The sequence below is a fragment of the Sarcophilus harrisii genome, chromosome 4 (genome assembly GCF_902635505.1).
Source record: "Sarcophilus harrisii chromosome 4, mSarHar1.11, whole genome shotgun sequence".
Taxonomy (NCBI): domain Eukaryota; kingdom Metazoa; phylum Chordata; class Mammalia; order Dasyuromorphia; family Dasyuridae; genus Sarcophilus; species Sarcophilus harrisii.
In genome coordinates this window covers 386,109,740-386,253,918 of record NC_045429.1, presented here as the reverse complement: position 1 = coordinate 386,253,918, position 144,179 = coordinate 386,109,740, and the positions used below count along the sequence as shown (strand labels likewise).

At 37.8% G+C, this 144,179-nt stretch overlaps 1 protein-coding gene across 2 annotated transcripts; it reads left to right on the top strand.

Annotated features, from left to right (window-relative positions):
- Nucleotides 1-42,082: 42,082 nt before the first annotated feature.
- STUM (stum, mechanosensory transduction mediator homolog) lies at nt 42,083-143,223 on the top strand. Of its 2 annotated transcripts, XM_031967018.1 has the most exons (4): nt 42,086-42,658; nt 118,410-118,589; nt 130,615-130,623; nt 134,095-143,223. In XM_031967018.1, the coding sequence occupies exons 1-4, from the start codon at nt 42,448-42,450 to the stop codon at nt 134,127-134,129; spliced, it is 435 nt and encodes a 144-aa protein (XP_031822878.1). In that variant the 5' UTR covers nt 42,086-42,447; the 3' UTR covers nt 134,130-143,223. The 2 variants fall into 2 exon arrangements, with proteins under 2 accessions (XP_031822879.1, XP_031822878.1); XM_031967019.1 differs by lacking the exon at nt 130,615-130,623 and having other exon boundaries at nt 42,083-42,658.
- The last annotated feature ends 956 nt before the right edge of the window (nt 143,224-144,179 follow it).

Genomic DNA, 144,179 nt, shown 5'->3' with positions numbered 1-144,179 from the left:
TTCTACCTTCTGAATCCAATTCTCCCTATGCAACAAGAGAACTGTTTGGTTCTGCACACATATATTGTATCTAGGATATACTACAACATATTTAACATGTATAAGACTGCCTGCCCTCTAGGGGGAGGGGTTGGATTGCATTTTTAGCATAATTCCTGAACTTCCCTGAGCCTGTTTCCTTATCATTAAAATGAGGGCATAGGGCTGATCAACAATTCCATGATCCTGTAGTTTCCAGGAACCAAACTGAACTACAGTATATCAACTTGAACTGTGAATGCTCTGTTAAGTCAATGATTATATTTTTCTAAATGACTTGGTGAATCAAAGATTCTTTACATTTTGAAATGGGGAAAGGATTACCATTGACAGCTAGATGGTGCAAGTGATTAGAGTACTGGACATGGAGACATTAAAAATGAGTTCAGATCCATCCTTTGGCATGTACTTGGCAAGTCACTTATCTTTTATTTACCTCAATTTCCCCATCTGTAAAACAAGGATAATAATAGCATTTATCTCTAGGGTTGTTGTGAAAGTCAAATGAGATAATTGTAAATCATTTGGTAAAGTCTTACAACATTCTATCTAAATGCTCATTATTTTATTATGAAAGATATTAACTTGCTGTTAAAGATCACCCATTTTGTAAATATTGTTAACACTTTATTTCCCATGGGTAGAAAATATGTCATTATGATATAGAGGAAAGAGAAGTGATTAGTCTTGAAGTCAGAAGATCTAAGTTTTAAAACTAGTGATACTAGTTTTGTTACTCTGGTGTTTGCTACCCAGGGCTTCTCTGGTTTCAATTCCTTCATCTGAAAAATGGGACTAACAATATTTATATTAAATAATATTGTAATAACATTTTAACAATTTCATAGGATTGTTATGAGAAAACTTTTAAATATTTTTAAATTTTTAAAATTTAAAATATTTTAAAACCTTCAAGATTATTTTTGTTGTTATTGATACTATTTATCATCTTTGTATGTCCTTTGTGAGTTAGCAGGGAAATTATTATTTGCATTTTATAGACATGACTGTAAATGGGATGAGACTTTCTAAGCTCTCACTAAAGAGTCAAGGCCAGAAATGGAGCTTAGATGTCCTGGTGTTCCTTTTTAATCAAAATAAATTCAATCTAAAGCTCCAGAGCCACTGGTAACCAACTTTCAGTATCTGAGAAATGAAAAGTGGAAAGTCGGAATAGGATAGGGGAGGAAATAAAGATAACCAAGCTCTTCATTTCCCTATTATATTTTCCCTCCTTTTTTCCTCTCTCCATGTTTTCTATTTATTTATTTCATTTCCACATGCCTATCTCAATATACTCACATTTTTATTTAAAATTTTTTTGAACTTGCAGCTTTTATTGACACACTCTCCCTACTTCTCCTCATCCATATTCCCTATCTCCTTCCCATAGGTCCTTTGGGTTAACCCTGAGTAAGGCAGCTAATATTTAAAAGTGGTCATTATGGCACTGAACATTTGTACTTCCTTCCTGATCCTTTCCACTCTGACCCATTTTAAGCCTTTTCAGGAGGTATGGGTAGGATAAAGGAGGTGTGAAAGCATGATCGTGGTCAGGGCTACAATGTCAGCTGGAATATTAATGAGGAGAACTGAAATGAGGCAAACTATTTGGATATCACTGGTTGATGGCAGGAATGAATCCAGGATGGAAATGTACAAATTCACTCAGAACACCACTATATGTAGCTCAGGAGTTTCATTGTAACCACATTAGGCAATTTTGTTTATAAAGAAAGTAGTGATCACTGGAACTAGCATAGGTTCACTATGAAAGAATGCCAAATTAATTAAATTATTGTTTTTGCTAGAGTTACTAAGCTGGAAGATAATATGCTATATAGCACTTTAGAGTTACAAATACTTTTATTTATATATTATCTCAATCGATCTTGACTCACATGTCTTTGCTTATCTACAAATATTATCTTTATTTATCTTTACAACAATATTATGAAATAAAATATTATTCCCTCTGTTTCACAGATGAGGAAATGGAAGCTGAAGTGAAATGACTTATTCTGGGTCACATGGCTAGCAAGAGATAGAACCAAGATTTGGAGTCAGGATTGACTCCAAAACTAGTATACTTATCACTATGATGTTTGCTCCAGTCAGTGTCTTTTGTCAGAGGAATTCGACATACAGCTGATCTGGATTACAACAAGGCTAGAATCATGGAAAGTTAGACTTGGAAAGGATCTTAAGTTTTATTTAACATGATTATCTCATTTTATTTATCAGAAAATTGAAGCTTAGATAGAATAAGTAAGTGACTTGTCTAAAGTCACACAGCTAAATAGGACAGTCCTAGAACTAAAAATTAAGTCTCTTGAATCCACTTTTTGATATCCTTGTGAACTCAATTATTAGCAAGTCAACTTGTAACAGGTTGAAGAACATTGCCCAGTGAATGACTTAGACAACTATCTCTGTGAATCATAGAATATTATATAGCCTCTGAGAAACTGAAATTGAGGAGAACTTAAAAGTCAGAGGAGAAGAGAATGCTGGACACAAGCAAGCTGTGATATAATGCAAACAAAGCATCATGAAAGACAAATGCTGTAAACTGAGGTGTTACATTCAAGGGGTTGCAAATCACCAGCCAAATTCCGGAGTGCTTGCACCAGATTAAAATATAAGTGGGATGTACACAGTAAAAGCAAAACTGGTGATGATCAACTGTGAAAGACTTGGTTCTTCTCAGTGATTCAATGATCCATAAGGATTGCCTTTGGAGAGAAAACACCATCTGCATCCAGAAAAAGAACTATGGAGATTGAAGGTAAATCAACACATGATTTGTTCAGTTTTTTTCCTCTCTCATGAGGATGTTGTACATCCTTTTTGTTCTGATATTTTTCTTCCAATGTGATTCATAAAGAAATGTATATTTAAAAATTAATATGCACATATTACCAGAAAAAATATAAATAGGAAAATAAACAAAGATATAATAAAACAAAGATAATGCTAATTTGTGTTTTTCTGAGTCAATGTGTAGTCTACACTGGATTGTGAAAGATGTTATGGGAAAGATGTATGAACAAAAAAAGAAGAAACTCTAGTTGTGTGATGAGAGTGAGGGATTACTATTGGAACAGCTTCCATTCATATCCTTACTCATGATGTTGAGGGAAATCTGGGAAAACCCCTAGTAAGCTGGGTGAACTTGAGGTACGAGGTGGACATGTCAGTATGACAGGCATGGATGAGTGGTTATCTGCATTTATGGAGGGAATATCTGGCTTGTTGATATCATAACTGCATGTGATTATATTAAGACTTTTTGAGTTTTCAAGGAACAAAAAGCAGGGAGGAAGAACAGATAATAAGTTAAATAACAAGAATCAAGTTTTAAAAGATATCAAAGAGTTAAAACTAACAAGAAAAAGATTAATATGAATAGATATAAACATCTGTATCTTGGTTCAAATCAATTGTAGAAGTAGAGGACGGGAGAGACATGGCTAAGTGTATGTAATTTTTTTTTCCATGGGGGAAAAATACCTGGGACTTTTGGTGAACTGAAAAGCAAATAGGAGTCAATATGGAATGTGGCTGCCAAAAAAAAGAATCCTAATGAAATCTGAAGTTTCATTAGAGAAGTGTAATGTTCAGTGTAAGCAAGGCAATAATCCCACTATATGCTATTAATCAATAGCATGAGTATTTATTGAATGCCTATTATGTGTCAAGGACTGTTCTGGGTGCTAGGGAATCAAAGACAAAAAGAAATCAGCATCAGCCCACAAGGAACTTGTTATTTGTCCTTTCTTCTTGAAGATGATCATAACATCAGGGAGATGATGCCATGCCATGTAAGTGAATTGGATTGAGGTGAGGGAGGGCTGGGCAAGGTTACCTGCCTCACTTTCCCCTCCAGAGTCCTCTGGGTCCAGTAACCAGATATAGATCAAGACGAATAGAGATGGCCCTGGATGTGAGGGGATACCATCTTATTGAAGGTAGACAACACATCTATTGATTTGTGCAAAATAAATACACAAATACTTGATAATTGGAGGAGGTGCTTAGAGGGCACTGGTGGGTGAGGGGAATCTAGAAAGACTTCAGATAGAAGATAAACTTTGAAGGAAACTAAAGATTCTCAGAGGTGAAGATGAAGATAGAGTACTTTTCAGACTTATGGGACAGCTGGTAAAAAAGCATAGAAAGAGAAGATTATTTTGTGTGAGGGAAGCAAGATGGTTGCACTGATTAGACTATATCTAAAATCTCAGAGAACTGAGGACTAAAGAAGCAGAATTATAGAAGGAGAGACAAATGTAGTGCATGGGTAAGAATGTGAGATTTGGTGTAAGAAGACACTCAGCACTTAGGAAAGTACCCAGAACATAGTATAAGTGTTGGTAGAAGACCTAGTTTGTCTTTAACCTCCTTGGGTTACATACCAAGTAATGGGATCTCTGGGTCTTCTCAAGAGAAATACACATTTTGGTCATTTTTAAGTCTAATTTCAATTTTTTTCAGAACAATTGGATCAATTCACAGTCCCTCTCAAAGTTGTATTAGCATACTTGGCTTTCTACAGTTCCTCCAAATATTAAAAATTCCTTCTACCCTTTTTGGGGTGATCTCTTCCATTTTTCCAAGTGTGAACCTCTGAGTTCCTTAATTGGTATTTCTCTTGAAATTAGTATTTTGGAGAGATCTTTTGTATGGTTGTGAATAGTTTGAAATTCTTTTTGATCACTTATCCACTAGAGATGAAGCTCATGCTTCCATCCCCCCAACCCTGTTTTCAGCTCCCTTTTATGTGTTGTCTATCCTTATTAGAATTTAAGATCTTTGTGGGTAGGGAACATCTTTCCTTGCATTTCCAATGCTTAATACAGTACTTGGTACATAATAAAAGCTCACTCACTCTTCTATCTATCTATCTATCTATCTATCCAACTGTCTGTCTGTTTGTTAATCTGTTTATATTATCTATCAGTCTATTTTACCTATGTCATATATTTGTGTTTATTCCCCTATCAAAGATATTTGATGCAAATATTCTTAGGAAAATCCTTTCAATCTTAAAGCACTATATAAAGTAGGTTATTATTGTTAAAGAATGTTAAGGCTAGCAGGGATGTTACAACAGAGGAAATTAGGTCCAGAGATGGAAGAGACTTTCAAGATCGCTCCAATGGCAACAGTCAAAGTCATAAAGGAGAGTTCTCCTGACTTTCATTATACCACACTACCCCTCTCATATTTAGTCCTGACCTGTATTTTAAGTGGGGCATTAACAAGCTTGAAGGAAATCAAAATATAGGAAGGAGTCAACTCTGAATGACAGTAGGAAAAACAATAAATATAGGAGTATTTAGCTCAGAGAAGAAAAAACTTAGTAGAGGACATGAAATGTGAAATATTGCAGAAGTTGCCATGTAGACATTTTCTATGGGGGAGAACTAGAGTGAGTTAAGAGTGTAGTCCTGTTCTAATTAACTTTGCTTCTAAAGAGTTTAGAATAACTGCAAAGGACTCTGGGTAGCCTCATTAGAATGTAAGTTTCTTGAAAGTAGGGAACATTTTTTTTTTTTTTTTGCTCCTTTTTGAATTTCCAGTGCTTAACACAGAGCCTGGTACATAGTAAGTTCTCTCTCTCTCTCTCTCTCTCTCTCTCTCTCTCTCTCTCTCTCTCTCCCCTATCTTTCTATCTATCTTTCTACCTACCTATCTCTGTCTATCTTTCCATCTATCTATCTATCACAATTGATCATTCTGTCCCACTGGCCAACACCCTCCTCACACTCCTATCTTTGGATTTCCAGTTCCTAATGTTGGGGCATCCCCCATTCAAAGAAAACTGAGGCTCAAAGAGGTTGTGACTGGCCTCTGGTTACATAACAAGAAAGTGTCATTTGTCTTTTGTTTTCCCTAAACAAGGGTAAGACACAAAGAGTAATAGAAAACTGGTCTCAAAACTAGGAAGACCTGGACTCAAACCCTGCATCTCACATGCTAATCCTCGGTCCAGGTGTAAATCATTGAACAGTATATTGCAGAAGTGTCAACCTGCATTGTTAGGGGGAGTTTCCTTATGTCATGATATCACAAATATTCTTCCTAGTTTGTAGAACCATAAAATCACCAACTGTTCTAAACTTAGGGAAGAACAAGACTGAGACTTGCTTATGTGTCCATGACTTAGTTCTTCCCTTGTAATAAAATTATTTAGTTAAGCCAGGAAAATGAAGAGTATAGAATTAATTCTTTGATAAGTGGGTGGAAATAATTTACTTTCATATTTCACTGGATCTGTGATTTTGTAGGTATGGGTTTTCTCTTTAGCCAAGCAGATTACAACTGGTCCATGCCCTCTTAGCCTGGTTGTTTCACATTTCTCTTCCTTCATAAAAACTCCCTGGGGGGAGGTTTCACTGTGAGGGTTAGGAAGGGGGCCCCTTAATTTTTCTTAATAGCAAGCAGGTGCCAGTAGATCATACTAGATTAGCCCTATTTCTGGAAATGCAATCAGTCCATAGATGTCTCGGGTACCATCTGTGACACCATAGTATTCCTGCAAATATTGCAATCTACTGTCATTCACCATGTTGTTACTTAGTCATTTTTAGTTGTGTCTGATGTTTCACAACCTCATTTAGGGTTTTCTTGGCAAAGATACTAGAGTGGTTTGCAATTTTCTTTTTCAGGTCATTTTATAGTTGAAAAAAAAAGAGATAAATAGGGTTAAGTGACTTTCCCAGAATCACACAGCTACTAAGTTTCTGAGATCTGATTTGAACTCAGAAAGATGAGTCTTTCTGACTCTAAGCACAATGTTCTGTGCATTATGGTGTCACCTAACTGCCCTATGTTCACCACATACCTCTCCATTTCCTTTTGATCCATATTCAACTTTAATCTCGACAGTAATATTCCAGGACTTATAGTCAGAGAATCCCCAGATGAATATTATTGTTTAAAAGATAAACCTTTGTTTCAGGGAAAAGATCACAAGCAAAGTCATTAGGAAGCAGAATCTGCCCCAGTACCAGGAAGAACCTTCTCATTGTATGAGAATGAAGTGGGCTGCCTTTTGAGTCAGTGAGCTCCCCATCACTAGGAGTGTTCCAATAGGTTGCATAAGCACCTTCCCATGAATGAGGTAAAGGCGATTACTGCATTTGGTTGAGGCTTGGAATAAGTAGCCTCTAAGATCCTTTCCAACTTTGAGATGCTGTGATTCTATGAGTAAGATAATCAGTAAACTGCTCCAGATGGCAAGAGATTCTAAAACCATATGTCAGGAGATTAAGTCATCAGAGAAAATAATTTTCCCTCTGTTTTGGTGCCCATCTTCTCCCCCATTCCTTCTCACATTGAACTTTGATTTTCAACTCTCAGATACCCTTATGCAATATGATGGGTGTTTGTGTCTTAGTCCCTTAATAGCCAGCTGTCAGTTCCACTAGGGAAGGACAATGTCTTTTTTCCATTTTCTATTTCCACACAGGCATTGTAGCCCAGTGGAGGGAGCACTGTTGCCCTTAGAGCCAGTTCTTGCATAGGAATTCCGCCTTAAAATAGACTAACTGTGTAATTTAAGTTACTCACCCTCTTTAATACATCACTTTCCTCACCTGTAAAATGGGGGTAACAATAATAGCACCTATTTCACAGGGTTTTTAAGAGAATGAAATAAGGTTTTATATATATATATATATATATATATATATATATATATATATATATATATAGTGCTCTTCAAACCATAAAGTACCATGTAAATGTAAGTTACTCCTATTATTTTTATATTCTCTCAGCATCTAGTATAAAGCTCTGGACATCACAGATACTTAAGGACATGAATGAACACTAACACTAACACTAACCACCATTTGTTGGTTCCTGGTTTCTCAAAGATTGTAGCAAGACTGAGGCAGGAGGACATCTAGTTTCTTTTTCAAGAGTTTTAAAATAATTTCAAAACATGTTTAGAGGATCTTTTCTCAGTGGAAGAAAATGCATGAAAACTGTCGTACCCTTCTTCTTTGCTATGAGAAGGGAGCTGTGGAAAGAAAACAATTCCCTGCTAAGCTGGAAGTTTGGGATATTGGCCACACCAGGGAATACAAATTCCCAAAGAGCAGGGACAAAGCTTTGTCACCAGCACAATGTCTGCCCTGACCTCAAATGCACTACAGTTGGTCAAAAAGCAGCAGCATTGGGCTAGTGCTCTGAAGATTGGGTTCATTCCCAACTAGAAAGGACCTAATTTTACAAATTAGGAAACTGAAACTCAGACTCATTGAACCCAAGGTAAGTGGTAAAACAAGCAACTGTGTAGTGCCATAGTGCACAGTGTCAGGAAGTTTCATCTGTAGATATGTGACCAGAGCAAATCATTTAACTGTTTGCCTTAGTTTCCTCATCAGTAAAATGAGCCAGGGAAGGAAATGGCAATGTATGTCAAGAAAAGCCCCAATAATCGAATATGACTGAAAAACAACTGAACAATAGCACAAGGTGGTAGGAGTAGAAATGGAACCCACATTATTTCACTCAAGATTTCACTGTACCATGCCCCATGATTCCCCTCAAGTTCTGAGCTTCAGGATAATCATGATAGACATGAGGATACTGCTTTCTCCTCTCTTCATCTTGTCACCTCTGGAAGGGAATGAATGAGGATTCTAAGTACTTTGGAGTCATTTTTTTTCTTCAGACTTGTTTCAAGAGGAAAGCACTCTGTATGGTGGAAAAATTAAGTTAGACCTAGTGTGGTAAAGTTGGAAGATCTGGGATGAATATTGCCAATATTTGTGATCTACTTATTGGTCAATAAGAATATATTAAGCACCTACTTTGTGCTAATCTCTGAAGATACAAAGAAAGGACCTCTCTCCACTGCTCTCAAGAACCTCACAATCTAATATATACAATATATTAATTATTACATATTATTAATTAAATAAAATAATAAACAACTATGTACAAACTATGTACAAGATAAATCCAGAATAAATATGAAATAATCTCAGAAGAAAGCACTAGCATCAAGGGGATCAGCTTTGTCCCTGATCTTTGGGTACAGCTTGATTTCTCAGAAGATGGATTTGAGTTGGATCATGAAGGAAACTAAGGAAGTCAGGAAGCAGAGATGTGGTTGAGGAGAGCATTTCAGGCAAGAAAGATAGAGTAAAAATGGCAGGGGGGAGATGGAACATCCTGTTTGAGGACCAGCAAAAAGGTCAGTGTTATTTGATTGCAGAGCACATGGTAGGGTTATTGTTGTTCGTCCTTCGTTCTTGATGAGAACCATGGGATCAGAGAGGTGATGCTGTGATGTGCAAGTGAGTTGGATTTAATTGAGGGAGGGCTGTGCAAGGTCATCCACCTCACTTTCCCCTCAGAAGCCTCTGGGTCCAGTGTTCAGATATGGATCAGGACCACTAGAGATGCCCCTAGATGCAGTGGGAGATCTTAACCATTTCAAGTTAAGGGTCTTTTAACAGATCCCAGCTTGATTGAGGCAAAGTTGAACCAAATGATGAAAGAAATGAGAGATGGTAAAGAGTAACATATAAAAAGATTAGAAAGGCAAAAGAGGATTGTTCAGGGAGGTAATAGGGAGCCCCTGGAGTTTATTGAATAGGGAAGAGACAGTCAGATATCATTAGGCAAGTGATTTCATCTCTCTGAGCCTCAGTTTCCTTGGCAGAAAAATGAGGAAGCTGGAGCAGATGCTTGCTAAGACTGCTTCCCAGCTGCAGTTCTAGAATCACAGTTACACCTACTGTGAATCTTTTCCTCACTGGGTTTTGGAACTTGGCCCAGCCTCTATTTGCTTCAAGAGTAGGAGTGGGATAGAGGACAAATCTCATTTCATTTCATAGATTTTGAACTAAAAGGGATCTTTTTGGAGTCATTTTTTAGTCGTGTCTGATTTTTGTGACCTATTTGGGGTTTTCTTGACAAAGATACTGGAGTAACTTGCCATTTCCTCCTCCAGATCATTTTACAGATGAGGAAACTGAGGCAAACATAGTTAAGTAACTTATACAGGGTCACTTGTTTCAAGGAAGCATCTGAGGTCAGATTTGAACTCAGGAAGATGAGTTTTCTTGACTTTAGGTCTGGCACTCTATGTACTATGGTGCCACATGGCTGTCTCAGAAGGGATCTTAGATGGCAATCCTAAACACAAATGTAAATTGGTACTGACAGAGACAGGATATGAACTCAGGTCCCCAACTTCAAATCCAATTTGCCTTCTACTTTACCATGCTAGTTTGAAGTACTTTAAGAGCTCCAGTTTCCCCATCACTTTACTGTTTAGGGTCAGTTCTAAACACCCCCCCCAAAAAAGTGGAGGACAGGTTTAAATTTACAATCTTTTCCCCCTTCCCCTATCCAATTGCCAGACTTTTATTTCTTCCCACTTTCCACCAGACACTTATTAGCTGTATGATCTTGGATATGTCACTTCACTTCACTTCTACTTACCTCAGTTTCTTCAACTGTAAAATGAGAAAACTACTCCTGAGACTGCTGAGGATAAAATGGATTGCTGTGAGGATTAAATGAGATAATGTCTGTAAAGTGAGTAGCATGGTGCCTGATACATAACAGGTGCTTAATAAATGTTTCCTTATTTATATAGTACCTTTTACTGTGTTCCTGTCCCTTTTCAGTTACTGAACATCTCCTTTCTTCTATTCTATATCTTGCTCCTCCCTCATAAAACTGTGCTCTCTAGCAGGATCTGATATCAGAAATTTATATTTTGGTGGGAATTTAAGTCAATATGTTATCTGTCCTGTGTGGTATTTACAGTCTAGTCTCTAATTATAAAAGAAATGGCTCTAATAACAATGACAGTAGCTAACATTTATCACAAAGCTTTAATTTTTACAAAATGCTTTACATCTGATTTCCACAATAACCCTCTAATATAGATGCTATTTTTTTCTTTTTTTGAGACAGTCAGGGCTAAGTGATTTATCCAGGGCAACACAGCTGAAACTGAATTTGAACTCAGGTCCTCCTGACCTCAGGGTTGGTGTTCTATATCCACAGCACTACCTAACAGATGCTATTAATAAACTTATTTTACAAGAGGGAAACTGAGATTTAGTGAGATTAAAAGCCACACAGCTAGAAAGCATATAAAGTAAGACCCTCACCTTTTTGACCTCTAATCCAGAGCTCTATCTATCCTATTATGCTCCTTTAATTAGGAATTAGCTAAGGACAACAAGGGGGTAGACTTTTCTTGGGAATAGTGAATAGAGATGAAAGGTTCCTTTGCCACGATCCTCATGCAGTATTTTCTGAACTGAGCAATTTCTTTCCCTCAACCATCTGGTTTGGACATGAAGTCTAGGGAAAGATACATTGATTAGGAGAGTTCAAAGATCCCTGTGGGGGACTTAGCAAAGAAGGAAGTGTGGAAAATGAAATTAAATTTGGAGTCTTAGCAGTTGATTATAAGTTCAGGCAGCGGATTTATACAGAAAAACATTCCTAGGGGACATTTGGAATCAATAGTTGGTGATTTGAGCCCTGGAAGGGTCACTCTATTTGGAAGTAGAAGGTCTGAGTTTGAATTATAAGGGGCTCCGTCACCTTCTAACCATATGACCATGGGCCAGTCTTTCTCCACATTTAAAATGAAGGGGTTGCACTCAATGATGCCTACATTCCCTTGAATTTCTAAATCCTCTGATAACTATGGCTGCTCTGGAGTCCCTTGAGAGATATTCTTGGGATTGGAAAGAATGGGAGGCTTAGAAATAGCATCATAGGGCAAATAACAAAGAATAAGGTGACCTTTCTGAAATGTTTGTTCCTGGTGCCGGTTTTAGACTAGTTCCAGGGATGGGAAAGACAATAGAATACATGAGAAGCATGGAGCCGCAGGGGGTTGGAGCCTCTTGTTCTAGACCCATGGGAAATCAAGCTCCCTGGGGAACTGCTGTGGAATGAAGGGATCAGTGAAGGATTCTGCCTGACCCTTCTTCAGGGACAAGGACAAAAGATGCAGATGAGACAGAGGGAAAGAAAGTGGGGGGAGAGAGAGACAAAGAGAGGGGAAGAGAGAAAGACAGATAAAGAGAGAGAGACACAGAAACAGAGAGATAGAGGGAGGAAGAGACAGAAAGAGAAAGGAGAAAGGGAGAGAGACAGAAAGAGAGAGAAACAGAGACAGAGACAAAGAGAGAGAGAGGGAGGGAGGGAGGAGAGGAGACAGAGACAGAGAATGAGAGACAGAGAGATGGAGAGAGAGAAAGAGAGGGAGAGGAGAGAAAGAAAGAAGAGACAGAGAGACACACACACAGATAGATAGAGATAGAGAGAGAGAGAAAGAGGGAGGAAGGGAGGGAGACAGAGACAGAGAATGAGAGACAGAGGGAGAGAGAGAAAGAGAGGGAAAGGGAGAGAAAGAGAGAAGAGACAGAGGAGGAGGAGGAGGAGAGAGAGAGAGAGAGAGAGAGAGAGAGAGAGAGGAAGAGAGAGAGGAGAGAGAGAAAAAAATGGAGGAAGGGAGAGAAGGAGAGAGGGAGAGAACCTATGCTTCAACAAATAGGGGGATTGGTAAAGACTTCCTATAGAAGATATATAAATACTATAGAAGGATATATATCCCTTTATGAGCTGAGGGATTCTAAGAAGAAGAGATGAAGAGGAAACACATTCCAGGAATGATGGATAACCTCTGCATAATCCCAACTGTGGGAGGGGGAATGCTGAGTTTGCCAAATAGGCCAGTTTTGGCCAATATGGAGATTACAAGAAGGGGAATCATATAAAATAAACCAGGAAAGGTGGCCTGGTATCAGATTATTAAAATAACTTTCCAGACCACCCTGTCCCTCCCCTAATCAAGTTCTCCATCTTTATCCCTCATACTCAACACGGCCTCTCTGCTCTTTTGTTGTTTAATTATTTCAGTCACATCCAATTCTTTGTGATGCCATTTGGGGTTTTCTTGGCCATGATACTGCAGTACTTGTTGTTCTTTGTCCTTCCTTTTTGAAGAGGACCATTACATCAGGGAGGGGATGCTGTGACATGCAAGTGAATTGGATTTAGCGAGGGAGAGCTGTGCAAGGTCACTTACCTCACTTCCCCTCCCCCAGAGCCATCGGGGGGAAGAGGGAGGAAGGGAAAGAGAGGGAAAGAGAAAGAAGGAGACAGAGAAGGAGAGGGAGAGGGAGAACAATTTGTATGCTTCTTTGTTTTTCAATCAGGATCAGGTTGAGCTAAGGGAAGCTATCCATTTTCCTAAAAGAGAAATTCAGTTCTTTTCTGGAAGAGGCCTCCTGCATGTAGAAGGAGCCTCACACTGGGACCCAGATTGAGACTAATAGTAATAGCTTGAATTTATATTGTATAAAACTTACATTATACTTTATGTATATTATTTCATTTACTCCTCACAAAAACCTTGGGAAATGGGCATTATTATTGTTTCCATTTTACAGATGAAGAAACTGAAGTGGACAGAAATTTAAGTGCCTCGAGTATTTGGGGCAGATTTAAGCCCATCCTTTCTGAATCTAGGGTGGGCACTCTATTCACAATGCCATGGAATAACATTCCCAATGTTACTTGCAAATAGTAGGTCCAGTGAGAGAAAGCAGTTGAACAAGGGGTCCCTGTCCCATAAGTCCCAACCTCACTCTTCCCACAGTAGGAAATGTTGTTGTTTTCTCAGACCTCTCCTTATTCAAAAGAGAAAGTCCTTTTTTCTATCTTTTGATTTAACCAGGAGGGCTTTTGGAGCCAAATAAAAGGTTATAGAAACATGCGATTGAGTTGCAGATGAAAAAAATTCAAAGCCAGTAGAGGAGTGAGATTGCTTATGGAACTATGGCCAGTCCCAAGCCCTCCGACTCCAGATACAACAGTCTCTCTTATCTCTCCCACCACTTTTTCAGTATATGTCTCCCCAGAGGAAGGGCCATGTGCTGATCAGGAGAGACTTAGAGAAATCCCCTGAAGTCTCTGGATCCCAGAATGAGGTTAGCTACATAATTTCCCTCTGGGTTCTAGGGGGATCCCTGAGGTTTAGAGGAGAATATTTTTCTCTAGTACTATTGACTCAAGCCCCCATTCTACTTTTGTTTCTCCTGCTGATCACCAGAGGGGATTGGTGCCCCAGTTCTCTTTAATAAATTAAAATCAATGAGCTTTTTACAGAATGATATTTACTGAGAAGACATAAAGCAGAAGTATAAATAATGCCTTAGGGCACACTCTCCCTTGTACCACTTTAGTCCCCTTGAGTAGGCTCAAACTTAACACAATTTCTATAAAGTATTCACTCTACCAAGTTCACTTCCAAATGTCACATAGCTGAAGGATGAGTCCACATTTCTACTATTAGACTGGAGATGGGATACTCAGGACCTCAGCTTCAGAGAATCCAGCTCCTGGACCCTGGTAGCTAAGTGTCTTGATATTTTGAAGGTCATAATCACTTAGCATTTACATTGACAAGGTCATAGCTATCTCTAAGGTCGTAGCCATTTATGATTTTCTTCCCCTAAAATAGGAAAAAACAAATGCAAAAAACAGAAGCCATCAATCATGCGCCACATGTCAGCTCTGTTGGGAAGGGCTCTCCATTCCAGCAAAAGGCTCAAAGTATGTCTGGAAATCAGCCAGGAAGGAAAAATCCAGACCAAGAGCCAGTCTCTAGATGATTAGTGTCTTTTAAATGCATACCATTTCCACCTATGCATCCAATGCACAGTCCGTATCTTCTCCATCATGTGGTTAGTAGATTGAAACCAGTTATAGAATGTCTGTGTAGGCTCCAGATCAAAGAGCAAGGCTGGACCCCTATTTCTATTACACATTATTATGCCTTTCTGGAAGCATACTCCCTCACCTCATTGATGTGGGGCATTGCATCACTCCTCCCTTCCCCTTTACAAAAGTTAGTCTGTTGTGTTGAGATAGGGGGAAAAGGAACTGTAATATTTTCCTCTAATCTGTAGCTTTGACAGCTCTCCTCTCCTTGTATCATGTGGCCATTCCTTCTGCATATCTGCTGTTCTAAATTTAGCATTAAAAGGGAGGGAGAAAAAAGGGTTTGAAAGAAAGAGGAAAGGAGAAGAAAGAGAGAGAGAGAGAGAGAAAGAGAGAGAGAGAGAGAGAAAGAGAGAGAGAGAGAGAGACAAAAAAAAAAAAAACCAGAAGATGAGAGAGAAAGAAATATACTGATTCCTTCCCCTCATTGCATTCCAGTTTGGATTCAGCAATTACTTTCTCTTCTTTCCATCATATGGTAGATAGAAACTTAAGGACTCCAGGCACAATCCCAGAAGGCATTTGGGATGGTTCACCAAGGAGTGGTAAATCATCCCAAAAGAAGGTCTGGAGTGGAAAAGGGATAGGGCAGAGGCCAGAATTCCTGGATCCTCTCTGCCCACCACACTGTTTCCACTGTGACCTTTGGCAAACTTTTCTATGTGACCTGTCAAATAAGGAAAAAGCCAGCTTGTGATCTTGCTGGGACAATGAGTGAAGGAGGAGGAAGACAAGAAGAAGGAAGAAATGTTGGACTCATCAGATGTTTTGAAGAGTTTGGATATCTTTGGATGGAGGGAATGAGCAAATGCTACAGATATTGTTATTATATAAAGGAACTAGCCAAGATGTGGAGGGCGAGTCTGAAGGAGTCTTTCTGTCCAGACAGCTGGAGCTGGCTCACTCAAAATGCCATGTGCATCTTCTCATCCCAGAAAGCACATTATCACTGAAGCAATAGGGAGGGAGCAGAGAGAGTCTGAAGATGGAGATGAGCATTGACTTCAGATCCAGGGCCAGCTTGATGCTGGTTTAAAGCATGGTTTAAAGGATTTCATGCAAAGATTTTCCCCATTCCATCTCCCCTAGATATCTCCGTACTGATGGATGAAATTCTACCCCTGGAGATTCATTCACTTGCTTCCTATTTAAGTCTGTTATATTGGGATTTAGAATAATATGTTATTAAGCCATTATCTTCCATTATCATGGCTCACAATAAGAGCTCACATTTACTGAGTGTTTTAAAGTTTACAAGGAAGTGTTCTTTATAACTCAATGAGGCAGGTTATTCAAGGGTTGTTATTTATGGAGAAAAATAACGTTCAGAGATATTAAGTATGAGTGACAAGTATACAGGTGCTGTTTATCAGTCAGCACTTGAATTCACCTCTTCTGAAGCTAAAATAAGTACTCTTTCTAGTCCTCCAAGTAGGTTAGCAGGATAGATTAGTTTTGCAGAAGTTAGCAGAGAAGTTCCCTGGAATATTTTAGAAGAAATGGGTCATAGACCTGGTAAGTTTTGATTGACATGAAGACATGAAGAAAAAAGAAGGAAAAGCTCCAGTTAAGCCATTGCACAGATGAAATGTAACAATGGGAAACCCTGGTTGGTCATGTAGCAGCCAAGAGTTGGTCTGAACTCAAGAGGACCAGGATTTTAATCCCCTTATCAGACACTAATTAGATGTGTGATTTTGGGTAAGTCACTTAACCAATATCTGCCTTTGATTTCTCTTTTGTAAAATGGGGATTTTCCCAAGTCTGGAATTCTTTCCTTTCTCATCTCCACTTCCTGCCTTCCCTGGTTTCTCTGCAGTCTCAGTTAAAATCCTATCTTTTAGAGGAAGCCTTTCTCTATCCCTCATAATTGTAGTGCTTCCCCTCTTGAACTACCCACTTCCCCCATTTATCTTGTATGTAACCCGAATGCCCTAAATCAGTGGTCCTCAAAGTGTAGTCCAAAGAATTGTTGGGGTCTCTGAAACCCTTTCAGAGGGTCTACAAATTCAAAAGTATTTTTATTTTTAATATAGTAAATAGCTATAAATATAACCCATGTGAACAAAAACTCTTTGAACAGATCCTTTAGTTTTTTTTAACAACATGAAGATACTGAGAACAAAAGTTTGAGAACCACTGCGCTTAAACCGTAGACTCAGTGACTCTCTTGCCCCATCCTTGGAAATGGAAATTTCGGGAGAGACAGATCTATAAATAGAGCAGGAGTAATGGAGTGTTGACCCAAGGCACCAAAATTTAGAAGACACAACAGAGCTTCTGGGCAGGTAGGTGGTGTAGTCAATAGAGCATTGGTCTGGAAACCACAAAGAATCATCATTCTGAGTTCAAACCTCAGATACTTATTATCTGTGTCATTTAACCCTGTTTGCCTTAGATTCCTTATCTATAAAATGAGCTAGAGAAGGAAATGGCAAACTACTTTCAATATCTTTGCCAAGAAAACTCCAAAGGGGGTCACAAAGGATAAGACAACTGAAAAATGACTGAATAACAATAAATTTCCAGTGTAGTTCCCAGCACATAATATAGTCTTAAAAATTTTTTTTTTGAGAATAAGAAATTAAATGTTTATTAGACTGGAATGCTTTACAATTATCATCTCATTTGATTCTCACAACAACCCTGGGAGGTAGGCACTATTATTATTATTCCCATTTCATAGTTGAGGAAATTGAGGCAATCAGTTGTTAAGTGACTCACTCAGGATCACACAGCTATTTAAATATCTGAGGTCAGATTTGAACTCAGTTCCTCCTAACTACACACAATCCTGCTACCTAGTTTTGAGTATCAGTATGCAGGAGTATCAGTCTTCCCATATTAGATGATGTCCGGAGTCAGGGTGGGGTTCTTTCTTCATGTGACCTTCTGTCTAAAGTCCCCAAGTGAATTTGTCTTTTTTTCTGGTGAGGCAATCAGAGTTAAGCTACTTGCCCAAGGTCACACAACTAGTAAGTGTCAAGAGTCTGAGGCTCGATTTGAACTCAGGATCTCCTGACTTCAGAACCTATGCTCTATCCTCTGCACCACCTATCTGCCCCATGAATTTGTCTTAGTAGGTTGACTGAAAAGCATCCTTCATCCTGTTTGTTTTTAGAGTATTTCATTGTGCTTACTCTAATACCAATATTACCTCTTGTGGGTCTGGTGAATGAGTCCAAATTTTTGGATGATGTGAATTAGGAAAACCTGTGATACAAGAAGGTATCTGGACACAAGGAGTTTGCTGGAGCCTGAGGTAGGGAGGGTGAGACTATGTTCAGAGAAGGGATAGCGCTAAAAACACAAGTTGGGTATGAAGAGTTGTGCTGGAGCTGGGTACCATGCTGGGTCTTTCCCTCAAAGAGGGTGTGCTCTCCCCATTGATCTTATCTAGAATCTGGTATCCAGGGCAACCACCACTTCATCTTGTATGATTTCACATAGGACCATTTTGAGGCAAGGTTATTATTTTTTCCTACATTATTGTTCCCATAGTGAAGCATAACAGTACCCTCTAGCTGTGTCTCACACCCTCCAATCAATTCCTACAAGTTAATGACAGCCTGGGTTCAAGATCATCAGCATATAAAATGCAGTTACTCAAATAATTAATCACTGCCCAAACTAAAAATAAATTAGCCTGGCCCTAACCGGCATTAAGCAGCAGGTAAAGAAGTGTTGTAATGAACCAATGAACAGCCTGGTCTGAAACAGGATGACTGCTAGAACAGGAGGAATGAGAGTCAGCCTAAGTGCTTATGAATTAGCACCTATAGTTTTCACCTTCCCACCTCCAGGTCAATAACCCTGCCCAGCAAGCACTATGGAATCCAAGAGGATCTTTGGGAAGTGTGGGGAGCGAGGAACAAGAGAAGAAGGTAGTCTTATGTTAGAGGCACCTGTGGGAAAAGTCTAGCCAGCAAAAGCAGTCAGCAAAAGCTGTTCTATCGAGCAGAGCTATGGGGCCATTCAGAGAAAGTGAAAACAGCTTTCTGAACTTTCCCTATCCTGTATCAGACTCATTATCTGCAAACCAAACCAAACAGATCCTCCTTTCCAAAATTTTCTACTTCTCTTTGTGGTATCATCAATCTCTCAGTTGTCTTGGCTCAAAATTACTTCTTCCTTCGCTCTCCATATCTAGTCACTGAATCCTCTACATTTTTTTCCTTTAAAATGTCTTTTTAGTAATACTTAGCACCAAAAATGTTTGTGGCAGCCCTTTTTGTAGTGGCAAGGAACTTGAAAATGAATGGATGCCCATCAATTTCAGAATGGCTGAATAATGATGTTACAGGAGCCACCTCCTAATGGCTGCTGGGGATCTAATTCTGACCAGAAGAATAGATCCTTTCATGTGAAAGGATGTTAATGATACAAGGAGACCAAGAGGCAGTTGCATTCTCTGATCTTCCTCTTCGTCCCTCTGCCTCCAATTTATTTTATTTTCAATCCACAAGCAATATCTGTGTCAGTAAAAGCTGATTTGCAATTCCTTCAGGGGTGTTGTAATTCACAGCTGTGGAGGCTTTCAGAGAATCAACCTGCCCCTTCACACTTCAGTGTGGTCCTTAACAAGATGAATGTTATGGAATATTATTATTCTGTGAGAAACGATCAGCAGAATGATTTCAGAGAAACCTGGAGATACCCACATGAACTGATGCTGAGTGAAATGAGCAGAACCAGGAGATCATTATAGATGGCAACAAGAAGACTATATGATGATAAATTTTGATGGACATGGCCATCTGAAGCAATGAGATGATTCAGACCAGTTCCAGTTGTTCAGTGATGAAGAGAGTCATCTACACCCAGAGAGAGAACTGTGGGAACTGAATGTGGTTCACAACAACATTTTCACTCTTTTTGTTGATGTTTGCTTGCATTTTATTTTGCTTCTCTTTTTTTCTGGTTTGATTTGATTTTTCTTGTGTGACAAGATAATTATATAAATATGCTTGCATATATTGGATTTAACATATTTCTACCATGTTTAACATATATTGAACTACTTGTCATTTAGGGGAGGGTGTGGGGGAAGGAAGGGAAATTGGAACACAAGGTTTTGCAAGGGCTTAATGTTGAAGAATTATCCATGCATATGTTTTGAAAAATAAAAAGCTTTAATAAAAAATAATGCTTAGCACTTATGTAGTACTTTAAGGTTTCTGAAATGCCTTAAGAACATGATCTCATAATAAAAAGGGGAAAAGACCCATATCCACAAAAATATTTATAGCAGTCCTTTTTGTTGTGGCAAAAGTTTGGAAATTGAGGGGATACCCATCAATTAGGGAGTAGCTAAACAAACTGTGTATATGAATGTAATGGAATACTATTGTGCTTAATAAGAAATGATGAACAAGCAGATTTCAGAAAAACTCGGAAAGATTTGTAGGATGATGCAAAGTAAAATGAGGAGAACCAAGAAAACATTGTACACAGTATTAGCAACATTGAGTGATGATCAACTAAGAATGACTCAGCTCTTCTCAGCAACACAATAATCCAAGACAAATACAAAGGCTCATGAAGGAAAATGATATCTACATCCAGAGAAAGAATTGATGGACTCTGAATGCAAATCAAAGCATATTTTTTTCACTTTATTCTTTTTTGTGGTTTTTATTTTCTTGATCTATTTCTTCTTTCACAGCTGTGACTAATATGGAAATATGTTTTATATGAGTACATGTATAATCTATATCAAATTGTCTATTATTTTTGAAAGAGGGGAAGGGAATGGGAAAAAATTTGGAACTCAAAATCCTGTAAAAATGAATGTCATACATTGTTTTGAAATTCATTGGGAAAAAATAAAATTATGCTATAAAAGCAAAACAAAATGAAACATGATCTCATTCTATTCTCACAAAGACCCACCAGGTAGATGCAATTACTATTCTAATTTTATAGATAAGGAAACTGAGGCAGGAAGAGGTTAAATGAGTTTCCCAGGATCATATTGCCAGTAGAGGTCTAAAGCTATATTTAAACTCGTCTCCCTGATTCTATGTTCAATACTCTATCCACTGTGACATCCAATAATTTGTATTTATACTTGATACTTTTTCTCTAGTCTCCTTGCTGTTATCTTAAGCTAAGTCTTCATCATTTTATATTTGGGTTGCTGCAACATCCCCTTGGTTGATCAGCTTCGAAACATCTTGTTTGCTGCCCCAATCTAATTTCTGAACATAAGCAAAATGATATCCATGCCTCTTATCTTCTCTGTTCAAGCCCCATCCTAAGCAAGAAGCTTTTCCCAGTTCTTCCTTCCCTCAGAATCACTTCAATTTTTCCCTCATATAGTTTGTATGTAGTGTTTGCAAGTTGTCTCTTTCCTTATTAGACAGTGAACTCTTCTTTTTTTTAACTTTGAATCCCCAGCACTTAGTATAGTGCCTACCACATAGTAAGTGTTTAATAAATCCTTCTTGATTTGCCTTGATACTGTATAGCAAGAGCCCTGATTATGGAGATGAAAGATTTTGACTTGAGATATAACTTTTAACTTTACACTCCAACTTTACAACTGTCATCCTTATCCAAGGAGACTCTATCTGCCATGAATAAGTAGCTTCTGCTCTGGTCTAATATGTACCTATTCCAATCCTTGGGGTTCCTCATTCCAAAGAGAGAGTTAAGCTTTTCCTTACACTTTCTGGCTAGTTATGTTTCCACTCTGGAGTTCTGGGAGAAATCTCCCCAGAACTAAAAACCACTTGATATGGGACTCTCTCCTGTTTGGTAGAGATCATTGCCATACTTTCTCTTTATGAAGCTAAGATGGAGTTAAAGAGAGGAGAGTTTTTTCAGTCTTCTTCAGTTTTCCAAGAGTTGCTTGAATCCTGGGGAACAGCCTTCACTACATTTGTGACAGAATTCATGTTTTGGGTTCAAGTCTTGAGCATCTCTTAGGAACTGATGAAGTTTCTTTTAGAAAAATTACATGATGAATGAAACAAATGTCAGGATGATTATTCATTTCCTCTACCTTAAAATAAATTCCTAGAAAACTCAGTGCATATAAATGAATATTTAAACACAAACAGTGACACATAATACTACTGATTTTACACTCCTAGTAGGTAAAGATAATTTTGTGAAACTTTGGAACAAGAATTATATTTGTACTCTTGGAGCAATTTGCAGTCCCAGCTCTTCTCACCAATCAGGAATGGCTTTTACTTCCTTGCTCATTGCTATTGGTTTACGTTGTGCAAAGTCATCAGCCTCAATCTCTTCTCCAAAGTAAATCAGAGTCCAGGAGCAAGCCCAGGATGCAATGGGTAATGTTCATTTTTCTGAATTAAGATTTTTCCCAGGTCTCAGTTTGTCTGAGGCAATGTCCATTCAATAACTAAGGGTGAGATAAGAACTGAGCAAAAGATGGCTTAATTTACCATCACATAAATATCAGTCTGGGAAGGGAAGACCCCTAAAGTTCTTGGCTAACAGAAAATAATTGCTATTTATGTCACAGAGATTTAGGCTACAGGCTATTACTGGCATTTCAATGAAAATCAGAATGATTTGGGTTTAAAAGATAATCAAGTAGCTCCATTTGAAACAAAATGGGCTTTTAAAAAGTCTGTTTTCTCAGAGCTATATTTCAAGAAATCATAAGTAAAACTTGCACAAGACAAAAAGTAAATTGTCCCCACTTTTTGAAAAAAACCCAAATTAAAAATTAAAAAGTCTTCCATATAAGCAACCAAAATTACATTTCTATAATTATATATAAAGATAATAAATAATATTTTTATAATTATAGTTCCCAAAGTAGAAAAAGAACCACATGTAGTCAGAAAAAGAGGAGGAAGAGAAGAAGGAGGTAAAGGAGAAGAAGCAGGAAAAGCAGGAGAAGCAGGAGAAGGAGCAGGAACAGGAGAAAAAGAAGCGGGGTTGGGGGGAGAAGTGAAGGAGAAAAAGAAGAATGATGATGATGATACCATTTTCCACCTTCTGCAGGTTGAGTCCCCAGAGGACAGTTATTACTGCTCTGATGGTTCTAGAGAACTCTCAGAGAGCATGCTGCTTCTAATGTCCTGAGTGCCAAATATAGCAGAGCCCAATGAAAGTCATCCAAGAGTCTCAATTAGTTATTTACCAAAAGTATTTATTTGCTCAGGCAATATGATAAAGACAATTACATTTTCTTAAAACATTTTCTTAAAAACCTGGTTCTCTTCTTCCAACAAATACATATAATGTCCATGAGAGGAGTAAGCTTAAACTTAGAGTCCCTTTAGTCCTACATTCTTTCAATGGGCCTGTTAATATTGCATGTTTTACTTTTTTCCTGACCTCTCTCCTTCCTCATCCAGAGTTTTACCACAGGAAGAGAACTTGAGTTTCTCTAGTGGAGCCTTTGGTATACAGGTCTCAATTCTGGCTTGATGATCAATTAAAAGGCTTTTTCTCATCACACAGTAAGCAAACAGGAGCAATCACAGAATACTTATTCATGCTCTGCATCAGAGGCAAGGTTCCTTCACTATTCTACCTACCTCTAGAAGATGGCTCACCAAACTTCCTATATGGGATGGCAGTCGAAAGAACCCTTTACACATGCTCTGAGGACTAGATACCTATTGGCCAGTCCCTCCATTATGTATAAAACAGGGGGCATGAATAATTCTATTACCTGTTTTTCAGAATTGTTGTGAAGACCAAATTAAAAAATGTATTTAAAAGCCCTTTGTAATCTTAATCCGCTACTTAAATATAAAATATTATGGAAATGTACATGTAGATATATGGGAAGATATGGACAAATATAAAACACGATGTAGCATACTCACGCAGGGCTTTTTAAGCTTTTTCCACTCTTGACCCCTTTTTGTCTGAAAAATTTTTATTTGACCCCTGAATAAATATAAAATGGGTGTACAAAAAATTTACTGATAATAAATCATCATTTCATAACTCCCACATTGAGTTACACAATCCCACATAGATTCACAAACTATAACTGAAGAAGCTTTGTCATAGTAAATAATTCACTGGGTCTGAATTCAAATGTAGCCTCAGATATTTATTAGATGTGTAACCCTGGAAAAGTCACTTAAACCTAATTTGCCTCAGTTTCCTCATCTATAATGAGTTGTAATGTCAAACCATTTCAGCATCTTTGTCAAGAAAACCCTAATTGGAGTCATAAGAGTTGGAAATGACTGAACAACAACAATATTTTTAATTCCCTTCTCAAAGCCTTTGATTGCTCCCCATTTTCTCTCATATAAGTCTAAATTTTAAACTTTATCCGGAATTTGGATCTTTAAGATGCAGCCCAGTTTCCACTCTGAAACCTCAGAGGTTTATGAAAAGTGTCCTGGTTACTCCATTTTCCCTTTCTCTCCTCTGAACTCCTATAGTACTTTGTATAATCATCTTAGAACTTAATTTTACATATATGTGTATATATACATAAATATATCTCCTATTAGAATAATTTAATAGATAATTATGAAAAATAATGCATTATATGCATAATATAAAATGTGTCATATACATAAACTATATAAAATCAATTTTATATTATATACAAATATATATGTACATTGTGTGCTCATGTATATATATATATATATATATGTATATAATTGTTTCAAGTCCCAAGTCTATGTATGGAAATCACTTTTTATTTCTTTTAAAGTGTGTGAACAGTCAAAAAAGAGGTACTGAACTACTGAGCATTCTATTCCTTTCCATAATGGAAATTACAGAAAATTGTTCAGGGAGGGGTGGGGCCCAGAATTTACCAGGTAAGGTTTCAAGACCGATTGCAGATGTGATTAATAGGTTGGAGAATCTTTGCTCTGTCATTTTATTTGAACATCTATGTCGAGGAGTTAGGTGAGATTTGTGTTTAGGAGGGCATTGCTATGCCTTTGGAAATAAGCTTCCTTATTGACAGCTGGGGCAGAGGCCAAACATCTTGCATTGTAGTCAGGTTTCCTTTTTACTCTCAAGACAAGTGTGAAATCTGTAGAGCTGCTTCTACTGTTTTTACAAGGTAGGAACCAGAGGTAAGGCATTTTCTTTAGTCTAGAGGGATCATATCCTTGGAAACATCTGTCTTCTCTGGCTCTATAGAGGCCCTGTTTGCTGACCACCAGGGTACTGTGCAAACAGTTGCCATCCCCTAGTGGATCATTAAAATGTTGCTGTTTCTTTTGTTTCCATGGTTTTATAGTAATTAAAAGTCCAAAATCTTTGAATTTATTCGTGTTCTGAGACTACTTTATCACTGGAACCATTTCTCCTCTTTCCCTCTTTCCCTCCCTTCTCCCTCTCCCTCCTCTCTCCTCTCTCCCCTTCCCTCCTCTCTCCTTTCTTCTTCCCCTTTCCCTTTCCTCTCTCCCTCTTTCCCTCCTTTTTCTCTTCCTCCTCTTTCTCTTCCCTTTCTTCTCCCTCTCCTTCCATCTCCTCCCTTCTCCTCTCTTTCTCTTGAACCAGGAGCATGTTCATCAGATGGAATATAAACTAATTGAGGGCAAGGAACATTTTCTTTCTGTCTTTGTATCTCCAGCACTTTTAATTATTTAGATCTGAGAGTCATCTTTGTAAAGATAATTAAACCCATGTGAACTGATGAAACCTCCCAATCTCAGTCTTTCTCTTCCCATTCCTGCCTTTTCATGCCCCTTTCTTTCTCTCTTCTCCTGTGCTCGCTTTCTTCCTCTCCATGCAAAGTCATAGGGTTGCAGCTGGAAAGGATCTCAGAGCTCATATTTCTCAATTCAATTACTGTACAGATGACAGAGGGTCTAAGAGAGTTCAGATCTCTTTCTTCTTCATTTCTCCAGTGCCTAAACATAATCAGCACGGTAGCTAGATCTCAGTGGCTGCTGTCCAATGTAGACAGCAGGTTGGGCGTCTGGAAGTGCTGGTGAGCAGAGTTAATTTTCCACTTCTAGTGGGCCAGAAGTGACTCCCCCTACCAGGCTACAGGCTGCAGTCCACTCATTCTCTCCCCATCTCTTCTAAAAATTCCAGAGGTACCAGTTACCCTGTGAATAATAAGCAAATGTATCACCCTGGCTGGATACATAACAGAGAAAGGCATTTGGGGTAATACACCAGGAGAGAGAATATACCTCCCAGTTTGGCCCAACCTAGCTAGTCTCAGAGGTGGTTGCTGGGGATTCTGAGAGGCTAGGGCACCCAGTGCCCCAGCACACATTAGAAATGCCCATGTAAACTGCTCTGTCCTTCCTGATCAAATGATCATGGATAGTCTTGTCCAGAAACAGAACCACTAGTCTATGTCTATCACCTGATTGCCTCATTTATTTAGAAAACAACTCTACTGGGAAGTCTTTGGAGAGGGATAGTAAACTGTGCAATGCCTCATGTAAGTACAAATGAACCCATTCTTCTTCTTCTTCCTCTTCTTCTTCTTCTTCCTCTTCTTCTTCTTCTTCTTCTTCTTCTTCTTCTTCTTCTTCTTCCTCTTCTTCTTCTTCTTCTTCTTCTTCTTCCTTCTTCTTCCTTCTTCTTTCTTCTTCTTCTTCTTCTTCTTCTTCTTCCTCTTCTTCTTCTTCTTCTTCTTTTTCTTCTTCTTCTTCTTCTTCTTCTTCTTCTTCTTCTTCTTCTTCTTCTTCTTCTTCTTCTTCTTTTATAAGCATTTAATTGAGTGCCTACTATGTACCAGGTATTGTGCTGAACACTATACAAATTTTATCTCATATGATCCTCCTGTGAGGTAGGTACTATTATTATCCTTATTTTACAGTTGAGGAAACAGGCCAATAGAGATTAAATGATTTGCTCAAAGTCAAGTGACTAATAAGTTTCTGAGGCTGGATTTGAACTTGGGTCTTTTGTTTTCAGGCTCTATCCATTGTATACTCCAGTATGCATTAGCTTTCTTTTGTGTTGTCTTCCTCTATTAGATTGGAAGCTCCTTGAGGGCAGGGATCAATCTTTTTCTTATTTATATCTCCGGCACTTAGCCTAGTGCCTGGCATCTAGTAGGTACTTAATAAATGTTCATTGAATTAATTGAAGTTGCTTATTTCATTGTTTCAAATGCCCCTCACTAGAAGGAGCTCCCCTCACCAGGAGCTACCCCTTTAATAAAGAATAATCCATTAAAAAAAAAACTCCTGGGCTTCAGTTTTCTTACTTATAAAATGAAGTGGTTTGACTAGGTGACCTCTTTAAGTTCCTTTTCAGTTCTGTCAATATGATCATGTGTTTTCCTAACATTGGGAGAATTCTTTATAATTAAATCATAAGTCTTCGGTTTCTAAGACTGGCACAAGCCAGAACAATGGTTGGAAGGGCTCTTCTCTCTGTAGGTCAATCTAGAGGTAGGGAGGGCATACCAAGATCAGCACTTTGCCTGTGAGCTATTTCATGTCAGAATGTGCTGTTTTAATTGCAGAATCATAAGATCATAGTTTTAGACGTGGAAGGGACAGCTAACTCAACTCCCCCCCCCCCCTCCCGGTTTGACATATGAGTAAACTAAGATTAAGAGAAAATAATGACTTGACAAAGCCAAGATTCAAATTCAGAAAGAGAGAGTTGGCTTTAGGTTCCTAGGACCTCAGTTTGAATCTCAGCTCTGTCACTGACTACCTGTGTGACATTGGCCAAATCACTTACTCTCTCTGGACTTCAGTTCCTTTTCTGAAAAATTAGCAGTTGGGCTAAGAACCTGTGATTAATGATAGAGAATTATACTCTATGACTATGACTACATACCAGAAGTCTTTCCATTGCTTCAAAATATTCAGTATTGGTTTTTTTCTTCTAAAATTTGTAAGCAATTACACAAAATAAAAGTGCCCAAGCTTTGGCTTTGTTTGCTTTTTTTTTTTTTTTTTTGAAGAAAAAAGGAAAAATCTCTCTCAGAACTAATGGGGATGGTATGAGATTTGTACACTTGCTGCTTGGGAAAATGGTTGACATATTTAATGTGGCATTCAAATCTGTCTGGAGGGTGGTTTATAGAGTAATAAAATAAAAAGTAATTTATACATGGCAAGGAATTTGGACTGAAACATAATTCCATTTTGTGCAGCAAGCCAAGTTGCTGTGCATAATTTACCCCCAAGCCAGGACTCTGTCTGATGAGCTCAAGTCACAGTACCCTTTTCCCCACTTTCCATCTCCCAACCGTCTCCTCCAAACATAATTTTAAGAGACATGACTTCCAACATCCCTTGTAAAGACTTTTTTCTATGTCTGTGCCCAGACAAATTGACCTATTCTAAGTGGTCTAGTTGTCCTTTGTTCAAGAACATGTGATCTCAGAAATTCATTTCAGTGGAAGATCTAAAACTGGACTCTCTAGAGACAAAAGGAGTGATCAGAGAGTGCCTAGATGAGGGATTACCTACATGCTCTTTATTTAAATCTAACCTTGAGGGAATTGTGCTACCTTTGTCTAGAAGAAGCTGGGTGGCACAGTGATGATGGATCTGCAGTCAGGAAGACCTAAGTTCAAATGCAGCCTCAGAAACATACTAGCTATTTGACCTTAAGCAAATCATTTAACCTCCCAAAATGGCTCATTGTGAAGAGAAAATTAAATAATATTTGTGAAAGCCCTCCCTTTTGGAACCAATTTTCAAGTTATCCCCATACTCAACTCGATGTTCTTAGGACCATGCTGGCACTCTAGAACCATCTTTCTCCCTTCACCCTTTATGGAAAAGCTATTATTATTTAATTTCTCTAGACCTAACTTTCCTTGTCTGTGAAATAAGAGGGTTGAACTAGCAGAGGTCAGCAAACTATGATCTGAGGGCCAAAACTTGCTGCTGCTTGTTTTTGTGTGCTAAGAATGGTGTTTATATTTTTAAATACAATAAATTTTGATTTTAAAATGTAAAATCATTCTTAACTCTCCAGCAATACAAAAGCTGAATAAGGGCCATAGTTTACTGAACCCTGAAGTAGAACATCGATAAGGTCTTTTACTAATCTAAATCCCTTGATTCTCTAATCTTGAAGCTTAGCTGTTTGGAAAGGCTGTGGTATTTTCAGTATAAAAAGATTTGGGAAGGAAATTATAAGACCTGGACTCTCAGTTTATATTTGCAACTTAATAGCTGTGTGTTTTGGGGTAAATAACTTCTTTCTGGTCCTTTCACATCTTTCAAAAGAAGGACTGAGACCAAATGTCTTCTAGGGTTCCTTTTAGAGCTGACATTCTATGATGCTAATATACTCTTAAGATATCAGTGACCAACAATGTACTAATATTCCATCCTTCTTGTCATTCTTGCATTTTAACAGAGGGCAATTCCTTTATTTTCATTTTTAATATTCATTTTAAATTTTTTGTTCCAAATTCTTTCCCACCCTCAGACTTTCCCCACTTACTGAGAAGGCAAGCCATGTTGCAAAAACAATCAAACAAACAAACAAAAACAAGAAGAAGAATCAAGAAAGTGAAAAAAAAAGCGTCAATCTGCATTCAGAGTTTGTCAGTTCTTTCTCTGGAGGTGGATAGCATTTTTTCATCATGAGCCCTTTGGAATTATTGTGGATCATTGTATTGCTCAATGTAACAAAGTTTTTCACAGTTGATTATCATTATAACACTGCTGTTACTATGTATAATATTCTCCTGATTCTATTCACTTCACTTTGCATCAGCTCATGTAAATCTTTCTGTGTTCTGAATTCATTTCCCTTGTCATTTCCTATAACATAATAGTATTCCATTACAATCATATACCACAATTTGTTCAGTCAATTGATGGACATTCCCTTAGTTCCAATAATAGATATTACTTCCTCAACTTAAAGGAATGACTGGCTCTTGGTAAGAGTTTTAGGTATAGCCATTAGGAAAAAAGTTATTCAGGAAAACTTTAATGCCATTCCTTAAAAATCCCACCAACTCAGGGACCATCTACTTTTTCCATGTTTAAGGCTATACTCAAAAGTCAATTGACTTTCTGGGCCATACTTTCAATTCAACAACAAATAGTTATTAGTTTATATTATGTTGGGCTCCACACCCAAGCTAAGAGGAAGCTAGGTGCCTCAGTGGATAGAGTACTGGTTCTAATGTCAGGAATACTTCAGTTCAAATCCAGCTTCAGACATTCACTAGATGTGTGACCATGGGCATCATTTAAGCCCTGTTAATTCTTTGGAGAAGAAAATGGCAAATCATTCTAGTATCTTTGCCAAGAAAACCCTAAATGGGGTCAAAATGAATCTGAAATGACTTAACAATAGCAACAACTAAAAGGATACAGAAGCAATACCTGAATGAATCTTTGTCCTTAAGAAGCTTCCATTCTATTGGAAAGGACACTTTTGTCCTTTTTCCCTGGATGGATGGATAGAAATAGCAAGATGCTTTCATACACCTTGTCCATGTTCATTTCTCTGGTCTGCTTTGTGGAAGTGAGAGAGTCCTAAGTTTCTCAGTGGCTCTGGGTTGGTGTGCCTCTACTGTATTGTGTGTATTGTGTGATGTAGGGTTGTTGTGTACCTAAAAGAGAAGTGAGCAGTAAGAGACGCTCGCATGAACCTCGACAAATTGCTTCTGGAGAGGGTCTTTAGATACATCTTATGGCCAGAGCTAAGAACTTAATAGGCATCAGTGGGGAGTGCAGTGATCAAGTAAATAAACCAACCTACGCCCAGGAACTAAATGTTGAGGGAGAGATGGGTCTGCAGAGCCTGCCAAAATCACAGTGCTTCATGTCCCAATGTGTCATCCTGGGAAACATGAGACAATGTGACTGGAAGGAAAAAAGCTCAGTGCTCCATGTGAGGAAGGAAAGAAGGAAGTAAGGAACCACTGAGCAGGGGGGGAAGGGGGTGCGATGCATATGGCCCTTCAGATGCAAAGCTGAGGATTCAGAAGTAGATTGGAAAGTTAGGGCAGATGTCTGTGCCTGAGTTTTCTTCTACAGTCAGAGAATGAGTATGTCCTGGTACCAGTGCCTATGTTTTCTATCTGCTGGGTTTTATTTTTTCAATTAAATAAACATTCAGTTAAAAAACCATTAAGGATTAGATGTATGCAGAATGGTAGTCTGCTAAGCAATTAACTATGAGTCAGGCACTAAGCTAAACAATGGGGATATAAAGAAAGGCAAAAATAATCCCTTCCTTCAAAGGGCTTACATTCTTTCAGCTGAGATAACATACAAGGTAGATTTAGAATAGATGGAAGGTAATCTCAGAGAGGAAGGTATTAACTGAAAGTGGAGAAACCAAGAAAAACCTCTTGATAAAGAAAGTGGGATTTGAGCTGCTGTTTGTCCTTCTTTGTGGAAGACCTTGATATCAGGGAGATTTTGCTGTGATATGCTAGTGAATTGATGTGAGGGAGGGCTGTGCAAAGTTGCCTGCCTCACTTTCTCCTTTAGAGCTATTTGGATCCAGTAACAAAATATAGATCAGGATGACTGGAGAGAGCCCTGAACGCAGTGGGAGATTTGAGCTAAATCTTGAAGGAAGCCAGGGAGGCTAAAGGCTGAGATGAGGAAGAAGAGCATGGCAGACAGCTCCGTCTCCCACTTTTCCATGTCTCCTTCTTCACATCTCTCCCTTTCTTCTCTCCCTCCTTTTTCCTTTCCTCTTTCTCTCCCCCTCTTTTCCATTTCCTCACCCCTTCTTTATCCTCTTTTCCTTTCTTCTTATTCCTCTCCCTCCCCCCCTCTCTCTTTCTTTCTTTCTCTCTTTCTCTCTCTCTCTCTTTCTCCTTCCTCTCTCCTGTGACCCTGGCCTTCTTCTTTTCTTGGCTTTTTTATTCCTCTTTCTCTCCCTTCAACTTTGTTATCTAGAAAATATTCCTATAGTAGATCCCAAAGCCATTGAACATCCCCCAAGAGCACACCTTTAATTTTATTTCCTTTATTTATGAAGATGAGCAAAGAGATAGAAAGAATTCTACTTCCCTGGGGTCCTCCATCATCTATCTACCTTTACTTTATATCCTCTTTGAGAACAAAGGGCAAACAACAATCCTGCACTCCCTTCCCTTATGGGTCTATCTCCTGCCATGTCTCTTGATGTTCAAATTGACCTTTCTGTGTTGCACAAGGGCTGATTTAGTCCAGGTCAAATAATAGCCCAGGACTCTTTCTGACAGGTTTGATTGTAGACTGTGAAAGCTATTGACTTTCTTTGCACATGATGCCCATCAACATATTATGCCATCCTCTTCTTCCTCTACTTCTTCTACTCCTTCCTCCTTCTCTATTATCTCGTCTTCCTCTACCACCAGCACCTTCTCCTTTTCTTCTTCCTCTTCTGTTTCCACCTCTTCCTCTTTCCCCTCCTCTTCCTCTTTTCCTCCTTTTTTCTTCTTTTTCCTGTTCCTTTCCCCCTTCCTCCTTTCCTCCTTTTTCTTCCCTCTGTGCCTACATAGCAGTAAAGAAACACATCATGATTATTTTCAGACACAGACTGACGGAAAAGTTCAGTTGCAAAAGATGCCAGAAGAGTTTTCATCAGAAATTATGTTAGAGCTCTCAGTTGCCTGTCCCTTGTTCAGACTAAGGTATGATGTTATTCTCCATGTGCATTAGGATCCTGAACTCAGACAACAAATCCCTACCATCTACTACATGGTAGGCACTGGCACCGTTTCATAAAGGTAGAGTGGAATATACATTTAGGAATTAGAGTAACAGTCTATGGTCAATAATGGAAAGGATAAGATAATTTATCAACAGACGTTTATTAAATGCCTACTTTGTGGAAGGCACTGTGCTGAACACTGAAAGTACAAAGATAAAAATGAAATAGTCCCTGATTTCAAAGAGCTTAAATTCTAACCACTAGGAGAAGGGATCTGGTCAAGAAGGTAACCTTAGGACCTCCATCAGTCAACTTGATTTACTGTTTAGCTCTTCAACTAGAATTACAATGAAACTACAAGCTCAATTCCCAGTAGGAGAACTGATTTGCAAATTCATTACTACCTAATAGATTTTTCAGAAACTGAATGAAATTGGCATTGAGTCAATGACTATCTAGCAAGGGACAAAGAGAAGCACCAATTCAGAGATGGGGAAGTAAGGGAGCCATGTGAGGAGGAAGAAAAGGGCAGAGGGAGAAGGGAAAATAAAAGGGAGGGAGCAAGAAAGATAGGAAATTACTAAGGAGCTAAGTTAACAGTCCAGATAGCTGGTGAATTTTGTAGATAAAATAGGGTATCTGAAATCATGAAAATCTGAATTCAAATCCAGCCTCAAGTGTTCAAACATATGATAAGGACAAAAGGGGAGACAGACAAAATTGTAGAAGAAAATATGAGGAGGGAGAAATTTGTGGGGAAAATCTGACAGATGGCACCTGGTCCCAGCCTTGAACAAGGAGAAAGGTTTTGATAGGTGGTAATGAAAAGAAAGAATGCTTCTCAATATAGAGTACACCTTGGACAAATGCCTAAATAGTACAAAGAAAAGCCAACAGTACAGTTTGGTTGTAGTGAGAATACCTGAAGGGGGATAGCATAACGTAAGATCAGACTGAGAAAATAAATTGAAACCAGACTGTAGAGGATCTTGAATACCCAGCTAAATAAGAGAAAGGAAAAAGTTCCCAGAGATTATAATGACTCTTATTTTTCTCTCAACTCATCCCTAGATTTGGCTGATAGCCACAGTTACTCGGGGTGGTGGAGGAGTTCCTGGGTCCCTGGTTTTCTTTAGTCTGGACACCTGTTTGCCCTAGGCGTCTGTGAGCCTCACAAGGCCTTCCGCTGAATTCCTGTAACCTCTTTTTAAACCACATTCCACATTTTATTTAGAATTGGGTCTACAGCAGTGACTGCTGCTGTACCAAATTCAAGAACATTTTTAAATTGTTTGTATAACAAGTAAAACTTTTCTTGGGAAAAGTTTGAGACCCAAGGTCTTTTAAAGCCAAAGTATTTTTCTTTGCTCTAGTATTGCTGGAGGTGCTTTTTTGCTGAAGGCTTGTATTTTTAATTTTTTGGAGAGCATTGAAAAATGGCCCTCAAGAAAGAAACCCACATGTAAAAAAATGTTTGTGGCAGCCCTTTTTGTAGTGGCAAAAAACTGGAAACTGAATGAATGCCCATCAGTTGAAGAATGGCTGAATAAGTTATGGCATATGAATGTTATGGAATATTACTGTTCTATAAGAGATGACCAGCAGGATGATTTCAAAGAGGCCTGGAGAGACTTACAAGAACTGATGCTAAGTGAAATGAGCAGAACCAGGAAATTGTTATACATGGCAACTACATTATATGATGATCAATTCTGATGGACATGGCTCTTTTCAACAATGAGATGATTCAAGCCAGTTTCAGAGATCTTGTAATGAAGAGATCCATTTGTACCCAGAAAGAAGACTGTAGGAACTGAGTATGGATCACAATATAGCATTTTCACTCTTTTTGTTGTTGTTTACTTGCATTTTATTTTCTTTCTCATTGTTTTCCTTTTTGATCTGATTTTTCTTGTGCAGCAAGATAATTGTATAAATATGTATGTATATATTAGGTTTAACATATATTTTTATCATGTTTAACATATATTGGATTACTTGCCATTTAGGGGGGAGGGTGGAGGGAAAGAGGAGAAATTGGAACACAAGGTTTTGTAAAGGTCAATGTTGAAAAATTATCCTTGCATATGTTTTGAAGATAAAAAGTTTTAATTTTAAAAAAAGAAAGAAAAATGGCCCCATTTATTGATTTATTTTAGCTCATCAATTCTTCCCTTGGTCTGAATTTACCTGGAATTCCTAGTTCAACAGAGATGGACAGGAGACCTGGAAAGACAAGGCTTAATTGGGACTGGGTGCAAGGGGACAGGCTTACTGATTGATCTTAGCTGAATCTTGCTCAATGCATCCATCAGATAATGGAAAATAAAGACTGCCTGATCTGCATTCAGTAAACCTGGATTCAAATCCTGCCTCTCATCATTACTAACTGTGAAATTTCTCTAAGTTGCTATTTCCCATCAGTAAGGAAGAAAAATTATACCTATCTTTCAGAGTGATTGGGAGTAAATGAGAAGTCCTTTAGACAGTAGAAAGGATAACTATACACATATGAGATGGTTATTATTATTATTTTATTATTTAACATCATTCTATATTGCAACTGATGATTTTCCTAAGTAATACTTACTTACACCACAGATCTCCTTGCAAGCAATATTGGGATTAATTATAACACATTCAAAAAATATCCAACCAGCCCTAATACTGTCCACAGTTTGATCTATTACAATGTAATCACAAGGCGGGCAATAAAAATGCTATAAATTCTTCCAGAGGGCAAAGCCTCCCTGATAACCTTAGATGCACAAGACTGCAGGGAAACATCTCAGAATTAATTGCCAGATGGATACCAAAAATAATCATTCCTTTCACACCTATAATATCTTTCTATCTTCACAACCTGTGAGGTAAGTAGGACAGGCGTACCTCTGTTACATGTAGTTCCCTGGGCCCCTTTTACATGAGTGTTCCCCAAAACTATCCCAGGGTCAAAGCATAAGACAGAATAGCATTAACTCAAAATCATGGCTCACAAAATACCCCCTTCCCTCTGATTATTTTATTTTACCAGGCCAACCAAAAAAATACATTAATTTAAAGCAATAGACATGTAATTAGACACCAGAGAAATATATGTAGTAAGAAAATGCCCCCCAACATAAAGGCACAGGGTTTCCACAAGTTACTCATATCACTAGTAGGAGATATGGCCAGAGTAACTCAGACTCCATCATATCTGGAAAACCCCTTTACCCCCAAGATCGCTACTTGTTTTCTTGAAAACATGGTTATCTGGTGATGTCAGCGGGCTGAAAAATAGCATTACTTTTAAGATGAGGTATCTTTGGCAAGCTACTCTCTACTAAAATCTCTCTGTTGGGTTCAGCTTTCTGCTAAGAGATTCAGGTCTTTGGTATTATAGTTTTAAAATGAAATTTCAGCTTTTTTACACATCTAGATCATCCAGATGCAGTCAGTCAGTTAGAGAAGACCTTGGTCATTTAAGTGTATCTTTTCTCTCCTGTTTCAGCTGTCATTTTGAGAATACAATTTACTCTTTAACTTAAGAGTGAGAAAATTTCCTTCAATTACTTTTTGTTTTTTTGATGCCAATTATGGTCCATATAAACCAGAAATAAGACCTAAAGGGCTAGGTAGAGGTGATAGATCTGGTGGGCCCTGTTTTACTTTATATCAGAAAATAAATTGCTCTACTCCGTGTATATATGCAAGGAGAAATTTAGGCACAGAGATTTACTAGTTTGTACAAATTCACATAGCAAGGATGTGGCAGAAGTGAGACTAGAAAACATATCTTTTAATTCTGAACTTAAGACTAAAATTTCAATTATGCTCTGTGTGTGTCGTGTGTGTGTGTGTGTGTGTGTGTGTTAGAGATAGACAGACAGACAAATGAAAAAATAAACATGTTCAAAATATAGGCTATTTGATGCTCAAATGATTGTGAGCATGGGTGAAAACCTAGTGAGTGTCCTAGCTTTAGTTCAATTCCATCCAGCTCAATAAACGTTTATCAAGCACTCATTATACAAAAAAGAATTGAGGAAGATCAAGATTTTAAAATGAATCTTAAAAAACTTTTCTTAAATAATTTAATTTGTAAAAAACCCCAAATCTAAAAATATAAGAAAGTTTTTTTTTAAGAACTAAGCAGAATTATAAATTGTAAATGACCAAGAACATCTATTATTTTGTCAACTGCTAAACCTAATACAAAAGCTTTAGATTTTGACTGTAAAAGAAATTGATTGTGTTTTGACATATTGGAAATGACTCATGGATATAACATTCATTTCTGAATTATCTATATATAATCAGACCAATGAAATGTTACAAGGGTAAAAATTAATTTAAAACTGAGAGAAAAATAAAAATGAGGAAAAAATATGACATGTAATAAAAACAATTCCAATCTGATCCATTTAAAAATTAAACAAAGGAAAATGGGAAGTGGATGGAATAAAAACATAAATGATAATTTTATATAGAAGTTTAACTCACATAAATCAATTTCCATAGTGAAGAGACCAAAAGATCCTCAAAATCACCTTAGCAAAACACCTAACTTATTTTCCAAGTAGAAAAAGATGGTAGTCAAGGGCAACACCCATTTAGAATATAAATTCATTTTGAAAATTTGTTAAGGAATAAAGGTAGAAAATTATGAATAATATTATCTTATAGTGAAAATAATGAGAGTCAGTAAAAAGAAAAATCAGCTTTAAAAAGGCCTTGTGAAATTCCCAGTTAACCAAAATCATTCCAAGAACTGAAAATTGGAAGGACAATAAATATATGAAAGATAGAAAAAATCTATAAAGATTTTTCTTCATAATAATTTCATTTCACCATCAAGACAATGGAGCCACCGCATTTGGACTCTGACATCACGGTCCCATATGTGTTATATATGAAGTGGAATGAACAGAAGGAGAAAAGCAACTAAACTGAAACCAGTTTATGTGGAGGAGTTTCATGATGGAAAAAAGAATTTATTATTCTCAAAGTATTAAAAAAAAGACACTAAAAAATCTCATGCCATATTATTACTCTTAAAAAAGTGACCAAAAGCACCCCAAACTACCAATCTATATATCTACTTTTCCTATCTATATGCATTTTTATTAGAAAAATCTATGTAGGGGAACTTCCTTAAGAATATTAGAAGGGAAAAGGCAGGCATTCAAATGATACTCCACAATAAACTATATCATTACCATTATATAATTGACTGAAAGAAGTAGGTAATAGAAACTTCTAGTTTGCATGTTGTTCAGTGATTTTAAAAATGGATTCACCAGACAAAACATTTCTCGGGCAATGGAGAGGCACAGAATGGGTGCAAGAAGACTGAAATATTTTACAAATAAGGTATTTTAAAGAAGTACTGTATAGAATGGCATAAAAATAAATATTCTTGAAAATGGTGAGTAGAGAAATGTAGCAAGAGGGAGAAATAATTATTGGCAAGGCCTATGTTCTACTAGTATCCATTCAATGGTAGGAAACTTGAGAGAGTATTCCAGTATGCTGGACAGGTTCCTTGTGGCAAATTTATTCAAAAACATGAATGAAAATTGAATAAGATGGAAAGGCATGGATGGGTTATAATATCATTGGAGGGAATAATCACATCAGAAAGATCACACATCCATTAAAATATTGGATTAATCCCATTTGTTTTTTCTTTTTCTTCTTAGATCATATATATTACATTCATTTTTTTAAACATATTTTCATATGAATTGTGTTGGGAGAGAAAAATCAGAACAAAAGGGAAAAACTGGAAAAAAAACACCAGAAAAAAAAGGTGAAAACGGTATTCTTTGATCCACATTCAGTCTTCATAGTTCTATCACTGACTGCAGATAGCATTTTCTATCCAAAGTTTATTGGAATTGCCTTAGATCACTAAATTGCTAAGAAGAGCTAAGTCTATCATAGTTGATCACACAATCTTGCTGTTACTGTGTATAATGTTTTCCTAGTTCTATTTGATTCACTCAGCATGAATGCATGTTCTCTTTTCCTCCCTTTCTTTTTCCTTCTCTCTCTTCCTCACTCTTCCACCTCCCTTTCCCCTTCCCACTCTCCCCTTTCCCCGCCCCCCTCTCTCTCTGTTTTTCTCTCTCTCTCTCTCTCTCTCTCTGTCTCTCTCTCTCTTTCTGTCTCTGTCTCTCTCTCTCTCTCTGTCTCTCTCTTTCCCCCATCTCCTTTGCCCCTATCTTTCCTTCTCCTGTATTAAAGATAGAATATCCTACCTCTGCTCCCCCAGGACCATGCCTATTAGACCTTCCCCTCATGGTTCTCAGGTTCCCTGAGCATGTTTGTTGGGATGTCTTTTCTCTGCCATTGTGTTGAGCCCTGATCAGTTTTAGTTTCTTCCTTTGTTGCAGGGAGGGAGGTAGTGACTAGTACCATCACTTCCATTTAATCACTTACTTTTGGATGAGTTCATAGAAAAAAAAAAGATCAATCATACAGCAAGATCAAACACAGAAATGGTTGTCCCAAATACCTTGGGGATACCCCACTCTACTTTGGACTCTGGGAGGGGAGCGGGCAGTTAGGCTCAAAACTTAGTTCAATTCCTACACAGCTTTGGTTCCAACAAGTTCAAGCTCAGATATACCACTCGAAGCAGGTGAAGCTGCTTTTCAACTACTACTGGACTGAGTTTTCAAATGTCATTTCCCCAAGTCACTCCTTGTTCCTCTGGGCATTGAAACTGAACTAGCTATGAAATAAAATTCTGGAATAATAGGCTACAGAAGAGCCCTCTGGACCTTTCAAATTCTCAAGGTCATGTGTTCCACTTCCTTTATTGGTTACCAATCTCAACACCAAGGCAAAGATGGATGACCATATCTAATTCAGGCTTTTTCAAAAATGCTAACAGTTGCAGCTATTCAGCCAATAGATTTGTGCCTAACATCCATTGTTTATTTGAGGACACATCACATTTCCCCAGGAGAAGGCTTCTTGAGGACAGGAACTGTAGATTTTATTTCTCATGTTCCTCCTCTAATGATTTGCACATAGCACATACATGATAAATACTCACTCACTTTAAGCCAGTGAAGGGGCAATTATCCAGAAACTACAAATCTGACTGCCCGAAGGACCTATCCAACTCTTTGTATGATTCAGAAACTAACTTGGTGCTGTTATTATTCCCTCCCCCCTTTTTAAAGGGGGGCCTCCGGCAAAACCACTTTATTCAACTAATGACAGAACAAGGCCAAGAAATAGATCTCATTCTCATGACCCAGTGTCTGGCCTAGTTGTATTGTTTAGCTGATGTTATCAGATTTTGATGCTATCTATCACTCTCCTGCTGTGTTTGTTGCAAATTGATTATTATGTCTGGCGAATTATTTAAAGGTTGAGCTTTTCTTCAGAAAGATATGACTACCTGAAACAGTCTGCAGACTGTCAGTAAATGTAATAGAATAGAAATGCCGAGACAGCTCCATTCCATCCATAGTTTTCCTCTTCCTCTACCCCCACTCCCTATCACCTCATACTTCAAGGTAGAGAAGTGGGACCTGAGCACTTTAAAAATTCATTGTAGAATGATAGCACTGGAAGAGAATTTATAGATCATCTCAGCCGATTCCCTTTAAGGATGAAGAAATTGAGGTTTAGTGAATTTTAGCCAAGTTTATACTAGCCACTTAGTAGCAAGGTTGATACTACAATTGGGGTCTCTTGACTTGAGACCAGAGGTCATTCTCCTCCACCATTTTCAGGCTAGACAGTGGGATCCTATTTGAAGACCCAATAGCAATTCCAGTTGTACCCATTTCCCATAAGGATTTATCTGACGACCCCCTTTTTTCTCTTAAACAATCTTGCTAGCATAGGACCTTTTGTTGTTACTGTTATTCAGTCACTTAATCATGTCTGATTCTTTGATGACCCTATTTGAGGTTTTCTTGGAAAAAATACTAGAGTGGTTTGCCATTTCCTTCTCCAGCTAAATTTACAGATGAAGAAATGGAGGCAAACAGGATTAATACAGGATCACACAGTTAGTAAGTGTCTGAGGTCAAATTTGAACTCCAGACCCCACATTCCATTCACTGTGCCACCTAGTTCTTCTCATATAGTCTGGGAACTCACCTTTGTACAGGGTGTTCCAAAACTCTTTGTGCAATTTAAAGTTTTGCTACCTTAAAGGTTTATAAAGCACTTTACACTCATTATTTCATCTGATTTTCATATAGCCCTATTGGTAGGGGCTATTATTTCCTCCATTTTATAGATAAGGTCAGTGATCATTCTGACCGAGTCAGAATTTAAACTCCAATTTTCTAGACTCCAAGCCTAGCATTTTATTTGTTATGGAAAACTGCAACTAGGGTTTTAAGGATAGATAGATATCTTAGTAAGGGAGCAGCTAGGTGATACAGTGGATAGAGTGCCGGGTCTGGAATGTGATATCAGACAATAGCTGAATGACTCTGGGCAAGTCACTTAATGTTTGCTTCAGTTTTTTCATCTGTAAAATGAGCTGGAGAAATGGCAAGCTACTCCAATATTTTTGCCAAGAAAACCCCAAATGAGACCATGAAGAGTTGAATGTAACTGCAGGAGAAGACAGCTCATGTTATACTTGATTTCCCAGTAGCACACAATTTAGGGAGTGATTGCCTAGAGAAGCAATCAATATCACCGTTTCCTCCTGGCTGACAGTGTAAAAGGTGTCTTTTTTGGCCATTGACCTAGAAAATAATTCCTATTCTTTAACAGTCTTGTCTAAAAAGACCAATAATGCTTTGTAGTAGACACTTAAAAAAACACACAAAAATTTGGAAAAACCCAAGCTGTTATTTCGAGAGAAACAGGAGACTATGGCGGTTACTTTTGTGTCTATACAAACGTGAAAGGGTTGCACAATTATCTAGATAATTTGAGTCAGCTCAGAAAATTCAAGTCGTCTTTCATTAAAACTTCCTTAATATGGTAGCCTAGTTTGTTTTTGCTAGATTTTTTGCTTATTTTGATGGGGGACCTGAAAGGGCGTTATTCAGTTATTTAACTGATTTTTTTTCCTTCTGAAGGGGACATTGGAAGACAGAACTTGACTACCCAACTGTTGAGCGCTAACCACCAGACGGCGCTATCCCCTTCCTTACAAGCTTTGTATATACCACTGTTGAGGACTTTGAGGGGGGCTTCTCTTTCCCGGTCCCTACAGTATTCTTGGAAATATTTCCAGCAGGGATTGATTTCATCTCTTGTTCTTGTCTCACTTCAGGCAATCTTGATCTGCTGGATCCCGTTAATATCTCTGGTTGTGGCGCTTACAAAGAGGAGTCCCCACCCAAAATCCTGACCTCTACTGTGGGCTCCCTCATTGATTTTTTCTACGAGACCTGAAATAAATCACGCAACCACTCCCTGCCTTAGTTTCTCTATTTGTAAAATCTCTCTCTCTCTCTCTCTCTCTCTCTCTCTCTCTCATTAAGGACACAATCCACGGGCGACTTCCCATTTTAGGAATGTTGTAAGGACAAATTAGCTCAAGTATGTAAATACTTGTAAATGTGTTACAGACGAATAAAGACAGAATGTGCTTCTATATCCTTCTCTCTTGGAAATTTCATATAGTTTTCTTCAGAGAGGGAAAGTAATTTCCAATCCCCAGCACCAACAAGTCTCCTCCCTACCGGTTTCGCTTTGTTTAATATCAACCTCAAATTTCTCTTCCATCGTTCTCATTTTGAGAGTGGGGGTGAAAGATGGGGGGGCGGGGAAGAAGTCAGGCTGGGGGAGGGGCAATGAACGACTGTCACTGAAGTGTCACGCTGCCCTTTCCTTTCCTTCGCCTGTGTGTGAGTGTGTATATGTGTGTGTGTGTTGAAGCGTGTGTGCTCGAGAAAGAGAGTTCTCGGAGCATCTAGTCCCCGGACGGAGAGGCTGGGCTGCTGAGCGCTTTCTCCAAGAGCCGGGTGGAGGACGCAGCAGCAGCCACCCTGCCCCTCGGCTCTCACCACCTGTGAGCTAGGAGGACCCCCGGCAGCGTGGACTGGAGGGCGCGTACAGCCCATCACCTACCTCCCCAGCAGCCTCCCGTAAGCCCCTCTGCGTCCCAGGGAGCTCGTAGAAGCCATGGAGCATCCCCACAAAGAAGGGGAGACGGCGGCGGCGGCGGCGGCAGCCGCAACGGCTGCAGCCGCGGACCCCCGGGGAGCATCCTCGTCCAGCGGGGTAGTGGTGCAGGTGCGAGAGAAGAAGGGCCCCCTGCGTGCAGCCATCCCCTACATGCCATTCCCCGTGGCAGTCATCTGCTTGTTCCTCAACACTTTCGTGCCGGGACTGGGTAAGGAGAAGTGGGCGGGTGGGACTCCTTCCAAATGCGGGGTGACTGCAAAGCGGCTGGCCAGGATTGGGGGGTGCGGAGGAAGGCACAGAAGGTGCGGTTCTGACCACGCTGAGGGTGTGCGAGTGCCTTCCCCAAGGGCGTCCCGGATGGGTGCTACGCTTGCCCAGCCCACCCCGGGAGCTGCGTCCCTTTGAGGCGGGGGCGCTGTCGGGTTGGAAAAACAATCTGTAGTGGGTAGAAGGAAGTGGGCGACATCCCGGGAGAGAAGGAGAGTGTAGAGGGGCCAGAATCTTTCCCTCGACGCCACCTCATTACTCTCACTCTCCGAATCCCAGTTACCCGGGAGCTGGAAACTTTTTGGGTAGAATTGGAGGCGCCAGATGAGGTATTGCTGGGGGATGCTCCTCAGAACCTAAGTGCTACGATCCTTGGACAGCCCGCCCTGCCCATGGATCTGCTAGCTCCTTCCCCTCCCTCGCGTCCCGACCGTCCTTTCCTCTGCCTTTTGCGGGGTTGCAATTTAAGCTGGCTCCAATAGACCCACTTCTCCCACTTCGTTTCATAAGGCATCTAGCCCTCCTTCCCTCCCCCCTTTTTTTCTTTTTAAATGGGCTCAGAGAGAAGCAATCTGGAAAAAAAAAATTCATTTTATGGGATAAAAGAGGGATAAAATGACCCAGGGCGGTGCCCTGGACCTGGCATAAAGCCCTAGAACTGATGGTGGCTTTTCTAGAGCTCTCCAGTCCTCAAAGTTGTCACACACACAAAGAGAGGAACCCAAAGAAGAAGAAACAGGAGTGGGACGGGAGGAGATTTGGGCTGAGCTCATCATGCACCTCTGTCTATTGGCCAGCAGGAAAAGAATGATGGAAAAAGCCAGAAACTAAGGGCCCTGTCTTCCTATAATCCCCATCCTTCATCCTCATTTTTTAAAAGCATCTCTGGTAGCTCAAAGCAAAAGTCACTTAGTTATTACCAAGTTTTTTTTTTTCTTTCTCTCCACCTATCTCTTCCCCCCCCCCACTTCCTTTTTGACTTTCCAGAGGAACATAATAGTGAACTGAGAACCAGCTCTTACTAAGTCCATTTCCAGTAAACCAGAACATTCATATATACCCACTTGGCACTGGATGGGAGGGGACTCCTTCTCAAGGGGAGATCTGAGGCAAAATTCCATCTGGGGATATAAGGAGAAGGAGAATGAAGAAGGAAAATTTTTTGCTATCAATCTTACCTCCAGTTTTAACACCATCACCCCCTTCCCTATTTACCCCTTCTAGGCTCCCTTCTCCCACTCACTCCAGCCTTGGCACAGGCTGTAGTTGACAATCTACAAAGCCCTCAGTTCAAACACATCCCTCCTCCTCTTCCCAACAATGTGAGTTTGCAGGCTCCTAGAACCGTTGGCAGAGACAGAATGCTGTGGGCCTGAGCTGGGAAAAGGCAATCCTTTCTGAATGTACCTCAGGAAAAGACTTGTTTCTGCACAGACTAGTAGCAGGTAGCCCAGGCAAGGCCCCTGTTCCCAAACCTTCTGTGTCCAAGCAGACGTTATTCTCCTCAGTTGTTTACCCTTTCTCATGGTCTTGAACTATCCTTCATTTAATCCTACAGCAGATATCTTATTAATAATAACATAATAGTATTCATATTAGTATAGCACTAATATTATATTTACTGTATGCCAGGCACCATGCTAAGTACTGTAACAAATAATTATCTCATTTTATCCTCAAAGCAACCCTGGGAGATAGGAGCAATTATCATTCCCATTTTACAGTTGAGGAAACTGAGGCAAATGGAGGTTAAATGTTTTGTCCAAGATCACCCAGCTAGTAAGTCTTTGAGTTTGAATTTAAATTCAAGTCTTCTTGACAGCAGGCCCAGTTTCTATCCACTAAGCTACACTTTTAAAGAATTTCATCTAGGGTGGGATTCAAATATATGAAAAATATGGAATTTGTTGGGGGATAGGAGAGGGAAATAAAATTCATTTGCCTATGACTTACATAAAACCTCCATAAATCATGGTCTATCTTCAGAAGATTTTTGTGTTAAAATGCCAACATTTCTATCTTTTGGTGATTTTTCTCCTTCCCTACTTATTTTTCCCTGACCAAGAATTTCCCCGGAAGTAGCAGCAAAAGCAGAAGAAAAGTGATGGGGTGTGGGGAGACAGTCACCAAGAACCTCTTTTAAGTTACTATTGGCTCCTCAGATCCAATATCTAAATTACATTGACTTATTGAATGCTAGCTGGTTTAGTTTTAACCTCAGGCTGAGGACCTAGGCAAGAGAGAATTTGTTCAAGCTCTGCCTTCAAGTACATATATAGACATGCATATTACACATCTGTGTCAGATATGTGTGAGATTCATCTTCCATTTAGAGTTTTTTGAGAGGCAGCATGGTGAATAAAGTGAGGAAAGAGTTGATCTCAAAGCCAAGAAGGTTTGGGTTCAAGTCTCCTCTCTGATATATATTGTCTGGATAAGTTATTTACACACTCAGTGCTCTGGACACCTTTAAGACTATAAGTCACAGAAATCTGCTTTGATCAGAGTGAGTTCCCCCTGCCAATGAAATCACAGATCTGGACCCTATTCTCTAGGGCTTGGGGGTTGCTCTATGTTGTAACATGAAAGCAGTCCATTCATTTAGAGGATGTTAGGAGGACAAGAGGATGCCCCTTTAGTCAGAAGCCCCACTTGCTGGAATAAAAACACACTGTCTTTCCATCTGTTTGGAGGATGTGTATAATAACATCATTGTTGATGTGCTTGGATTTCACTTTTCCCCCAAGTGGTGAAGTAAATGTCACCCTATGGTATTTTACAGCAAAAAAAAAATCATGCCAGGATGGAAGTGACCTCCCCCTTCTGCTTTCCTCCTTTGGATCCAGGTGGAGAGTCACTCTCTAGAATGGATTATAAATATTTGGATTACAGTAATAATATCTAACATCTATATTGTGCTTCCTGATTTATAGAATAGTTTCCATGAATGATCTTGTTGGACTTCCTATTTTCACATATATGTGCTCATGTTTTAAATGTAATACACTAATCCTTTTAGGGACAGGGAAGCTTAGAAAAGACCATTGTTGGCACTTTCATTCTTAGATACATAGGATAATTATACACACACACACACCCATACTTAGATCTATTATTTTTCCCAAGGTATTGTGAGTTAGTGGGTAGAGTCAAAAGAACCAGAAGAAGGAAATTTTGACTCTTCATCTTGCTAAGTCTGAGATCTTAAACAGATGGCTTTACTTCTCTGGGCCTCAATGGCTACCTTTATAAAATAGGGACAGAAAAGTTCATAGGTTATTATAGAATTAGATAGATTTAGAACTGGAAGGGACCTCAAGGCCATCTAATCTAATCTTTTCATTTTATGGATGAAGAAACTGATTAAATAATAACTTGCTCAAGATTATATGTCTAGTAAGTAAGCAGGTGTTGCAGTGGATAACGTTCCAGGTCTGGAGTAAAGAAGACATCTTCCTGAGTTCAAATTTCCCTCAGACATTTACTAGCTGTGTGACCCTCGACAAATCACTTAACCCTACTTGCCTCAATTTCCTCATCTGTAAAATGAGCTAGCAAAGAAAATAGTAGACCATTCCAATATCTTTGGCCAAGAAAACTCCAAATGGGGTCATGTAACTGACAAACACTTGCGAGAGGTGAGATTAAATCAAATTAGCTGAACTGTTAGCCCCAAGATCCTACCCAAATATAATATTTTATAAATATAGTGCACATCCACTAAACAGAGTATCACATCTTCAATTTTATGTTTATATCTTTTTTTTTATTGACTCGGTAAAATAAGCTTCTCATTTCAAATAGAGAGAGGCACAATCCTCTATTTTAGTTAGCATTGAAGATTGGCCCTTCAGCACAATATTAGACATTAGAATTGTTATTGAATGACATATATACACACAGATGTCTCTGAGCCTTTAAAGTCTAGCTTTTCTCCTGCATAAAGTGTTCCAAAATTATCTTAGCCCAGGTGATTGCTCTCTTTCCAGAACAGGTGATGCTCATTACCTATACTTGTCAATTGGCAATTTATTGCAGTCTTGTGTCTTCTCAAATTATTATTTTTATTTTCTAAAAATATTTTTTTCCAGTTAGATTAGAAACAATATTTAATATTCATTTTTTAAAATACAAAGTTCTAAATTCTCTCTCCCTTCTCCTCCTTGAGAAGGCAAGTAATATGATATAGTTTATACATGCATAGTCAGGTAAAACATTAAATTATTTTTCTTAATGTCATTTAATTCTTCTGTTTTAATTTATAGAAGTCTTGTGGCACAGTGGAGACTTGACCTTGAAACCAGGATGGCTTGAATTCAAAATATGTCTCCGATACATACTATCTCTGTGACCTTAGGCAAGTTGCATGCCAATTAATTGGTCAATAAGCATTTATCAAACACTTAACATATGCCAGACACTTTGTTAAGTGCTGGGGGATTCAAAGAAAGTTCCTGCTCTTAAAGGGCTTCCAGTCTAATGAAGGAGATAAGCAAAAAGATAGGTACAAACAAGCTGCATACAGAATATGTACAGGATAAACAGGAAATAATTAACAGAGAAAAGGCACTAGAAATAAGAGAAATTGGAAAAAGACTACTGTTTTGACAATCTAAGCAATTCTCTAAGGCAATATATTGAAGAGATGTCAATCTATTGCTAGAGGGAAGTTCCATCCTTTCAGAGTTCCTAAAACCAATGAAATTAGAGGTTCTATCCCAGTTGTTACTTCACTTTTTATGAGTTCATAGCCCTTTATCCAGGTTTATTGTAAGCCTCTCGAGAACAAGGATGAACTGTGTTTTAAATTACTTTCTATCTCATGTGATGTTATAAAGTCATAGGATTATAGAAAATAGAACTGAAATGCAGATTGTGTTGAAGGAAAGGGTGTAATTTAGAGATCACTTAATCTAAACCCCTGATTTTGCATATGAAGAAAGTAAGGTCCATAGAGGGAGACTGACCTGTGACAGGGTCATTCAGCCCACATAGTAAGTGGCTGATGAATACTTGTTAAAGTAGAGTCATAGCAGTAGAAAGAACCTTGAGAGTCATTACTCTTCTCCAATTCTCTTGTTTTGCAGAGAGGTAATTTGTTTAAGATTACAAGGCTAATTTAGAGGGATAAATGGTATTAGAATTCAAGTCTCTTAAATCCCAATCCTGGGCTCATTTAGTTATACCATGCTGGCACTGGACATGTGCCAATGTGCATAAACAAAACAAAAAAAATTACTTATGGGATTGGGATGGAAGGAGAAAGACAACTTCAAAATGTAATAAAAAGATATATATTTTTTAAATCTATGTTTGGGGCACTTAGATGGTTATAGTGAATAGTTCACTGGCCCTGAAATCAGGATTTGATTAGCTATGTGACCTTACGCAAATCACTTATAGAAGTTGCCTTACCAATTGCCTTGCCAAAAAAAAAAAAAGAATAAATCTATGTATGTATAATTTATAGCATTTTTGTTATAAAGGAACCAGTTGCTTTTGTTGAAGCCAAATATTATTATTTGATTAGCATATTACTTGGGAGAGAAATCCTATTATGAGATTAGGTCAGAGTTTGGAGTTCTATGGGCAGTCCAGCCTCCGGCTTCTCCGGCTTCGATTGGGACACCTTGAAGGGATAAGCTAGATTCTATGATAAAAGGATCTACATAGTCGACAAATATTTACTTACTAATTTATTCATTTTGTAGATATTTATTACATGTCTGCTGCTGAGAAACATGGTGGTAAATCAATGGTTCCTAGGAGCAGCATATTGACTTGGAAAACTGCAAATCAACATTATCAATGTTGTTTTAAAATTCATTTTGTTAGTTATTTCCCAATTATATTTTATTTTGGTTCTGTCTGCACTGGGGAGTTTTGCGGACTATGTTGGGAGTTTGACACCCCTGGATTATACTGGACTTGGAATTAGATCTGTTTTCAAATCTTGCCCCTGGTACATACCAACATGGTCCTGAGCTACTTAATCTCCATGGGCCTACATTTCTTCATCTGTAAAAATTTATTCATCTGATACTTGAATATAGAATTGTTGGGAAGAAAATAATTTGTAAATGTTAATTCACTTCATAAAATGAAAATAAAGATGGCTATGTTGAAAGCATGGTGATAGAGGAAAGGGGAAGATAGGGATGTACTGCTAAATGCTAGATCTGCTGGGGGAAAATATGTCTACACTTTTAAATTTAATCAGAATTATTAACACTTTCTTAAGTCTAGAGATAATAAAACAATAAATCAGATCTTCATTAGCAGTGATTTCTGAGGTATAAATGTTCACAATGAAAATTTTCAAGGCAACTAGAGCTAGCTCCAGCACATCTCTCAAAATAAGGCATTGTCTCTGATTTCCTGAAGGTAAAAATCTATAGGAAAGATTATGTGTGTGAGCACATGTGTGTATCTGTGTCTCTGTGTTTATATATATATATATATATATGTTTTTATATATTATTAATAAGCAATTATTATGGTTGAGTCATTTCCAGTCATGTCTGAGGGAAACAGAATTGAGTGACTTAACCAAGATCATAGCTAGCAAGTATCTGAGGCTGAATTTGAGCTCAGATTTTTCTGACTTCAGCCCCAGACTGTCTGCTGAGCCAGCTAGATGCCTATATTCTATTTTATACTATAGTTATTAAGTGGTTCTTATGTGACATGATGAATAAAGAGTCAGCTTCAGTGAAAGGAAGACCTGGCCCACAAGATTATATGATTCTGACCAAGTCACTCAACCTCAGTTTCCCATGTAACTCCCTAAAACTATAAATTATAGCAGGGCTTCTTAAAGTTTTTCCACTAATGACTTCTTTTCACCTAAGAAATTTTTACATGATGTTGGATTATGATTACGATACTGATAAATCATAATTTCACAACCTCCACATTTAGTTATGTGATCCCCTATGGGGTCAATTTAAGAAGCTTTGGGTTATAGAGTGAATGTAAGTCTTCTTTAGTAGGGGAAATTTACTCACTTGGAGATACCTAACCCTGTGAAATCACAGGGTTCTTTCTTCCATCCCCAACAATTATGAAATTGTTATAAACTTATTTATATTTATATATATTACAAATATATAAATATAAAAATATTCATTTAAAAGAATTACCTATTAATGGGCAGCTACGTGGTACAGTTCATAGACCACCAGGTCTGGAGTCAGGAAAACTCCTGGGTAAGTCCCTTAAGCCTGTTTGCCTCAGTTTCTCATCTGTAAAATGAGCTAAAGAAGAAAATGGCAAACTATTCCAGTGTCTTTGTCAAGAAACCCCCCAAAGGGGTCACAAAGTGTTAGATATGATTGAAAAATTACTAAACAACAACAAAATAGATCATAACCTAAACTGAAAAGCTAGAAAATATGCAAGTTTGGAGGAAGGAATATTTTCTCACTGGGAGATCAGTGGAAAGTCATCTGGGCTGAGGCTCGAAAAATGAGTAGGATTTCAGAACACAGAATGGTAAAACTGGAAAAGGCATTTAAAATATAGAGAACAAAGCATGTAAATATATAGAAATGTAAAATACTGGGTGTATATAAGAAGTGATAAAATAATTCCGTTTTACTGGAATACATAGTGGAATAGTGGAATACGTAGCATCTGACTTGGCTTCCAGATCTGTTGTGAGATTGAATGAGACAATATTTGTAAAGCATTTTGGAAGTCTTGAAATGCTATGGAAATACTAATTGTTGTTGCTTGATGCTGCTGCTAACCTTAAATGCCAGGGCAAGGGATTCGGACTACATTTAACAGGTAAAAGATTGCTTTGGAATGGCTGTTAGTAAAGGAGTGATGTGATCAGATCTCTGTATAGTGAAGTTTAACCTCACAGTGACATGAGGGATGGATGAAGGAGGGAGGCTGATGCAGTATTCCAGGCAGGTGGTAATGAGGGAGCAGTGGGAATAGAAAAAAGAGAATAGATTGAGAGAGATTGCAGATTCAGAATCCACAGGGCTTTGGAACCTAGTGTAATAATTGTCCTTTGAGCTAAAAGCAGGATGTGACCAATGAGGAGGTGAGATGAATTCTGAGTGCCTGGAACAGAATATGGCCATCTACTGTGCTGGAGAGATCAGGAACAGGATGACATGGTCCAGGGAACATACAACTAAATAAAATTTCCTTTTATAGTTTCAGCTTCAATTTAATTAAATTTTCCATCCCCATTCCCCCTCCTCTGAAAAGTAATTTTTGGGATGAATTCCCAGAATACGTCCTGAATGGAGTAGAGATGAATTGTGACATTTTTTGTGAATTGTCCCAATTGTGATAATTGTGAATAACCAGCATCTTGGTGTTTTTTCAGCATTGTGGTCACACGTGGACCTGTGAGGCTGAGACCTAAGTTAATTTGACATACTTGGGAAGGGTAAAAGGGAGGGCAAGTTATTTAATAGGTCATAGGAAAATAGAATCTGCCACAGAGACTTTTGTGCCCCCTCCTCTCCAGCTATGTGGGAGGGAATATATCTTTGTGACAGACTTTATGATTATGGTACTGAAACTTGGGAGAGGGGGTGGTGAAAATAATCATGCTAGAGATAAGATACTTATTTTTGTACATGTCTTATTGACTGACTGAACATCCTTTCTATTGAATTGTGAAATATTTTTAAGGTAGGAACTGTGTGGTCTTTTGTCTTTGTATCTCTTCCATGACTAACATAGAAATTGGAACATAGTAGGCACTTAATAAATGTTTATTAAATTGAATTGAATTATGTGTGTGTGTATGCATGTGTGTGCCAAAAGCCACCTACACAGCTTGTCACTAAGTACAGTATTTTGATGAGTTTCCATCACTGTGAGACCTGGATGTGCAATCAGAGATTTTAGTATAAGAATACCACCTGTGTGTGTATGTCTACATTTCATTTTTACAGGCAGGAACAAAATATTGAATAGTTTGTCCAAAAAGTCTCTAGAGCACATACTAGATGTGATGACTAGATTTCAATCAATCCAACAAAAACATTTAAGAGTTTCCCACGTGCCAGGCCTTGTGCTAGGGGTTGGGGTTACAAAGACAAAATAAAGCAGCCTTTGTTCTTGAGGGGTTTCTGTCCTGTTGGGGAAAAATAATATACATACAGATACACATAACTTTATGTAAAGTAAATTCAAGTGTCATTTTGGTCCCAATGCCCATTGGAGTGAGACTCTCCTTTTTGGAGATGAATATCCTTCTCTGTATGAGAGATAGGGGTGGAATCAGAAAGAGGAGAGAGAATTCCAGCTTTGTTTAATTTCTCTTTGGGGATTCATCATTCAGGTGTTGCTGGTTTTCAGCTTTAAGAGAGAAAATGGAAGACACCATTGGAAAAGGCAGTCTCTATCATGTCCCATTTCCCAACTTCTCCTGGGGTGAGATTCAGGGCCTTCTTGGATGAGCAGAACAATCTTCAATAGGAGAACTCCTTCACTCTCTATTGTCTAGCATATATTCTTCTTTGTATTCCTTCTCTGATTTTTGTTTTGCTACAGTCTAGATAAATGGACTTCATCTGTAGGAGATCAATTTAATGTGTTGGGGACCTTCTTGTAGGTCTTTTGATATGATGTAGGTACCAATAAAGTTATTAGCTTTCTATTATTCAGTCCAGTCCCTTGATACATGATTGGCCCACTTCCTTTTCTAGACCAATTACTCTTGGATGATATCTTTTATAGTGTTTTTGTGGTACAATTTTTTTGTGGGCAATATGTTATAACCCATTTAGCCGCACAACATGTCTCTCAACTGCCATTTAGATGACTGACAATTTTGATTCTTTAGCGATTTCATTTTTTTCCATAATTCATAGTTATATAGCTTAAGTGAAATAATATTCAATCAATCAATCAATCATTCAATCAATAAACACTTAAGTGCTTACTCTGTGTTAAGCACTAGAGGTACAAAGGAAGGCAAAAAGCCCCTGCTCTCAGTTCAGTCTAATTGGTTTTAAATTAACTGATGAACTGATTTTTAAAGAGATCTACCTTTGTTTCAAGGAGAACCTTAGGTTCATTAAGAACACTGCACAAACATGTATAATTTATAACAAATTGCTTACTATTTCAGGGAGGAAGAAAACCTAAAATTTTAAAAAATGAATGTTTAAAATTGTTTTTGCCTGTAATTGGGGGAAAATAAAATATTATTTAAAAACCAAAACCAAAACCAAAACCAAAAAAATACTGCACAATTTCCCTAGTATGATCCTCCTTGCTTTTCCTCTTCTATTCAATTTTGAGCCTAGTTCATTTTCTAAATGCAGTGTCTGCCCTAGATATATACACTGATGAACTGTTTCTATGGGCTGTTCCTTTTAACTGTATGTCATAGAATGAATTAGAGGCATTCTTCATTCACATGGGGTGTGTGTATATGTATAGTATAGTTAGGCTGAAATCTTTTAAATTATTTTGGGACTCATTTAGTAGGCTCTTCAGTGTTCTGGGACTTAATGCAGTTGGCATTAAGTTTCCTTTTTCTTATATCACCATGGTATTGCCCATACTCCTTCCCTGCCCTTTTACTTAATTTTAAATTCTTAGCTATAGCAAAAAGTGCTGCTTTAAATATTTTGGATTTATATGGGGACTTTTTTTTTTTTTATCAATGGCTTCCTTGGGGCATAAACCTAGAGACTACTATTGAGCTAAAATATAGATATATAAAAATAAATAAAATATAAAATTCAAATCCCAAATATTTATATAGGGACTTTTTTCTTATCAATGGCTTCCTTGGAGCATAAGCCCAGTAGTAGTCCCTGGTTCAAAAGGTATGGATATGTTGATCACTTTATTTGCACAATCACAATTTATTTTCTAAAATGGTTGTATCATTTCACAACTCCATCAATACTATATTAGTGTATTTATCTTCCCACAATCCTTCCAACATTGACTATTGCATTTTTTTGGTCATTTTTGCCAAGTTACGGAGTATAAGGAAACCTTGGGATGTGTATTTCTCTTGTTTGTGATTTGGAGCAGTTTTTCATATAGTTGTGAATACTTTGCAGTTCTTCTTTTGATAAATTTGTTCATATACTATCACTATTTATCCATTGGGGAGAATTTAATAAATGTTTAACTAGAATCTCTATTTGGCAAGGAGAATGAGCATTTGCTAGCTGAAGTTTTTGGGCTTCCTTATTATGATTCCTTATTATTATGATTATAATAATCATTATTGTATATTAGAGCTCTATGATCTGTTTTACCTCCTTTGAATTCAGAGTCCTGTGAAATAGATACTAGGTATTTTTTTTAAACAGATGAGGAAACTGAGGCTTATGAATGCTCATGATCACATAGCTAGTAAGTATCAGAGATAGGATTTAAACCCAGGTTTTCTTGCCTTCAGGTTCAAGGTTATTTTTGTCACGGGATGTAGCTTTTTAATCAATTGTGCCAATTCCTTTTTTTTTTTTTTCTTCATCAGAGAGATCCTGGGAGTCATTCTTCCAGTTGGCTGCATCTTCCTTATATATTTTGGGTTTGTTTATAAAATAAAAAGAATGTAAATATTGAAATGACTCAGTTCTTCCATTACAATGTTGACTCATTGGTCATTAAAGAAGAGCCCACATTTAGATGACCAAGAGTTAAGTTAATATTTAGAGATGGTTGGAAACTGATTCTTGGAACTCTATCTTTTCTGCCTCTCTCTACCGTGATTGTAGAAATAGAATAAAGTTACACACCTCAAGGAGCCATTTGCATTTTTCTTTGGTTCGTGGGTTTGGGACATGGCCAAAAATGATATTTAACAGATATAAATGACAAAGCCTGTATTTCTTTTTAAAATGATCATTATACATAGAGGATGTAGAGACAAAGCTAGATGATCACACTTCTGAAAAAAAGCTTAGTAATTTGTAGTTGACCACAAAATCAATAAGCTATTGGAGGTCTTCAGGCAGAGAAAAGATGGTCATTTGGAGTTAGTGGGCTTGAGTTCAAATCTTGGATCTTCTTTTTATTATTTAGGGTCAGTCATTTAATCTCCTTTGGCCTCAGTTTTCTTATCTATAAAATGAGAAAGTTGGAACAGACTAGAAGTGTCAGTACAAAATGATCAAAGGCGAGAGAAGAGGAAATCAGATAAAAATGTAATTGGGAAATATTTAACAAAATAAATAAAAATAAAATAAAGTATATACATTTACCCAAAATAAAATATGTACATTTAGAAATGAAGTCAATATGCAGCCCTCAGGGATTCTTATGTATGAGATATGGAACCATTTCCATTTAAAATTGACACCAGTAGACTAGATGAATTCTGAATTCTATGATCCTTTGTATCTTAAACAATTCACATTCTCTTAACCTATCTGTATTCTTTTCCCTGAGCAAGAGACCTCATGAAAACTTTCCTTTCTCAATCTATTGAATGGTAGGAAAGAGATTTTTATTTTTTATTTTTTATTTTTTTAGAAATCATGACATGGAATTCAGGAAGAGGCCAAGAAAATTGACTTTCCCACTCTTCTTGGTTTAAATTGCAGCAATCATGCCTATTAGAATGTCATGTTTTCATGTTTTCATGTTTTCCCAGGAGGGAGGACCCTGACTTTGTCTTATGGCTATCTTATGGACCATGAGCTATTGGAACTGGGTTCCTTCCATATTTGATGGAGTGTCTATCAGGGCAGTTCAGTGAAGGTGTTAACAATAGTGATATATGAGCTCTATGTTAAGTTAGCACTTTGCATCATTCTGAAAAATAATCTTAGTAATGGGATAGGAAATAGGAAAAAAGAATGAAAAAATTGAAATTTCCAATTTCTTCCTGATTCATCAATATTTGGTTGAAATGAATTCCAATCATCTCCGTTACACCAATTCAGATAGCGGGGAAAAAACTATTTATTAAGCACCTACTATGTAAAAGACGGTGGGAATACATGAGATAGATCAGGGTCTACTCTCTCCTAAGAGCTTACAATCCAAGGTGAGACTGCCAAAGGACAAATACAAAAACAACGATACTGAAGTAGTGAAATGAATGCAAAAGAGAGGTACTGGAAAGACAAATCCCAACGTCTAAATATGAATGGGGAGAGGCTGCTATTTTAGATAATGTGTATAATTATTATATCATGCTAGTATGTTTAATTGAGAGTTGGTCATATTTTAAAAGTGGGTTTGGATTTCTGACTATTGTTCTATAAGCAATAATGAAGGATTTAGTGTTAGAGAAACTGGGGAAGATATGTATGAGCTAATGTAAAGTGAACCAGGAGAACAATAAATTATAACAATATTATAAAGACTTTAGAACTCTGATCAACCAATCTAATGACCAACCACAATTCCAGAAGACTTACAATGAAATATGCTACCCACATCCAGATAGAGAAGAAATCGACTCAGTACAGATTGAGACATATCTGTATATATATATATATATATATATATATATATATATATATATATACAGATATAATACACATGTACATCTACACACATATACATGATCAATGTGGGAATTTGTTTTGCTTAACTATATATGTTTAGGGTGGCTAAGTGGCTTAGGGGATAGAGTAGACTATAGGGAAAGCCTATAGTCAGGAAGATCTGAGTTCAAATCTTGCCTCAAACACTAGCTTTGTAACCTTTAATCCATTTTGCCTTAGTTTCTTCATCTGTAAAATGAGCTAGAGAAGGAAATGGGAAATCACTCTAATATCTTTGCCAAGAAACACCTCCGCCAAAAAAAAAAAAAAAAAAAAAAAAAAAAAAAGGATCACAAAGAATCAGACATATTTCCAACATTCATTTGTAACAATTCATTGTAACAAAAAATGTAGTTTCCCAATAGGCTGGAGACTGTGTCTACAACTGGATTCCTTAGTAGCGAGCAGTGTGTCTAAATAGAGAAAGTAGAAGTATTAACAACCTCCCATTGGGACCCATTGGGGTCTCACTGGCTGAGTCTTAAGAGCACCCCAGGGAGAACTGGAGCAGATTTTAATGTTACAGATCTGCTTTGGAGGAAACTATTTTTGTTTAGTGAGGATTTTTTTTTCTGGTTTTAGAAGCATGGAATCCAGGAAATGTTCTTGGACAGAAATAAAAAGTAGCACCAAACTATGACCAAGTAGGTACAAGACAACTGAGCTGCAGGGACTGGTTGGTCTGTGGGGTTCCATGGTTTTGAAAATGTCAAATAGATTCCTTCCAGAAATTGGGCTAGGGACAGAATCCAAAGGAGAAATAAGACAAAAACTTAACATTTTAAAAGTCTCAACTAAATAAAAATAAGTGGTTTTGTGTTTTGTTGTTTTTTCTTTTTTTGAGGAGGAGGAAAGGTATACTAAGAGGGAGTAAAGGAGGAATTGCTCCAAATAGAGACTACTTTTAGGCCAGCCAGTTACCCTGAGTGTAAATGTCTACCTTAGCCTTTCTCAGGTTTATGATTTCACATGATCCATGCTCTGAGGCTGATGTGTACACTGTATAAAAGAGATTCTGAGAATTTTGGATCAAAATATGTTTAAAGGGAAAGCAAATACTATAAAAAAGTATTTTGGCAGAGGATTTGGCAGGATCTCTGATTCCCTCTGCTCATTCTCCAGAGAAAACATAGTCATGGTACCTTTTCCATCCTAGTCTCTGTCTGTCTATTCCCAACTCAGTGTATCCTGGAAAAGGCTGCTATTTTGGATTATATGTACAATTATTATATTATGCTAGTGTGGCTAATAAAAAGTTGATCAAATTTAAAACATGGTTTCCCTACAATTGTGTTAGAAGCAATAATGAAAGAGATGGTGGGAGAAATTTAGAATGATTTTATAAACCTAATATAAGGACATTGTGTGTGGCACAGTGCAGGTACAGTTATTGTTCAGTAAACCCTTTTTGGGGGTAGCTAGGTGACACAGTGGATAGAGTGCTGGGCTTGGAGTCAGGAAAACCTTAGTTTAAATTCAGCATCATATACTTTACTAGCTGTGTGACCCTGGGCAAGTCACTTATTCCTGTTTGCCTCAGTTTCCTCATCTGTAAAATGGCAAACCACTCCAGTTGCCAAGAAAATTTCAAATGGGGTCAGACAAAACTGAACAATAACAAAAGTCCCTTTTGACTGATGAAACTGCTATTCCAAAGTTGATTCAAGAAAAAGAAATGGGTCCCCTCCATTCCTTGACAACATATATGTGTCTAGCATAGTGCTGAGAGTATTACAAATGGTAAAAACCCCATTGTTTTATTGACTTGGAATTGGAAGAGAATAAATGTCCAGCCTTATTTTAAAGAGGGATGATAGAAATAAATTCAATTTTCAGTACAGAAATGGAAGATTTAGCATATGCTCCAGGACTGGATAACTCTGTGCAAATATGTGTTACTCAGTGAATTTCTTGTTTGAACCTCAGTTTAATTCATCAGATACCTATGAAGCACCAGCTGTTTGCTAGGCACTAGACAAAAGCAAAACATTTCTACCCTCCAGAAGTTTACATTTTACCAATGTTCTTAGCTTCATCACAATTGTTTCATTTATTGCCAATTATCTGCATAGGACAATAATAAAAATAGTGACATGCATTTGCATAATACTTCATATTTTCAAAATTGTTTTTCCATCTAAGCCACCCCGTGAAGCTGATAGGGCAGATATGATAGAGAAGTTAAATAACTCCTCTAAGATTACACATATAATCAGTAGCAAACCTGGGCCTAGAAGGCAGATCATCTGACCTTTGGTTCATTGTACTTTCCATTAAACATTATGGGTTTAAACCCTAGCTATGTTAGGTGACCCGACCTCAAGACCGACTGGAATTGCCCAGTCATTAGACACAGAGGGAGAAAGGCTTCAGATGTCAAGGAAGGAGCACTGGTCTAAGGCACTGGTCAGTGGGTCTGGGAGCCAGTTATGTTACCTGTCTGATTTTGGGGAAGTTACATAATCTCAATGAGTCTCAATTTTCTCATCTGAAAAATGATTTTTTTTGATATGGAGCTAAGTTACACATAATTGAGAAGATAAATTCACTTTAATAATACTTGTCAAAGCCATGCAATAAAGTGGCAGGGTGACTAGAGTGCAGAACTAGCAATCTGGAAGGCCTGAGTTCTAATGCTGCCTCAGATACTTACTAGCTGTGTCACTTAAACTTTCTAAAATGGGGACACTAGTAGTACCTATCCTATAAGGAAGAGCAAAGGAGTTAATCACTTGCAAATTACTCTGCAAGCTTAAAAGTTTTATATAAATAATATTATTATTATTAAGATTGCTGTTGCTGCTACTGCTACTACTATTCTATAGTATATTATTATACTATTTCCACTTCTATTAATTTCCACTACTATTAATACTACTTTTATAGTATATATATATATATATATATATATATATATATGTTTAGTCATTTCTGATTCTTTATGAGAAGGCTTTTTATAACTCATTTAGGGCTTTGACAAAGATGCTGGTATGGTTTGTTATTTCCTCTTTCAGCTTGTTTTACAGATAAGAAAACTGAGGCAAACAGGGTTAAATAACTTGTTTAAAGTCACACAGCAAGGAAGTGTCTGAGACCAGATTCGAATTCAGGAAGTTGAGTTTTTCTGTCTTCCACCTTGGAACTCTATCCACTGAGCCACCTCAGATGCTGTCAAACATTGACATGGACCATGGTGCTCTTTGTTTAATGTTTGTAAGTAAGGTTTCTCCCCCCCCCCTTCCCCCATAGTGAATTCCTTGAGGGCAGGGGTTTTGCTCTATCCATATTTTGTATATCATGGAGAGCCTAACATAGTGAGGAGCATAAGGCAGATGTTCAATGAATGATTCTGACTGATGAATTATTCAGAATTGTAGAAAAAACCAGATTTAGGCTTGGGTTAAGGAAAACACTTCCCAACAATTAGAGCTGCCCCAAAGTGAAATGGGCAGCCCCAGTATGCAATGGCTGTAGGACTTCTTGTCAATGTTGTTGAAGAGGGCATTACCATTTAGGGATGGGGTGGATTAAATGTTGGCAGAGGTTCCTTCTTACTCTGAGATTCTATGATTCTGTCTCTGTTGTTCCTAGTGGTGCACAGATTGGTCCATTCAATTCAGGGCATGGAGCCAACTGGCATGTAAGAGCTGAGTTCCTTCACTGCACATGTGAGCTGGTCAAAGACTGTTAAGCCAGCTGCTCTAGTCTGTTTCTCTGTACATCAGCCATCCACTCCATAAGTCCCATTTCCTAAGTGACTCTTAAAATCTGCTTATGCAGAAGTCTTTTAACTTTTTTTTTTCTTGGCTACTTGCAGTCTTTTTGTCTTTGACCTGATAGCTCTAGTATAACATTGTGGGAATTTTTCTCAGGAAATGATCAGTGAATTCTTTACTTTTTTCACTTTACCCTCTTGTTCTATTAGAGCTGAGCAATTTAAATTAATTCCTAATATATGGTATCAAGCTTTTTTATTTGTTTACTTTTGCTTTTTTTTGGGGGGGGGAATATGTTTTTTTTTATAATTCTTAAACTATATCTCCTTAATTTGTTCCCAGGTCAGTTGTTATTGATAACTTAAATCTTACATTTTCTCCTATTTTATTCAATTTTTAAATTTTATTCTAATATTTCTTTTCATCTCATGAAATCATTGAGTTTTGTAGGCTCCATTTTAATTTCCTTCTGCCCTCTCTCTTTTTTTTTTGAGACAATCAAGATCACACAGTTAACAAGAGTCTGAGGCCATATTTGAACCCAGGTTCTTCTTACTTCAGGGCCAGTGCTCTATCCATTGCACCACCCTGCTGTTCTATTTTAATTTTCAGAGAATTTGTTTGACTGGTAAGATTTCCCACCTTTTGTTTTAATCTATTCATTCTCCTTCCAGTTTTTCCTCCAAAATTCTTATTTCATTTAAATCCTTTGTTTTTTTTTTTCCCTCCAAGTACTCTTGTACATCTTGTGGCCATGATTTGCTTTGAGACTCTACTTGTATTAATTATGGACTTATTGTCTTCTTTTGGATGGCCTTTTTGGGTATCTCTGGATCCATAAAATCTCTTCATAGTGTTTGGTGTTTTTAGTTTACTCATACCTCCAACCTCAGTTCTTGATTTGAAGCTTTTTGTGAGGGGCAAGTGTTGACCCTGCACTCTTGAATGGGGTTGGTTCTGATCTCACTCATTTACCCCTTCACCTTTTTGTACTGAATGGTGACAGGTATCTGGCTCCTCTTGATCATGTGTGGTTAGACATATTTAACATGTATGGGACTACCTGCCATTTGCGGGTGGATGGGGGAAGGAGAAGAATAGTTGGAACAGAGGTTTTTGCAAGGGTCAGTGTTGAAAAATTACCCATGCATATGTTTTGTATATAAAAAGCTATAATAAAAAATAAAATTAAAAAAAGAAAACTGCATTAAAAAAAAAGATCATGTGTAGTTAGAGAGCTACAGTCTTTAGGAGACTCTGGAGTAGTTAGAGGTTGAGTATTGTAGATTTTATCCCCTACATGGTATCTCAGTCTGAGCACTGCTAGGCTTCTTATCCATGCTCTCAAAGTGCAATTATGAAACATCCCCATCCAAGTCCATTCTCTAGAAACAGAGAATCAGGTTTTAGATACATCTGGAGCATCTCTGGTCCAAGTACCAATAGATTTCTGGTTTGTTTACCTGTACTTGTAGGTTTTTCTTGGTACTCCTTTCCCAGGACCCACAAGATTCTGACATTATTTTTGTTCAGTCTTCAACTAGCTGAAAAAAAAATTCTACTGTATCTCTTTGAATTTCCAGATCAATATTTGATTTGGTAGCCTTTTTAGATCTTTGTTGGAGTGTATGTGAATCCTTTATCATCTATCTTGATATTATCTTAACTAAAAATCTCTTAATGGTGGTTCTGCCTACCCTACCCTGCAGCTAAGAGTAGCCCAGGGTGAAGGAATTAATGTTTCTTTTTACTCAGAGTCTTGACTTCCTCTGTGAGGAATGGAGGCTGTAAAGGTACAATCTAACTCATCGTCTCTTTTATTCACATGAATAAAAGTCACATGACTTGTGAGGCACAAGTCTAATATTTCTATGTATGCAGTAAACATTTAATAACTGTTTATTTTATAAATGCATAAATGAATGAATGGACTGCTACTGCTCAAGAAAGGGCAATAAGTTTCTTGTGACATCCTCTTCATTGTTCTGGCCAAAGTCATGAGAAGGCAAGGCTAACCAATCACTTGCAAACATGCCAACTATAAAAGTATGTTGGGAAAAGTTTTACTGAAAACAAACAAACCTGAAAGATGAAAATTGTGATGGAAAAAATTCCCAAGACTTCAGCTCTACTTTTGTTCCAGCTTTCTTGGGAGGCTCCTTAAGAAAAATTCTTGAGCTAACATTGTCACCAGAACATTTCTTTCACAAAATGCATTTTAGCCTGTGCTCTGTTTCGTGGTTAGGACAGAGAGATGAGATCCAGCATTCCTGGGTTCTATTCATTACAACTTCACCCACTCTATGGCTAAAAATCACTCGATGTGCCTCTGTTACTTTATTTAGAAAATGGAGACTATTTTTCTTTCCATCAGCCTTGCCTATATTAATGGCATTCCTACACCCACCTACTCTCCTGCTTCACGCATCCCCTAAACCAAGCAGAATGTAAACTTCTTGAAGACAGGGACATTTTCATCTGTCTTTATTCCATCTGCACCTTGGGCATAGCAGGCACTTAATAAAGGACTTTTGAGTGGTCTAGGAACAGAGACCACCGGGGCTGGAAGAGTTCTTCCAGCCTAATACCCTTGTTCCTCAGATGAGGAAGCCCATGCTCTGAGGACTGAAAGGATCTGATCAAGGTCACATAAGCAGTAAGAATCAGAGCCTCACATTCAAGCCCAGGTGCTCTGACTCCAAATTTAACATTCTTTCCATTACACCAGACTGATGCCTTAAGATGCTAGGTGCTTGTTAAGTAATCTGTCTGGAGTATATACAGCTTCTGAATTGAAGATACAATTACTATCTTTAGTTAAATCCCTGTGTAAATTATGGAGATAAAGCAATTAGGGAGGCAGTATTGGAATCAGAGCTCCAGGAACCCTCTGGGTGTGAGCTTGGACAAATTTTTTTCCCTCCCTCGACCTCAGTTTCCCCATTGGAAAGTAAGGTGATTGAACTAGATGGCTCTTAAGGTCCCTTCCAGCTCTGCATCCAATATCCTAATTAGAGGAGGTTCTGGGTTTAGTTCCCCTTGCTTACTTTTAATCTCAGCTCAAATCCCACCTTCTGCAGGAGGCTAGCCTTTGCTGATTTTGTCCCTCATTACTTAACTGAATTTTCCTGGTGTGTCACCCATAGACAGCATTCCGAGGGCAGGGGCTGAGTTTTGTTTATTTGTTTTATGCCATTTTTCTGAATTCTCAGTGCTTAGCACAGTGTCTGTTATGTAGTAAGCACTTCATGAATCCTTTTTTGATTATTTTTAGTCTCTCAAGTTCCTCATAACACAGCAGGTTTAACCAGAAATAGTTAAAACTTAAAAAAAAAAATGCAATGTTTGAACTTACAAAGACCAGAAAGGAAAATAAGCTTTGGGGTAATCCAAAGCACTGGTTTCCTAGTTCTGACATGCCTGAGAATCCTGGCTGGCAGAAGCATATTCTTTGACTTGCAGTCTATCTTGCCCACCCCTACCCCCAGGTTTCGCCTCCACCCTTCTCCTCCCAACAAGTGCAACTTGGTTTCTTACAGTCTTAAATCTTGGAAGTTCTGGAACAGTGAGCCCTGGAAGCCAGCACTTCCTGCCATCTGAAAAGCGTGGGATTCCAGCTTCCAAATGGCACACGGCATCGTGAGAGATCAGCTTCTGAAATGGAGGGGCTGGAGGTGGGGGTGGGAGTTGGGGGGAAGGGAGAGATGAGAGGCTCCCATAAAGGTGCTGAGCTAGGCTGCCCAGATTAATGTTTTCGAGCTGAGTCCTCTCTCTCTCTCTCTCTCTCTCTCTCTCTCTCTCTCTCTCTCTCTCTTTCTCTCTCTCTCTCTCTCTCTCTCTCTCTCTCTCTCTCTCTCTCTCTCTCTCTCTCTCTCTCTCTCTCTCTCTCTCTCTCTCTCTCTCTCTCTCTCTCTTTCTCTCTCTCTTTCTCTCTCTCTTTCTCTCTCTCCCCCTAACTCTTTCTCTCTGTCTCTGTCTCTTTCTGTCTCTGTCTGTCTCTCTGTCTCTCTCTCCCTCTGTGTCTCTCTGTCTCTCTGACTCATCCCCTGGCCCCTCCTCCCTTCTCCAGGGGGGATTGTTGCTTTCCCCTCTCCTCTCCAACAATTTCTCTACCCTTTCCGATTGACTAAAAGCCTAAGACATTTTCTGCACCCTCCCCCAATAGTTATCTTTCCTCTTTCTCAGACTCCACACGCATCATTTCCCCTGCTTACACTGACTTGTTTTTTGCTTGTTTATTCCACTGTTAGGTATGTTGATCCCTATTGGGGGCAGTCAAGCCCATTAGATGTGGACACTGAGCTCACTAGTAACATTGAAGGATAAAAATCTAGGCCTTTGGGGAAGCTGACTACTTTTTGCTAAGTTTTGTTTTAACCTTTTTGGTTCCATACCTAGCAGATATTCTTCATATCTGTCCATCCCCTTCCCCACCATAAGTCTGTTCATTTTAAGTCACTTCAGTTGAACAAACTTTTAGTAAATGCTTATGTTCCAGACACTGTACAGGGATGTACACTGTATGTATCCTTAAGGATACATACAGAAATGAAACAATCCCTGCCCTCAAGGAGCTTACAGTCTACTAAGGGAAATGTGCCTACAGAGATGTAAATACTAAATATATACATTTATTTCAAGAGGGAGAAAGCATTCATAATTGGGGGAGGGAATCAGGAAAGGAATCTTGTAGGAGGTGGTTTAATGAATTGTGCTTTGATAGGGAGCTAAAGACACTGAATTGGTAAGGGAAAAGTGTATTGTTGACAGGACACCGAGGTCAGCATGTTGCTGTTGCTGTTATTGTTTTATTTTCAAAGAAGATCGATGACATCATGGAAAGAACATCAAGTAAAGAGAATAGCCACTTTGGCTGGAAGGGAGAGTATGTGAAGAGCAATAATATGAATTAAGCCTTGAAAGTTTGGGAACTGGATTGCACAAGACTTTGACCATCAAGCTAAGGATTTTGTTTTTTAACCTAGAGGCAATAGGAAGATTTTTGAATGGGGAAATAGCATATCTATATTGGTCAGACTTCAGAAAAGACTTGAGTTGTGGCTCCACCCTGGGACAAGACACCTAGTGCTGGAGAGGAAATTAGATAGATAAGATATAATGCCACTTTTCAAATTTCCTAGCTGTATGACCCTAGATAAATCACTTAAAGAGCAACTAGGTGGCACCATAGTGTGCAGAGTCAGTAAGGTCTGAGTTCAAATGTGGCCTCAGACACTAGCTGTATGACCCTGTAAGCTCTTTGAGGCAGTGACTTTTCTCAGTTATGTCATTTGTTAAATGAAAAGGCTTGGAGCACCTTTGAGATCTCTTTCAATTCTAAATCTATGATCTCATGATTTTTCTATCTCCAAGTCCTATTCTAGGCCCTTCCTCTACTAATTGTACTTTTAGGACTCCAAGTACCCTGGGTAAACTCAAAAGCTTTTTTGCTTTCCCACTTCCTTTTCTTTCTACTTTTTACTCAAAAGCAAACTTTTAGATGAAATTTATGTGGCCATCCTATTCAAAGTACCATAATAACTTCTAAAAGGATGTGATTTTTCTTCCTTCTTTACTTCTCTGTAGCAGTTCTGCTTTGAAAAATACATTGATCCTGTGTCTCTGATGAAATATGAATTCAGTATTTTATATGCTCATCATTCCAAATCATTAACACTGACCAACATTACATATATATATATATATAATATATATATATATATATACATACATACATATTTTATTTCAGATCAATATACTTAGACTCAGAGATTTGGAGGTAGAAGGACATATAGGGATTTCCTAATTCCTTATTGTTCTTCAGTCATTTCAATTGTGTCCACTCTTCCTGACCCTATTTGGGATTTTCTTGGTAAAGATAATGGAAGAGCTTGTCATTTTCCTCTTCAGCTCATTTTACAGATGAGAAAACTGAAGCACTCAGGCTAAATGACTTGCCCAGAATCACAGAGCTAGTAAATGTCTAAGGCCATATTTGAACTCATGAAAATGAATCTTCCTGACTTGAGGTCTGGCACTCTATGCACTATGGTGTCAATTAGCTGCTCAAAACTCAGAGAGAAGGTGCTTGTTTAAAGTCACATAGATATCAGAGGGAAGATGGTGCCTTAGTCCCTTTTTAATCAATTGCTTCTCTTTTTTGCTTTCTCTCATACTGGACATTAAAATCAGGCTACAGATTAAAGTGTCAGTTTCATGGTTTGCTTTTTCCCATGTTCCCTCAAAAAGTTTTTGGACTTAAAAAAAGACTGTTCTTTTATTGTCACATAAGTAATCATGACATTCCTACTGTACTTCTCAGACCCTATAAAAAAACACCAACACTTAAGTCCTTAGCCCCTTAAAGGTGGTTTTGCCTGATCATATCAATATATCCTGGAAGGAAAAAATAAAGAAAGATCTCCTATTCTGAACATCAGAAATTGCTTTCCCTCTTACATGAATGTGAATGCTGACTTCTGGGAAGCTGGTTTTATAATAGAAATTCATCCAGGCTAAATCACAGTAGCAGAAGCTTATGCAACTGCTGAAAATCTATGAGTTAAAAATGGACCAGTCTTGCAGAGTGAGGAAGGTAATAATATCATTGATGTGAAAATAGAAAGTAAGAAGTTAGTATAACAGCAATTCAGCCTCTTACCTTTTCTTTGTGCACTAGACAAACCAGGTGCCATTCTCCCCATTAATCCAAAGTGCAAGCTCTCATTGGAGAAATCAAGCTCTGCTTTTGTAAATTTAACCCTTTGCCCCAACTAATCTGGGGGTGAAATCCTTTGGCAGAGACATTTCTCTATTGTGTCATGAAATATATTTTGTGTTTTTTGAAATCTGTATGTTCAGTGTGCTCATAAAAGAACAGATTTTGGATTTTATAAGTGGGTTTTGTTAATTTGCTATTTTTAAAATACTTGTGAGACCTTTGCTGTTGCCATGGTGATGTAATTTCCATAAACATGATTTTTGTGTGGCTTTTTTGCACATTGAATGCTGTAGTTGATATGCAGTGCTGGGGGGGGAGTAGGTGGTGAATTTGGCAGTTACCCTATTGCTGCTCCCCTTAAATTCTGCAAATCCAATTCCAAGAATTGGAGTGATGGCAAAGATTCAGATTTCTAAAGAATGTAAATCACACAGGAGATTTCTGGAATCTTGGATTTGGGGAAGGTTGCCCAGCCTTCTCTCTTGGTGTCCGCCTAGTATAGGGAAGGTGGGTTTTGCACACGAGTTTCAGGGATGTGATCAGTGGGAGGATAGACCTGGTTTGCTATGGTACTTCCATGCTAGAACCAACACTTCTCTGACAACTTTTCATCTTTGGCAACTTTAAAAGCTTCCCTGGGTAGAACTTTTGAGGGCTGAGCCCCTGAAGGGGTGACTAATAGTCAGCAGAGCAACCATAGGTGCTCTTTTTATTGGACCGGTTTTATGTTCAGCACCATGTTGAACAGCACCCTATTTAACTGGGTGCTTAGGCTCTAATGAGAAGGTTTGAATCACCCAGAATTATGAATCATAAAGAATTATGAATTACTAGAAAACCACTGTGTTGACTGTTATTATTTATGCAGCGCTGGAAATGCAAACGGGGCCATCCAGGAGGAGGAATGTGCCAGACTTCCTGTCTACAAGAAATAGCCTCCATTTCTTAACTGAAAAAAACTTTCAATCTTTAGGATAGAAGGGCGTGTGTGTGTGTGTGTGTGTGTGTGTGTGTGTGTGTGTGTAAATGCTCACTTACAATATAGGTACATCTGAGAATTTTGAAAAATTAAAAAAACACAATTGGTCCCCATGCTGGCTAAGGGCTGCTCTACATCTCACCACACACATACACAGGGGAAAGTATGCATATGTATCATTGACAGATGCTACTGTTACTGCTGACTTGTGTTTTTGTTAAGGGTGTTGTTCAAAACACACACACATAAACATACATACACATAAATACACATGTGATGAATGAGGAGGAAAGAGAAAAATAAGGTCTTTTGTCACTGTCAAGTGTTGTATAACTGGAATCAAGGCTTCTTCAGAATGTGACCTGGAGCCTGCAGCCCTGGTTCTTGTAAGGGAAAGGAGTATCCTCGGCTGGCTTCAAGGAGGTTGTCCAAACCTCACTCAGCTAAATGAGATTTGTTTAGAAGCTCAGGCCTGATGAAAACTTATAGTAATGCCTTTGGAACATCCATAGCAGAGCAGGAGGGGAAAGGAAAAGGAAAAGTACTTTTACAATTTAACAACTGTCAATAAAAAAAAGAACCCCCCCAATTTCAAAATATTGGGCAAAATCTTCAATTAAAGTCCTAACCTTTCTTTCTTTCTTTCTTTCTTTCTTTCTTTCTTTCTTTCTTTCTTTCTTTCTTTCTTTCTTTCTTTCTTTCTTTCTTTCTTTCTTTCTTTCTTTCTTTCTTTCTTCCTTCCTTCCTTCCTTCCTTCCTTCCTTCCTTCCTTCCTTCCTTTCTTTCTTTCTTTCTTTCTTTCTTTCTTTCTTTCTTTCTCTCTCTCTCTCTCTCTCTCTCTCTCTCTCTCTCTTTCTTTCTGGAGCACCTCATAAAGCCTTTCTTGATCACATATATCAATCAGTGATATTTCTGTCTTTCAGATACTTATAGCACCTATTATTTTAAAATGTAAGATTCTTGAGGTCAGGGATCATTAAAAAAAATCCCCAGCACTTAGTACAGGGCCTAAATCACAGTAGGTACTTAATAAATGCTGTTTGGATTGAGTTTCTTTATATATTTTCTTTGTTTTCCTTTTATACAATAAATATAGTTGTGGTCAATATGTATATAATTGTCATTCTGTTGATTTCACTCTGGGTACTTCCAAGAATGAAGAAAGACGGCAGAATCACCATATCCTTACTCCAGGAAAAACCTAAAGGTAGCACCAGATGGAATAATGATCAAGAATTCCCATTAACATAGCACCCCAGAAGTGCACAAGTCAGCCAGAAGTCTGGAGTGCGAATTTAGGGGACCCACCAGAAAAGCCAATGATTACAGTAGCTTCTTAGTATAGTAGAAACTGGCTAGAGGTAGGAGTAGTTTACAAAGCTCTGGTCACAGATGCAAGTAGCTTGCAAAGCTTTGTTTCTAGAAGCAGCAAGAGTAGAGGCAGCAAGGATAGAGTCAGATTCTAGTACAAAGACTCAATTCCAGAAGTAAAGCTAGAAAGATGAATAAAGAATAGCAATATTGCACTGTGAAAATTTATTGTCTAAAGATCCCCCCAAATCCACTATAGATGATAAGCATTAAGTCTCTAATAAGAGACCTAAAAGGAAAAAAAATGAATTTTCTATATGGGGTATATGAATACCTAGAAGAAATGAAGCAAGAGGTAAAACAAAAGCTTTTAAGGAAGCATTGGAAGTAGGATAGCTTAGAACAGAAAGGGGATAAACCTTACCCAAGTAATAAGGTCCTTGGAATATAGGCTAGATTCAAGGGAAATCAATGATTCCAAAACAAATAAAAGCAAAACAAAAAACAACTTTGAAAAGCTTAAGAACACTGATCAAAATAGTGACTAAATATGTCTTCGGAGATGATAAGAACTTTACCTCCTGACAGCCCTGATAGACTCAATGTGTAGAGAGAGACTTATTCTTCCTTTGGAGACATAGTCAAGGCATGGGTTAATTTTGCTTGGCTATGCATATTTGTTATTGGTATTTTTTCTTTTTTTGTTTTTAATTGGGTGGGAGGTAGCATGTCAATAGTAATGCCAAAAAATCACAGAAGAGAACACAAGGAAGTTCAGAAGAAAGCAGAGGAAGGCAGGAAGGCTTTGAAAGTAACATGTTGGAACAAATGTCTAATTGCTACTACTGGGATGGCCAAGATCAGTGAATCAATACTTAAATTTGGGAATTTTGAGCTGCAGTAAGTCTAAAGACAGTTTGATGTCTATACTAAGTCTGGCACTAATGAGGTGAGTCCTAGAAGCAGCCTAAGGCTGTTTAAGACTGCCTAAGGAAGACAGAACTGGTCTAGATTGGAAACAGAATCTTCTGTGCAGATCAGTAGTGGATATCTTCTATACTTCTAATTTTCATGACTTAGGAAGATGTGGTAGAAAGAAAGGAAGAAAGAATGAAAGAAATAAAGAAGAGAGAAAAAGAAATGAGAGAAAAAGAAGGAAGGAAAGAAGGGAGAAAAAGAGAGAGGGAAGGAAGGAAGAAAGGAAGAAATAGAAAAAGGAGGGAAGAAAAGAAGGGAGAGGAAAGGATGAAAGAAATAGAGGGGAAAGGAAGGAAGGAGGGAGAGGAAGAAAAGGAGGGAAGGAGGGAGGGAAGAAAAGAGGAAAGTAAAGAAAAAAGAGAAGGAAGAAAATCTATATATTGGATTTACTACGTACTATTAAAAAGAAAAAGATTTCTGATTTCATAAACAGTCTTTGTGCATTTTGCTATGTTTATAGAAAGTTTAAATTTAAAATTTTTAATAACTGAAAAAGAGATTTCATTCTGCATCACTTCACATCACTTCATAGAGGTTTTTCCATATTTCCTTATATGCTTCATATTTGTCTTATTTTTCGGGCACTATAGCATTGATATTAATATGCCATCATTTACTTAGCTAGGGTAAGGCATTTTATCATGTCAACATATCTTCAATTTGGATACACTTGTCGTCCCTAAAAAAACCTTGGAAAGGGAGCTGTTAGCCTAAGATTGTCTTACTCATTATCTGGCAAGAGAAACTGAAAGACAGGTGACATATAATGTGAATTAGCATCACATCTGCTCTGAGGCTTCTCGAGGAGGCACATGAGTTTTTAGCATCAGTAGTAGACTGTAGGGGAAAAGAGGGGAGACAAGAAGGAGAGCAATGCAATAGAAAAAGAGATGATTTTTAAAGTCAGAGGGCTTGAATTCAGATCCCTCTTTTGACATTGGATGAATCACTTAACTCCTTGAACCTCAGTTTCCTCATCTGTAAAATAAAAAGATAATACTAGATGACCTTTCAACTCTAGACCTAAGATGTTATAAGCTATATCCAAATGTTGGTTATGGTTTGTATTAGTTGTCCAATTTGTATAAAATGAGGTTAGACTAAATAAACTCTGAAGGCTCTCCAAGTTTTTTTTTGTTATTAAATTTAGCTATTTAAATGTCATAGAATAAAAATGTTATACAATAGATGTACCCCCATCTCTTAAAATTTTTTTTATTTAAAGTTTTGAGTTCCAAATTCTAGCTCTTGCTCCTTCCTCCCTTCCTCCTCCCTGAAATGGTAGGCAATCAGATGTAGGTTATACATGTGCTGTTATGTATAACATTTTCATATTGGTCATTTTGTACAAGAAGACTTGAAAAAAAGTGAAAAGTAGCATGCTTCAGTTTGTATTCAATCAATATCAGTTCTTTCTCTAGAAGTGGATAGTATGCTTTATCATTAGTCCGTTAGGATTGTCTTGGATCATTGAATTGTTGAAAATAGTTAAATTATTCACAGTTCTTCATTGAACAATATTGCTGTTATTTTGTACAATGTTCACCTGCTTCTGTTCATTTCACTCAACATCAGTTCATATAAGTCTTTACAGTTTTTTATAACATCATCCTGCTTGTCATGTTTTAAAGTACAATAATATACTATTATAATCATATACCACAGTTTGTTGAACCATCCCTGAATTGATGGTCATCCCTTCGATTTATAGCTTCTAGTCACCACAAAAAGAGCTACTATAAATATTTTTGGGCAAATAGGTTTTTTCCCTTTGGGACAATGTTTTTAGGATGTAGATATAGTGGTGATATTGCTAGATCAAAGAGTATGCAAAGTTTTATAGTTCTTTGGGCATAGTTCCAGACTGCTCTCCAGAATGGTTGGATTAGTTCACACCCTCCACCATCCACTGATGTGTCCAAGTTATTAGTGTCCAAATTTTTTTCACATTCCCTTTTAACATCTAACATTTTCCTTTTATGTCATATTAATCTAATCTGATAGGTGTGAGGTGGTACCTCTGAGTTGTTTTAATTTGCATTTTTCCAACCAATAGTAATTTAGAGTATTTATTCATATCTTTGATCATTTATTTATTGGGAATGATATGTATGTTTATAAATTTAATTCAGTTCTCTGTATCCTTGAGAAATGAGGCCTTTAACAGAGATATTTGTTACAAATCTTCCCACCCTCAGTTTTCTGCTTTCCTTATAATTTTGGTTGCATTAGTTTTGTTTGCACAAAACCTTTTTTATTTTATAAAATCAAAGTTATCTACATTAAATTTTATAACACTCTCCATGTCATCTTTGGTCCTAAATTCTTTATTCATAAATATGACAGGTAAACTATTCCATGCTCTTTTAATTTGCTTTTGATATCATCCTTTATGTGTAAATCTTGTAATCAAAATTGACCTTATCTTAATGTATGGTATGAGATGATGATCTATACCTAGTTTCTTCCATACTGTTTTTCAGTTTTGTCAACAATTTTTTTTCAAAAAAAATGAATTTTTGTTTCAAAAGACTGGATCTTTGGGTTTATCATATGCTAAATTACAGTGGTCATGTATTGTAATGTAATTTATATATAATCTATTCCACTAATCTACCACTCTTATTTCTTAGCTAGTTGTGGATTGTTTTGATAACAACCACTTTGTAATATAGTTTGAGATCTGTTGTGGTTAGACCTTTTTTATTTTTGGCATTTTTCATTTATTCTTTTGAGTTTTTGTTCTTCCAAATGAAGTTTGTTGTTATTTTTTCTAGCTCTATAAAATAATTTTTTGGTAATTTATTGGTATGGCTCAGAATAAATTAATTTAGGTAGAATTGCCATTTTTATTATATTGGCTTGGTTTACCCATGGGTAATTAATATTTTCCCTATTGTTTAGATTGTTTAGAAAGTGTTTTCAATTAGCTCTTGGGTTTGTTCAGTTAGTTCCTGGGTTTGTCTTGGCAGGTAGAATTCCCAGCTATTTTATTTGTCTACAATTATTTTAAATGGAATTGGACTTTGTTGGTAATATATAGAAATGCTGATGATTTATGTGGGTTTATTTTGTATTCTGCAACTTTCCTAAAGTTGTTAACAATTTCAAGTAGTTTTAAATTAATTCTCTAGAATTTTCTAAGTATGGCATTATATCATCTGCAAAGAATGATAATTTACTCATTGACTTTTCTAATTCCTTTACTTTGCTTTTCTTCTCTTATTGCTATAGCTATTTTTCTAAAACAATATTAAATAGTAGAGGTGAAGATAATAGACATCCTTCCTTACTCCTGTTTGTATTGGGAAAGCTTCCCAATTCCCAGGCTTATTCCCATTATAGATATTGTATGCAAATAGTTTTAGATAAATATCATTTATCATTTTAAGATAAACTCCATTTATTCCTATGCTCTGTAGTGTTTTTACTAGGAGTGGATTCTACATTTTTTCCAAAGGCTTTTTCTGCAGTTCTTGAGATAATATGATTTCTGTTGGTTTTGTTACTGATATGGTCAATTATGCTAATTAGGCTTTCTAATACTAGATTATCTAATACTGAGCCAGCCCTGAATTCTGGCTATACATACCAACTGTCATAGTGTATAATTCCTGTGATATATTGCTATAATCTTTTCGCTAGTATTTTATTTAAAATTTTTGCATCAATATTCATTAGGCAAATTGGTTTATGATTTTCTTTCTCTATTGTTGCTCTTCCTGGTTTAAGTATCAGCACCATATTTGGATTATCAAAGGAATTTGGTAAGACTCCTTCTTTGCCTATTTTTTCTAAATAGTTTATATAGTATTGAAATTAATTTTCTTTAAATATTTGGTAGAATTCACTTGTGAATCCATCTGGTTATGGGGATTTTTTTTAAAGGAATTACATTAATGTAATTTCTTTTTCTAAGACAGGGTTATTTATGTATTTTATTTCTTCTGTTAATCTGGGTATTTTCTATTTTTGTAAATATCCATTTCATTTAGATTGTCAAATCTATCGGCATACACTTGGACAAAATATCTCCTAACAACTGTCTTAATTCCTCTTCGTTAGTGGTCAATTCACTCTTTTTGTTTTGATACTGGTAATTTGGTTTTCTTTCTTTTTAAAAATCAAATTAACCAATTTTTTTCTATTTTACTGAGTGTCCCCCTCCCTCCCCATAAAACCAGCTTCTAGTTTTATTTATTAGCTCAATGGTTTTTTTACTTTTAATTTTATTAATCTTTCTTTGATTTCAGGATTTCCAATTTGGTGTTTAATTGGGAATTTTTAATCTGTTCTTTTTTCTAGTTTTTTTCTTAAGTTGTGTGCCTAATTCATTGATCTGCTTTCCCCCCATTTTATTAATATAAGCAATTAGAGATATAAATTTCTTCTAAGTACTACTTTGCATCCCAAAAATTTTGGTATGTTGTCATTTGTCACTGCTTTAATTTTCTTAAATGCAATTAGTAAATGTTTCTATGATTTTTTTAGGGTTAAATTATTTAATTTCTAGTTAATTTTTAATCTCTCAATTTTTCCATTATTAAATGTAATTTTTATTGCATTATGATATGAAATGGATGCACTTATTATTTCTGCTTTTCTGCATTTGGCTGTGACATTTTTATATACATGGCAAGTTTTTATATAGATGTCACTTACTGCTGAGAAGAAGGTATATTCCTCTCTATTTTCATTCAGTTTTCTATAGATCTCCTAACTTTTCCAGAATTTTATTCACTTCTTTAACTTCCTTCCTGTTTATTTTGTGGTTATATTTAGCTAATTCTGAAAGGAGAAAGTTGGGGTTTTATTATTTATTTCCTCCTGTAACTCATTCAACTTTTCCTTTAAAAATTTAGATGCTATATCATTTGGTGCTTATATATTTAGTATTGATATAATTCATTGTCTATGGTATCTTTCAGCATATCTAGTTAGAACTAGAAAATCTAGTTTCCTTCTTTATCTTTAGATTTATTTTTGCTTTTGTTTTGTTGAAGATCATAATTGATATTCTTGCTTTTTTGCTATAGCTAAAGCATAATAAAATTTGCTCCAACCCCTTATGCTTACCCTGTGTGTATCTTTCTGCTTCAAGTGTGTTTCTTGTAAACAATATATTGTAGGATTTTGATTTTTAATCCATTATGCTATCTGCTTTTGTTTAACGGATGAATTCATCCCATTCATATTTGTAGTTATGATAACTATATCATTCCATGCAATTTTCCCTTGTTTATCCCCCTCTTTTTCTTATCCTCACCCTTTCCCTCCTCACAAGTGTTTTACTTCTGATCAATGTATTCCCCAATCTACTCTCTCTTTTATCAATCCTCCCTCTCCCTTCCCTCATCTCTTTTTACTTCCATATAGTATAAAATAAATTTCTATATCCAACTGATTGTGTATGTTATTCCCTCTTTGATCCAATTTTGATGAGAGTAAGGTTTAACTATTACTCACTATACCCACCATCTTTCTCTTCATTATAATAGCTTTTTTGTGCCTCTTTTAGTTGGAATAATTTAACCCATTCAATCTCCCCCCTCCTTCTTCTAGTGCAATTTTCTTTCTCACTTTTTTTTTTGGGGGGGGGTTTAACATCCCATCAAAATTACCCTATATCCACACCCTCTGTCTAAATATACTCCTTCTAATTGCTTTTATAGTAATAAAGTTCTTAAGAATTACAAATATTAGGGATAACTAGGTGGAGCAGTGGATAGAGCACCAGTCCTGAAATCAGGAGGACCTGAGTTCAAATCTGTTCTCAGATACTTAACACTTCCTAGCTGTATGAGCCTGGGCAAGTAACTTACCCCAATTGCCTCAGCCAAAAAAAAATTACAAATATTATCTTCCATATAGAAATATGAACAGTTAACCTTATTGAATTTCTTATGTTTTCTCTTTTTTTTAAACCTTTTAATATTTCCCTTGAGTCTTATATTTGAGGGTCAAATTTTATTATTTTGCTCTGGTCTCTTAATTAGGAATGCTTGAAAGTCCTCTATTTCATTAAATAGCCATTTCCCCATGAAGATTATATTCAGTTTTGCTGAGTAGGTGATTCTTGGTTGTAATTCTAACTCCTTTGCTTTCAGATATATCATATTCCAAGCTCTTTGATTCTTTAAGGTGGAAACTGCTAAATCCTGTGTAACTTTAACTGTAGGTCCATGTTATTTGAACTGTTTTCTTTTTCTCTGCTTGTAGTACTTTCTCCTTGACCCATAAACCTAAGAGTTTGGCTATGATGTTCCTGATAGTTTTCATTTTGAGATCTCTTTCAGGTAGTGATGGGTGAATTCTTTCAATTTCTATTTTGCCCTCTTGTTCTAATATATCAGAACAATTTTCTTTGATAATTTCTTGATAGATATTGTCCAGGCTTTTATTTTTGTTTTAATTTTTTGATCATATTTTCCAGGTAGTTCAATAATTCTTTTTTTTTCAATAGTAGTTTATTTTTCCAAACATAGTTTTCAACATTCATTTTTCTAAGACTTTATATTCCAATTTTTTCTCCCTCCATTCTTTATCTCCCCCCTCCCCAAGACAATAAAGAATCCTATCTAGGTTAAATAGGTGCAATTCTTTTAAATATATTTCTACATCTGTCATGTTGTGCAAGAAAAAGCAGACCAAAAAGAAAAAAAAAACCATAAAAAACAAACAGACAAACAAAAAGATAAAAATGCTTCAGTCCACATTTAGTCTCCATAGTCTCTCTCTGGATGCTGATGGTATTTTCTAACCCAAGTTTATAGTCAAATAATTCTTATATTATCTCTCCTGAATCAATTTTCTAGATCAGTTATTTTTCCAATGAGAAATTTCACATTTTCTTCTATTTTTTTTTACTTCTTTTGATTTTGTTTTATCAGATCTTAAGGCCTTAATAAAGTCATCAACTTGTACTTACTCAATTCTAATTTTTAAGCAATTATTTTATTCAATGAACTTTTGTACTTCCTCTTCCATTTAGGTAATTTCATTTTTTCTAGCAAATTCTGTATATCTTTCCCCATGCTATTGACTCTTTTTTCATGTTTTTTTTTTGCATTACCTTCATTTATTTTCCCAATTTTTCTTCTGCTTCTCTAATTTGTTTTTTTACAATCCTTTTTAAGCTCTTCTAGGAATTATTTTTGGGCCTGAAGCCAAATTTTATTTTTCTTTGAGGCGTTGTATACAGCCGTTTAAAATTTTTTTTAGTTTTTTTCTTTTTCTTTTCTTTTCTTTTCTTTTTTTTTTTACATATAGCCATTTCAACACTATTGTTCTCTTCTAAATTTATAGTTTGATAATCCTTACCATTTTCCATAGTAATTTTTTATGCTGGGGCTCAGGGTCCCAGCTTTTACTGAGGTCCACAGCTTTTACTGCACTTCAGGGCTTAACTGGAGGGACCTCCCTTCTGGCTTGTATTGGGGAATAGGGCCCCTGGGTATGGGGTTTAACTTCTGGCTTTCCCCACGGGAAAGCCCACGGGGCTTTCTGCTAGGTTGCTTTGGAAACAGAGTCTCTCTGCTGGTGGAGAAGTGGAATGCTGGTGATGGGTGCTGAGTGGGGTCTCCCACGTGGCTAGCTCGGGGAAAGGACTTTGTTACTGGTCAGCAATGGAGTTAAGGTCTTGGTGACTTGTGCCTTGCAACACATTGCACAGACTGCTCATTTTCCTAGGAGGAATTTGTAAGGACATGGATTCACTAGTGGATTGTATGAGCTATGGAGCCTCTGCTGTGAGTCTGGCTGCAGTTGCTGCTTATTATTCTTAGACTTCACTTTCTCCTTCCCCAGTGAGACATACCTTTTTTTTTTTTTTTTGCCATGCTGGTAAGCTGCTTCCCTTCCCTGCTCCAATTTTGAGTTGATTTTGTAATTGTCTGGAGGGGAATTTGGGAGGACTTCAGGGAGGTCCTTTCTCACTCCACCACCTTGGCCCTGGAAGTTCTTTTAGCTTTAAAGAAAACATCTATTCAGTTTACAAAGCCCCAGTTTCCAGTATCTGAAAATTTTCTTGGTCATCTAGGTATGCTCCCAAAACATTTGCTCTCTCTAACTTTAGAGCTTTTTCCTTCCTTCCCCCTTTTCACAATCTCCTTTCCACTCTCAATCCTCCAACCAAGAATAAGAGCAATCATCTCAATAAATCTCTGAGTGCTGCTTTGAGCACCGTTAGTGAATAATGGGAAGTATAGCGGCTCTTTGCAACAGTAAGTGCTATCTCCCTCTGAAGTGCATCACTGGAGCATCATTGGAAAGAAGGGAAGCCACATTTGGGTTGCTTGTTTTCTTTATGGCTGCTAAAGATATTGCTTTCTTGCACTGAAAAAAAAATGATCCCTCAATAAAGAACATTGCTTGGCTGCTGTATACGGCAGGCAAGAGCTTAGAGGGAACTGTATACTGGTGAACAAAAGGAATGTTTGTTATTATTGGGTCAGAGGTGAAAACCTCTGAAATTTGAAAAAAATTTCTCAAAATACAGATCATGCCTGGGAGAAATAAACTGGAATTCCCCCTCCCTCTGCAGATGAGATGATTTTGTGATTCCCAAACTTTGTAATTTGAATCTGATGACCTCTCAGCCTAGCTGGTACAGAAGCAGCTAGGTGGAGCAGTGGATAGAGTTCTGGGCCCAGAGTCACAAAGACAATTGAAATTCTCAGCCTCAGACATCTCCTAGTGATGGGACTTTGAGCAAATGACTCTCTTAACTGTTATATCTCCCTCAGTTTCCTTAACTGTAAAGTGAGTATAATAATATCACTTCCAGGGTTGAAGATTAAATGAGATTATATTCATAAAGTCTAGCACTTGGTATATAGTAGATGCTTAATACATGTTTATTTCCTTCATTCACTTTAATGAAGTGGGTCTGGCTATTTCTGTGGGTACATTCTGAATTTTGTGTTCTAAATATAAGCAAAAGGATTCACTTTGCCTGTCTTAGATGCTACCCTGGTTCACTGGCAGCTGATTTTCTATTGGGGAAGAACAAATCACTGATATTAGTATGTCCTCTACCATTTCTCTCAATTTCTTCCAGTTGCACATAGTGAAAGGACTGTTTAATAAATTGAATTAATTGTAATTAGAGAGTAAATGGTAGGTAGATGTATACCAAGAATAATGTTCCCAATCTTCTAAAATGTAAAGGCTGCTTTTAACATTAACATTAAAAAATGATCAAAAACATATAATGACATAGAGATACAATCTTGGTAACTCTGATACATAAGATGATAGTAATGATTTAAACTATAATATATAATTTGTATAATGATATAAACTAGCATTTATATTGCACTTTATGTTTTGCAAAGCATTTTGCAAGTATTATCTCATTTATCCTCACAACAACCCTGGCAGGTAGGTGCCATTATTATTCCCATTTTACTGATGAGAAAACTGAGGCAGATGTTGCCCTTTTATACATTTGATTGAATTTATATTTTATTAAAACAGAATTTACATACCTTTCAAAAATAGGTACATATAGATTATATGTGTATGTATTCACTCTACAAAAGGTATGTTTTCTCATTTGTGGAAATTCATATAGAATATAAATCACTTGTATTAATTCAGGATCTCCTGGGGACCCAGGACTCATAGTTAGAAACCATTGCATTAGAATATTTATATAACAGGAATGGTTATAAGACAAGATTCAACACAAGCTGGATTGGTCTTAAAGCCCATCCAATGGAATTGGATGGGAGGGTGGCTATTCTTGAAAGAACAGAAGGACTTTTTAATAATACCTATAGTGTACAATGCTTAGCACACTAACTTATGAATAGCAGGTACTTATGTTTGATGAATAGATGAAAAAATTAATACCCCTGAGAGCCGAAAGACAGGATAACCACAAGATTACACTGGTAGTAAGTCACATCTAGAGGATTATGTTTCACTGGCATTGGCAAACAGGACTATTATTCTCCTACTACCTCAATTTCTCTCTGAAAAACTTGCAGTTTAATTAATTAACTTTTTTTTTTTGGCCACACGAAGATTCAAAGTTTAAATTCATCTGTTACATCCAGGACTGAAAGCAAAAAATACCACATCTTCATTGTTCAAGTCTTCGGGATATGATCCTGAAAAGGTTTCAGTCTGTTTGTGCAATTGGGCAATTAATTGGATTATACTGAGAGCTCAAATGTGGCCTCTGGAAGACCAGCCTTCCATCTGAGCTGAGCTCCAAAAGAAAACACACAATAGAATTTAGTAAAGAGGAATTCACTGTATGGGGCCATGTGTTTAAAGATACATCTAGGATTTGTTTCTAAGCAACAGGGCTCATCTAAAGCATGCTGGCTTTATCAGAACATCAAAAGATGCCCATAATAAAAAAAAATCCAAGAGACTGAGGGTGTTTGAGACTGGTTCCCAGTGCAGGTAGGAATATAGTTTTCATATATGGAGACAGCTGACATGTTTGGGTTTTTTATTTTGTTTTTTGTGTTTTTATACATTGGCATGTAAAATTCTTTCCAAACCTCAAGAAGAAGCTATTTTCCTATTACTGGCTCTCATTGGATCGCAGGAACTAAAGTCTAAAGGGTAACATTTTATTACTTGTTTTAACCACCAGGTGGCATTGCTAGGCACTACCCTGATTCTATTTAGCAAAAAAACACTCTTATTCCATAAGAATGTTCCACCTTGCTGAGAAAATGTCACATTCTCTATTGTTTTCAGAGAGTCAGAAACTTTTTATTCCCAAACTCTACCTCTTTGGGGTGTCTAGGTCATTTTGGTAGTCTAAAGGGTGTGACTGATAGATTTATTCAATCAAAATAGCTCTGAGCCCCTCACTCCTCCATGAATTTCTCCTATAATATTTTCATTAATTCCTAACACTGGGACCTTAGCATCATGGAGTTGATCCTGCAAACAGTCAGATAGACATGGATATCACAGATAGCATTTTACTCTTTTCACATAATGAATAAAAGGACAAAGGAAAACATAATAGAACTTCTGCTGTATAGTTACATTTCCAAAACTTCTTCTGGACCTAAACTTCTCCCAGACAGTATATAGGTTGTTCCCAAATCAGGAGTTCTAGGAAAAATATAATTCAGGTTATATAATTCTTCTTGTGTTCTAGGAAACTGATTTTCAATTGATATCCTAAAGGACCAATCATTAGATAAAAGAATTTTGAACCTGGGACTTTGAACAGTGGGAGGTATGGATTTGGAAAAGGACAAAAATTCCTACAGGTGAATTCTTACAGCATTGTCACTGGCAAGGATCTCTGACTATACCTTTCTGCTATTCATTAGTGAAACAGGGGAAGGGTAGGCAAGGAGAAGCCACATGAGAAGTCTCTGCCACATCTACTATCTTGTTTCTTCTGTCTTCCTATTAAAAGGATGTTTTTCCTTCGGTTCAAGTTTCCATTGGCCAAGAAAGGTCATATCCCTTCCATTCATGGTCATTATTGGACCTTTTGGCCCAGTGAGTATGTTCATTCTGAGACATAGAGCTTTCATCAGCTCTATGAAGATCAAAGCTATTTAATCCCTCTGTTACATAAAGAGAAAACGGAAATCAAGAGAGATGGCATGAATGTAAGGAAGTTCAGTGAAGTCATCTCTCCAAAAAAACCAATTAACGAAAGTTTTTTCATATTTACTAGATAGAGATCCAGTTATCCTCAAATGATCTTCTATGCTTTTTTCCCTATTAACAACTCAGAGTTTTGTTGTTGTTGTTACTGTTGTTTTATTTTTATTGGACATTTCATGTCCTCAATTCCTGAGGAGGAAACTTTTTCTACTAGTGCTATTCAGCACTAGTCTGCACTTTTTAGTCTGTGAGGCTTCCTGTGTTTCATTGAGATGAGAATATGTTGCCTTGCCTCTTTCCCCAGGATTACACAGCCAGGATATAGGGATTTGAACTCAAATCTTTTTCACTTTTTGGCTTTCTATTCACAGTGACACACTGAATCTTTACTCCTAGTTATGGAGTGCTTTTTGATTTGCAGAACAAATAAAAAATCAAACAAATCAAAGTTATGATTGTTGTTCAGTCATGTGCAACTCTTTGTGATTCCATTTGGGGTTTTCTTGGCAAAGACACTAAAGTGGTTTTGCCATCTCTTTTTCCAGCCCATTTTACAGATGAAGAAACTGAGGTAGAGTCAAATTATTTGCTCAGGGTCACATAGTTTGTAAATATCTGAGGCAGAATTTGAATTCAGGTCCTTCTAAGTACAGGACTGGTACTCTTTCTACTTCGCCCCGCTGCCCCAATTCAAAGCAAGTACTATTCTCAAAACTTTCAAAGTAGGCAGTGTAAAATATTGTTATTCCTTTTATAGAGGGCTCAGAAAACTTATAGGACATCCAGTTAAGTAAATAGCAGAGCTAGAGTTTGAACCCAGGTTCCCTTGCTCTAAATTCAATGGTTTTTCCTATGTACCACCATAATGAAAACTCCTGGGCAGTGGGAGTAGCTCTTTTCACCACACGGCACCACTTCCCAGGTCTCTGAAACAGAAGATGGAGCCATCTTCCTAGGATGGCATTTGAGTCTATAGTGCCATTAGTGAGGGACAGTGGTTAAGAGTTATGGAGGACATGCTTCCTCTCATCCCCCCCATGGTTGACATAGTACAACCATGTCACAAAACTTAGTCTCTTCTCATCTTAGTCTCCTGTTTCCCTGTCATGTTCTGTTGCTTTCCCCAGGTTTTGTATTTCGTTATTCCACAAACTCTGGGTTGATCTAGTTCTATATTGTTTACTTTTCTGAATCAAAGCAATTGAATGAAGAATAAAGACTGAAACAGCATCAATTGACACAGTGCATTTTTTAAAAATCCATGACGAAAACAGAGATAATAGGATGAAAAATTTTATTTCGAAGTATAGCATGACTTCCCCCTCCTATGGTGACTTTCTCTCTCAGATCCTGTTAGTTGTTCTTTAGTCAAGCAGCCACCTGGTTATAAACAAAATTCCAAAGCAATACTATATTTCTGTAGCTATTGCCACAGACCAAAGCACTGGATTAGGTCTGGAAAGGACCTTAGGGACTATTGTCTGACTTTTTCATTGTACAAAGGATGAAACAAAAGATCCAAGAGAGAATGTGGCAAAGCCAGGATTTGAATGCAGGTGCTCTGACTTCCTAGTCCAGATTTCTTTCCACTAAACAATGTGTCTCAAAGGCCATGTGGTCTGGGTACTTGCCTCCAAGGAGCTGAGTCAGATTTCTGAGTGTCTGCTATGTTGGGCATTGGAGATAGAAAGTTTTAAAAAATTGAGAGTTCCTCCCCATAAGGAACTTATATTCTATAGGGGAAGACAATATGAATATATATATAAGTATATAAAAGGTATATACCAAATAAATAGGGAGTAAATTTAGAAAATGAAAGCACTAGAAGCTGGAAGGAGGATCAGAAAGGTTTTAGTTAGGAAATAACATTTGAACTGAGTTTTGATGGAGAGCAAGGATTCCAAATGCTGGAAGTGGAAAAAAGAAGGAAAGGGAAGGGAAAAAAGCATTTCTATAGCACCTAGTATGTATTCCAGGAAACTGTGTTAAATGCTTTACAAATATTTCTTTTGATCCTCACAACAATTTTGCAAGGTGCTGCTATTATCCTATTTTATAGTTAAGGAAACTGAAGCAAATAAAAGTTAAATGACTTGCCCAGGGACACACAGCTATTAAGTGTCTGAAGCCAGATTGGAACTCCAATCTTCCTGACTCCGGACTTGGCATCTTATCCATTACACCACCAGTTTGAGTTCATTCCAGGCAAAGAGAACAGCTTATGGAATATCTTACGTGAAGAATAGCCAAGAAGGCTAATTTGGCTGAACAATAAAGTACAAATTTATTGCAGCTCATTGACCCCATTTCCCCTGGGCAGATATTCTCAACCATTTCTATATCATAGACATCTTTGAAAGTCTAATAAAGCCTATGAACCCTTTTGCAGAATATATTTTTTTCATAATTATAACTTTTTATTGACAGAGCCCATGCCTGGGTAATTTTTTACAACATTATCCCTTGCACTCACTTCTGTTCCAACTTTTCTCCTCCCTTCCTCCACTCCCTCCCCCAGATGGCCAGCAGTCCTATACATGTTAAAATATGTCACAATATATCCTAGATACAATATATGTGTGCAGAACCAAACAGTTCTCTTGTTGTACAGGAAGAATTGGATTCAGAAGGTAGAAATAACCCGGGAAGAAAAACAAAAATGCAAACAGTTTACATTCATTTCTCAGTGTTCTTATTTTGGTATAGCTGCTTCTGTCCATCATTGATCAATTGAAACTGAGTTAGATCTTCTCTTTGTCGAAGAAATCCACTTCCATCAGAATACATCCTCATACAGTATCGTTTGAAGTTATAATGATCTTCTGGTTCTGCTCATTTCACTCAGTATCAGTTCATGTAAATCTCTCCAGGCCTTTCTGAAATCATCCTGCTGGTCATTTCTTACAGAATAATAATATTCCATAATTTTCATATACCACAATTTACCCAACCATTCTCCAATTGATGGGCATCCATTCATTTTCCGGTTTCTAGCCACTATAAATAGGGCTGCCACAAACATTTTGGCATATACAGGTCCCTTTCCCTTCTTTAGTATCTCTTTGGGGTATAAGCCCAGTAGTAGCACTTTTGCAGAATATTTTTAAGTGCATAAAATAAAATATATAAGTTTATCAAAGAAATCAATTTTATTAAAATTCAATTACCAAGATCTATATCTTTTTATAGATGTACGAACACAGCACAGATATGCACACATATATATACACATGTGTATATACATGTAAATGTATATAAATATGCATGCAGGCAATGGCTCCACACAGTGCATGTATATATACATTTATAATATATACATGCATGTATGCAAACATGTATATACTATATAGGCATATATATATATATATGTAGTTTATGTTCCTCCAGGTTAAGAATTTCTTTCCTAGGGGACAGAAATCTGACTCTTAATGGTAGCTTTCAGCTCCATTGAAGCAAGTGCCCAAACAAACCACATGGCCTTTTGAGTCAGCACTGTATGGTGGAAAGGAAACTGGACTGGGGAGTCAGAGCATTTGCATTCAAATCCTGGCTTTGCCACTGAGACCTTTATTTCCTCCTTTGTAGAATGAAAAAGTCAGACTAGATAGTCTCTAAGGTCCTTTCCAGACGTAATCCAGTGCCTTGGTCCCTGGCAATAGTGATACACGTATTGCTGGGGAGTTTTGTTTATAAATATCCTGCCTCTTGCTTTCTTTTTTACAAAGTTGACTATGTCTGGGATCGTTATATGTTTGGGGTCAGTTCCTGTCTTTCCCATCATCCATCCCTACTACCAACTAACCAGTCAACAAGCATTTAAGGGTTTACAATAGATCTGACATTTTCTTAAACACAAGAGACAGAAAGACAAATAATGCATGATCCTTATCTTCAAGGAGCTCATAACCTGATGAGAGAAGAGCAAAAACACCCTCCCCCCCAAAAAAATCATATATACAAATTATCTACAGTATAAATGGAAAATAATGTTAGAGAAGAAGGCATTAGCAATGAGTGGGGGAAAGGGTGGGAGTTGAATGGGCTTCTTCAGAAGGTAGGTAGGATTTGAATAAATCTTAAAGGAAGCCAGGAAGCACAGGTCAGGAGAGACAGTAAGTTCTCACCAACTCTGTCCTTCAAGAGGCCAGGATCATACAAAACCAAAGCAGAGCAAGTATCTGGGAGAAGAGAGTGAGCAACAGTGTAAAAAGCTGCAAGAAGGACCACCTCCTGGCCATAGCTCCTGTCTTCAACATTGTGTTTGTCTTAGAAGAGAAATTTCCTATCTAGCATGTGCTAATGTATATCACTCCCCTTGCATCTTGAGGACCAGGAGTTATGTTCACATCCTGTTTCCTGTACCCCCTAGCAGTCTGAGGCAGAGTCTACCTAAGTGGTGGTGCTAGGAATCTTGTAGATGTAGCACAAAATGGTTCTTGTCCCCACACACAGTCAGGACCCTCTGCTAAGATCTTCTGTAGCTTCCTCAGCAACTCTGTGACCTTGGCTTCCTTGTCCCAGAAGTCTTCATTATTCTGCTCCATTTTTTTTGAGGTTTGAGGGGGGCCTGCTGCCAATGAATATTTCCCAGGGTGACCAGTGAGATCATTTCTGAGGGAAGTGGTGGGAGGAGCTCTGTCAAACTGTCAAACTCCAGAATTAATACAAGTACCAGGCTGATGTCTGTACTAGCAATAGGGCCAAAATCAATGAATTCTGAATCCCAGAAACAAATTACAGACCTAATGGTGACCTTGGGCTTTGAGCTTTTAGGAAATAGGTTTGTGGAAAGGAATGAATGCTAGCAGATAACCTTGGATAGGTGAATATGAAACTGAACGAGGTTATGATAATATTGTTCTGAGGGTGGTAGGGAACCTAAAGCACCTTGAAATGGAATCCACTCAACAATCCTGCTCCCTTATACACACACACACACACACACACACACACACACACACACACACACAATTACTCAGGATTAGTGAATAGAGATTTTGCTAAACTTTGCCTCAATCCCAATTTCCAGTTTTAGCTTTATGTTCTAGCCCTATTACCAGGACTAACAGAAAAATGGATAGTGGTACCTAGGACAGCAGCTAGCTGAGAAGTAATCATCAAGGCAAGGTCTGAGAAGTAGGTCATGTAGCAAGCTGGAAAGATAACAGGTAGATAGTCCAAGTGTTTCTATGGTATTAATGAAAATTCTAGAGGAAGAACTTTGGCATTTTGGGTAGATTTTTTATGAAGTACTTGTGGAAGGACATAGATTCTTTTCCCTCAAAGCCAAACTGTTCAATCATTTTTCAGTTGTTCCTAACTCCATAACCCCATTTGGTCTTTTCTAAGTAGAGATGTTGGAGTAGCTTGCCATTTCTTTCTCTAACTCGTTTTACAGATGAGGAACTGAGGCAAGCAAAGTTAAGTGATCTGCCTAGGGTCACACTTAGTAAGTGTCTGAGACTGGCTTTAAACTCAAGAAGATGAGTCTTCCTGACTCTAGGGCTGGTGCTCTATCCAGTATGCCACCTCCCTACCCATGTATAAATAATAAAACTATTCCCAGCTGTATGACAGATACTTTTCACAAACAATTATGGTCATTCAGACAGTACAATTAGTAATAGTATACAACAACTTTCAAACTCCCCTCCTCTATGGACTACCAAAGGTATAAAGTCACTATAAAACCCAATGAAGAGTCTTTATTTTTTACTTTAAACAGAGAAAGTTTAGAGTGAGGATAGACACTTTCACATTGAACATATGTTGTTTAACAACTTTTCGCGAGCCTGCCCTGACTTTGAGGAAATGAAATGAAAGCTGTAGAATTCTTAATTGGAAAGGAGCCCCAATATGAAAGGAGCTGTAGTTCTTTTGGGGAGGCCACCTCAAGGCCATACTTCTAGTCCAGATTGTCTGAAAGATGAACCACAGTGACAACTACTTCTCCTGGAAGAGCTCTATTAACCAATCCTGAGTTTTTTCGACAGACATTCATAGAGGATGTCCCAAAAGTTTTAGTGCAGCTTAAGCTTTAGTGGCTCTTCTAAATACCCAATACAGTGCTATAATGCTTGGAAAATGCTTTACCTACATTATCTCATTTGACTCAGTTACCCTGTGGAGGAGGGTAGTATAAGGAAGAGAGGAAAAGGAAGGGAAAGAGAACAACTATTTATTTAGTACTGACTACATGTCAGGCACTGTGCTGAGTGCTTTTTTTTTTTTTAAACAAATGTCATCTCATCCTAACCTCACAGAAACCCTGGAAAGTAAGTACTCTCACCATGCCCATTTTATAGTTAAGGAAATTGAGGCAGACAGAAATTAAGTGCACTCAATTCTTCCTGACTCCAGACTACTGTATCTATTTACTGTACTTAGCTGCTTCATAATATGAAAATTATGATTCTGATTTTATAGAAGAGGAAACTGAGACTCAATGGATGGGTTAGGAACAACATGGGTAGAGAGAAGACCCATATTAATGAGGATATGAATCTATCATAAGTATTGATGAGAAGTTTCTCAGGGAAAATAGATTCACCCCCCATACCCCTGTCAGGAGCCACTCCTCCTGAAGATATTAAAGCTGAATTATAGTTTCTTCCCCCAGGTTGGATGTTCTAGGTCACCCCAATCCTGCAGGAACTCAGTTTGCTGGTTGGGAAACAACTTCCATATCTAGGACAGGCACTTAATCACTGGCTTGTGGGAAGCTGAGAGTGGGCACAAAGACGGGAAGGGAAACTTGTGGGATGGATCCATTGAGAGGGCAGGAGAGTGGAAACATTGGTGTCCTTCAGTATTGTGATGGGCTGACAAGCCCGACCGTACATGGAAACCAGAACATTAATATTGTCTCTCCACCTTACAGGACAAGTTCCTCAATTCAATTTAATTCAATCAGTATTTATTAAAGACCCATTATATTACCAGCACTATGTTAGACACTAAGAATACAAAAACAAAGTGAAGTTGTCTCGTGGAGTGGGGTCTGTGATGCTTTTCATTTTTGTACCTCTAGCATCTGGCAGATAGTAGGCATTAAACTGGCATGAACTGAATGTAACACTAGGTATAGGAGTTTTCAGTCTGGGGAGTGTGAACTTGTTATTTTGTTATTTTTTTATATTTTTAAATTTTTACTTAATATTTTGTCACCTGTATTTCAATATGGTTGGTTTCTCTTATAGTCTTTTGTTATTTTAGTTAGTTCATTTAAATACATTATTCTGAGAAGGAGTGAGTCCATAGGTTTCAACAGATTTCCAAATGGGTACAAGACACAGAAAGGGAAAATACAGGATTATATGGGGGCCATCCAATGGCACACTCCCAAATGTTCCAAAGTGGTGGCTGGGGACATCAGTAGTAAAAAGTGATACTGTGAAAATAATATTTGGTACCTATTCAACTTACTCCCTTGGTCAAAATGTATTTTTTAAAAGTTTCTTTGACCTAGCAAGAAAAAAAAGGAAAGACCAGAAACTCTTTTCTAGTATTCTTTCTCAGTTCTTTCCCATTTCCTATTTAAGGCTAGTTGGTATCAAGAGCAACTAGTTATATTTCCCAAAATATTAAAGAGAGAGTTACTATAAAAAATGTATTGCTTACACACACACACACACACACACACACACACACTCCAACCTTTAACATTCTTCAAGTTTTCCTGGCTCTAATAGGAAGTGCCTGGCTTGAAGCTCAGCATTAAAATCTGCTCTTGCTCTAGCCTAGGGTCTGTGTCCTGGGTTCTCCCTAAAGTTTACCAATAGCATTGCTGTCATTTTCTTTCCTTTAAGCTGTTGAAAAGAAAGCATACCTGGCAAGCCCCAGGTTGCACAAGCTCCCAAAAGTCTCTTTTCATTCAATAAGTAATGCCCTGAAAAACCCTTCATCCCCACAAGCTCTGCTCCGCCGTATAATCCTCTTACTGGCTCAATAAATCAGATACAACTCATCAGAAAAGAACAGAACTGTCTCCCCTCTCTCCTTCCTCCCACTCCCTGGATACAGCAGTATCGATCGTCTGCCTTGCCCTGGGTTTCACTAGTTCCTCATTAAAGGTTTCCAGATGCCATCTCCTGGGAACCAGTGGTCCAGGCTATTACCTGCAAGATATAGATGAAACCTGTAGGAGTTGAGAAGCAGTATTCCCTGGCCAGGGAAGGGTTAGAAGTTATTGCTATAAACAGAGTAGAGGACTGGAAGTGTGTGCCATTTGTGTGAATTCCAGAATAGGGACCCCCCCCCAAGAAAGTACAGCTACATGAGCTTGGGACTCGGGCAGATCACTTCACGGATGGTTCTACCATCTAATTCAGGATGGGCTTGTAGAAATAGCTCTGGGCAGGGATTATTAGCTGTGAGATTGTGAGGGAGTCTATATATTAGAAATAATATTTGTAATAATATTATGTTTAAATATAGTAATATTTACAATAATAATGTTAGTAATAATACTGGTTGCTGATATAGGGTTGCTAAGTAGCAGGTACTTTGTAAACTTTAAATTGTTATGTAAGTATAAGGAGTTATTGTTCAGATGGGAGGAAAGGGAAAGGAAAGGAACAGGGGTCATATTCTGTAAATGGCAATGAAATAGTGATGTGAAACATAGTATCCAGAGCCTCACTCTGTGATATTCTGGCATGTGTATGTGTACCAGCTCAAGATCAAACCATGTCTAATGTTTGACAAGTAAATTTGAAGAATATGTCATATGTGTCAAAGAGGGCATTAAAAAACCCAGTAATTGTCTTTGGGAATGAAACGGAGAACTCTGTCTTAGAACTAGAACTAGAACTAGAAATATTATAGTCTAATACATTCATTTTACAGTTTGGGAAACCAAGGCTCCAAAAGGAGAAGAGACTTTGTAAAAGTAAAAGAAAATCTAGTGGCCACAGTGAGAGGGTGTATGCAGTATAGGAGGAAAATCTGAGTTCCAGTCATATCTAGGACACTTACTAGCGTATGATCCTGGACAAGTCATTTAATTCTGTCTGTCAAGTTAATTTAACTAACAACTCCATTTCCTCATCTGTAAAACAGGGATAATAATATTGTCTACCTGGCCAGGGTTATTGTGAGGATCACATGAGAGATATTTGCTGAAATTCAGAGTTCATTAGTATCTGTACAAGTTCAAAATTGTCATTCAGTTTAATGATTATTAGGAAACTTAGTTTTATCCCCTCATATGAGGATAAGGAACCCCGGGAAGGGAGTTCTTAGCCTTTTTTGTATCATGAACCCCCTTTCACAATGTAGTGAAAGCCTCAAAACCTCTTCTTCAAAACATGGCTTTAAATGATTGAAGAAAATATTAAACTTAAATTGTTCAGGTGTTTTTTAAATCATGTCTGATTCTCTTTGATCCCATTTTAGGATTTTCTTGGCAGAGATTTTAGAGTGGTTTGCTATTTCCTTCTCCAGACCATTTTATAGATGAGGAAATTGAGGCAAAGAGGGTTAAGTGACTTGTCCAGAATCATACATCTAGCAAGTATCTGAGGCTGGATTTGAATTCAGGTCATCCTGATTTCAGACTTGGCACTCTTATCTAGTATGTTCTATCCATTCTATATCAATTAGAGAAGAATGAAAATAAAGATATAATTTTTTCTCATTCAAGTTCAACAGAAGCCCTGAAATCTATCCATGGATACCTTTCCAGTGGATCCATGGACCTCAGCTTAAGTACTCCTGGACACCCTAGGGAACTGATTCCCAATAACCAAAATTTTAAGTAATTGATTTGTAAACTAGGATGCTCATTTGTTTGTAATTGAATATAAATCTGTCAAAATAACCAACCTTAGTCATTTGTTCAAGGCATCGAATAAAGGTGAGTAGACCAGCTCAGGAGAACAAATTATAGGCTCAGAAATGAACTTGTTAAGTGCTGATTTAGAGCAGAGTTAGATGTTCCCAAGGGACATTATAGAGCAACGGTAGCTTGATGGATTGCCCTCCTCCACTATAAGGGTATTTGTTTAGATAAATGATACTGATGATGGCTTGTGTATCTGTCAGCCAAGTACTAGGCTAAGTTCACAGATGCCTTACCATTTCTTCTTATCTTGAACATCTGATCCTTGCTAACCATCCTAGTTCACTGCATTCTCTTTAGGAAACAAAACTGAAACAAAATATGAGTTGAATTAGTCCAGGATTTTCACTCTTTCATTTTCTTTATCCCATTCAAACTTAGCAGTAATAGTTGTTGTAGTCTCAACCTTTCTTTTATTCATTGTCTCTCCTTGCCTCCTCCTCTTTTTTCTCTCTCTCTCCTCCATTCTCACTTCTTCACCTCTTTTTCTCTCTGACTCTGTCTAACTATCTCTATTTCTCTGTCTGTCATCTCTTTCTCTCTCCTCCTTCTTTCTTTCTGTCTCTGTGTCCCTTCTCTTTTTCTTCATGTGACAAGAATATTAGATCTACATAATCAGTCCCAGTCTCTTCTTTGAGAGTCAGTCTCATATTACCAATAACCTACTAGACATTTCAAATTGGTTGTTCTGGAGACATTTTTAACACAATTTTTCTAAGACTAGGATCATTATCTTTCTCCCTAATTTCTGCCCTCTTCTAAACCTCCCCCTTTCAGATAGCACCATTCTTCTAGTGTCTCAGATTAGTCATTTTAACATTTTCTTTGGATCTTCATTTTCTCTCATCCTACTGATCCAATCACTTGCCAATCTTGACCTTCCTGTCTTTAATGTCTTACATTTTAACTTTGCTCACACAGCTACTCCTTTAATCTGCCCCCTCATCACCTCTCATCCATAACATTTCAATAGCTTCCATTTTGGTCTTCATGCCCCAAATTTCTTCGTACTCTTGTCTAATTTATCTACTACTGCCAAAGTAATTTTCCACAAGCAAAGATCTGACCACGTGAGTCCCTACCTCAATCAATCCTAGTAAAAAATGCCTCCAGAAAAAAAAATGTCAACTCCTCTGTGTAGCTTTTAAGCCCTATCCAATTTGGTCCCAGGTTCCATTTCCAGCCTCATTAGATATTACTTCTCCATCTGCACTTTTTAATTTAGCCAAACTATGCTTCTCTTTGTTCCTTACTCACTCATCACACTCCATCTTTCATCTCTATGTTTTTAAACTGTCCAATCTTCATAGCTAGGTTGTACTCCTTCCTCACTCCTTCAGAAATCTCCTCTTTCAAGATGTAGCCCAAATTCCATTTTCTGCATGAAGACTTTTCTGAAGCCTTAATTGTTAGTGCTCTCCTATCCAAATCACCTTGTATCTAACTACTTTGTTAGTTAACTTATCAGCACACCATTGCATACATTATACACTGGTATACTAGTAAGTATTTAACAACTAGTTCTTCTAGAAATCACAATATGTTTTTAAGTTTATCTTCATTATTAATATTTTCTCTATCATTTTCTTAAGTCTAGATGAATAACAAAACGAGAAATCAAGCCCTAGTTTGTAGCATTTGCCAATTTCCAAGGTGTAAACATTTACACAGAAAATTTAACAATCAGCTCTTATGAACCATTCAAGCTGGTTCCAGGCAACCCTATATAAAGGTATTTATTAACTTTATATTTATTCTGAATATATGTTTACATATATTGCTTGTCTCTCCTATTAGACTATAAACTCAATGCATGTAGAGATTCCTTCCTTCTTTGCAGTTATACATCCCTAGGGTCTAGCACCATGTTTGGCTCTCAATAAATACTTCTTGATGGATTGATTACTCATCATACCACAATACCTCTTTAGTGTCTACCATCAGTCCCAGCTTTGTCTGCCAAGGAAGATGTTGCTAGATGAGGCTTCATCCCCACTAGTGCTCTTTACATTTGTAAAACAGATGGTAGCTCTCTGTATTTGAAGTGGTAAAGGCACTTCTCTAAATCAGGAATTTGAGTATTTTGAATGAATGAAATTTTTTTCTCTATGCCTCAGTTTCTTTGTCTGTCAAATGGGAAAATTAATGCTTGATCTACCTTTGGGGATTAAGTGAGATATAGAAACTTTTCCATTTTAGAAATTAGAAGTACTCTATAGATGAAATCCAAAGATCACTTAGTTCCTAACTGTTCTCTGGAACATTTTGCCTTAGATTTAGCCTTGCCATTGTAGTTCTTATCTACTTCCCTGCCATCCCCATACTCTTCTGCCCTGTCTTCTTGGGTGGAACTATCTCTCTCCTGTGGGGATATCTTTCTCAATGATGCTTGATGAGCTGAAACAGCCATTTCCCCAACTCTCCTTATTTAAGACCTTCTTTAGAAGTCACATTCCCAAGAGAATTTCCATGGCAAGGCAAAATAATACAAGGATGATCTCCCATAAATCTTCACCTAGTCATTGCTCTTTCTTCTAACGCTCACATGAAGTAGGTCCATCCTCCAAACAAAGAACAAAACATAAGTCAAAATTGAAATACTGAACTAATCTAGGTAGAAGGGAAAAGAAGGGAAGCAGATGAGTGGAGATGGGCATAGGGATGGCACTAGCCAAGTGTTACTGTACCCCAGGCTGCCTCCAATTAGCTCAAGGAATATTACAACCCTCCTCTCTTTCCCATGATCAAAATCAATTTTATCTAAGCACGGATTATCTAGCACTTTTAGGAGAAGGGCTAGTGGGTAATTACTGACTTAAGAAGCCCCTTGATAAGGAAAATACTGAGAACTCCCACTAGAAGCCATTTCAGCCCTATAGACAATTTATCTTCATCTTTATTAACAGCAGCTGGAATACAGCAGGAGGTCAGCAATCAATACTAACACACAATTTCCAGCTAAGGGACAGAGAATCAATTGGTTTCTGTGCCACTAATCCTGGTCTGATTTATGGAGTTGCCCCCTGGTCTGGCTTTGAGAAATCCCTCCACTGTCACCACCACCACCCTGTGACCTGGAGATAGATGAGAGTGCTCTGAATTGGCAATTAAATGTGTCCATGGTGTTCAGTTCTGTATTATATGTGACCTGGGATGTAGAGGAGGAATGGCCTGCGGGCCTGACTAGTGAATATGTGAGGGGGATGGAGGAGGTGGCTTTAATAGCAGGTACTTATTTGGAAAAGTCCTTAGAAAAGGCCAATCATTGCCTTTCTTCCCCAAGGCAAAGCAGGTAGGATTGTACCTTTGCCCTTGTCCATATTTCTCTGGCTGCATGGTGTCCTTTGATGATTTCTTCCCTTCAATGTCATTCTTGATAATTCATTTTGGTTGCTATTGCCTGAGTAAACTCATTAAGTATAGGGTGATTTGTAGCATCAAAGATTTTACAGCTAGATGTAATAATCTAATCCAAATTCTTCATTTTATGAGGAGGAAGTCAAACCCTAGAGAGAAGAAATTGCTTGCCCAATGTCATAGCTGAGATTTGAATACAGGTTCTGAACTCCAACGAGTTTTATAAACGTCCCTAGAGCAAAAGAGATAAATTAAGTAAAAAGCAGATTGACCTGCCTTTCCTGTAGATTTCCTTTAGGATTTGGAAGTTCCTAATTACTCTTGTTGTATCCTTCATAGGTGGATTAGGACTTGAGTTTTCTGTTTTGAGTCACAGTGGGGAATTCTGGTTTCAACAACAAATCCAACTGAAAAAGAGGAGGCAGATCAGCAGCAGATCAAGTTTGAGTCTGGGCAAAGTGGGGCAGTTGTATGAAAAGACTCCTGCAGGAAGGAAGAATTTTTACCCCTTCCCACCTCCCCAGCCCACCCCCAAAGCTAACACAAAGCCTCGATGCCTTTTCCTTTGTTGTCGTTATTGTTGAGTTGTTTTAGTCCTGTATAAATTTTTTGGGACTCCATTTGAGGTTTTCTTGACAAATGAAGTTTCCTATTTCCTTCTCCAGCTCATTTTACAGATGAGGAAACTGAGGCAAACAGGCTTACGTGACTTACTGAGGATCACAAAGATAGAAAGTGTCTGAGACTGAGTTTCAAGTCAAGAAAATGAGTCTTCCTGAGAAGATCCCTTCTGGGGTAATAAGGTAGCAAAGTGAGTAGAATGCCAAGTTTGGAGTCAGAAAGACTATTAACTGTGTGCAAATATGGCCTCAGGCACTTATGAGCTGGCTGAATCTGGGCAAGCTACTTCACCCTGTTTATCTCAGTTTCCTTATCTGTAAAAGGGACTGGAGAAGGAAATGAGAAACCGTTTCAGAGTCTCTGCCAAGAAAACCCCAAATGAGGTCACAAAGACTCAGACATAACAGAAATGACTGAACAACAATAGTAAAGATCCCTTCTAATTACATTACTGATCTGAGGACGCTAGGCAGAAAAAGTAAGCTCTCATAAAGACTCTTTTTAAAAAAGCAATTAACGAAATAACTACAATAAATGTAAAAGAAGAATAGCATTGTAAGATGGCAGAATTCTGATCAGTTCAATGACTAATTGTGCTTTTACTGAATTGTTGGTGAAGTACCTGTGTCTCTTGGTAGAAAAGTGGTGGACTATGAGTTTGGATTAAGCCTGTGGTCCCATGGAGCCAATATATTGATTCACTTCCCAAAGTTCTACTTCTTTATTGTGAGGGAGAATTATATTTGAGTTGGAAAGTCATTGGTAAAGGTCAGAGATGTTTTAAAAACATCCAAAAATATTTAATATCTTTAAAAATTAAAAATGGGGACTATGAGGTTATTGAAAAGCAGATGGCCAATGAAGAGGGAAACACTGAAGGTATCAGAAGTTAATCATGGTAAAAAGGGCTCATGGGACAAACACAAATTAACTCCAGAGAGGTCTAGAGGAGATTTTGCACATAAAGAGGGGAAGCAAGTATAGGGACCTGGGAGTTTATAATGTTGAGGGTACTTATGCTGCTATAGAAGGGTCACAGTATCATCTTGGATAACAGTCGCAAGTCTCCAGTGTATTATGTAACTCCTTGCCTCAGCAATTGAGTATTTTCCAGGTTTTGATAGAAACCATCACCTTCATCTCTTACTGCACCCACTACTACCCCTGTATTAACTTTGCATTCTTGTGTTCAGTTGTTACCTCTCGCTTCTCTTTTTCCTTCCTCCTTCTCCCCACCCTCTTATCCTGGTACACCTGAAGTCAGAGTATTCTCTAAAGACATCCTTAGACTTCTTTGAGAAGCTTCCATAGATATGCTTCCAGTGTGGTACAAGTCACAGATCTGATTTGGGGATGGAGGATCTGGATTCAAATCTCATTTCTGCTTTTTATTATTAACCATCTCTGAGTCCCCATTTCCTCAACCTGTAAAAAATGATATTATTCGCCAAATGACGTCTGAGGTCTCTCTCAACTCTATGATCTTATACTGACTGAGAAGCCTGCACAGGTACCAGCACTAATACTGCTTTCTTCTTTGATTGGCATAAAAGTAAAGTCTGGAGCTCTTTTAAGTCACTCTTTGGCTTTGGCTAAGTCACCTTCCTGGGCTACATCTTCTAAACAAAAGGGTCATTTTTGATAAAATCCCCAAGTCTTTCTCTGTGTTCCATTTATTTTTAAAGTAAATTAAAATCTACAAGTCCTGGGAGAAATGGACCCACCAAGATAGTTTGTTCTTGTTCTTAATTCTCTCCAGAAATCCATGATAAAAACTGAATTTTGAGCCCAGGTTCTTGTTGAAAAAAAAAACAGGTGATTTATCAAATTCTTTTGCCAGCCCTGACTTGTAGAAAGCAACCATTTATCCTAGAATGTCACCCATGGGTATAATACAGAAGGTATTCCTGGTATAATACAGAAGGAACAGATAACAACAGCTCTGCCTCATGATGGTTGAAACTAGTTGTGCTCATCCCCAGAGCAGCATTCTCAAACCCCCTCTTTCAATCACAATCCTCTGCAACGCTCCACCTCTCCATTGTCTCATTACTAGTTCAGTGTTGGGCCATAGATATAAAGAATCATAGATTTAGAAATGGAGAAGTCATGGAATCCAAACTCCTCATTTTACAAATTAGGAAACTAAGACCAAGGTCACACTGCTAATAAGTATATATATTTTACTTCATAGAATCATTAAGTCCATCCTTCTACCTGGTATGGAAATTTCTTCTACCATATCCTTAGCCAGTAATCAGCCAATGTTTGCTTTAACATTCCCAGTACCAAAGTGTCTCATAAGGCAAATGAGGGATAGATTTGGGAATAGATTAAATTGTTGGAAGTTCTTCTTTATCCTAAGCAGAAACCTGTGTTCCTATAACTTCTGCATATTATTCCTAGGCAATGATGGGCTGGCAAGTGTTTAACAAGAGTCTCTCCAAGCAAAGGATACAGTTTGAAGTTTAATTTGCATTATTAACATTTTCTTTACACTTTTTGGAGTCTAGACAATCAACAATACAATAAATCAAACTCTGATTTGTAGGGCGTGATATAAATGTTCACAATGAAAATTTAACTATAAGCTCTTTGTGAGTTCATTCCAGCACATCACTATGCCTAGGCACATTTCCTGGAGTCAAGCAGACTAACCCTATTCTGTTTTTAACGTGGCAATTTTTGAAAATAGTTATAATGTCCCTCTTAAGACTTCTTTCTTCTCCAAAGACCCCTTCTTTAGCTGAACTTGCACCTCTGGAAGAAATGGCAACACTGAATCCAAAGCTTCCTAGTATTCTGCTATTCCAGGGTTATTGTTTTTTCCTCCAATGAATAACAAGTTTCCTCACCTCCACTTTTATGGGCAACAAGATATTATGGGAGCCATTATTAGCAATGATCAATACATCTTATAGAAGAATTAAGAGTTTTTGCATTTTTTCTTATTACATTTTGTCAGATTACATTTAGGACTTGAACAATGTGCTCACATTGTTCAAGTCTGTCACCATCTGTTTTGGAGACCAATTATATTCAAATCCAACCTAAGACACTTATTAGCTAGTCACTTAACATCTTTTTGTCTCTATTTTCTAATCTGTAAAATGGGGATAACAATAATACCCGTCTCTTGGTTTATTGTGAGAATCAAATGAGATATTTATAAAACACTTAGCACAGTGCCTGGCAGGTAGTAGATGCTATGTAAATGTTAGTTACTGTTAATATTTTTATCTAATATATTTATTCTATCAGTGTTTTTCTATCTACACATTTGATAAACATGCCTTCATTCAAGTCCTTGATAAAAAATGTTTAATAGGACAAGACTGAAGGCAGTATACTTTTTGGGTTGACATCAATCTATTAAATGAAAACTTTGACTCATGATGTAAAATGCTATCCACATCAAAGAAAGAACTATGGAGTCTGAATGTAGATTTAAGTATGCTTTTTTTTTGTTTTTTTCTCCTTCCTCATGGTTTTCCCCTTTTGTTCTGATTCTTCTTTCATAATATGATTAATGTAGAAATCTGTTTATTATGATTGTACATGTATAATCTATATCAAATTGACTGCCATCTTGGGAAGGAAGGAAAAAATGGAAATCAAATATAAAAATAAATGTTGAAAACCAATAAATAAATTTATAAATAAACATATACTTTGGATATAGCTACTTCACCAGCTAGATTCATCTAATTCTATTATCCAATAAACCTCTCCCCACTTTATCCACAAAGATGTCAGCAGAGACTTTGCTAAATGTCTTGCTGAAATCCAGCTATGTGGTGTTTACAGCATTCCCTGTCATGAAAAGATAGAGCTTAACTTGGCACAGTTTGTTTTGATGAAAATAAGATTTACAATAGGAAGGGACCTTAGAAATTATCTTGTCCAACTGATTATTTTTCTAACTGAAAAAATTGAGGCTTAGAAAAGGAAAGTGACTTTACCAACATCCCAAATAGTAAGTAGCAGAAGTGGATTTTAAACCTGACCCTAAATTCAACATTTTATGTTCTTTCCTCTCCTGAAATACTGATACAGTAGACTTTGAAAACTGCCTTACGTCTTGGTATTTATAACTCAGAGGGACAAACATTCTTTTTTAGACCCAAGAGGAATTTGGGACGTCAAGTTCTTTAAACCAAAAGATCGGGTGGATTTGAATCATGCCTTATAGACATGCACGACCTTTAAGATATTGAAAGGAAGGAACTAGAAGCTTCAAGAACTGAACAGCAGCAGTGGAGAGGTAGCATCCCTATGGCATCCCCAATACTGCCAGGGACTAAGTGAGCTCAGCCAGAAAGAATTGTTGACACAGAGGTAACAGGTGAAAGGATGAATAGCTAAGGGAACTGTTTGACCTCCACAGGTATCTTGGAGCAGATGACTTGGGCTGAAGCTACTTATTATATCCAATTCTTCAAAGACTTGAGGGAAATTCCCCCAAAAAGTCTGTGCTTTGCCTAACTTCCCCGTGCCTGTAATAGACATTGTTGTATATTCTGCTTGTTCCTTTTGCCTAAAAATTTCCTGTATCCTGATTTTTGTCTCAAATATTAAGTGGCTGGGGGTTACTTAGAGATAAACAAAAATTTAAATTAGAACAGACAGTCAAACTTCTGTCTAAATATTAGGAATTTTCCTAAGTGGGGGCTCTGGGTGATTATAATTGTATTAATAACTTTTTGTCTGATATATATTTCACAAAATAGAAATAGGAACAATGTGGATAAAGGCCATTATATTGCCCCCCAGCTTAAAAAGCAAGTTAATTACTATAACAGAGTGTGATGTATTAAATCTCCAGAGAAAAAGGATGTGGAGAGGAGAAAGCAGTGACTAAAGAAAAGCTCATATCCTAACCTCTCCCTCCTTATCTCCAATCTCTCTCTCCAAGGAGAAGATGGGGAAAGTTTTGTATCTATTCAGCTGGGAAGAGAGCAAAGAATAAAGGGCTGACTGGCCAACTCTGTCCTCCAGATGTTATCGACTGGTGTTGCACAGGGAAACACAAAGTCATACAAAAATGGTACCTAAGAACATTAGATTCCCAGAACCACATTCTCTGCCACCTTCCTAGAGATGACTGTTGAGTCATGAAACAAGATAAGATTCCCAAGGGGGAGGGTATATAACAACAATAATAGCTAGCCATTATATAGCATTATAAGTTTTGTAAGGCACTACAAATATTATTTTATTTCAGCCTCAAAACCACCCTGGGAAGTAGGTGTTATTTTTAACATTTTGGTCAAAGGTCAAAGTCTCTGGGCCATCTAGCTGCACTGGAGTACAAAATATTTGAAACTATTAGTATTGCCTTCCACTTCTCATTGATTTTCTACTGTGAATTTCTGGGCATCTTTTTCACTGATGTTTTTTCTCTTTTCTGCCTATTGTCCATTTTAGTAACTAATTTAGCAGTTTTATTAGGGTGTTTTCTTTCTCCACCTTCATTTGCGGTTGAAAGGTTTGATAAGATGGACAAATTTTTAGCCAAACATGTCCTTCCCAATCCTCATGAGATGTACTTAGTCACTCTGTCCCTAACCAGGAACCCATCATTTTAAATCTATGGTCTGGAAAAATAAATCTCATCCTCTGACACCATCTACATATCCAGCTGTTCATTTAACATTACATTTCTTTTCCAAAGTCTTGATTTTCAGTGGGAAAAAGAGATGAAAATACCACCTGAATATTCTTCTCACTCCCCAAATCCTTCAGTTTCCTTCCCAGGATTTGATACTCCCTACAGATTCTTTCCAAATTTCACCTGACTTTATCCATATATGAAGGTCTAGAAATTAATTGCTCTTGGTGGGTCTGAAATTCCTACAAGATGTCCATCATTTCTGGATACATATTCTAGGAAGATTGCACACATCTTGAAAAGCTAATCACATATCTGTACTCTTAAGCAAGGAGTCACTGGCTATCATAATATATAATTTCCTCTGTGGGATAGTAAAACCTCCTTACATTTTCTTGCCTTAGCAACCACAGGGTTGGTGAATGATGACATGGTTAATAGGGCAGATAGATGGTACAGTAGATAGAGTGGGTAGAATGTTGGACCTGGAGTGAGGAAGACTCATCTTTCTGAACTCAAATCAGGTTTCAGATACTTACCAGCTGTGTGACTCTGGGCAAGTTAATCAACTCTGTTTGTCTCAGTTTTTCTATCTGTAAAATGAACTGGAGAATGAAATGGCAAATCACTCCCATATATTTCCTAAAAAAAATTCCAAATGGAGTCACAAAGACAATGTTTAACAACATGGTTAATATCTTTGCTCTCCCTAGGTTTCTTTTTTCCTTCTGCCTAGGGCCAATAGAATGATTTCTACTAGGAATTCAAAGTCGGGTACCTATAAATTGATAGAAAGGAGTAAATGACAAAATCCCCAAATTTTGGCTTATCACTAGCACCTCCTTTTGCATCATACACACTCCTAATCAGTGAATTCCATTATTTTTGCAACAGTTGGGCCATCTCCATATTGATTGTGTAATATGATCTCCCTCCTAGTTTCTAAAAAAGTCTAGTAGGTCACCAAAAGACTTCAGAATTTTGACCAAGGCAATGTCCAAATTAGATTTCAAGGAACTAACAGTGAGATAGTGAAATATATCTCCCTTTTCTTGGCAGAGGTAGTGACCTGAAGGTCTGCAATGAGGCATACTTTATGAGATGTAGACAATTTTTGGTGTATTTTACTTAGTATATTTCTTATTATAAGAAAGGGCTTTATTTGGGATGGAGGCATTAGGTAATAATGGAAATATTTTTTAAAAATTGGTAAAATTTTTATCTTAGATATAAGATAATTTGTAATAAGTGATAGCCTCAAAGTCCAAGAAAACTAATAAAAAGTGTTAAATGGCGGTGTAGAGAAAGTAACATGAGGAGGTACTGAACTAATAAAAAGTGTTAAATGGCGTTGTAGAGAAAGTAACATGAGGAGGTACTGAAATAAAACTCTCTTAAGTTCTGTTTCTGCTGAGCCCAGGTGGAAAGCTGCCATTGGTATTGGGAACACAGATACAGGGCCTCCCTGATGGGGATCATGCCAGGAAGGAGCAGGTATGTCTGCCAGCCCTATGGGGAGGCCATCTGCCAGACGGGGAGCACCTGGGCACCCTGCCTCAACATAGTGTTTGACTCAATCTCTCCACTCCTCCCCAGTGGCAAGATTCCAGTCCTGAGGGAAGCTGGGTCACGGGCTTGTCTTAGGTTGCTTCCTTCCTTCTCTTTTTGTTGCATAAACATTTAAGTGAATTTCGTACTGACTCCAAAAATTCCCGGGGATTAGAGTCCCTGGCTTCTGAACAAGAAGGAACAGCTTTTTTCTTTCCATCTTCCTTTAAAAGCCCATACAAATCATCCCCTTCAATTTGCGATCCCCATCTGGCCAAAGCTAGGATGAGTGGGATATAGTATGGCTATAGTCACTTCTGGCCACCAGAGCCCCCAACAGGACTGTAAATAACTTGTTAATCTCAGGAATCATTTCCTTATTTCATGTAATTGTTCATTGTTTACTTGTTTATGTGATGCCAGAAAGACCTGGACCCAATAATAGAGGATCCCCTTCAGCTCTTTCCCTAGCATCCCATCTAATATTAAAGATAGCTACCATTTAAATAACACTTTATATAACATTTATATAAACTTTAGGTTTGCAAAATCTTTATAAACATGATCTCATTTTAACTTCACAACAACCCTGGGAGGAGGGTGCTACTTTTGCCTCATTTAGCAGATGAGGAGACTGAGGCAGCTAGTTTCAATGACTCACCCAGTGGAGAAGCAAATCACTCCAGTATATCTTGTCAAAAATAAATCCCAAATGGGGTCACAAAGACAATGTTTAACAATATCTTTACTCTCCTTAGTTTTTTTTTCCTTCTGAATTAACCACTCGTTTGGGCCAATAGAATTATTTCTGCTAGGAATTCAAGTCAAATACCTACAAATTGTTAGAACAGGAAAAAATGATAGTCTCCAAATTTTGGCTAATAAGTGACTGAGGACTTAGAATTTCTTGACTGGGTCTGGTGCTCGGTCCATTGTATCATCTGTGCATATTATAAAGTGTCTTGTATGGGAAAATGTAATGACCCCCATATTTGTAATCAGAAGACTGGGATTCAAAGCCTACTCTTACTATTTACCTATTCATATGATGTTGAGCAAATCACTAAACATTCAGGCCTTAATTTTCTTAATTAAGGAAAATGTAAAGTAATGTAAAACGAGAGGTGACTCTACTGTCCTTTCAGCTCTAAAATTCATAGTCCTATAAGACTTTTCTTTCTTTCTTTTTTTTCACTTTCTTTCTTTTTTTATGTGTGAGGCAATTGGATTAAGTTACTTGCCCAGAGTCACACAGTTAGTAAATGTTAAATGTCTTAAGATTGGATTTGAACTCAAAGTCTCCTGACTTCAGAGCCTATACTCCATTCACTGAGCCAGCTAGCTGCCCCTACCAATTTCACTTTCAGAGAAGCTAGCCCACTGCACTGCTGCTTGGATTTCTGCTATCACCGCTTCCCCTACTTTTCCTGGGTCTCCTCCCACCCAGGACTCTTGTAGGAATAGGACCAACAAAGACTCTTCCCATCCTTCTCCCCTTCCCTCTGTACTCTAGTTTAATGGGGGATTTGATTTACTACAAAGCAATAGAAGTAAACTAAAAATAAATGAGGAGGGCAGAGAAGGATCAGTGGCAAAAGCTTTTTTATTTAATTTTGATCCTTAGGACCCATTAGAGTATATACATTTGACATACTCTTTTCAGCTATTACCCTACCTCCTACCTGGTCTTAGTCTTTATATTTACTCAATTCAATTTGACCCCTATTGCTTGAGAGTGAATAAGAATAGCAATTTCAATCAGAAATCCTAAAGGTCTTTCCTTTCTAGATTGATTTTTTTTAATAGGTGAAAAAGGCTATTCTCTGGCTTATTTCTTACCTGGCCTTAATTACTTTAGGGCTTTGCCTCAATCAGATTGAGACCTGTTAAAGACCTTAAAAAGGCCAAGATCTCCCAGTGCATCCAGGGCCATCTCCAGTTGTTTTGATCTATATCTTCCCATTGGAGGAGATGACTCCAAATGACTGGAAGAGAAAGTGCGGCAGGTGACTTTGCACAGTTCTCCCTCACTTAAATCGAATTCACTTGTTAGTCATGGCATCTCCTCCCTGATGTCATGATCATCTTCCAAATAAAGGACAAACAACAACAAACTTCCTCATTAGGGCTGCTAGAAGGGAGATAGAGCACTGGTCTTAGAATCAAGAAGATTTAACCTCATGAGTTCAAATCTGACCTCGGACACTTACTAGTTGTGTGACCATCACCTGCCTCAGTTTCCTTATCTGTAAAATGCTCTAGAAAAGGAAATAACAGACCATTCCATTATGTTTGCAAAAAAAAAAAACATATAGGGTCATGAAGAGTCAGTCTGAACAATAAATCTCACTGTGGAATTGGCTTCCTAGACTACTGTATCTGAAATTTCTAGTCATCATTTTGGAATATAGAACTCTACCATTTCAATCATTCTGTCAATAATACCTCACCCTTACCCACCAGCCATGACTGAGGAAGGTGTTATCCACCAAAAAGAAAGAGTCTTTTCAACAGGTTTTCTGGGAATGTACTGGCAGTGTGCTGGTAAATGTTTAACTGGCTCTCCGAAAAAAAAATATGTTTACATACCTCTTTACATTTACATTATCAACACTTACTCCATTGTTTTCCTTAGTTTAGACAATCAGTAAAACAATAACTCAAACCCGGATCTGTAGGATTTGTTGATTTCTGAGGTGTAAATTCTCACATGGAAAATTTAATCATTAGCTCTCTCAAAGCTGCTCCTACACACTCCTAGCATTCCAAGTACACACAGGCTCTTGGAATCAAAGGTAGAATTTGAATTCAAGTCTTTTGACTTGGTGCTCTTTCAACACTGTACACATTCAAAATTGTTCTGCCTACCAGGTTATCTAGTCTACTCCTTCTGCTCCTGCACTTTTACAGATGAGGCTAGAGATATTTGAAGAGATTGTGACTTAGTGAAAGTCTCACAGGGATCATAAACTCAAATATCATAGGTTTAGAGGATCCATCTAGGACTGAACTTTAGATCTCATCTAGTTAAAAGTTTTCATTTTATTAGTGAGGAAACTTAGGCTTATAGTTTCTGTCATTGGTTCAAGATCACCTAGAGAGTAAATAGTAGGGGCAAAAGAGTCAAACGCCAGTCTTCTCCTTCCAAATCTAGAGTCAGCATTCAAATCCAGATCCTTTGAAAAATCCAGTGTTCTTTCTGCTCCATTCTCCTCTCTGAGCCTGTTTGCATTTCCCCTCCAATAGAATAATAGAGCTTTATTTAATTATTTTCCAATTACACAACCCTGTTAGCTTCAACAGCAGGATTCAGGTCAGTGTCATTTCTCCCCGCCGCCCAGGTGGGCAGTAATGACGCCATCCGGCTGCACTCTGCTGAGAGGTGGGTGAGGAAATTAGTCCCCCAGAACCTCCCTGAGGGTCCTTAGGTCTATCTGCCAGCACTAACTAGTCCCTTGGTGCACTTTCACAGAGATAGTTGGCTGTGAAATATTGTATTTCTTCTTGCAACATCTTGGGCAGAGTTAGATGGGATGGCCCATGGGACAGAAATGCTTACCAGCCACTTAAGGAGGGCTTAAGATACAGTTAGTTATACCAATGGTCCAGAATCAAAAAGAATCCATTTTATACCTGCTCGGTGTAAGAGGTAAGATTTGTAAAAGAAGTTGTGGTTTGAAGTCTAGAAGGTCCTAGTCCCCTAACAACCACTCAAAGAATAAATGTTAATTGATTAATTGATTGGTTGATTGCTTTACCAACACTCTTAATGTCCAGCCCAGAGCTCTTTAGGCTCAAAAATTCATTAAGAGAGATGGGATCATTTTCCAGATATTTGCAGGGAATATATACCATAGTGGTGGGAACAGACTCCTAGCTCTGTGATTACAAGCTAAGTTCATTTACCACTCTGAGTTTATCTCCTCATCTGTAAAGGGAATCGCCTATCTCCTAAGATATTGGGAGAAAAGAGCTTTGGAGCATCATATCGATGGCAGCTATTATAATGATGATATAAAACTTGCATTATTGAATAGACTGTGAAGTCCTTCCTGACTTAGCTGCTGGCACCTATTAAAATGTCATTATTATGTATTTGTGGTGTATGTATGTTGTATATATACACATATATACATGTATCTGTGTGTGTGTGTGTTTGTGTGTGTGTGTGTGTGTGTGTGTGTGTGTGTGCTTACAGTGGCAGGATTGACCAATGAGGGCCCAGTCTTCAGAATGTGCACTAGGTATTCAGAGATTATATCCTACCTGTTTCCTTAAGGGTGAAGGGGACACCTTTTGGTTAACTACTAGCCTGGCCTGAGAGTGCTTGTGAAATGTTTCCAAGAGAGAAACTCTTTCCCTCCTGCTGGCCGTTGTGGTATAAATATAATTCTCTGGGCTCCTTAGAATTAGTAGAACTATTTAGGTACTATCTACTAGCTACTACCTACCATCAGTGAACATATATATGGCCTCCTAGGCCAGCCTGTTTCTGGGATAGGGCTTCTCCCATTAGTGTTTCCTTTCCTTTGATTCCTCTGAACTCTGGAGATTTCACAATACCAAATTAGAGAAAATATCAATAGCTGGCAGCCCCATCCCAGACCCAAGCTTGCCCAGGATTCCATGTGCTCACCAGCCTGGTGACAGGAAGGACACTACTCCCCCTTTTCTCCCCCCCCCCCCCCAGAGCTCAGGAAGTGTCTTATGGCCAGCAGTGAGTGAACAGAGTTTCTCCATCATAGACTTTTGTATGTATTCCATTCCACTTAAGCAGCCAACCAAAATGCCTGTTTACTACATATTAAATAGAGAGGTATTAGTCACAGAATACCCACACATGCCCAAATGGGCTCTTATTGAACATTTCCCCTCTGCCTTCTCACTTACTGATATGTCTATTCATTGTTTCTTTGAAGACAAAGACAATTTCATTTTAACCTTTGTACCCTCAGTGTCTACTATGTGTGTGCCACATAGTAAGCATTTGGTAGATTATCGTTGATTGGTTGAATGATTGATTGGAGAGCTAATACTGGGTTCACAGTCACCCCAAGAGCTTTCTTATTCACCTGGGATCTCAGCAGTATTCCAACAAAGCAAGATCCATCTTTGAGTACCCATCCCTTGAGTATTTAATTCAGGTCTACATATTAATGGAATATGAATCAGGTACTTGTTTCTCCTACTTATAAATCCTCCCCGAGGAATTTCTTAAGGCTTTCTGACACTCTTGGAAATCCACAAGAAACAGAAGCTGACTTTTTTCAAGAAGGAGAAAATAACCACTACTGTCTCTGTCTGTCTAACTACCTGTTTCCACCTCGAGATAAAGATCATGTTGGTGGGAAGACTTCTCTGAATAAAAGCAGAATGAATGAAGCACATTGATTAGGGGAATAGGAGCAGGAATTTATTAAATAACTATTATGTGTCAGGTTGTATTATACACTTTTGAAACATTTGATTCTCTCAATAATCCTGGGAAATAGATGCTATTATGATTCTGATTTTATAGGTGAGAAAACTGAGACAAACAGAAATTCAGTTTCTTGTTTAGGGTCATACAACTAGTCATATAACCTGTTTGAGGCAGGATTTGAACTCAGATCTGATGCATTAGCCTCTTTGCTACTTAGCTGTTTCTATGATAGTGACTATATATAAGTGAAAATTCAGATATATTGCCATGACCAACTTTGGTCCTGATGACCTGATAAAGGAACATGTTCTTTTCCACGTTTCCCCTTGGGAGTGAAATGAATCATAAGGATGAAATGCTGAATTCAATAGTAGATTGTATTTTATTTGTTCCAGAAAGGTTCAATGGAGTGAGGATGGGGCAATTCATCAGTTAAAAGACCAGGGTGTTTAAAAAAAAGACCAACAAAGCTATTTTTAAACGCCATGTTGAATAGGAAATCCAAACCAGACAATCAATCTGGTCTTAGCTAGTCTCTTTGGGGTTCCCTAGAAGAAGCATTCAACCCCATCTCTGTCATACAAAGGGATCCTATACTCTTTAATAGTTAAATCTGTCACTTGGCTTGTTACATTCCCAGATCACAATTTTAACTATTCTATTTGGGCTTAAAATCCAGAGTTCCCCCAAACTTTTCCCATCCTATCTTTCTTGTTTCTGAGCAAAAAATAAAGGCTTTTCAGAGCCTTTCGTTGAGTTCCTTTGATGAAAGCAAGATCTTAGTACCTATGAATATAGAACTATAGAATACTTGAGCTGGAAGCAATCTTGAAGACAGTGTCAGATTTTGAGCTAGAAGACCTGTGTTTGAATCCCAGCCCTGCTTTTTGCTATTTGTGTGACCATAGGCTAGTCAGTTAACCCCTATGGATCATACTTTCCCTCTCTGTGAAATAAAAGACTGGAATTGATGATTCTTAAGGTCCTTTCCAACTTCAAATCTATAATCTCATCCAGCCTCCTGGTCTTTGTTGTTGTTCAGTCATTTCAATTGTGTCTGATACTTTGTGACATCATTTGGGGTTTTCTTGGAAATGATAAGGGAAAAGTTTGCCATTTCCTTTTCCAGCTAATTTTACATTTTCTTTTCTAGCTCATTTTACAGATGAGGAAACTGAGGCAGGATCACACATCTAGTGAGTCTCTGAGGCCACATTTGAACTCAGGAAGATGAATCTTTCTGACTCTCAGCCCAGCTCTCTACCCACTGCACCACTTAACTGCCCATACCACCCTTTATCACTCTATTTTTGTTTCCTGTTCTGTTTTTCTCTTTAAATTGAAAGGTCCCTAATAGTAAAGGTGCCCAGCCTAATTAATGCTGGTCCTCCAAAAAGGCTTTATAAATGATTCTTAAGTGAGAAAGTAAATGACATTCCTATATGGACCCTCTTCCCTAGAGATTAAATTCAATTTATTTATTACATTGATTCATTATATTTATTTATTTTTATTAATGCACTACTATGAGTCAGGTACATTACAAAGACAAATCTGGACACACTCTATCCACTGTGTCTCATAGTAGAGACTTATTAATGCCAACAGCAGGCAGTATCTCCATCTTTATCTCCATCAGACTTGTACATTGTGCGTGTGTGTGTTCAGGCTCTATGATTTCATCCATAGAGGGTACAGTAGAAAGAGAGTTGGACTTAGAATTCAAACTCTGGCTCTGCTATTTTCCATCTGTATCACGTTGGGCAAATCACTTTCTGGGTACTCATTTGAACTCAAGTCTTCCTGACTCTGGCACCCTATCCACTGTGTCTCATAGTAGAGACTTATTAATGCCAACAACAGTTAGTATCCAGAGTCCTGGATTTGAAGTCAAGACTACCTCAGCTCAAATGATACCTGATACCTGGTCATAAGTAGATTATTTCACCTGTCAGCCTCAGTTGTCTCCTTTGTAAAAATTGAACTAATAATCTCTACCTGCCACGGGTGCTGTGAAGAAAGATCTTTGTAAATTTTAAAGTGCCAAAGAAATATATACTATTTTTAATATAATAGTAATATTAATAGCACATAAAAGTCTTTGACATTTTTTTAATTCTAGGTAATCAAGCCTTGGTAATTCAGCATTAATTAAGTGATGAGGGAAACCATCAGAATTTGTGAAAAGTCAGAGTTCTTTTAGAAGAAATACAGTTTTATTAATGTCAAGTACAGTATCATCATTACTGGACTATCAACAACCAGAAGTCAGGATGGATCTGCTTTAACAAATAGCTAAGGCATTTAAAATTAGAAGCGTTTCATGAAAGGAAACAATTAATGTGCTAAAATCTTTCAACTTGTGGTGTCACTTTGTAGGTTAAAGTAATTACTAATGTTAGTAATTTGCTTAATAAACCCATTCTCCATAAATAATGCAATGCCAAACTTCAACCTGAGCAAAATGATAACAATCAGCAAACATTTTAAATACCAATGACTATGCCTGTGTAATGTGCCTGAGAAGTAGTAGTGACTAGATAGCAGGTTGTGGAGTCTGGAAGCCTGAGGTTCAAATTCTGCCTCATTGATCTTCAGGTCCTCACCTGTAAAATAGACTAAATAGAGTCCCCTTCCAGCTCTAAATCTATGATCTTTTGCTGTTTTTTAATATGTCTCCCTAATAAGATTCTGAGCTCCTTAAAGGTATGAACATCCTAATTTACATCTATATAGCTCCTACAAAACTTAGTCTCCAATTTATCTTTTCTTTTTTGTCAATAAGGTAAAGGTCAATTTTTTTTATTTTTTACATATTATTTTCCCCCAGTTACTTGTCAAGAAACCTTTTAGCATTCATTTTTACAGGATTTTGAGTTTTAAAGTTTTGTCCCTTCTCCCCTTGCCCTCTCCTTTCCCAAAAATGATTGACAGGCAGTTTGATATAGTTTACATGAGCTATTATGTAAAACATATTGTCATGTAAGTCAAACTTGTGAAAGAAGAAACAGATCAAAAGGAAAAAAAAACACAAGAAAGAATAAAGTAAGTGGAAAAATGCTTCAATATGTATGCAGAGTCCATCAGTTCTTTATCTGGTTATAGATAGTATTTTACTTCATGAGTCCTTTATAAAAGTCTTGGGTAATTATGTTGCTGAGAAGAGCTGAGTCAATCATAGTTGATCATCACACAATGTTGCTGTTATAATGTTTTCGTGGTTCTGCACATTTCACTTTGCATCAGTTCATAAAAATCTTCCCAGATGTTTCTGAAATCTGCCTGTTCATCATTTTTTATAGCATAATAAGATTCCATTACACGAATGGACCACAGCTTATTCAGCTGTTCCTGAATTGATGGACAGCCCTTCAGTTTCCAGTATCTTGCCACCATGAAAAGGACTGATATAAATAATTTTGTACATATAAGTTCTCCCCTGCCTTTTTATGATTTCTTTGGGATATATAATTAGTATTTGTACTAGATCAAAGAGTATACACAATTGGGTTTAAGCATTTAAACATTGTTCCAAATTGTTCCCCTTAATGGCTGGATCAGTTCACAACTCCACCAACAACAGAACATTAGAGTCCCAATTTTCTCACATCTTCACCAATATTTATCAGGTTTTTTTTGGTCATATTGACAGATGTAATAGGTGTAAAATGGTATCTCAGAATTGTTTTAATTTGAATTTCTCTAATCAAAATTGATTTGCAGCATATGCAAATCATATGCCTCTAGAAAGTTTGATTTCTTTATCTGAAAACTGTCAGTTCATATGCTTTAACTATGTATCAATTGGGAAATCCAGTTTATCTTATATGTAACTTGTTTAAACACAGTTTTTTTGTGTTGTCTCCCCTACTAGTTTGTGAGCTCCTTAAGAGAAGAGACTATCTCTTGTCTTTTTTTTTTTTTTTAATTCTCCAGCACTTAGTACAGTATAAAGTTAAGAAATGTTTTTTCGTTTGGGTTTTACTTTTTTTTTTTTAAGTTAAGGGTTTTGCCTAGGGTAGCTAGTAAGTGTCTGAGGCAAAATTTGAACTTAGATCCTCTTGATTTCAGGATCGGTGTTCTATCCACCATACCATTTACTTGCTCCAATAAATATTTGCTGATTGACTGATTACCATAGTTGCCTATTCTTTGTGATACTTGTCTATGTTTTCCTATCAATTTGCTACATATGGCATCAAATTACTTATCCAATGTGTTAGCTTCCTTTTGACACCCTTTCCTGCTTTCAGCATAGATAAGATGTAACGGAGCACACAGGCTTTCTATCTAGTGTCCCTTCCTCTTGCCCAATGTCAAGCCCATCATCTTTTTTCTCTCAAACACTTCTTTGGTGATATCTTTTATTTCGAGTCTCTGTCTTGCTTGGAAGTTTTTGCAGCCTATTCACACCCATCCTTTGTCCATACTCCAGTGCTCTCTGGATGAATTCTTTGGAGACTGAAGTAGAATAATAATCAGGTGTATGTTGGTAAAGGCTTAACAGTCAGCTCTCCAGGGGGAAAAATGTATACATGACACATTTTAAAGTTTAATTTGTTTTATTAACATTTTCTCTGTCCCTTTCTTAAGTTCGGGCAATCAACTAAACAATAAATCAAGCTCTAATTTATAGCATTTATCAATTTTAGACATACAAATGCTCAGTGGTAGGAGAGTACTTCAGTGTATAGAGCATGGGAACTGAACATTTGAGTTCAAGCCCGGTCTTAGACATTTACTAGCTGTGTGACCCTGGGCAAGTGACAACTTCTATTTGCCTCAATTCCTCATCTGTAAAATGGGGACACACTGGAAAAAGAAATGGCAAACCACTTCAATATTTGCAAAAAAACAAAAACAAAAAAAATCACTGAAAACCTATGGACTCATGGGATATGATTCAACAAAAACAGAATGCTCATATTAAAATTTAATAATCAGGTCAGGAGCTGATATGAGCTGATTTCAGCCTGTCCCTGCCACAACAGATGAATATTGATATGAAAAGTATGGACTTTTTTCAGGAAGAACTTTGGGACTATTAAAAGAACTTTTCAACTTCTCAAGTGGTGATGTAGATGGCTTTTTCCCTCTTATTTAATGGTAGGCCTCTCTATCTGCAGTCAGTATTAGTCCAAAATGTGTGTGTGTGTATGTGTGTGTGTGTGTATACGTATAAACATATACACATATTTTCCAAATCATGCTTGTATTATTTTCTCATTCTCTAATTTTTCATATAATTATATTATATTTGTATACAATTTTATATACATATATCATATATTATGTATAATATTACATATATTATGTATATGTATACAGGTAATCTATATAAGTTTTCTGTCTAACTATACAAGAGTCTGGACAATAGCCATTTTGCATCCACTTGATTTTTCCTGTATGGATAGTTAAACCAAATTCTTTTGAATGATTATAAATCTAATCTAAGAGACTCTGCAGTATTCCAGGGTCTGACACAAACAGCACAATTTCATTTGCAAACAGGAGCAGAGGAAGACTTTTCATCCCCCCCAACCTATTCTCCCTCTTTCCCCATTAGAATGTAAACTCACTGGGGTCAGGGACTATGTTTCTTTTTACTTATATTTGTATCCCTAGTGCTAAGCACAGTACCTTGCAGATTGTATATGCCTAATAAATGTTCATTTTCTTCCTTCCTTCTTCTCTTTTCCTATAGTATTCAGAATGGTCATGTGGCTTTTTCTTTATATCCAGTGTTCTGCAGACTCTTGCACTGCCTGATAATTTATATACATATTTTTGGTAGCTGAATAAAAGTATTTAAGGCGTACACTCATCCTCTGTGGAAAAAGCAGGCAGACATCCTTGGCATAATTCTAGGAGCAGACAGACAACAACAGAGATGATATACACCTTGTTCGATTTTCCCATGATTTTGATCTTTTCGAACAAGTCACTATATTTTCAAAGCTCTTCATTCTACGTAGTTTGAATAAAATGAATCTCTGAGATGGTGACTATTTAAAATGCTGTTCTTCAGTTTTTATGAGTCAATGTTAAGTTCGGGAAATTGCAAGCAACAGTTCAGTCTGTGATCATGGTGAGGTTCCAGGACAGCTTATTTTGTGGAGTTCTGCAGGATATTTTGAGGTCTCTATTTGTAGTGTGAGAATTTGTCATCTGTCGCTACATGAAAGAGAGAGAACTTCTGATATAGCATTCTAGCCTTGAAGTCATGTCTTGCTAGGTATTCAGTAGGTGCTAAGTTTATGCAACGCACCAACTTAATTTATTCCTGAAAAGGAGAATGAACAATTATGTCCCTACATACAGAGAGGAAGGGGGAGGGGAATTTAAGGAACTCAGAATAAGAGAACTTCTTTTATTAATGCAGATCTGTACCTTCTCTGCACATATTCACCTAAAATACTGAAAGGGCAACTGGGGCCATAGTAGATAGATTGTTAAGCTTGGAGTTTGATACAGCTTCAGACACTAGCTGTGTATCTCTTGCAAATCACTTAACCTTCTTTGCTTCAGTACCTCATCTGTAAAATGAGCTAGAGGAAATGGGAAAATTACTCTAGTATCTTTGCCCCAGAACCTCCCAAATGGGATTAGCATGTGACTGAAAAATGGCAGAACAACAACAGTAAAATACCGAAAAGGTAATTAATAGGATGATATAGCCCATATATATGTTTAAGGTAGAGCTTGAACACACATATTCCTGACTACATTGCCCTAGGCCTCCCAAAAGTCTTACAGAAATTACTTTTGATTGAAGAATTCTCATTTTTGCCTTTATAAAATGGACACAGAACTTGGAGGAAAAGGTGTGTGTGTGTGTGTGTGTACCAGAGCACATTGGTAAAGAGCCTCATCAAAGTGTTATAGTCCTGTGCCATTCCTAAGTTCCTAGGTCAAGGCAAGTCAGGTCAAGAAACATTTCATAAGTACTTTCTTAAGTACTTATCCCACTGTGATTGACAATGTGCTAAGCACTGGGGATACAAACCAAAAGAACGTTTTTGTTTTCAAAGAGCTTACATCATAATGGGGGATAGACAAGACATAAAGGGAAAATGGAAAGGGGACGTAGTCCTTGTTCTGAGTTCATGATGGACAAAATCCAGGGTTAGAACAGGCTGTGTCTGGTCTCTTCTAGAAGCACATCAGTCTCCAGCAAGAATGTTTATGAGGAAGAAGCATAAAGAGGACAGATTTAGGTTTTAGACCTCTCCAGCCAATTCATTATTTCTATTCATTCTCCAAAACTGGCCCAGGGAGTGTTGCCTTCAGGCTCAGAGGGGTGAGGGTCTTAAGCAGGGTGATATAGTTAATAAAAGGCAGAACAGGAATCTTGACTCCAAACCTACTTCTTTTTCTACTATGTGCTGCAACCTCTAAATAGACAGATAAAAAAGTAAAAGTTTTACCTTCAAGTGGGCTAAAACCATCTTTGGGATAGTGGAGAAGATATTGGTAATGGTGTCAGAAGACATGGACTCAAGGTCCAGCTCTGCCTTGAACAAGTAAAATTTACCTCTGACCCTTATTTTTTTCTTCTAAAAATGAAGGGAATTGGACTAAATCATCTCAAATCTTCTTTCTGGCTTTCTGTTCATGTCAAATTTTTTTTATTAGAAGAAATGTATTTAAAGAGAATGCTAAACAAATTGGCTTTAAAACTCCCTTAAAAGTGCTCAAAAATGGGCAAAATTAAGGTCAAACATGTCATGATGCAGATAAAAAGAAAAAGAAAAACAATAAGGAAGTAAAACTCTTTAGTGAGAGCTAAAATGATTCAACCACATGTGATAATTTGTTAATAATGGCATATATAAAGTGCTTTACGTAGATTATATCATTTGATCCTCACAACAACCCAATGAGATATGTACAATAATTATCCCCATTTTACAGATGAACAATTTAAGGCTTAGAGAGATTAAATAACGTGCTTAGGTTCACATAGTTAAGTGTCTGAAGCAGGATTTGAAGTTCGACTTTCTTGACTCCAAGGTTGGAACACTAGCATTTGTACACAGTTTTTAAGGTTTGCAAAGCACTTTAGAAATATTCATTTGATTCTCATAACAATCCAAGGAAGCAGGTGCTATTGTTATTCTCATCTTACAAATGAAGAAACTGAGACAAACAGCAGGCAAGTGATTTGTCCAGGATCACATGGCTAGTAAGAGTCTGAACACATCTTCCTAATTCCAGGCCCAGAGTTCTAGCCACTGCATCAAATGTGTCTATTAGTGTGACTACTCTCTACTTATGTGGAATGATTGTCCATATTCACATAGGAAATGTACTACAGAAATTCCATCCAACATACTGAGAACTTTTCTCCAGATCATTTGTCACTTTGTAGATATCATTGGTATACATGGGTTGTCCACTGATCATCCCTCATTCCTCTTGTTTGACTGGCTCACATTTTCCAGTAATATATTTCTTGAATAATAGAGTTTTTTGCTGCTTTTCCTATTCTTCATTATCATTGCTAATGTACAATAGCCAATACACACCCACTATTAGTTTCTCCACCAGTGTTTGAATGACCTGCAACTTTAGCCCTTCATATTGTACCATTCTATGCTGCACAGGTATATTGATATTTTTAAAATATGGCTGCTTATTTTAGGTAGGTTTAAGGTCATTAAAAGAAGTAGCCCATTTCTCAAATGCAATCCAGCCTGCTCTCATCTTCCCATTTGCCATATCTGAAGTGCTAGAAATTGGAAAAGACTTTATAATTGAAATACAAATTTTGATGACTAATATGTTACTAGATGAACTGGTCTTTAGACTAACTAACTTTAAGGAATTAACCTAGACTTAGCTGGCAATGACATTGGGGGAAAATTCCACTCTAAATATATACAGTTCTTGTTTTATATAAGTGAACCCTTCAGACCTCTGACATAAAGTAATTTTTTTGTAATGAGAATTTACCCTTACCTACCCACTTCACTTAGCCCATATAACAAAAGTATATCCAAAATGATACCTTTATACAAGCCATGAAAAGTACTAAAATGCAAGACACACTAAATACTATACCATGATAATAAACATAATTTTGAAATGAAAGGTAAAGTTAATGATAAAGTACATATAGTACTGTATAGTAAGCTGTATGTTGTCCCTTCCCCATCCACTGCACCCAGCCTTAATCACTATGGTTGACAGTACAACTTATTTATGAAACTATCCAGATATTTGGACAGAGCTCTCTTTTTTCCCCTTGTATATTTGACAATGGCAAGCAATGATATCCTCAACTAATCTTTGAACTTTTAAAAATGTTGAGTTATTTGGATCCATCTTTTCAATACAAGGAAAAAAGGTCACTCAAATGATGGAATGTTTCTGCCGACTGTTTTTGTTGTGTATCTTTTTGCTTCAATTTCAGGTTCCAAAGCTTCTTTTTCTGCAATTTTTGCGCTAGCAGCTAGCAGCTCAACCAGATTCTTATTCAGACCAGTTCTTTCTTCTTCATGAGACTCAGTCAGCTCCTCCATGTCATTCTCTTTATCTACTTCTAACTCTAATTGTGCTAATTTTATATCTTATTACTTAGTTGTGGGCATACTTCCCCCCCCCCACTCTCTGTATGTTTTTGTTACACCTTCCCAATATTGCCTTAGCAACATTCCAGATTGCATGGCAAATATTAGAGGACTTCCAAAAACCTCTCTACATCAAGTCCTTATCTGTGTCCAAAGATGCAATTTCTGGGCAAATGTAGTATATAAATAATATGCCTTGAAATTTGCAATTGCTCCCTGATCTGTAGATAGTAATAATGAGGTGGTGTTGGAGGGAAAATGGACCGCTTTTACATTTTCATTAAAATCAAGCATGGGGGAGGGTGATGAAAAAGAGAATTATCCAAAATAAGTAGAATCTTGAAAGGGATATCATTATCATTACAAAAGTTCTCTAGATGTCAGGAATGAAATAGCATATAAATTATTGTGAAAAAATGCTAAGGGTTATCCTTGCCTTAGGGTTAGCAGAAATAATGCCCATGTTGCTTTGCTGATTCCTTTTAATGTTCTGGGATTTTCTGAGTGGTGCACAAGAACAGGTTTTAATTTGCAAGTCCCAGATGTATTCCCTTCAAGTAGAAGAGTAACTCTATTTTTTGAAGCTTTATGCCCTGGTATAGTTTTTCTTTCCACTGAAATCTAGGTTCAAGATGCCATTTTTTAATAAAATAGGCCAGTTTCATCTATATTAAAATTTTGCTTTGGCAAGTAGGGACTTTTCTCTATTATTTTTTCATCTATTTATTATTATTATTTTGCAACGAAGCTTCAATGTCTGCACTATTACCCTCTCTTGACATTTACACAATTTTTAAATCAGAATGGAATGTGAATTTCTTTCAGAATTTTTTATAAAAAGCCAGATTTATGTCATGGAGATTCATGTAAAGTGAGAACTCTTTGTACTATAAATGGATCGCTCACAGTCTCTTTTTCTCCCAGGTACCTTTGTCTCTGCCTTCACTGTGCTTTGTGGAGCCCGGACTGACCTCCCCGACAGGCACATATGCTGTGTCTTCTGGTTGAATATCGCTGCAGCACTCATTCAGATTCTGACAGCTATTGTGATGGTGGGCTGGATCATGAGTATATTCTGGGGAATGGATATGGTCATTCTTGCCAGTGAGTATCTTACAAATGTCTCCTCACTTCTCTTTCAAATATCTTAGCATAAGAGTCCAGCCAAGAAGACAAGGTGGGGAGGACAAGAACCAAACCAATCTGGGCAATTTGGCCAGATTTGAAATCATGGACCAGCCCAGAATTCCCTTGAGGCTTTGGTGTTCTTCTCAGGGAATTATTTGCCTTACTTCAATGCAATACTCATGTAAGATTAGGACACTATATCAGGCTTCCCAGGAAACATTTTGTTGTTGATGGATTTCTCCCTATTTTCTCTGAGGCTAGAATAGAACAGATCTCAGCCAGTGTTTTCCTTCTTTACCAATCTTCTCTTCTTAGCCAGTATAGAAAGTCTTTTTCCCGCTTGGTAAGAATGATCAGTGTGCTAGCACTAATTCAAGCAGAAAGATGCTGAAATGGAAAAATATGATAATTTGGGTTTAGATAATCCCTTCCCTAAGGACATCTGAGTTGATGGGAAAAATTGGGTCTCATCTATGATATACAGATTACTGCTGTCAACCTTAGTCAGTGGGAGTGAGAAGAAGTGTGTTAATCACCTGTATAGCTCAAGAGATGTCAGTCCCTACCTCTTGCCTTATACAAATGAAGTGGGAGCTTAGAGAGGAAGTGATCATGGTGGGCTGATAGGAAAAGAACTCTGGAATGAAGATCATACTGTATTAGTGAGTCACAAAAATGATCATCACACAGGTGGACTGAATGTCTGGGAAGAAACAATATGAGAACCATAATCTGTACAATATGCCTGTAGAAGAGCCAGTACATAGACTCTAACTGAAAAGAAAAAGGGGAGGAAACATGAACTTACTTAAAGAAATAGAGCTAACTATAAACATCAGCTAAGTGAACATGATTAATACTGAATGAGAAAGAAATACTCAACATGATTGGAAAATATAAGGCACAGGCTTGAGATAGGAAAATCTGGACAATGTAGAAATAAATTCACATGAAAGGAAGGAAATCAGAAGTCATTTACTCCCATGCCCATGGAAAAATATTCTCTATAAAATCCTTAATTTGAAGACTTTCAGTGACCGGGAACTCACTACCTCTAAAAGTAGCCTATTCTGCATTTTAACTTCTACCTCTTTTTATATTTTACTCATTGTCTCTTGTCGTGCCCTTTAGACAAAGATGTGTTGGTAAATGTTTAACAACCAGCTTTCCAAAGCAGGACACACTTTTAAGTTTATTTATTATTATTAACATTAAGTTTAAATATTGATATTATTGTACATTAACATTTTCTCCATCAGTTTCTTATGTCTAGATAATGAATAATAAATCAAGCCCCGATTTGTGGCATTTTCCAAGATGTAAATGCTTACATTAAAAATTTAACAAATGGTAGATGCTATGAGTTGGTTTAAACACATGCCTGCCTTTAGGGACAAGCAAAACAAGCCTAATGTTTCTTCCACATAATGGCCTTTCAAATACCTGAAGAACTCTCATATGCTCCTTAGGCTTTCTGTTTTGAAGGCCAAACATTGAATTTGCTTCAGTTGAACTTTATTTGGTGTGGTCTCCAGTTCAGTCTTCATCAGGGGCACCCTCTTTTGGATCCACTCCAATTTGTCAGTGTTCTTCCTATTATTCTAGGACCCCAGATTAAAAATGATATTCCAGTTCCAGTTGTGTCCTGACCAGGACAGAATACAGAAATGCAACATTCACTTTATTCTGGATACTGTGGCTCTTTCAATGCAGTCTAATATTACATTCATTTTTAAAAATTTTGGCTGCCACATCTCATCCCTGAGCTTACCATCTACTAAAACCTCAAGATTTTTTTTTATAGGCACCATTTAGTCACTTCTCCATCCTACACTTGTGCAATTTATTTTTTTAACCCAAATATAGGGTTTTAACTTTATATTAAATGGAGATAAATAGAATAAGCTTTCCAAGTGCTGGGAATTGGAGAATCTTTCAGCAGAAATCAAAGGAAAAACAGGAACCTATATTCAAAGACTCCTTTTAACATTTAAAACTCTAAACTTGTTCAGTTTCTGAATCTCTTTATAGGACAACTTTTCTTCAAGTTCTTCCATTAAAACACACACACACACACACACACACACACACACACACACACACATTTTATCAGCATGAATGGGAAGATTGAAAGTCTCAGTAAAAGGAATTACTTTTGATGTAATACCAATGAAATGATGTCTTTTTCTTACTTGAATAATGTAAATGAATGGTTAATTCAGGCCAGAAACAGAAGCACAGACTTGTATTATAAATATTAGTATTAACAGATAATATTTGACAAGTGATCTGGAAGACTTTTGTGAACTATTGTAAATCTCCTGCTGTCCTTTAGGATCTACTGATTTAGAGATTTCCTTCAAAAGAGTTATCAGAGAGAACAGTAGATTATAAATCTACTTTTTTCATTATGATGATGATGATGATGATGATGATGACATTTTCTGTGACAGTCTCTATTGTTTTGCTATCACTTTATAGGTTCAAATTTTCAAAATCAACATTCAACATAATTTCTCTCCTCCTAGGTGCTTTGCATTTAATTAGATGATTATATCACGAGATGAATTATAGGTTTTTTATGATGACTTAATTGACTGAACAGCCAGACTTTTCATTGTCCTGCTTAATAGAAAGAAGGAAATTAGGGTTTTTTCCACTGAATTATGGTTTTGAGTATGGGGGATTATTTGTTTTTTATTTTTATAGAAATATAATTCTTAAATACAGCTAAATATAAATATTACTCAATATTGCTTGTCTTTAATGTTTTTAATTCACAATTTTTTTTAAAGAAAAGAGATATAATTAGGTACCTTTCTAATTAATCCTTAACTATTTTTAATTACCATCTCAATATAGTTTTCTCCCTAGGCTTGAATAAACACTCAAAAAAAACTAGTCAAAATCTTTTCTTTGATCAATTAACCAATCAACAAACATTTATTAATGCCTACTATGTGTCAGTCATTATGTTGAGTGAAAAGTCCTTCCTAAACCTATTCAGGTTCTCTGCTATTTTAGTAGCTTAATGCTATGATAAAAATCTTTGTCTAATTTCTGCCATGAAATAATTTTTTGACTGTTGCTGGCTCTTTAAGGCTAACGTCTCATTACTTAATTTGTCCAAGTGTTCTTTATTCCCTGATATAAAGAAGAAACAAACAGAGCTAGATTTCTCGTTCCCTACTCCTACTTTTTTTTTCTTCTTTTTCTGATATTCTGTTCAAACAACTACCAAAAAGAAAGAATAAAACCCTCTCTTTCCCCTTTCTCCTCCTATTTCTTTTTCCTCTCCTCCTCCTCTTTGTCTTCTCCCCCTCCCCCTCTCTCTCCCTCCCTCTCTTATTTTCTAGCATGAAATCCTATCTTTGCCTTTTTTTCAACCAGAAGGCAGTAATTTCTCTCTCCCTTAAACTTAGCTTTTTGCCCTTTGAAGCTAGAGCATTGTTATTTATAATTGGCAACAAATGGGCCCATAGCAACCATCATATAAAAACAAGATTAGATATAAACTTGGTTTGGATAGAAAAAAATGTTTTCTGAAATTGAGAAAACCAAGCTTATCAGACCATATAACAACTTATTTGCTTTCACTGGTATGGAATTTTCTTCTCAGTCAGACAGATCTTGACTCACTTATAACTCAAAGCCTTAGAGAGTTGTTTAAATGTCAGAGAATTAAGTAATAATTGTTCATGGTAGTGTTAGAGGTAGAATTTATACCTTTGTCTTTCTGAATTCAAATACAACACTCTAGTATATTCAAACTGCCTCTCACTAATTGCTCAGTAAACATTTATTAAACACTTATTCTGTGCCAAGGACAGCAAGGTGGCACAGTGGATAGAGTACCAGTTCTAGAGTTGGAGAGTTCATCTTCTTGAGTTCAAATCCAACCTCAGACACTTATTAGTTGGTGTGATCCTCAGCAAGTTGCTTAACTATTTGCTTCAGTTTCTTCATATGTAAAAAAAAAATAGCTGGAGAAGGAAATGGCAAACCACTCCAGGATCTCTGCATAAGAAAATTCCAACTGGGGTCATGAAGAGGCAGATAATTCTGAAAAATAACTCAACAATTCTGTGCCAGGCTCTACACTAAGCACTGGGAATACAAAGAAAAGCAAAAGATGCTTTTCTCTAGAAAGCTTACAATCTAACAGGGGAGACAACATGCAAATAACTATTGCAAATAAGATAAATTAGAAATAATCAATAGAGAGAAGGCACTAGCATTAAGAAGTAATAGCCCCCACTGCTATAATATAACTTTTCAAAAAACATTTAAATGTAAGGGTCAAAACCTGGAAGATTTTCCTAATGACTTTCTGTTATTTCCTATTTATTCCATATCTCACTTATTTGTACATAGTTGTTTACATGTTGTTTTCCCTCTTAAATTATGAGCTCAATGAGGACAGGACTGTCCTTTGCCTGATTTTGTATCCCCAGCACTTAGTTCAGTGTCTGGCACATAGTAGGTGCTTAATGAATGTTTATTGAGCGACTCATTAGAGTATGCATCAGAATGGTTAGTCTAGCAGCAATGAAAAAGTGATTAGAGCAGGGAAAGTGGAGGCAAGAAAACCAATTAGGAGTTGTCACCCTAATACAGGAACACTGTAAGGAAAAAGGTCCAGAGTAGGGCAGTCGCAATAAGAAATAAAATAGAGGAGACATATGGAGAGATGTTGCCAAGGTAGAATTATCAAGCTTGGTAACCAGTTTGATGTATGTAGGGAGTCCAAGATAATCCAGAGTTTATGAATATTCGAGTCAGGGTGAATGATGGTGCTACAAACATAAATAGCACAAAAATTTTTGGACTGTTGTGCCTAGTGCATGACCCTGCTATTAGTCTGCACAGACATTATCCTGGCAGGAACATTTTCCCTCTTTGTTTCTACATCCCCCAACTCTGGGCAATCTTCTCCCACTAGCCCCCCTCAGCTTCAGTCATTCTGATCAGCATGGGCTGATTTTCACTGCTACAGTTAAGCCTGGTCCCACTCATGAGGCTGTAAACTACTGGGGCAGTGTCCCTGTCTAAAATAGGCAGTTTCTGAATATTCCTACCCCAGTCTTCCATACCTGATACTGGGTTTCATACAAGCCTCGGCACTCGGTAAATAGGGTTGTCAGCATTGGAATCACAAGAGGCTGAGGAATCATGGATGTGAGATTAGAGCTGGGGGATGAGGGATGGGAAGGGTAGGGGGGAGGTGAGGGAGTGGGGGAGGGAATAAAGGAAATGCTGGGAGGAAAAGGTCAAATGTAAGACTGGAGAAGTTAGAAAAAATCTCATGATACAGCACTTGTCTTAGAGCCTGCTCCCAACAGGTGATCTGGTGAGATTCAGATCTGGGTGGGTGGGTTATGCTGGAACAGACTGAGAGTAAAGGAAGTAGGGCCGCTGTTATGGATGGAGGAGGGGTGTCAAAGTAAATTAGCCAGCAGGTTAAAAAAGATCAGGTTAGCGGTTCCAAAAACTAGAGCAAGATTTAGGTGTGGAAATGATCCAATAGGCAAGGCCCATGGACTTTACAGGCACCAGAGTGAATTTGAAGAAATAAAACATTAGCCAGTCATTTATAAGCCAGAAAGTGTTCCAGGGTAAGAGTAAGAGAGCAGATCAAACTTCATTTTATCAAACTACAGATATTATAGGACAAGGTCAGGCAACATTATCTTACCCCCTAGACAGACAGACAGACACACACACACACACACACACACACACACACACACAATTGCCCTACTTCTGTTGAGAATACCACCAATAAAACAAAACTCTGCATTTTTATAAAATGTGATAAAAATAGTATTTCCAATAGTCCTGTCATCAGAACTATAGTTATCAAAAAGTCACACAATTCATTGCATACCTTCAGCTGTCTGGGTCTGGATTTTTTGGTATCGTCATTTTTTTCAGAATTGTTTCTCTCCTTACCAGCATCAAGCTTTCCCTTCTAAAAAGTTATCCAGATTCACATCCTTGAGGCATCCTGTGTTCTTCACTTTTCCTCAGCCCTTACAACCAATTATATGTTCACATATCTTATATCCATCCCCTCTTCTCTACTCATATGGCTAGTGATCTGGTCATCTCTCTCCTGGACAATGGAAATAGCCTCCTAATGGATCTCACTACCCCACAATCTCTTCCCTCTTTAATCCCTTCTCCATGTAGCTGCCAAATTGATATTCTTACAACAGAGGTCTTTCAATGTTACTTTTCTACTCAAGAAGTTTCCATAGTTTCCTATTATTATTGAGGTTGGGAAGGGGTTCCTAAAAGTTTGGCGTCAGGTGTCTCAAAAGAATTGGTAGGCTTGAACCCATATCCAAGTCAAGAGGCAAAATTTGTTTATTGTAATGCCATTACAAAGCAGGCCGAATTTCCAAAAGAAATTAGCAGTGAAACAGAAGCAAGGAGACACATCTATCCATCTTTGAGCCATTGACATGCTATTTCTGTGGCCCACTGGTAGGAGGAATGGTCTCTGGAATTTGGTTCTCATTGACCAGATTATTACTGGTCAGATTATCAGTCAACAATGAATTGAGAAGTGATTATTGTCTCAGGAGTTTGATCTGTTGGACTATCCTGAGCTATCTGACTGTATCAGACAGATTGCTATTCTTAGATTGGAAGTGTGGGGAGTCCCTGAGGCAGACTCCAAAGCCAAAAGATTTAGACTTATTGTTGGAACAGAAGCTCCTCCCTAAAATCAGGGGACCACAAAATCATATTACACCATCACCTCTAGTATCGAATACAAATTCCCTTGTTTGACATTTAAAGCCCATTATATCTAACTCTCTAATCTATCTTTCCAAACTTGGTTCTCATTACTTCTTCCCATATATCTCTATTTCAGTCAAACTGCCTTATTTGCCATTTCCTACCTAAGAGTTCATCCCCTGGGTCTTGTCTTTGCATATGCTGCAATCTATGACTTGAATACTCATCCCTAACTTTTAGAATTTCTACCTTCCATTAAGCAAACTCAAGAACCACTTCTCCACTGCATATATACAAGATCTTTCCTGATCTCCCCAGTTATGTTGACCTCACTCAAAAATCGTTTTGTATTTACTTTTAATTATGTTAATATGTTGTTCTCTGCCCTCCCTCCTCTACCCATTCCAGTGTAAACTCATGATGGATAGAGACTAGTTTTATCTTAGTCTTTGTGTTCACGGTGTCTAGGTGCCAAATTAATGCTTATTGGCTGAATGAATGAAGAAACTAAGAAATTCCAAGGATCCAACAGATAGAGAGAGTCAAAGATCGTGAATCCAGACAAGTAGAAAAGGCAGTGGATAACAGCAGCAAGGAAAACCATTTTGCCATAGTCAAGGAGTCTTCTAGGCTCTCCCTTGGAATATGCACTATGCTCATGCATATCACTTGCTTGGGAGTTATACATGGAAATTCATGAGGGGTGGGTGTGGAACCAGGCCCTGGGAATGGAGGTATAGCTGCTTGTGCTGGTAAACTGGCAGGAATAGGGTGTTGAGCCCTGACCAGTGTTGACTGACGGGAAGCCCAAGGCCCAAATGAAACTCTTTAGGCATTTATAGTAACCACTAAAATTGGGAACAGAAAAGTCAGGCAGAGATCCAGAGAAAAGAAAAATATTTAATTCTCAAAAGAACTTTCTTGGACTTCAGCAGCCTTTTCATCTCCAGAACTGGATTCCCTAGAGTATGGCTTCTTGAGTTCCTCTGCACCCACCCATTCATCCCAAGAGGTCCTTGGATAAATTTCAGGGAGTCTGCGAACTTGGAGAAAAGACATTTTATTTTTACTAACCACTAACTAAAATTTAGCATTTTCTTTAATTATGAATATAGGCAAATACATATTCTAAAAACAGATAATAGCAAAGTGGTCTATGACAAAAAAGAATAAGAACCCCTGCCTTGGAGGAGATTGGACATTTGTCTAATGACTTGAGGGTAGCCTAAACTTTTACATGGAGCAGGAAGAGGAGTGAGCATTTACTAAACTCCTAATCCTACTTTCCAGTAGTATAGGAGCTGACAGAGCATTACCCCCCAAATTCTCTAGTGTGCTGAAACCATGAAGATTTCCTCAATCAGCCAGTGAGTGTTTAATAAGAGCCTGCTGTATACCAGGAACTGTTCTAAACATTGGGATTACAAAGAAAAACCAAAGACAGTCTCTGTTCTCAAACTCACAGTCTAATGGGGGAGAAAATATGGAACCAACCACTATATCTAAATGAAATATAGGCAGGATAGATTGGAGGTAATTGATAGAGGGAAGGAACTAGCATTAAGGAGGGCTTCTTATAGAAGCCAGGAAGAGGTGGAAATAAAAAGAGAGAAAATTCCAGGCATGAGGGACAGCCAGTGGAAATGCCCAGATCTTGTGGACCATTTGCAGATAACAGGCTATCTTTGTTCATCACCTTTCTTGGTCTCTTTCCCTACCTCTATTCTATTCCTTCATTTCTTGGTCAAATAGGGTTTCTGGTTAGGAATTCTTGTGCTAGAATTTATCAAGCATCCATCATAGTCCCTAGAGCTCACCCTTTCCAGTAGGCTCTCTAAAATAGAGCATCTGACAGTGCCCCCTCAAATTCCAGCAACTCAGTTCTCAAGTGTTCATGGAATCGCAGAATGCTGGAGAAACATGCATGGAGAGCACGTAGAGCAATTCCCTCATTTGACAATTGAGTAAACTGAGGTCTAAAGAGATGAAAGTCTCACCTAAGGTACTACAGTCCATGAAAGGGAGAGGAAAATCAGGGTGTTTTTTCCTCCACCCTTCTAGATTTGACTGTATTCACTTTAAGGGGAAGGGGAAGAAGGCTCCACTTTCCGCTACCATATAACACAATTTATATCCCTTCAACGTGAACATTTCCTACACAAAGTACTTTATACCCAAGATCTCATTTAATCCTCTCAGTCTGAAACAAGGGTGCCCAGGAGCCAGCTCTAAGGGGAGAGCCAATCAAGAAATGCTACAGATGAGGGCTTGATTTATTGTTTTGTTGGTTGCCTAGATTTAGAAAGAATGCAAAAATGTTAATAAGGCAAATTGAACTTTAAAATGTGTCAGGGTCTTTAGGGAAACAGTTGTTAAACAATTACCAGCATGTTCCTGCCTGTGAGACAGGTAGCCAAATATGAAAATAGCTAAATATGAATCTCAATTTTTGCAGATCAGAATAGAATGTTACAGAAGAAAAGAATTTTAATAGCATTTAGTCCAATCTTGCTCATTATACAGATGGGCAAACTGACTTGTCAATAGTCATATCACTAGTGAGTGGCAGGGCCAGGACTAGGACCAAGTCCTGTGCTCTACTCAGCCCAGGGTGCTTTTCACAGAACATGTCACATTGTTCTCAAGCCCTCCATGAAAAAAAGCAAGCTCATGTTCATATAATATGAATGGAATAAGAATGGATAGAAAAAGCTTTCCATCCTGGGGTTCCTTCTCAGTTACCAATAATGCTTCACCCATTTAAGTCTACTGTGTCTCTCCTTTGTCTAACAAATTGGAAATAAAGTGATAAACTTGGATAAAAATTGCTAAAAATTGGAAATAAAATGATAAACAGTAAAGAAGGGAGAGGAATTACATCTGCCTTTGAACTAACTAGGGGTAGTAATCACAAGGAAAATCAGACAAGATGGGTTCTTTTCTGTCTAATGACACTGGCTTCCTGGCTGTTTCCTTTCTCTTGGTATTTACTTTGGCTGTTCCCCCGAATGACATGCTTTATAAACACTGCTCTAAATACTGACCTCTCTGGCTTCAAGTCATCACCTTTTCTAGGGAGCTTTCCTCTGTCCCTCTTAATTCCAATGTTTTCCCTCTTTCAATGATTTCTTGTTTATTCTGTTTGTAGCTTGTTTTATATATATTTATTTGCATTAGATTGCAAGCTCCTTGAAGGCAAGAACTAAACTTTTTGTCTCTTATTTTAATCTCCAGTTTTTAGCACAGTGCTTGACACATAATTGGTGCTTAAATGTTTACTGATTGTTTGATTCCTGCCTATCTGCACATATCTTATTAGGAGTTTCATGTCTTCTTGAGAGATCAAGGCCAGGAGCTCCCATCTTATAGACTTATGTTGCCTTTCAAACCTTGGGAGGCTGTATTTATTCTAATAATACCATTTATGCAAAACCAGATTAGAATTCTTCTTTGGGAATTTGCTTCTGGACCTGGTTTACCAATTATGCACAAAATAATCAGACTCAATACTTTATGATTACTCCCCACATTTGGCCAAATAATGATATTATTTAGAGTAATCATCTACCTCCCACATCAGTCATGGCTACAAATTGCTTTTAGCCATTTCTAAAAATTAAATCTGCTTTCCAAGGAAGATTTGCCATCTCTTTACAGAGTCAAAAGAAATACTTGCAATAGGATCCAAAAGCAGTTTTTTTTTTTTAGAAAGCACTCCCAAAATATTTTGAGGATGGTGGGCTCATTCATAATATTCTGGAGATTTTTAAGTTCTGGTGTTTTTACATCAAAGCTCAGATTTGTTCATTTGGGTCATACTTCTAGTATCAAGGGCTATCATGGGAGTTTCAGAAGAGAAAAAAGCATTCAGTGATATTTCTCATTAATTCTGGGAGGAGGAGAAGGTTTAGATTTGTACTATCATGGAAGAAATCTCCCAGGTTTGGAAACTCAGTTCACCAATTGAGCTCAGCAGCTCATCTGTACATATTGCCTTAAGTCCCTGGGACATGGAGAAAATAGATCCTTGCCCTGGGCCACCCACTTCATAAGGATCAAGGGCAGGACTCAAAACCAACTTTTTCCAACTTGCTAAGACCAGGCTTTGAATCTCCCTCATTAACAATCAGATAGGCATATGCTCATTAAAGTATTAGAGATTGGAAGAGGGAGGCAGAAGGGTAACTAACAATTTACCAAGAAAATTTCTAAAGAAAATGTGATATGCAGAAGAGCATTAAAATTGCAAACTTAAGAGCATTGCTCTTTTCTATTTGCATTATTAAATAGTTAATACTAGTGTTCAAGAGAATAACTGTTTGAACCCCAACATCCTGGATCACAGTGTGTAGCATTATAAATTTAGTGTTGAAAGAGATTTCCAGAGTCATTTAGTTCACTCTCATTTTGTGCTGGAGGAAACTGATTTCTGGCTAATAAGCAGACAAAGATGGAATCTAAACTTGTCTTCATGTTCCAAAGTCAGTGTTTTTTCTCCCGCAGCACTTTGCACAGAATGCCAGCTGTTGGATATGATCCCTATCTAGTGAATGGTAGCCCACTCTGAACTATGTGTATATATAATTCACAGGCAGGAAATTGCCCTTATTGGATATTTCACCTTCTTCAAAATGGTTACAGATTATTGATAGGTCACTTTTGACACACAAACACAACCTGAATCCATCAAAAGCTGAGCATAAGAAAAGATGATAGTCATGGAAAGAATGAAGGAAAAGACAGAGAGAGGATGGAAAGGAGCAATATCGGCTAAATATTTCACAGTCAGTCAGTCAGTAATCATTTATTAAGAACCGATTATGTCTGTGTCATCTTTTGCTCCAGACTTGTGACCTTTTCTTAAAGATTTGCTGAAGAATTAGAAATGACTTTCTTGCATGCATAAAGCAATCAGAGGAAACAGATCATCTTTCAGTAGATTTTAGTTTTACAATTTTATTTTTTTAAAGCATAGAATTTTGTCTTTTTAGCAAATATCCGTTAGGTGGGGAGACTGATCCGTGGTGGTCTATTGCTTAAAATGAATGTGGGACAACTTAGAGCTCCTGTGCCTGTGAATTTTCCTTTTGTGAAATTGGCAATCTTGTCTTATGCTCAGTTCCCCAGGTCTATCCCTCCTCCCTTTGAATATTTCAAATGTTCTTATGGTCATCCTTTTCACACAGTGTTTTTTCTTTCTCTCTTTTTCCCCTTCCTTCTCATGCCTGCTTCACATCCTTGTGCTTGCTACCAGTTTCCCAAGGTGAGTCTAGAGATTACTCCTTGTTTGATGGGGTCACACAGGAAAAATCTATCTTCCAGCCTCCTTCCCTTCCCCCAATTAATCCTCAATGGGATTTTCCCAGACTATGGGCATCCAATTTATAGAGATTACAATTTACAGGATGATAACTACTTTGGGAGTTTTATAGGCTTTCTCCAGTGTGGGGATGCCAGACTCCCAGCTGGTAGCCTATTCCCCTCTTCTCCTCCCCTCATTTACCTAGAGTATTCAGGAATACCCCCTGTTACTTTGGCTTATCCTTTTGTATCCTGAGACTGTTGACCAGGGCAACATTTTTTTTTTGGTGTGTGGAATCAATGCCCTGTAGGGTCAGTCATCATTGTCCTGTGTTCCTTAACATTGGTAGTCTGAGGTATCAATCATCAGCCGACCAGAGCAATTAATTAAAACTCTAAGTACCTTGAGAACAAAGATTGCTTTTGCCCCCCATCAGTATCTAGCTTTGCACTTAGTACAATAGTAGATGAGCCAATGCTTACTTAGTGGATTAAATTGAAGTGAGTTGAATTCTTTGGCTGACCTAATGTTGATTGGCAGCTTAATGGAAATAAGGGGATGAGATCAGTCTCTTCTCCCTATGATAAATAATAATAATAATAATAACTGATTATATCTCACTATGAGATAGAAAGAAAAATAGATAGATAGATAGATCGCTTACTATGTGTCAGGCACTATTCTAAGTGCTTTACATTTATTTTCTTATTTGATCACAATCCTGAGAAGGTACTGTTATTATCCTCATTTTACAGATGAGGATATTGAGGCAAGCAGAACGGGGAGGCAAAAAAATTATCAAATGTCTGAGGCCAGGTATGAACTCAATTCTTCTTGATTCTAGGTCTGGTGTTCTAAGCATTTATCACCTGACCTTGTTCAAGCTCTAGGAAACTTCTTATGCATCTCTGCAATTAAGGGCCTCATTAGTAAAAAAATCTTATACACTTCTCTATGTATGCAAGATAACGCACAGTCTATTACCCCATTTGTAAAACAGGTGTAATAATCATAGTCCCCACTTTATAAACAATTCAAAAAGTTGTTCTTGACCCCTTCCCAAAATCCTTTAGCTGAATTGGCTATTGGAGTCAACAAAAAAAATGTAATGTGACTTTTAGTCTCCAGACCTTCTTCCTCCCCATTTTCCCCACCTATTAGCCTATCTGGAATTCTACTATTACAGCTTTTGTTCCCTGTTAAAATGTAAGCATCCTCAGAGAGAAGAAGTAGGTTAAATTATGCTAGTCACTCATAGTACAGTGTTTATGAATTTATCCAGACTTTTTTCCAGAGCAGATTTTGATAAGATGAAAGGCAGAGAGAATTGGACGCTAGTTCCCTGAGGAAAGAGGGGATGAGGGGGAATAAGGGGAAAGACCCAGAAAGAGGAGGTGAAAGATGAAGAAAAATTAATTTCACCAGCTTCACGATTTTACCAGGCAATCTTAGAAGGAGGGATACCTTGTGATAGCTCTATTGCCATGGGCAAAGCACCTGAGTGAATTCTTGGGAGACCAATGGTTCATTAGTGAGCATCCTTTCTCCCACAGCTCTTCAGAGGGCTTTGAAGGTTATACATGTTAATTCCTCCTTTTAATCCCTATAGCCCTTACCTCAAAGAGCTGTTGTGAGGCTTAAATGAATATAACATTTGCCTAGCCTTTCCCAAACTTACAAGTGCTATGCAAATGCCTGTTGTTGTTGCTATTATAACATGGAGGCAGCTAGTTGTCTCAGTGGGTAAAGTGCTAGGTCTGTTGTTAAATAGACCCAAGTTCAGATTCCACCTTAGACCCTTACTAGTTATGTGAACCTGGGCAAGTCACTTAACCCTATTTGCCTCAGTCTCCTCATTTATAAAATGAGCTGAAAAAGGAAATGACAAATCATTCCAATATCATTACCAAGAAAATTTCATGGATGGTTATTGGGGTACTATGGGCCACAGGGTCATGAATAGTTGGACGTGACTGAGCAACAACAGCATGGTTTATTCTGGTCCCATTGTTCAGAATCAGGTCTGTTATATTTTCCTCGCTTAGCATTATCTGGTACCTTGAAGTGACCGGAGGAGTCCCCTCTCCTACTGACTCAAACCTCCATTGCCTGTGTTCCTCCTTTTTTCTGGGGCCCCACCTTTTCCCTAACAGCAGATAAATTTTTACAGAGGAATATTTACTTGAAAGACATAGCAAGAACAAACATTTCTTTTAATATCTTAGGAGCATAATTCCACTTATATCATTTCAGTCTCTGGGGAGGGAAGGGAGATTAGATTCAAAGTTTAGTTTGGGTCTTATCTAATATTACATACTAAGTTCATGTCCAAAATCCTGTTGAGCATGCATCCCCAAATCCTTATTCTTCAGGGATTTGCTGCTGAGCTAACAGCAACATCCAAAGCTAAATTTCTGGACTTCCACATCCCTGAGAACACAGTCTAATGGAAGTTGGAGGTGGGGAAGGAGGTCTCCTCAGGCCCTCCTCACTTCTTCACTCTCAGAAATATACCCCCCAAAAAACCCTCATTCATCCCCTATGCCATCAGTAAGATTTAATGATTTAGTTCTGCATATACCCCAGTAGAAAAATACTGCTTTCACCTCCCTGGTAGGTTAATGTAGACTCTCCACACATAAGCCAGTTCTTCAGGCTCCCAGGTGCATCTTCTCTGTGGATGATGCCATCTTAGGTGGTCAAGGAATGCACAATACCCACATGACACCAGTTACAACATTTGCACAATTTTTCACACCTGCAAAATGCTTTATGTCCATTCACTCTTTTGGTAACTCTTTTAGGCAGGTAAAGAGAACAAGTCTTCTGGCTCCTATTTTATTAGAAACGTAATGGCTAATAGCTGATCTTTATATAGCACCTTTTAAGATATGCAAAGCCTTTTACATATATTATTTTCGTTGATTCTCACAACAACCCTGCAAGGTAGATAACTGTTATTATTCCCATTTTACAAATGAGGAAATGAGAGGCTGAGAGAACAACTTGCTTAGAGTCATCCAATGAAGTGTCCAAGACAGGGTCTTCCAAGTCCAGAGCTCTACAGATGAAGAAGCTAAGGCTGGGGGAGGGTGGCGAGAAAGGGGGTTGTAGATTTCTTGATGGAAGATGCTTAGAGGTCATCAAGCCCATCCCTCTCGTTTCACAGCTTCAGGTAGTTCTGTTCAAGGTCACATCAATTTATAAGTCAATTTATAAGCAGGGACTCTAAATCAAATCTGCTGATTCCAAATCCAGCCCATTTCTTTCTATGGAATTAGGGTGTCTAGATCAGTGTTTGGGACCATGAGAAATATTTTGTAATACACAGAGAAGTGGCCTTGTTCAGGGTTGAGGACAGGACCCCATGCTCCAAATCTGTATGAAATAAACAGTAAGTCTAACCTCATTTTCCCTGCTTCTTCCTCACAGGCTACAAGGAACAGGGCATCCCACAGCAGCTGTGAGCCTCAGAGCCACCAGCAGGGAGTCCAGAAGAGACTGTGTTAAGCATCTTTGGGCCAAAGACCTTGGTGTTTTCTCTTCTGGTTTTTCATGGGTTTGGTGTGGGATGTTTTTCTTTTGGTGAGGGTTTGGGGAGGGATATTTTTTTAAAAAAATTATTTATTTTGAAAAACATCTGTTTTTCTCAGCAGGCACTGGGGGCTGCTTCTCTTTTGTTGAATCTTGAGAGAGCTGAAGACAAAGGCATTGTGGGAATGGGTGAGGGACTCTGAGATATGAAGAAGGGGGCTCTGAAAGAATGCCCCAGAAAGCCCCCTGGGCTTTGGTAAAAGACCTATCTCTGTGGAGGTTTTAGATTAGTAATTATTGTAGGAATAAAAAGCTATTTCTCTTCCCTATTGATAGCACCAGAGCTGCAGAAACAGGTCAAGAAATAGACATACATTCATTGTAAGTTAAGGCTTAAAGGAAGTTTTTATGCTGGCCATCTGCAAATGTTCCTGGCCTCCCAAAGAACCCCAATTTGTACATAGATTCAAACTCTTTTGATGGTGATCAGAGGGCTTTCATTTTCACCAGCACCAGAGCTGGGAAGGGTCTGTGACTTAATTCAAAAGTCCCACTAGTGGGGCAGCCCTCATCTTTGTCAAATACCAGTCACAGGTGAGCCTCAGAACACAGTTTAATGTTGAAGAATGGCTAGATGCATGTTGTTTTGGGAGTTTTAACTCCTCCTCTCAGAGAAAGATTCAGACATGACTGAAATACAGCTGAACAGTTCCCAGTCCTCCGTCTTTTCCTCACCTTACTCTCAACTATACCATAGGTATAAACGTGTACAGTATTGTGATTTCAGTTTTCCTAGTTATCATGGGCACAATCCTAATCTGATTAAGCCAAGAGCCAACGCTCAGCTCCTCATGGCTGTCAGGGTGAGGGGACCTATTCTCCGGGGATCACGGGAGAACCGAGTCCCTTCCTCAATACTTTAAATTAAAAATCTTTATACTCTCAGCCTTAATGGCAGCAAAGGAGGAATCAATGTTACATTCCATTTGGCCTTTAACCAAGATCCAAACTATAGGGCAAACTGAAGTGGGGAGCATTCTAGTCCATCTACCTGTCCACTAGGCCAATTTCATTCTTACTAGGGAAAGTAGAATTTGGGCTTTACCAGACCAAGTGTCTCCTTGGCACTTTTAAATATGCATAGTACATAGTACATAGTACATAGTAAAAATGCATAGTACAGTCATCACCACCATTTTTAACTTCAAGCCTTGACTTGTCATTGGATTTCCTTTTTTTTTTTTTCATTTTTCATTTTCAAAGACAGACTCTGGAATCTCTTTTTTCCCCCTCTTGCCCCCCTTTCTCCCTCTTAGTTTTCTGAAGGCGCCCTTTCTCTTTCATTTCAGGAAGGAGTTGATCTGGGGTTGATTGGTTGGGTTGGGCTAAATTGTTGTGACTTTTGGTAATCCTTGATGGTTTCCTTCTCACCAAATCAATCTCCCTAACTTTGGGGTTCCAATCTTAAGTCTTGTTTGGATTCAACCACCTGCCTGAATTTCTTTGTGCTGAAAAAATTGTGCTTCATCCAAGAAGTGGTCTACAGCCATTAGTTCTATGAAGAGCATCCTCCAAGCTGATGCTCAGAGTGGGTTGGTTGCTCTCTAGGAAGCTGAGTCAAGGAGAGAGGCCTCCCCCGTAATCAGATAAAACAGCTTCAGCTAAGGAAAATAATGGATTGGTGCCGCCCACTCCCACCCTCCAGCCCACTCCCCTTCCACCTCAGACTGCTCTCGAGGAGGCTGACTGACAGTCCGGGTGGAGAGAGAGAAAGACCTCAGATGGGGGCTGGCTGCCTCCACAGACAAGAGAGGAGGCTGGGAAAACTCTGCTTCCTTGGCCTTGGACGGGGGGTAAGGGCTGAGGGGGTGGAGAGGAGACAGCAAATCTTGTAATCTATGTGAAAAAAACTGAGCAATCCAGCAAACAAGTAGGGTTTCACTGAGTGACAGGTATCATCAGGAGCCTGAGTGGGATGAATTAGCGCAGGCACTCAGTGAGCCTTAGTGCAATTACCCATTTGGCAGCCCCTGAAGACAGGCAGGTCTTTTTCCCAGGAGGGCTCCTTTTTGAATCAGAGAAGTTAACCCTGCAACAGAAAAATGTCCATGTAATAATTGATGACAAGGTAGTCCAGCATTGATGCAGAAACTGTGAAAATGTCTGCTACTGAAATCCGCCTTATTAGGGGGATGCTACCGAAAGTAATTCACTGAAGTCAGGTCATCATCCCAGGTCATGATCTCCATTAGACAAACAATTATGAATATTTATGTCAATCGGAATCTGAGCCAGCCAGGCAGCCTGCAAGAGGACCAGTCCATTATCAGATATGTGAGCTAATTCAAAATCAGATTACTTCTAAGAGAAAATATATACCTAATGAGTAACAGTACCCAGCTATGATTAAGCCAGGTTCTGATGGTGCCATAGCAAAAAACATTCAGTTGTCTAGGATTCTGATCAAACATTTTAGATTGCTCCAGTCATCAAGTCAAAGTCTAACAGAATAGGAGACATGACTGATGGGGTATCTCCAAGGCTTGGAGCCCTTAGCATATGAGATATCAGATAAGTAAATCTCAGGCTCAGCAAGGTAGGTGTTTGAGAACGAGACACAATCATTTTTAGGTTCTTAAAGATCCCCCATTATACACTGGCAAAAGAATATATCAGGGAATAGAGTATTGACCTGCACAATTCCTTATGTTCCCTTTGGTGTAGAATCTTGATTTCATGTTATGATACAGTATGAAGCTGGTATCTTCATTTTATGGATAGGGAATTAAGTCACATGGGGAACAATCAGCAGAATGGACAGACACCTTGACTTTCTTCTGTGTCATCATAACTGTATTTGGAATGCTTTTATTAAATATTCACATGCAAGTGATACAATGCTAAATGTTCAAAGAATTTACCAACACAAAGCAAATGACTGCTTTTCTAGACTATGCTACCTCAGGGTCATCAATATTACAACTCTAGTTCTGTGCTCTATAAGGAAACTTCTTTCACTTCTCAAGGAAGGTTGTCCCACTTTATGATGCTTTGTGATTTAAAAAAAAATCTAACTCAACAGTGACCAATAATTGTGACTGTTTCTTTATTTCATGCAGACTATGGTAGATATTACATCCTCTTAGTCCCCCAAGTCCCACTTAGGCTTCAGAGATAGGTGATGTCTGAGAAAGCTAGATGTCAGTCACACTTAAAGGGGTCATGGAAAATGTAATGAAAATGGTTTCTTTCCTGCTGATGCCCTACCACAGAAATGCAGAGAAGAAATGAGAAGGGGATAGGAGAGAAGAAGAAAATAATGAGAACTCAGATTTCTGTAGGAAAAGGAATGTGAAAGATATTTTCTGGAGTGATACTTACCCAATCAGAAGGGGAAAAAATGGAATGAAATGAAATCTTACCCAATAAGAACCAGAGCAATATTCAACTCATTTCTTTCCCACTTCAAGGACTCTCTGCAACCTTTACTCAGGAATCCTGTGCCAACATTCAGTTTTTCAGGACACAAGACATAAAATAATTTTTCCCTCTATTAACAAAATCCTTAAAAATAAATTCTTGTCCTTTATCCAAAAGTGGAAAATACTGACTTGAAATTGGAAATGGATGGCAATCAATCATCTGCCGCCTTATATTCTGCTTCCCAAACTCTCTGTGTCAAAGTCATAGAAAGGATGAGTTCATTAATAACTTTTAAAGCACTCTGTAGATGAAAAACACTATGAAGTTTGAGAATCACAATCTGGAAGAAAAGGAACAGCAGGGAGAATGCATGCTGAAAGGAAACAGAATTATCCCCTCCATCCCCAATATCTACAGAATTAACATTTCTGCCAGGAGGGAACAAAGCACGGAAGGCATAAAAGCTTTCAGCCTAGCCAGAGACCTGATTTTCCTGGAGATGAAAATATTTGTTTGATGACAGGGTGCAGAGCAATAATTTAAGGAGGCATGGAATGTAGGGGATCCAGTAAGAAGTTCTTCAAACTCCTGAGGTTTGAAGAGGAGGGAAAAACTTATTGGATGAAATTGGCTTGTCTGGAGATGGCTCAACCTTCAATGTATATCTGTATAGATATATAGATATCTACATGTAGATATCTATATATATATCTACATATGTAGATCTCTCTAGAGATAACTATATTACATATGGATATATAGATAATGAGCTATATAGATAACTAGGTATAGATATATAGAAATCTATAGATATGTACATAGACACATCTTTCTTTTCATTGGGACATTTTTCCTCAATAGTATTTCTTTGTCTCTAGCACTTCCTGTCTGGTCAGGGTAAATTTTGGGGACTTCACTCTGCTCTCAAGAGATAATGTTCTCCATCTTTGCAACCCCCTTCCTCTCTTTTAGGGGCATTTGGCAAGATGAATTGTCATGGTGGTGAGGGACTCCAGTGCACACCACCATGTTTTACTAACATTGTGGTGAGTGAGGGGCTCCAGTGCACACCACGTTTTACTAACATTGTCTGTTTTATATATTACTGATGTGAGCAAAGAAAGCTGCTTGCTTTGTATAAACTGCTACAGGATGTATAATTTAAATTCAAATTCCTGAGTTGGTGTGGAGGCTTTGTTTACTGTTATTGTTATTCCTCCTCTCGATGTTTTTTTTTAACGTGCCTCTGCCACAGCTAAGGCACCATTTAAATAGCCAGGCTTGATACCCTGAGGGTGGAGACAATTTGTGAAAGATTCAAAAAGAGGTCCTTTGTCAGTTATCTAAATAAACTTGGTTCTTAGTTATTGGGGTGACTGATGGATTCAGCTGAAGATCATAGAGGCCTACACCCAAAGCTGATCATGTATTTGGTCTCCTCACTCCCCCCCAGAGATTAATTCCATCTTAACAAACCTTATTTATAACGTCTAGTTGTAGATACAATTCACTGGGCTCCATTTCTGCCCAACTGAAATAAAACAGTATAATTTTTCTTTCCCCTCTTGAGTTGGTTCTTGGAATTAGAGAGCATTTGTCCTAAGAGAAACTTAACTCAGTGCACAAGAGAGACTCTGGGTGGAAGAATGAGACACAAGATGGTGACACCATCCAAGATCCTGTGAACAATTGCTGTTTGACTTAGACCAAAAATCTGCAAAGGGTTCTTCTCATTATCTTCCCCTGGGTCTAAGCACATGCTCTAGGACAGACTGATTTGATTCTGAAATGAAGTCAGGGCTATTAGCAAGCCACACAGATATTCTGACACTGAAGTCTTTTCTCTGTTCAACCCTACCCACTTAGCTACCTACATTTTATGTATAGCATGAATATGATGGAGGCACCATTAGTATCAAATTCTGGCATTTAGGTCTCACTGCCTATAGGCTGTTTTAAGATTTTTCTGAGCTAAATCCTTGTAATACAAATTACTCAGTTCTGTTATTCTCCTTAAGAGTCTCAGAGATTCCTTGAGAAGAACAACTTAAAGGATAACACTGTTGAAAGTTGAAGTGAAGACCACAGATAAATTTACCAATCCAACCCAAAGTGAAAGAAACACAACCATTGAAAATCCCACTTACTTAGAGGGAAATTCCTAATAGATAGAATCAGATAAGAGGCAAAGTAATCCCAGAAATGTGAATTGCATAGGAAGATGTAATGCTGGGCATTCAACAGATACTTAAGGGATATATTTGTCAAAATGGAAATTGGGAGATCTAGGTTCCAAAACTAGTTCTGCTACTACTGGGTAAGCCATGGGGACAATGGTACTTTGCTTTCCTGAAAGTTCCACTAAGCACTATTTACCCATGCTGAAAGAGACTGGAAGAGCAATCACTTCGCCATCACCAAAGCCATTTTCTTAGTCTCATTTCAATTCTTTTGCCCTGGATCCCTCAGGTCAAGTTTCTCTTGAAGGATGCTTTAGGTAATACTGAGGGGAAAGTAATTGGGATCAACGTGATTTCTACAGAAACGTTAGTTTGCCTAGCCCTTCTCCCCCACTTCCTACCTGAGACTCTTTGATTTGATGATATTATGTCTCTGTTCATAGATGGAGACACTTATTTACCTCTTGATGTCTTTGGTGGCCTAGGAAGCTGATCTTCAGCTATGTAGCTCAGGCCAGGCTAGCCTCGCTCAGCCTGTTCTAGAGAAGCAATACAGTGGAAATAGTACTTATTGGTACTAGAGTCTCAGGATCTTGATTCACTTCCTATCTATTTTCCTTAACACCTGGTTTTACCTTTGACAGTATACATCTCTCTGGGCCTCAGTTTTTGCCTTTCTAAAATGAAGAGCTTGGTCTAGTTTGCAGCAAATAAACTTCTAATAAAAACCTTCCAGAGTGGCTCATCTCTAATCCAGATCAGAAATAAAAGCCAAATGGTCCCAGAACCCTTCTGATGTGTGTGTTGGGTGAGGGGGGGGAAAGGGGTGGTGAATAACATGACAATGACATAAGATGAGACAGATGGAGTCCTGAGCTTCATTCTTCTTTCTTGCATGAACTCTTCATGCTGTGATTTCTGTCCTGAATTACCAGGAGCAGAACAAATGGATAAATTTCTCCTCCCACTTGTCCATCGTTGATGGAATGCAAGTCCCAAGTACATCACTACTGTTCGTTTTTACATGTTTTTTACCTACTTCCTTGTTAACTCCTCTTCTCTACCCAAACAGGTGTTTTTGTTGTTCAGTCGTGTCTGCCTCTTCAAAAACCCTATTTGGGCTTTTCCTGGTCAAGATACTGGAGTGATTTGTCATTTCCTTCTCTAGCTCATTTTACAGATAAGTGTCTTGCCCAGGGTCCCTCAGCTAGTAAGTGTCTGAGGTCAGATTTGAACTCAGGAAGATGAGTTTTCCTTCAGGCCCATTGTTCTGTGCACTGATACCACCTTGTAGTCCAAACAAACATGAACGTTACTCTACTGTGCTACTGTTACAAAAATATTTCCAGATGTATCCAGCCTCTAGACAACTCCAAAAAGAGTATCTTTTGCAATTTGCTAAGTCTCTCTCTAGCATTTACTGAGGATGTTAGCATCTCAAATACCTTCCAATTGTGTTTCCATGCTGTACTTCTTTTCTCTTGTAGTTCCACAGTCTGTGGGAATATCCTCCAGCTTCCTTGTGATTTCAATGTAGTCTTGACCCTTTTCAGATCTCCACTGATCCTTTTGCCCAGGCTCTACCTTCTCTAGAACTCCTCAGTGGGTGGTCCCAACCAAGACATCCCCTTTTAAGCATGGTACTTTCTATGGTGGGTGCTAAGAAGAATATGGATTCTATTATTTTTTCTGCTGCAAAGGCAGTCATCTCCCTCCTGAAACTCTTTTTCATCTTGGTATCTACAAGAAACAAGAATTCTCACTAGCTCTGCGATAATCTAGGAACAGTAACCTAGAACAAAAGGGCAGGAGAAGTAGATTCTGTTCCATTGCTTCCCAGCTGGCTACAGCAGCCTACACCTCTGAGAGCCTCTATCATTGTCTTTAAGGGCAGTCTTCTAAAAAAAAACAGAGGGCAGCAGTTCTCATTCTTTTTTGTACCATGAACCCCTTTGGTGATCTGGTGAAGACTATGGACTCATTCTCAGGATAATGTTTTTAAATGAATAAAATAAGATACATGGAATTATAAAGGAAAACGACTAAAATGAAATGCAATTATCAAAAAGTTTTCTAAACACAAATTCATAGACTCCAGATTAAGAATCCCTGCCCTAGATAAATGGTCATTATCAGTCTCAAGACTCTTTTCATATGCAGAAATCCTACACTCAGTCAACAAAAATTTATTAAGTGCTTACTGTGTGCTTACAATGTTGTACCCAGTGCCAAAATGTTTTGTTTTGTTTTTTAATTCACAGGGGTGTGTGGGTGGGAAGAAGGGGGAAAAAAGCAACACAAAAGATGTTGTATGCATCATACTGTATTTAAATGGATAAGTATTTTTGTTGTGACTTAGAATGTTTCAGTACTGTGGTTGATTTCATTTTGGGATTCTCTCTTCCCCACCCCCACTTCTTTCTGTTGGACCAATTGCTCCATATTTACATTGTCCTCAGATGAGACTTGTTCTTTGACCTATTGGGACTTATCTCTACTGTCTGGACCCAATGGGAATTCCCCAACAGATGTACACCTCCTTCTCCCCATCTCCACTTCCCCCCACAACTTCCCCAGACGTATTTGTTGATCATAGCCAACTAGTGAGTGCCAATGGATTGTCCTGATCCTGAGTTCAAGGGGAAGAAGAAGATACCCACATGTTTGATTAGGGTGCCTTTGAGAAGTAGGGTGCCTTTCCTCAGTCCCAGATCTTGCTAACTGCAGGAGCCAGACTCCCAGATTGAAATTCATTTTGCTTTTACCTCCACATGGTGAAGGGTCTATGTACTATATTTGGATTTAGGACCCAAGTCTGGCATCTGCCTCTGTCACTTGCCAGCTATGTGACTTTAGACAAGCTAATGGGCCTCAATTCCTCCTCTGTTGGATGAAGAGGTTGCATGAAATGACCTCTCAGGTCTTTCTCCATCTCCGAATCAATGATTCTATAATCCTTGATTGCTACAAGCCTGGGTGCCAGACTTCACCCCAGTGCCCAAGTTCAATCTATTTGGTGGTACCACCAGGAACAAGAAAGAAAGCTCTTCTGGACCAGCTGCTATCCAGGCCTCTCCACAACTCCTTCTAGACCTATCATGATCAGACCCCCTCCTCCTGGCAACTTCCCATTTTCGGAAGGATTCAATACGCTTTAGGTTTCTGATTCAAACACCAATTTCAGGAATTGTAATGGGAAATATTTTGCAGTACAGGTTCCAAATATCTTGCATATATCTCCATGTACATATAAATAATCATACCCACGTATACATATATATGTTGCATTATATATATGTATATACATGTAAAGCATGATATTTCTTTGTGCAATTCAAGTTTTTTAAGGTCTAGAAGACATTGCTTTTGGAAACTTTTTCTTCCTTTCCCTCTTTTCTATGTAATAAACATTCATGTGACCTTTCTGGAAGTGTCTTAAATTTCTATGTCTTACGTGTCTGAAATCTGAACAGGTTTCTGATGGCTCCTAAATGTCACTCCTTCCTTCTCCCTGTCTATAGTGTTGGTTATTCCTAACAGTTTGCCCAGAGAACAGCTGATCATTGTGGAGGGTGGGAGCTTAGCAACACTACCTCAGGGTCTAATTTGTTCTACTGGGAGGCTCTTTCCTCCTTTGGACCCTTTCAGAAGCTCCTCTTTTGCCTGGTAGGCTTGTCTAAGTCATTCTCCAAGCTACCAGGCTTTCAGGAAGCTAATAGGCTGGGAAGTAGTTAGAGAGCTGTGTCTGAAGTCAAGAAGACTTGAATTCAAATGAGATAGTAGCAGGATAACCCCGGGCAACTCACTTTCTACCTCAGTTTTCTCAACTGCAGAATGAGGTTAATAGCAGCATCTACTCTACTTGGTTATTGTGAGGAACAAATGAGAGAATAAACATAGTGCTTAGCACAGTGATTGGTATGTAGTAGGTGCCAGATAAATGCTTATTCCCTTTATCTCTACAAACGAGTTTATTTTCTTAAGCAAGAGTCATGGGTCCAATGTTAGCCAAAATAAACACTGTACCCCTGGGCAGCAAAAGACAGGGTTCTTCTCTGGAGCCACTTTTCATGATGAATCCCTTTGGTCAAGCCCTCCTGACTCTGTATGTGAGAGGAGCAAGCCCTCCAATTAAGAGAGAGAGATCAATCCTTATAACAAGCATCACCATTTCACAGAATATCACATTGGGAGGAGACCTCAAAGTCCACTGAGTTCAAAGTTTTGCTGGATGGCTGCATCCCTTCCCTATTCTCCAATATTTCTCACCAGTGATCATCCAGTGTATGTTTGAAGATCTCAGAACAGCCTGGGCAGCCAAGTGCACAAAACATGACATTGGGGTATAGAGAGAGAAAAGGAAACCTAATCATATTCATT

Excerpts from the sequence above, each read along its gene's own strand:
- STUM (XM_031967018.1), top strand. The coding sequence starts at position 42,448 with ATGGAGCATCCCCACAAAGAAGGGGAGACGGCGGCGGCGGCGGCGGCA. Across the intron at positions 42,659-118,409 it reads CACTTTCGTGCCGGGACTGG|GTACCTTTGTCTCTGCCTTC; the intron begins GTAAGGAGAAGT and ends TTTTTCTCCCAG.